Source organism: Papio anubis, chromosome 6 (genome assembly GCF_008728515.1).
Source record: "Papio anubis isolate 15944 chromosome 6, Panubis1.0, whole genome shotgun sequence".
Taxonomy (NCBI): Eukaryota; Metazoa; Chordata; class Mammalia; order Primates; family Cercopithecidae; genus Papio; species Papio anubis.
The window spans coordinates 146,189,800-146,333,978 of record NC_044981.1 but is presented as its reverse complement, the minus strand read 5'-3'; the positions used below and the strand labels follow the sequence as shown (position 1 = coordinate 146,333,978).

Sequence of the window (144,179 nt, the reverse complement as noted above, 5' to 3'; positions counted from 1 at the left end):
TTTTCAGTGCTATTTGCATCTGCAATAAGATTTTTAAAACAGAAACGTCTTCAAGATTAAAGGAATCCATTTATAACAATGGCATTTCAGTTGTCTGCAAGAGGGGGTCGAGGGAGGTAGAGCGTGGCAGGGGCTCACGGGGGATCTTTAGTCCACACTAGGCAGGCAGCTGACTATGCCGCTGCACATGGAGTCAGCCTGATGGAACAGGTCAGAGCGTGGCCTCTGGAAGGGAAGAAGCTGACACCAATGTTATGAGGGTAGATGCCAATATCTACAGCCTAGGGGGAAAATAAACAGAACTTAAGAATGACTTCTGACCCATCATTCCATATTGTCAAACTGCTTCAGTTTCCTTTTGTTTTTCAGGGCAGCATGAACAAAAATATATTTAGCCAAAACAAGCAGGTATTCAAAACACAATTTTCCAATTCCGTTTTATTTCATCAACATTAAATTTGAATGCATTTTTTTCTGCTTGTGGTGTGCCTGTCTTTCTCAATAATTCCTTATCAAGAAGTCACAACAGGAGAGATTTTGCCCCTAAAAACACAACCATAAGCACTAAGCCATGAATCCCACAATTAGGCACGTTCAACTGGCATCTCTTGTGCTACTAGCTTACAAGCTTATTTAATCCTCCCATTATTTTCTAATTTTTCACGTGCTTACTATTACCTCTTCAACTAGATTGAAGCTTTTTGAAGATTGAGATAAAAGTTTTATACTTCTTTGTGTATCTCATAGTTCAAATGGCAGGCTTTTTTATTAGGACAACTTTGGTTGTCTAGAGAGTTTAACAAACATATATGAGTTTAAAGACTCTTTAAATGTCTTGCAATTACATATTACTTATTATAATGTTATTATTTACTTGTGTATGTATGCATTTAATCACATTACAAATATATTGATCAGTTTGCTCATCTTAACAGATCATCAATGAGCTCATAGTAGATAGATGAGCCCCAGAAAATGAATCCAAGCTATAGCTCTCACTAGATATGATCAGCAACTTTTACAGTCTATTGCTATTATCATTTACCCAAGAAAATAAAAATATCAGTTCATATTGCTTAATAAGTATTGAATGCTAGAGGGATATCACTGCACCTTAAATGAAGAGTTCAATAAAACCTCTTCTAGAGGTAAAATTACAAGCAAAAGCCTAAATCCCCACTGGGCCCCACTGGATGTATAGCTAAGAAAGTTATTTCATTTAGCTGAATTTCAAATATGTAAAAAAGAGAAAGATTGGTCCTTAACAAGGTCATAAAATAACCAAGTCAGATTTTGGTTCTCTTGTATCTTCCCTCACCAGGTGCCCTGTTTCCCTGTACTTGCCCAGCTGGCTTATTATTCCATCACTGCACTATTTAATATTGAACTATCACTGATCACTGCAACACTCTACTTCATCCTGCTCCATTTTCTTCTCCTGCTGTACCTGGTCTGTAATTGAAATCCCCCCTAGCATTTCTTATTTAATATGTAGTTTTAACATTAGGTAATTAATTTTCTTTAATGGGCAACATACAGCATTTTATCTTACTTACGGTACCCTAGGAGGTCTATGGATGGACTTCATGAGAGTCTGTGAATCTTTTGAAATTGTATAAAAGTTTTGAGTGAATATGCATATGTAGATTTTTCTGGGGAGAACATTCAGTGCTGTCATCAGATTATCAAAGGGACATTTAGCCCCAGAAATGTGAAGAACCACTGTCTGTTTCATTAGAACACTGTCAAATCTATTAGAACAGATTTGAAGCCTGCTTTCCAGGAAACACAGGAATGTTTTCTGAGACAATGATCCTGCCTTTGTTGTTACCTGTTTGTAACTCGAATGATCCTCACTAATCTCCCACCAACAACTTCATGTGCCTGATACACATCACCATTTAATACCATCAGCGAAAAGATTGTTAACAATGTATTATTGTCCGCAAATTCCTTCTCATTCATCCAAGTGTAGAACTCAGCTAGATCACTACCCTAAGACCAGATCTGCTTACCTTACTGTGAAATAGGGAAGGTGGCAATTTTCTGGTGAAGTTAAGCAGTAGTAATAATCTATAAGGTTTTATTAGTACAGAAGAAGTCAAGTGTTCACTTTTCAAAACTATTTTCTATTTTTAAAAATTTTATTTTAAATTCCAGGATACATGTGCAGGACATGCAGGTTTGTTACATAGGTAAACATGTGCCATGGTGGTTTGCTGCACCTATCAACACATCACCTGGGTATTAAACCCAGCATACATTAACTATTTACCCTGATGCTCTCCCCTCCCCCGATCCACCCTATAGGCCCCAGTGTGTGTAGTTCCCCTCTCTGTGCCCATGTGTTCTCATTGTTTAGCTCCCACTTATAAGTGAGAACATGAAGTGTTTGGTTTCCTGTTCCTGTGTTAGTTTGCTGAGGATAACTGCTTCCAGCTCCATCCATGCCTCTACAAATAACATTATCTTGTTCCTTTTTATGGCTACATAGTATTCCATGGTGTATATGTATCACATTTTCTTTATGCAGTCTATCATTGATGGGCATTTGGGTTGATTCCATGTCTTTGCTATTGTAAATAGTGCTGCAACAAAAAATTATTTTCTAACAATCATACAAAAAATGAATTGTTATTAAAATACTTTGTTGTAAATTGAAGATATATATATACACATATATATAAATATAGACACACACAATTCACCCTTGGACAACATGGGTTTGAACTACATGGATACATGAATTTTCTTCTGCTTCTGCTATACCTGAGACAGTAAGACCAATCTCTCCTTTTGCTCCTTCTTCTCAGCCTACTCAAAGTGAAGGTGACAAGAATGAAGGCCTTTATGATGATTCATTTCCACTTAATGAATAGAAATATATTTTTTCTTCCTTATGATTTTCTTAATAACATTTTATTTATTTTATTGTAAGAATATAGCACATAATACATATAACATAAGAAATATGTGTTAATCGATTGCTTAGGTTATTGGTAAGGCTTCTGGTCAACAACAGGTTATTACTAGTTAAGTTCTGGGATGCTTTGTACAGGGAAGGTGCAGCACCTCTAACCCCTGCATTGTCCAAGGGTCAACTGTATGATTTTAATATACATGTATATACATGTATATGTTCCCACCACTTCAGGGAAGAGCTCTAATCTTTTAGGATACTATACAGCTCTGTCTTTCATTGTCTCCTATAGAATGGCAACATGGTATTCCATCATCCTCTTTCTTAGCCCCGATATTACACTACTAGTCATAAAAATTACTTCTTTCATCCAACTCAGCACTAATTGTAAAACAAGCAACCCTCCACCCCCCAAATCCCAAAGTATCTACCGGTTACTCAGCTTAGTGTTTAATCATTGCCTCATCTTCTTTTTGGGTACTGACTGAATCACTCATATTGCAACTGTATTTTCAGTAGAGTCATTAAAAAATACCAAAAGGTTTCAGTCTTTTTGTATAGCAAGTTGCATAAGCTTAAAAACCATTTTGATATCAAGCTAAAGTATAAATTCAATGAAAAATAAATCTGCCAAATTACTACTTTAGTGCCGTTGATATAAAAATTAGCTGATTGAATTTCTCTTTTCAATTTTCTGATGTATATACACATAGTCCAATTCAATAACTAACTTAGCTGTCTTTTCTATGTAGTAAATAAATAATATAGGATATATAAAATAAACTTTCTTCAGGAATCACAGACTATGCCCCTAGATCCCCACAATCTGTGATAGAACATTCCACACACAACAAATGCTTAAATTGGCAAGAAACCCAGATTACCATGTTGGACTCAAAGTTGAGGGCACATAAATCCTGCAAATGTTAATACCAGAGTATTTTCACCCTTCTTGGGTTTGATTTTGGCTTCAATGTGACTTTCCTCAGAAAACGTGCTCATTTTCTTCACAGCATTTATCAATATCTATCGTTGTTAGTTTTTTGTGTATTGTCTACCTCCTCCATTATTTTAAAGCTCTGTAAGGACAGAGATTATATGCACATATTTACTAAAATATATCCAGCTTCTTAAACAGGACTTATGAATGGTAGACATTCAATAACTAGTTGTCAGATGAATGAACGAGTACATTGAAATAGCACAGGCATGAGTGATTACAGCTTAGACTGCTTTTCTTAGCCGGGTGGATGTAGCTTTAGGAAAACAGCAATACCTGGAACAGCTCTGAAAGCTGAATGTTGGTGAGGAACACTCAGAAGCTAAAAGCAGAAACTCCAAGTTCACATTGGTTTTCTCCAGTCTGTGATGTCAGAATGAGGATTTGTTTGGGAGAATCGGTAACACCTGCTCTCCTATTTATCCATTCTTTGCGCTCCTCTCTTAATGACACAATATAGTCAGCACCTGCCTGGTTGTAAGCCCAAAAGACTTCCCACTACTTACTTGTTATTTGTTTTCAACAGACATATGCCATCATCCATCAGGTTCACAGTTCATGTTGTGAGTGTGGCGTGTTTATGTTTTAAGGATAAATAACCTTTTATATGTGCTACACATGCCACTTTAGGCTCTGTTCAGTAGCAAGAAACAGGCCAACTCAAATGAAAAGTAATTAGACAACAGATTCAGAAATTCTTTCATAAGGAATAGGCTATCAGTGAAAAGATTGTAAGAGATTGTTCAGGAATAGGAGTACATGCCATTATAGATTTCTACTTAATGTAAGGAAAAATATGAGGTTGGCAATTTTGAGTGGGCAATAGGACATTGTGTGAGAGACAATATCAGATCTTCTTCCTTGAGATTTTAGACAACCAACAGATTTAATCCCTTAAACAAATGCAGACAACTATGGTTAGACCAGCTTGGTGAATTACTGATGATCTAGCTGCTTCAGTTGACCAGCAATCATCGAGAGTTTCCTTTGAAAGCTTACTTGTAGGACGAGATACTAGAATTCTTAAAAAAAAAAAAAAAAAACAGGTAGAAAACCCTCTCTATTATGATTAGAAAAGACAGTGTAACAGATAACCAATTTAAAAAGATAACAAATTTACCTAGGACTGCTGTATAGAATTCTGGTTGATTAGATTCTTCAATCACTAGTAGTTTTGTTTAACTGAATCCATCTATTTGTCCTCAAATACTGTAGAAATAAATGTGTATAATCCTTTAAATTGGTAAAGTAGAAAATACAAGTTGGAAACAAGAAATGAGGTTGAATCATAGATATACTTGTGCTATTATCAAATTTCTTGTGGTACAGTCACAGGTAAACTGATTACGTAGCAATTCAATGCTTTAGGAATGTATAGAGAGAACTTGGATCATTTATATCAGCAATTGTTGTAAGAATTGCTTACTTTATCTAAATTAGCCTCAGATAATTACCTACCAGTTGATCAAAGTTACTTTTCATTTGCCTATAGATGCTTTCTTTTCTTGTTGAAGAGGCATATTAAACCATGCCTATGATATATTCATTTATTCATCATATACTTACTGAGTGTCTACTACGTTTTAGGTTTTGTTCTTAGTGCTGGAGAAACAGAAGTGAACGAAATAGGATGGAAAAAACTCATAAAGTTTACATCCTAATAGGGAAGGCAGGCAATGACAAAAATATATATTTTGTAACATCTTAGAAGGTATTAAGAAGATTTTGAAAAATAATAAAGCAGTGAAGGGCATAGGAAGTTCTAGAGTAGGGTTGACATTTTAGTCTGGCAAGTTGGTCAGTAAAGGCCTTTTTAAGAAGATGATATGTAAGCAACGACTTAGAGCAGGTCAGGGAGGGAAGCATGTGGATGTGGGAAGTAAAAGTAATCCAGGCAGAGGTGAGTGCAACAACCTGAAGAGGGAGCCCAGCAGAATAGCATAGGGATGGGTGATGTGGAGTAAAGGGAGCAAGGGGAACATAGAGTGAGAAATATTAGAGAGCTGACAGCCATATCGTAAGGGCTTTTTCAGAACTTTGTTTTTTACTCTGAAATTGGAAGTCACTGGAAGGTTTTGACTAGCAGAGTGATATATTCTGATTTAGATTTTTAAAGATCCTTTTGTCTCTGTTGAGAATAGATTGCAGGCTACTTGGTAACTCTTGCAATAATTCAGGCAAGATGATGTTGGCTCTGATAAGGCTGGTAGTAGTAAAGGAAGTGAAAAGTAGGCAAAATCTGGATATATCTTAAAAAATGGAGCCAACAGGATTTGCTGACATAATGCACATGGGATACAAGAAAAAAATGAGGAGTCAAGGATGACTACAAATTTTCATTCTGAGCAACTGGAAGCACCAAGTTGCAATTACTTCAGAAGAATAGAATGCAGGAGTAGCAGATTTAGAGTGAGAAATACCAGAATTTCAACATTGGATCTTTCAGTTTGAAATATTTATAATTCATATTTAAATAAAGGTGTCAAGGCAATAGAACATATGAGTGCAATATTCAGAAGTGATGTTTGGGTGAGAAATATAATATGAAAAATCATCATCATGTATATGGTGTTAAGGCCATGGAACTGGAAGAGATCTTCTCATCAAATATTAGTGACGATGTTAAAGAGATGAGGTCCAAAGTCTGACTCCTGAGACACTCCAGTGTCGAGGATAGAAAAGGCAGAAGAATGAGCAGAAGCGACCAGTGAGGTAGGAGAAGACTCAGGAGGTAAAGAACACTTTCGAGGATTGATCTATATTGTCAAATGCTGCTTAGGTGAAATAAGATGAGGACTAAAAATTGAGCACTGGGTTTAGCAATGTTAAGGACATTGATGACCTTGACGAGAGTAGTTTTGGTGAAGTAGTGGGGGATAAACTAAGTGTTTGTTAGTTAGTTAAATGGCCACCTTCAGACTGATGCTTGGGTCACTGTGGATTTATCAGGTTAATATGGTGATGTTTGAAATATTCCAAAGGCTAACCTTTTAGTTCAGTTATTCGGACATCTAAATCTAATTGTTTGCCAATAATGTAGAATGAACAATATTATGTTTCAATCACTATGCTAAAAATCCAAAAGGTAGGTTATATTAATAAATGCATTTTAAATAAGAGAAATCCTAGGCTGAAGGAATTTTGTTGCTTGCTGAGAATGGCATGCCCTAAATGCTGCAGTTGGGATTCAGATCCACATCGATCTGGATCCAGAGACTGTGTTTTTATCTTTTCTACCCCATAGCCCTCTCCTAATGTCCAAGAGACACTGAAGTCATAAATGTCACACTGACTTCTGTGCTAGATGACTCCATATGGCCTTCTAGAGAATAGAGTTAATGGAGCTCATGGGTGAATTTATCATACATCCTAGGAATGCATTAAGATAAAACACCAGACAACCTCTGGTGAGATTCTTTCTTGTCTATTTCATTTAGCCAATGTGACTCTCATGGTTATTTATACCCATTGAGAAAAATTAATGGCAATTAAGTAATATAATTTTGTTTTCAGAAGTGGGAGAATGGACTGATTTACAATTGTATTCTATCTCTTAAATAATACACAATACTAAAATGTTCACAGAACTTTTCATAATAACTATCATAGTTTAGGCAGCTTAACAGTCTTCAAAAGTTTTGAGATATTGAACTTTACAAGCATTTGGAAGTATTTAAAAATTTTTAGTCATCATTTTTATGATTAAATACCTCTATCTAGTACATTAGAATAGAGGGATACAGATTCTACAAAGAAAAAGAAAGAAGGCGGAAAGCAAGGAAATCAGGAAGGAAGAACAGCAGAAGAAAGGAAGGAAAAAAAGGAAAGAAAAGAAAATTATAGGTTTTGAATTTTCTTCCCTTTATAATTTTTCCAATATTCATAAAAGAATGTACTGTCGAATATTTAAATTACCTGAGGGCAGGAATTTTTGTCCATTTTTGTTTTTCCTCCTAACACTGTCACCTGAGTGGCTAAATCAGAGACTTTCATATAGAAGGCTCTCCATAAATATTTGTGGAATGAAGCAATGAACATAGGTATTTCTGAAATTTATTAAATTTAGATCCTAAAAACATAATGTATAGTAATAATGTTTATATTGTTACCACATATAAAGCTATTAGTATCATCTCATCAAAATAAACCTAAAATATAAATTTCAGCACGTATTTCTTCTGCATGATTCATTACCCATTGCTTGGACATCTTCAGCCACAAAACTCCTAACTTTCAGTTCCTCGGTGACTCATGCATGACTCCTCACAACCTAGACCCCAATCCTCCTCCAGCTTATCCCTAACGATCTCCCCTTGCCTCCCTATTCTGAAGCCAAATTGAATGTGTTTCATACTCGCTGTGCTGTTTTACACATTGTCCCCTGCTTTAGCTACTTATTTTGCATGTTCAAGAAATGAAATATAGTCATGCACAGAATAATGCTTCTGTCAACAATGGACTATATATATGACAGTGGCAGTCTCCTAATATAAAATAATAATATAATAAATTATTTTCACTGCACCTTTTCTATCTTTAGATATCTTTAGATACACAAATACTTCCAATTGTGTTACAATTGCCTGCAGCATTGTAGCTCAGGAGCAATAGGCTGTACCATATAGCCTAGGTATGTAGTAGGCTATACCATCTAGGTTTGTGTGAATACATTCTATGATATTCACACCACAACAAAATCACCTAATGATGCATTTCTCAGAATATATCCCTGTCATTAAATGATACATGACTGTACTTAGTGTAAATGTAACAAAACATGCACAGGGCTTGGGGCTTGTATAACGAAACATGCACAGGGCTTGTATACTTCACAGCAGCCTGTGTTATAATTTTTGCTTCATCTGTCAATTGTAATTTGGGGAACTCAAAACAAAAATGATGATGTGTTTTATTTACCCATATGTTTACTCTCCATTGTCCTTTCTTCTTTCCTAGTGTTTCAGGGTTTCTTCTTGTGTTAATTATATATTTTTTATCTTGATTTTTGTACATTGATATCTTGTGGCCTTGTTGACCCTGGAGAGACTGCCCCTCCCAGGGCTAGGTAATTCCTAAAGATAGCAAAAAATTCACCGTTTACATCCAAACCAACCAAACCAGAGCCCATATCTCCAACAACATACTTTGTCAGCCTCTCACACTCTGGGCCATTATGCGGTTTCCCTAATCATTCCAATGCCAGGTAACAGACAGTTAGCAATAGCTGCAATTCTCTAGAGCCCACTGAAATTCTGCAAACTAGACAATTCTACACCCATCATCTCCCGTTCCTTCTCTTGGAATCCAGAACAAAGACCCCTAGCTCATGTTCTGCTTACCCCTAGTCGACCTCCCCCTGCTTACTGATGGACCGCATTACTTCCTCTTGTGGCCCTGCATAGCATGCCAAGCCTCCTGTTTCTAGGAATCTGTTAGTATAAAAAACTTCTTCCTTCATGACAGTCATTTCTGTATCTGTGTGTCTTACCATATCTGATTAAAACAAATCCTGGGTTCCTTTAAAACACTTTAAAAACCACTCCTTTCTATTTGGAGAATTTCCTTCCAGTCATTTTGTTAGGATAGGCCTGCTGTGATAAATTCTGTTTTCCTTCAATTTTGAATGTCTTGATTTTCCTTTCATTCTTGAAAAATATTTTCACTGGTAGATGATTCTGGCTTGACAGTTCTTTTCTTTCAGCACTTGAAAAACATTATACCACTTTCTTCCCAGAAGTGGAAGTCAAGGCCCTTGTGTTAATAACTGTTGCGTATTGTTGTATCCATTTGCCATCCACCTGTGTTTTCCACTACATTTGAATACCTTGAAGTTTTTATTCAAGTACAACTCCAGTGCCAAACACCCTGTCTGGCCATTAGTAGATGTGCCACAAAGACTTGTAGAACAAATTGATCTTGAAAAAATAATATTCTAAGAATTAAAGCAATATTTAATACTTATTCTGTCCAAATCATTTCAAATTGTTAACTCCCTGGGAATAAGCACTTATGATTTGTAAATCACTTTTCTACTAGGATGAACCTTTCTATGAGATGAATAAAATTTACACTTTACCAAAGGTAAGGAGTAAAACTTTAGTTCTGCTTTTATTGAGATCAAGTGTCTATCCTGCCAAAATTACTACAAAAATTGTCAGCTCTAACATTTATAGATATTTTTTCCTTTCTTAATTTCCATCTACAGATACAATAAGGATTCTGGAGCAGATTCAGGAAGTCAAATTAGTTGGCTATATATACTGCAACTTTAAGTAGACATAATTTCAAGAAAACTGTGTACTATTTCTCAATATTTTATACTATTAATATATTTATCCTAGAATATTAAGCTAAAATAGGATAAAAGATAAAATGCAAATTGTTTTTCTTTTCTCCTACTAAGTATGTAAATATTGTTTTTAATGAGGTGTTGTTGAAACATTTGATTTGAACTTCATAGTTCGGCTTTTGTGTTTATCTAATAGTAACAGAAAATATGTAGTTTGGAAAACACAGATGATCAAAGGCTTCCCCCATTTGTCTTCAAAGACAGTAAAGGAAAAAACAGGAAAAGAGTAATAATTAACATTTTCCAACTTTTGAACTTTGTTACTATCTTTTAGTGTATTTTTACATTTAACTTTCATAGTTTAAAACCATTATACTTTGCTTTAGTAAACAACAGATGATGAAAGCATTTTCTCGTGATCATAAAGTAAGCAAAAAAACCCTAACTTTACTTTAAAAATCCTCCAGGAGATATAAGAAAAACAAAACATTAATGAGTTACATAGTCAAAGAATGATAGAATGCTAGCAAAAGTCTTCTAATGACTTCAGGTTTGGGTACCAGGAAAATCAGATAAAGCATTTTATGTGAGCTACAAGAGGAAGAGATAAATAATTAAAATCTCTAGGTTAGTTTTTCCAAACTGTTGCTTACTATGTTAATAGTTGTTGTTTGATAAAAGAATTTTTATGTATGAATAAAATGTGAAACACTGGGTTGAATTAAGAACAGTAATTGGATTATTTATTTATTTATTTATTTTCTCTTGCACTCTCACATCTCAACCTTTATTCAGCCTAGAGAGACATAGCCTGCAGCATTTCCCAAACCTGGAAAATGGATGTGCTGCCACTGATTTTCCACTAGTTACTTTTGGTCTTCCCACATGCTTCCTCTCACAGAGCCATAATCATGATGGGTAAACCTTTTATAGCCCTAATTTCCAAAGTAGCTTCAAGTCCAGTCATTTATTACACAGCACTAAGGGAGCATTTTTAAAAAAACTGGTGTGTTATTGTTGATTTGTATTTTAATAGCTAGAGAATATGATCTGATCTTGTTATATGCTGATAATGAGTATAAATCAGTACTGTATAATACTGGCTTTTTAAGCTATTATTAAGACTTTCTTTGTGACATGGTCAATTTTTATAAACAGCCTATGTATGCTTAAAAAGGATGCAAATTCTCTATTTGTCAGGCTTAAAAATACATATAATGACGCTCCTAAATATTATTTATTCTTACTGTTTTTGCTCTGTTGCTTGAGCTATCAATCTCCCATAGTTAGATATATCCTACAGAGTATTCATATCTAGAATAAAATTTAAAAAAACTCTTATAAATCCATAAGGAAAAAGCAGACAACCCAGGAGGAAAATGGACAAAAGACCTTAAAGAAACTTCACATAAGAGGATATTCAAGGAACCAATAGACGTATGAAAAGAGGTGCAACTTCATTTACTGAAATAAAAGTTAAAACAAATACCAGTGCTTGCTTCAGAATGGTTAAAAAGAAAACACACTGGGGCCGGGCATGGTGGCTCACGCCTGTAATCCTAGCACTTTGGGAGGTCGAGGCGGGTGGATCACCTGAGGTCAGGAGTTCAAGACAAGCCTGGCCGACATGGTGAAATCCCGTCTTTACTAAAAATACAAAAACTAGCCCGGTGTGGTGGCGGGCACCTGTAATCCCAGCTACTCGGGAGGCTGAGGTGGGAGAATCGCTTGAACCTGGGAGGCGGAGGTTTCAGTGAACCGAGATCTCGCCACTGCACTCCAACCTGGGTGATAGAGGGAGACTCTGTCTCAAAAAGAAAAAAAAAAAAAGAAAAAGAAAAAATAAAAAGAAAGAAGAAAAGGAAAAGAATAAAAAAGAAAGAAAAACTGTGGGTAAGGATTCAAAGCAACCAGACTTCTCATTCACTACTGGGGAAAATATAAATTACTACAACATTACAAAGTTGTTTGCCAGTATGTACTAATGTTAAACACAGGCATACACATATTACCCAGGAATTTCACTCCCAGGAAAGCCTCCCAACAGAAATATACATGTAACTTCACCAAAAGGCACTTATAATAATCTTTATAGTAGCTTGGTTTGTCAGATGCAAAACTAGAAACAACTGCAATGTCCATCAACAGTAGAATGTAAACACAAATTTTGGTATATTCACCCATACAAACTGTATCTACATGCAACAATTGGATACAGCTTCCAAACATAATGCTGAAGGAAAGAAGCTAAACAAAAGAATGCTTAGTAGATTATTCCACTTATGTAATGTTAAAAAGCAATCAAAGTCATCCTATAGTGTTAGAATTTGAATAATATTTACCCTTGAGTTCTAGTAATTGGAAGGGGAACAAAGGTATTCTGGAATGCTGATGATCTGTCTCTCAATCTGGATGCCAGGTACAGAATTTGATAAATGAAAATTAATTGAACTGTGCACTTATAATTTCTTTATGTCTATGCAGGTATATCATATGTATAAAAATGATGTTAAAAATAAAGCTATCCACCAATGGGGATTTGTTAATGTCATTGTGAAATTCAGCCAGTTTTGCTGTACATATTTCAAGCTACGTTACTAGGTGTACATACACATATTTATGATAGTTGTATTCTCTTTGTGGGTTTTTCATTTTATCCCTAGTGACATGTTTTGTCTTAAATCCTATTTTGTCTGATACTAAAATTATACTGCCAGCTTTCTTCTGGCTGGCACTTACCTGGTATATATTACTCCATAATTTTTGACTTTTGTGTTCTATTTTGTTTTAGGATTGTCTTATAAGCACATACAGTTAGAGTTTTTTAAAAAAATCTACCTGATTTCAAAATTCTCTGATTTTAACAGGTAAATTAACCCATTTACCTGTAGTGTGATTCCCACTACATTTGAAATTACTTCCATCTCTTCTTTTCCTTTGCTTGCCACCCTCCTTTACTGCCTCATATTGAAATGATAAAGTTTTCTTTATTTTTTCACTTTTACTCTGTTGGTTTGAAAGCTATCAATTGCATATTGAAGAGAAGTTGACCATTAGTCTTTCTGGTTTCTTTGTAGCTAAACTGTGCTTCTCTCAGGTTACACTTCATATTTTCCATTCATCTTATTTTCCATTTTTACTATGTTATGCTGAACTGGGGATGTATTTAACCATTTTTATTGTGGTGTGATGTATGTACAGGTAACAGCACAACCTCTTGATTAATTTTTACAAATTAAGCATATGTATACCTACACTCACATCAAGATACAGAATATTGCCATCACTCTAGAAGACTCCCTATGCCTACTGCCAGTCATTACCTTCCAGTAAGGATAGCTACTCTTCTGACTTTTATCACATAGAGTTTTATCTGGATTTAAATTACATATAAATAGACTCATACAGTGTTTGGTTTCTTTTGCTTAGCAATATGCTTTGAGGTTTATCCATTTTGTCATATAAACTGTAATTAATTTTTTTCAGTGCTATATGGAATTCCATTGTAAAATATATCACATTAATGTATCCATTATACTATTGGCTGATATTTGGATTGTTCCTAGGTTGGGATACTAAAAATAATCCTCCTATGAATATTCTTGTAATATATTTTGGTAAATATACTTGTATTTTTACAACATATTTTTGAGGAATAAAATTTAATGGATGGGTCGAAAGGTAAATGTATGTTTAGCTTTAGTAGAAAGTGCTAATTGGTTTTCAACATAGTTGTATAAATGTTCAGTCTCTCTAGTAATGTATGAGAGTCCCAACTGTTTCTTTTCCTTTTTAGTACTTGGTATCATCATCTTTTTCATTTTAGTCATTTTAGTGGGTGTCTCATAAGTTTAATGTGCATTTTACTGGTGAACAAAGTGTTGAACAACTTTCTAATGCTGATTAGCCATTTGGAAATATTTTTCATGAAGTGCCTTTTCTAAGTGTTTTTACCTTAAAAACAGAGTTTGTCTCTTTTTCTTACCAACTTAAAGGAGACTTTTGTAATTTTGGATGTAAGTTCTTCATTAGAGACATGTATTAAAAATATTTTCTAGCACTCTGTATCTTGTTTTCTCAGATTCCTCTCTATCGTTATTCTCTAAAACATCAGGGAAAAATAGCATATCTTTAGGTGAGAATGACTTGCCCAAGAATGAAACTTCACAGATAAGTTAGGAAAACATAGTTTTTTGTTGCTAAACTGGAAACTTCCATAAATGCTAGCAAAACTTCACAATGAGACTGAAGCTGCATTTGGAGAGGGGTGAGCAAATGCTATAGTTTCGGCACTGAGGGTGATATTTGCTAGTTTCACTTAATCCCTAGGCTCCTGAGTTAGAATTGACTCCTAGGACAAAACATACACTGGCTATCAGTTGGATACCTTAATTCAGGTATGTTTAGCTTTAGTATAAAGTGCTAAACCAGCAATACACATTTTTAAGTTAGTTCCTCCTTGAAAACTTAGAAAATGAATTTTGATATTAGGCAGATAAGCATCAAAACTTGAGTTAGCCAAGGCCGGGCTCAAATTCTGTCTTTATAACTTACTAGTCAAACGAACATAGTCAAGTAACATAACGTGTCAGTTCCCTTATCTGTAAAACATAGTTGATAATGCTGACCTCTTAGAGCTGCTATGAAGATTAAATGAGGCCTAGTATGGAAAGCACCTATTTTAGCACCAGACATCCATCAGCAGTTGTTAATAACTTTATTAATAGTAGGAGAATAAGTAGAATCAGCCTCTCTCTCATACTTGAAGTGTGTAGGTCAGGCACTTCCCCACCATTTATAATCTGTAGTTCACTCTGAAAGCATTGGGTCCAAAGTTTAGATGAGATTTAAAGCCCCCTAAGCAGCTCAGAAGCAAAATGTTGAAGTGTTGACCCCGTGTGGTGAGAGGACCTCTCTCCAAAAGTTCTAGATTTCACATTCTAGGCTGAATCCAATAATTTTTTTCAGTTATTTTGAAACATTAAAAAAGTTATTTATGATATTTGAAAAAATTTTCTATTAAAAAAGAGATTATATAATGGGACAGATGTTTGCTTACAGGCCCACATTTTTTTCTTGTTAGGAACAAGGCTTGTGAAAATCGAGAAAAATATTATTCAACATCCCCACCTACTGGTAACTTGAAATAATATATTCCATTTTCTAGCACTCTGTGCTTCTACATAGCTGCTTGGTGAACCCCTTCACCTTCAGTATTTGCTCAAATGTCACCTTCTCAACGAGGCCTACGCTGATGACCTTCATTAACACTGTTATCCTGGCCTCCCAGCATTCCCACCCCCAAGCACTCTTGATCCCACTTATCCTGTATAATTTTGACTTTATTCCATATTCGTGTCCTTTTAAACTGTTGTATAATTTATTCATTCATAATGTTATCTAATTGTCTTGGCTAAAATATCAGCTCTCCAAAGGCCAGAATTTTTTGTTTTGTTCAATGAATCCCAAGTGCCTGACAGATACTAAGTGCTCAGTAATATTTGTTGAATATTTGAATAACTGCATTTACCTTGAATTAATAAGGTTGCATTATCACTCCTGAGCAGATATGGGGTCTCGAGAAGTAAGTTTATTTCAGTTTTAGAGAAAAATATGCTCAACCTTAGCTCACCTGAATTCTATAAATGTGAAATTTCTTCTTTGCTGTATTCATTTGGACCAGACATTCTAATCAAGTCATTGAATCCTGAAAACAAACGAATTTTCTAAACAATGCAGTCACCATCATTGTTGTTGTTATTGTCCTTGTCATCAACATCATCTTTGTGACTGTTTGTAAACCCAAACTGAAAGGCAAGAATAAACTTCACCAATGCAATTTTTGGAGTGAGACAATAGACAAAGCATTATTTCAGCTTATTTTCATTCATTAATTTTGTAACAGTTTTCCTTTTTGAGGCTGATATAGTTTAAATATTTGTCCCCACCCAAATCTCATGCTTAATTGTAATCCTCAATGCTGGAGGCGGGGTCTGGTGGGAGATGTTTGGATCTTTGGGGTGGATCTCTCATGTCTTGGTGCTGTCTTTGTGATAGTGAGTTCTTGCAAGATCTGATAGTGAGTTCTTGCAAGATCAAGTGTGTGGCACCTCCCCCTGCTCCACTCTCTCTCCTTGCTTCTGCTTTTGCCGTGTGACATTCCTGCTCCCCCTTTGTCTTCCACCATGATTATAAGCTTCCTGAGGCGTCTTTAGAAGCTGAGCAGATGCCAGTACCATGCTTCCTGTAAAGCCTGCAGAACCTTGAGCCAATTAAACCTCATTTCTGTATAAATTACCCTGTGTCTGGTATTTCTTTATAGCAGTGCAAGAGCAGCCTGACACAAAGCCCAATTAAGTTTCCTTCTTTTTCTAATCTGCTGAGTGCTTTTACATGAGTGGGTGCTGAATTATGTCAAATGCCTTTTCTATGTTTATTGAGGTGCTGATTTTTCTTTATTGTATTAATGTGATACATGATATTGATTAATTTTAGAAAATTGTGGTATTCTTGCTTTTCTGGAATAACCCCCTTTGCATAATGTATTATCCTTTTAATATATTGTTGAATCCATTTTGTTGAGATTTTTTGCATCTATGCTTATAAGTGATATTCTGTAATTTGCTTTTCTTGTAATGTCTTTGTCAGTTTTTGACAGGTGGGTTATGCTGACTTCATAAAATGAGTTGGAAAGTGATATGGTTTGGCTCTGTGTCCACACCCAAGTCTCATGTCAAATTGTAATCCCCACATGTCATGGGAGAGACCTGATAGGAGGTGATTGGATCTTACAAGAACGAGAGTTCTTACAAGATCTGATGGTTTAAAAGTGTGCAGTAGTTCCCCCCTGCTCTCTCTCTCCTATGCCATTGTAAGATGTGCCTTGCTTCCCCTTTGCCTTTTGCCATGATTGTAAGTTTCCTGAGGCTTAGAAATTTCTCCCAGTCATGCTTCCTGTTAAACCTACAGAACTCTGAGTCAATTAAACCTCTTTTCTTCATAAATTACCTAGACTCAGGTAGTTCTTTATAGCAGTGTGATAATGGACTAATATATAAAATTGGTACTGGAAGTGGGTCACTGCTATAAAGGCAACTGAAAATGTGGAAGGAGCTCTGGAACTGGGTAATGGGTAGAGGCTGGAATAGTTTGGCGGGCTCAGAAGAATACAGGAAAATGTGGGAAAGTTCAGAAACTTTCTAGAGACTTGTTGAATGGCTTTGACCGAAATGCTGATAGTGATATGGACAAAGAAGTCCAGGATTAGGTGGCCTCAGATAGAGATGAGGAACTTATTGGGAACTGGAGTAAAGGTCACTCTTGCTATGCTTTAGCAAAGAGACTGGTGGCATTTGCCCCTATACTAGATCTGTGGAATTTTGAACTTGAGAGGGATGATTTAGGGTATCTGACTGTGATGGTTAATATTAAGTGTCAACTTGATTGGATTGAAGGATGCAAAGTATTATTTCTGAATGTGTCTGTGAGGGTGTTGTCAGAGGAGATTAACATTTGGGTTAGTGGACTGGGAGAGGAAGACTCACTCTCAGTGTGGGTGGGCACTATCCAATTGGCTGCCAGCTTGGCTAGAAAAAGCAGGTGGAAGAAGGTGGAATAAGCTGGCTTACTGAGTCTTCCAGTTTTCATCTTTCTCTTGTGCTGGATGTCTCCTGCCTTTGAACATCAGATTCCAGGTTCTTTGGCCTTTGGAGTCTTGGGCTGACACCAGTGGTTTGCCAGGGGCTCTCAGTCTGTGGCTGAAGGCTGCACTGTTGGCTTCCCTACTTTTGAGGCTTTGGGAGTCAGACTGAGCCACTACTGGCTTCCTTGCTCCTCACCTTGCAGACGGCCTATTGTGGGACTTCACTATGTGATCATGTGTGTCAATTCTCCTTAATAAACTCTAGTTCATATATACATACATCCTATTCATTCTCTCCCTCTGGAGAACCCTGACTAATATACTGGTGGAAGAAAATGCTATAAACGGCAAAGCATTCAAGGGTGACCTGGCTGTTTGCAACAGCATACGGTAATATGGGTTTACAAAATGATGGCCTGAAATTGGAACTTATGTTTTAAAGGGAAGCATAAAAGTCTGGAAAATTTGCAGCCTGACCATGTAGTAGAATAGAAAAACTCATTTTCTGGAAATAAATTAAAGCAGCTGGCTGCAGAAATTTGCATAAGTAAAGAAGAGCCAAAACTTAATCACCAGGACAGTGGGGAATATGTCTTCAGGACACTTCAGAGATCTTCATGGCACCTCCTCCCCTCACAGACCTGGAGGCCTTAGGAGGAAAAACTGGTTTTGTGGGCCAAGTCCATGACCCTACTGTTCTGTGCAGCCTTGGGACACGGTGCTCTGTGTCCCAGCTGCTCCAGCTCCAGCTGTGGCTACGAGGGGCCAAAGAACAGCTCAGGCTGTTGCTTCAGAAAGTGCAAGCTCCAAGCCTTGGTGACTTTCATATGGTGTTGGGCCTGCAAGTGCAGAAAAAGCAAGAGTTTGGGAGCCTCCACCTAGATTTTAGAAGATGTATGGAAATGCCTGGATGTCCAGGAAGAAGTCTGCTACAGAGGCAGAGCCCTTATGGAGAACCTTTACTAAGGCAATGAGGAGAAGAAATGTGGGGTTGGAGCCCCCACACAGAGTCCCCAGTGGGACACTGCCTCCTGTACCTGTGAGAAAAGGGCCACCATCTTCCAGATCCCAGAATGGTAGATCCACCAACAGCTTGCACCATGTGCCTAGAAAAGCTGCAGGCACTCAATGCCAGCCCATGAAAGCAGCTATGAGGGCTGTACCGTGCAGAGCTACAGGGGTGGAGCTGCCCAAGGCATTGGAAGCCCAACCCTTGCATCAACATGCCCTGGATGTGAGACATGCTGTCAAAGCATATTATTTCAGAACTTTGAGACTTAATGATTGCCCTGCTGGATTTTGGACTTGCATGGAGCCTGTAGCCCCTTTGTTTTGGCCAATTTCTCCCATTTGGAACAGGAACAGGAACATTTAGAGAATTTATCCAATGCCTGTACCCTCATTGTATCTTGGAAGTAACTAACTTGTTTTTGATTTTACAGGCTCATAGGTAGAAGGGACTTCCCTTGTCTCATATGAGACTTTGGACTTGGACATTTAAGTTAATGCTGGAATGAGTTAAGACTTTGGGAGATTGTTGCAAAGGCATAATTTACTTTGGAACGTGAGAAGGACATGAGATTTGAAAGGGGCCAGGGGCTGAGTGATATGGTTCATTCAGCTCTGTGTCCCAACCCAATTCTCATGTCAAATTGTAATCCCCATGTGTTAGGAGAGGGACTTAGTGGGAGGTGATTGGATCATGGGGCAGTTACTCCTATGCTGTTTTTGTGATAGTGGGTGAGATCTCATGAGATATGATGGTTTAAAAGTTTGTGGCAGCTCCCCCCTTGCTCTCTCTTTCCTGCTCCACTGTGGTAAGACATGATTGCTGAAATAAAAAGTTAGCATCATTATGACAGGAAGAATTCCACACATAACAATACTAACCTTAAATGTAAATGGGCAAAATGCCCCAGTTAAAAGGCACAGAATGGCAAACTGGATAAAGAACCAAGACTCACTAGTATATTGTCTTCAAGAGATCCATCTCATATGCAAAGACACACATAGGGTCGAAATAAATGGATGGAAGAAAACTTACCAAGCAAATGGAAAACGGCAAAAAACAGGGGTTTCAAGTCTAGTTTCGGACAAAACAGACTTTAAATAAACAAATATCAAAAAAGACAAAGAAGGGCATTACATAATGACAAAGGGTACAATTCAACAAGAAGAGCTAACTATCCTAAATATATATGCACCCAGTACTGGAGCACCCAGATTCATAAAGCAAGTTTGCAGAGACCTTTAAAAAGACTTAGACTCACATGCAAGAATAGCGGGAGACTTTAACACCCCATTGATAATATTAGACAGATCATCAAGACAGAAAACTAACAAAGATATTCAGGACCTGAATTGAGCCCTGGATAAAGTGGACCTGATAGATATTTACAGAATTCTCCATCTCAAAACAACAAAACATAGATTCTTCTCATTGCCATATGGCATTTACTCTAAAACTGACCACATAATCACAAGTGCAACACTCCTCAGCAAATGTGAAAGAACTGAAATCATAACAGTCTCTCAGACAACAGTGCAATCAAATTAGAACTCAAGATTAAGAAGGTTACTAAAAACCACACAACTACATGAAAATTGAACAACCTGCTCCTGAATGACTTGGGTAAATAATAAAATTAAGGCAGAAATCAAGAAATTATTTGAAACTAATGAGAACGAAGATACAACATACCAGAATCTCTGGGATGCACATGAACTAAAAGAAATCTAGAAAAAAAAGGCTAAATTCCTAGACACACACACCCTCCCAAGACTGAACCAGGAAGAAATTGAATCCCTGAATAGATGAATAATGAGTTCTGAAATTGAGGCAGTAATAAGTAGCCTACTAAGAAAAAAATGCATAGGACCAAATGGATTCATAGTTGAATTCTACCAGAGGTACAAAGAAAAGCTGGTATAATTTCTACTGAAACAATTATAAAAAACCGACGAGGAGGAATTTCTCCCTAACTCATTCTGAGGCCAGCATCATCCTGATACCAAAACCTAGCAGAGATAAAACAGTAAAATAAAACTTTGGGCCAGTATTGCTGATGGACATTGATGCAAAAATCCTCAATAAAGGATGGGTGTAGTGGCTCACATCTGTAATCCCAGCACTTTCGGAGACCAAAGCATGTGGATTTCTTGAGGTCAGGAGTTCGAGACCAGCTTGGCCAACATGGTGAAACCCCATTTCTACTAAAAATACAAAAATAATTAGCCAGGCATGGTGGGGAGTACCTATTATCCCAGCTACTCAGGAGGCCGAGGCAGAAGAATCACTTGAACCTGGGAGGCAGAGGTTGCAGTGAGCTGAGATCATGCCACTGCACTCCAACCTGGGTGACAGAGTGAGACTCCATGTCAAAAAAAATCCTCAATAAAATACTAGCAAACCAAATCCAGCAGCACATCAAAAATCTTATCCACCATGATCAAGTAAGCTTTATCCCCTTAGGATGCAAGGTTGGTTCAACATATCAAAATCAATAAATGTGATTCATCCCATAAACAGAACTAAAGACAAAAACCGCATGATTATCTCAATAGATGCAGAAAAGTTCTTCAATAAAAATCAACGTCCCTTATGTTAAAAACTCTCAGTAAGCTAGGTATTGAAGGAACATACCTCAAAATAATAAGAACCATATATGACAAACCCACAGCCAATAAAAGCTAAAAACTTTCCCCTTGAATACAGGCACAAGACAAGGATTCCCTCTCTCACCACTCCTATTCAACATAGTTTTGGAAGTTCTGGCCAGGGCAATCAGGCAAGAGAACAAAATAAAGGGTATTCAGATAGGAAGAGAGGAAGTCAAACTACCTTTGTTTGCAGATGACATGATCTTATATCTAGAAAACCCCATTGTCTTAGCCTAAAGGCCTCTAAAGCCGATAAACACTTCAGCAAAGTCTCAGGATACAAAATCAATGTGCAAAAATCACTAGCATTCCTATATACAAACAACAGGCGAGCCAAGAGCCAAATTATAAATGAGCTCCCATTCACAATTGCTAGAAAGAGAATAAAATACCTAGGAATGCAGCTAACAAGAGAAGTGAAGGACCTCTTCAAGGAAAACTACAAACCACTAATCAAGGAAATCAGAGTGGACACAAACAAATGGAAAAACATTCCATGCTCATGGATAGAAAGAATCAATATTGTGAAAATCACCATGCTGCCCAAAGTAATTTGTAGAGTCAATGCTATTCCCATTAAACTACCATTGACATTCTTCACAGAATTAGAAGAAACTATTTTGAATTTCATATGGAACCAAAAAAGAGCCTGAATAACCAAGATAAACCTAAGCCAAAAAAAACAAAAACAAAAACAAAAACAAAAAAAAACAAAAAACTGGAGGCATCACAGTACCCAACTTCAAACTATACTACAAGGCTACAGCAATTAAAACAGCATGGTACTGGTACAAAAACAGACACATAGACCAATAGAACAGAATAGAGAACTCGGAAGAAAGACTGCACACCTACAACCATCTTATTTTCAATACCTGACAAAAACAAACAATGGGGAAAGGACTCCTTATTTAATAAATGGTGCTGGGAGAACTGGCTAGCCACATACAGAAAATTGAAACTGGACCCTTTCCTTACACACTATGCAAAAATTAACTCGAGATGGATTAAAGACTTAAATGTAAATCCTTAAACTATAAAAACTCTAGAGGAAAATCTAGGTAATACTATTCAGGACACAGTCATGGGCAAAGATTTCATGATGAAAACATCAAAAGCAGTTACAACAAAAGCCAAAATTGACAAATAGGACCTAATTAAACTAAACAGCTTCTGCATAGCAAAAGAAACTACAATCAGAGTGAACAGACAACCTACAGAATGGGAGAAAGTTTTTACAATCTATCCATCTGACAAAGGTCTAACATCTAGCATCCACAGGTACTTAAACAAATTTACAAGAAAAACACAAACAACCACATTAAAAAGTGGGCAAAGGACATGAACAGACACTTCTCAAAAGAGGACATATGTGGCCATTGAACATATGGAAAAAAGCTCAACACTGCTCATTAGAGAAATGCAAATCAAAATTATAATAAGATATCATCCCACACCAGCTGAATGGCTGTTATTAAAAAGTCAAAAAAACAACAGATGCTAGTGAGGTTGTGGAGAAAAAGGAATACTTGGTGAGAATGTAAATTAGTTCACCTATTGTGGAAGAGAGTGTGGTGATTCCTCAAAGACCTAGAGGTAGAAATACCATTTGACCCAGCAATCCCATTACTGGGTATATCCCCAAAGGAATAGAAATTATTCTAACAAAAAGACACATGCATATGTATGTTCATTGCAGCACTATTCACAATAGGAAAGACACGGAATCAACCTAAATGCCCATCAATGATAGACTGGATAAAGGAAATGTAGTACATATATACCATGGAATACTATGCAGACATAAAAAGGAAATGAGATCATGTTCTTTGCAGGGATGCAGATGGAGCTGGAAGTCATTACCCTCAGCAAACTCACACAGGAATAGAAAACCAAATACCACATGTTCTCACTTATAAGTGGGAGCTGAATGATTAGAACGCATGGACACATGGCAGGAAACAACACACTAGGGCCTGTCAGAGGGTGTGGGGAAGGAGGAGAGCACCAGGAAGAACAACTAATGGATGCTGGGCTTAATCCATAGGTGATGGGATGATCTATGCAGCAAACAACCATGGCTCATGTTTACCTATGTAACAAACCTGCGCATTATACACATGTACCCCTGAACTTACCAAAAAAGTTGGAAAAAAAAAAAAGAGACGTACTTGCTTCCCCTTTACTTTCTGCCATGATTGTAAGTTTCCTGAGGTCTCCCAGTCATGTTTCCTGCTAAGCCTGTAGAACTGTGAGTCAGCTAAGCCTTTTCATAAATTACCCAGTCTCAGGTAGTTCTTTATATCAGTATGAGAAAAGACTAATATAGAACATATTCCCATGTTCTTTTTCTGAAAATTTGTGTAAGAATGGTATTATTTATTTCTGAAATATTTAATAGAAGTCACTAATGAAACCATTCAGACCTGATGTTTTCTTCGTAGAAAAGTTTTGATTGTGATTTTAATTTTTAAAAATAAAATAAGTCTATTTTTATTTTTACTTTTTCATCAAATCAGTGTTAATAAGTTATGTTTTGATGAAATTATTCATTTCATCCAGGTTTTTAAATTTATTGGCCAAAAGTTGTTCTAAATTGTCCTTATTCACCCTTTCTTATATCTAGAAACTATAATGACATCCTCCCTTTATAATTGATACTAATAATTTATGTTTTAGCTTACTCATTAAAATAATTCTTGCCTTGCTAGAAGCTTATAAATTTTACTCTTTTCAAAGAACCAACATTTTGACTATTCTTTAATTTTTTATTGAAATGATTTTTTCTCTTCTCTTTATTCTGTTTTTCCTTTCACTTGCTTGGCTTTAATCTGCTATTCTTTTGCTAACTTCTTTTTTTTTATTATTATACTTTAAGTTCTGGGGTACAAGTGCAGAACGTGCAGGTTTGTTACATAGGTATACACGTCCCATGGTGATTTGCTGCACCCAACAACCTGTCATCTACATTAGGTATTTCTCCTAATTCTATCCCTCCCTTAGCCCCCAATCCACTGACTGGCCTGGTGTGTAATGTTCCCCTTCCTGTGTCCATGTGTTCACATTGTTCAATTCCCATTTATGAGTGAGAACATGTGGTGGTTTTCTGTTCTAGTGTTTGTGAGAATGATGGTTTCCAGCTCCATCCATGTCCCTGCAAAGGACATGAGCACATCCTTTTCTATGGCTGCATAGTATTCCTGGTTTATATGTGTCACATTTTCTTTATCCAGTCTATCATTGATGGGCATTTTGATTGGTTCCAAGTCTTCGCTATTATGACCAGTGCTGCAATAAGCCACATGTGTACATGTGTCTTTATAGTAGAATAATTTATAATCCTTCAGGTGTATATCCAGTAATGGGATTGTTGGGTCAAATGGTATTTCTAGTTCTAGATCCTTGAGGAATCACCACACTGTCTTCTACAATGATTGAACTAATTTACCCTCCCACCAACAGTGTAAAAGCATTCCTATTTCTCCACATCCTCCCCAGCATCTGTTGTTTCCTGACTTTTTAATGATTGCCATTCTAACTGGTGTGAGATGGTATCTCATTGTGATTTTGACTTGCATTTCTTAATGATCAGTGATGCTGAGCTTTTTTTCATATGTTTGCTGGCTGTGTAAATGTCTTCTTTTGAGAAGTGTCTGTTCACATCCATCATCCACTTTTTGATGGGATTGTTTGATTTTTCTTATAAATTAGTTTAAATTCTTTGTAGATTCTGGATATTGGCCTTTTGTCAGACAGATAGATTGCAAAAATTTCCTCCCTTTCTATAGGTTGCCTGTTCACTCTGATGATAGTTTCTTTTGCTATGCAGAAGCTCTTTACTTTAATTAGATTCCACTTGTCAATTTTGGCTTTTGTTGCCATTGCTTTTGGTGTTTTAGTCATGAAGTCTTTGCCCATGCCTATGTCCTGAATGGTATTGCCTAGGTTTTCTTCTAGGGTTTTTATGGTTTTAGGTCTTACATTTAAGTCTTTAATGCATCTTGAGTTAATTTTTGCTAACTTCTTAAGATGGTAACTTAGATCACTGATTTTAAGCATTTTTTTTTCTTAACTAGTTTAATTACTTAAAGTTACACATCTGCTTTCAAGTACTGCTTTAACTGAATACCTCAAATTTGGATCCAAATCAAATTTTAATAGCATATGTTTTTATCATCATTCAGTTCAAAATATTTTTTCTTGCAATTATTTTCCTTTGACCCACATTAGAAGTATATTGTTTAATTATCAAATACATGATAATTTTCATGACAACTTGCTGTTTTCAAATTTAAATTCAATTTCATTGAGAGAACATAATCTGTAGGATTTCAGTCTTTTAAAATGTACTGAGATTTGTTTCTTAATAACTCAGCATATTTGATAAATGTTACATATGCACTTGAAAGGAGTGTGTTTGTAGTTGTTGGGTGTAGTGTTTGTAAATATCAATTAGGTCAAGTTGCCTAATAGTTTTGTTCAGACCACCTATATCTGTAATAACTTTTTGTCTACTTATTCTTCCAACCATAAAGACATGAATGTCAAAATCTCTAACTTTGATGATTGATTTTCTGCTTTTTCCTTTAATTTTCAAAGTTTTTGCTTCATAAATTTTAAAGTTTTCTATTAGATGCATACATATTAAATCTTAAATAATTGACCTTTTTATCAATATGAAATGTCTATCTTTATCTCTCATAATATTGCATCCTAAAGTCGCCTCTGTTTTAATCTAAAGGTCTTCACCGTCTTATGATTTGTGTTTACATGATAAATGTTTTAGTTTTCTTATTTATCCTGAGTTTTATAGCACTTCTTGAATTTGTGGTTTTATATCTTTTATCACTGTTAGAAAGTACTGAAACCATTATATTTTTAAGTATTACTTTTGATTTATTTTTTCTCTTTCTTCCTCTTGGACAATAATATTTCTAACTATGTTCCCTAGATCTCTGTGATGGTCAATTTTATATGTCAACTTCACTGGGAGATAGGTCCTTAGATATTTGGTCAAACATTATTTTGGGTGTGTATGAGAGGATGTTTATAGATGAGACTAACATTTGAATTGGTAGACAGAGTAAAGTAGATTGCCCTCCCTAATGTGAGTAGCCTTAATCTATTTAGTTGAGGACTTGAGTAAAATAAAAAGGCTTAGCTTTTGAGAATAAGAGGGAACTCTTCCTGTTTGACTTCCTTGAGCTGGAACATTTTTTTTTTTCCTATTTCAGATTTAAACTGAAACAGTGGCTCTTTCTGAGTCTCAAGAATGCTAGCATTTGGTCCGTAACTATACCCTTGGCTTTTCTGGTTCTCAGGCCTTTGGTCTTGGACTGGAATTACAATATAATCTTTCCTGGTTTACCAGCTTGTTGACTGCAGATCTTGAGACTTGTCAGCCTCCACAATTGTGTGAGACTTGTCAGTCTCCATAATTGTGTGGGCCCAGTCCATTTCTTTCTATATTTTTATATATCTCATTTGTCCTATCTCTCTGGAGAACACTAAATCAATCTCAGCTTAATTCTTGTATTTTTGCCTTTTTTTTTTTGGTCTCTCACTGATTCAGAGTGGATATTTTTCTGATTTACCTTCCAGTTTACTAATTCTATCTTCAGCTGTGTCTCTTGTGGTTTACCTTCTGGTTCACTAATTCTATCTTCAGCTGTATTAAATTCTTAATTTCACTGATTACATTAGTTATTTCTAGAATTTTTACTTATTTCTTTTTTATAGAATAAAAGTTACCAATCTCGTAGTTTACTTATTAAGTATATTAAACATGGTAATTTTAAGTGTCTGATAAGCCTCTTCCTGCATATTCTGTGAATTTGTTTCAGTTGCCTTTGTTCTTGTGGTTTTTAAAATTATACTTTCTTATTTCCTGTGGTATCCAGATTTATTTTGGTGGAATGCCAGTTATTGTATAAGAAAATTTTATTTTAGAAATAATTGAGGCTGAGGGTAATGTTTTCTTCCCCCAGAAGGGATTTAACTTTGTCTTTGGTAGTTGGATAGGAATAAATAGCAGCAATTCAAATAATTCAAATTTATGGCCTGAGAATATCTGAAATTGCCCTTCAGTTTCTTCTGGGGCCAGTCGATCTTCAGTTTACCATTTCTTTAGGGTAAACTAAAGAAATGTTGTGGTTCTACTGTACCACAACAAGCCTCTTGGTCAGGAACTTCTTTCTTCAGTAGGATATGAACTTTAGTTTTTGTTCACTGAGTTTTGTGATACTGTCAGTACATTATCCAGCTTCTTAGACTGTCAGGCATCTCTTCTTCAACCATTAGACATTCCTGGGGAAGAAGCAGCTCTAAAAGTTGAGCTTTCTTCTCTGGGTTGCTTCTTCCCTTGAATCTTATTCAAATTATCTTCACTATATTGTAAGGTCTCCAATGTATTTAAAGAGATTTTTCTAAAGCTTTAAAAATTTTGTTTTGTCTTGTTTTAGCTTTTCTACTTGTTCTCAGTCGAAAGGTTTATTTGAATTACCTAATTCATCATCCCTGGAATAAGTTCTTCCTATTTGATTTTTTAGTTTTTGGTGTAATTCTGTATTTCCTCACTTTAGTCTGTTGTTATTCCTTTCATGAAGAAAATAGTTGGAAAATTTGATACTCAAGGAAGAATTATAGGACCCTCCCTCCCATTGCCTTACTCCCTGAATTAAGACATTTTCTTGGTATGTACATTCTTATGCAAAAAAAGAAGAAAGAGAACTGTGGCTGTTCTTTGATTTTCCTTCCCCATTTTTCTTATGTTCCTTTCTTCCTTGACAATACATAGTAAACTGAATAATTAATCCCAAGTAAGATAAACAGCTGATTTACCTAGTAAAGTATTAACAAAATACCTAAACTGAAGTCATAAATTTGTTTAACCATAAGGATATGCAAAAGTGTTATCAGAACCTTAATATAGTTGATGGGTTATTCTTCTGAAAGTCTTTCAATCTAAAAGCCTGATATCCTGTAGGCCAGATTTATTTTTCTTGCCCTTTCTAAATAAGGAGAATATGCAACAGTTTGTAAAATTGAACCTCTATTAATTATCTCATTAAGGGCTTAGCAGCACCGTTTCTTAAAGCCTACTTTTCTAAAATTAAATTTCCTTACTTTACTGATTTTTTTTTTCCATGAGACCTTATAGCCAAGCACTATGGGGGATGCTACACATATTTTCTGTAATTTATTATTCAAATTAGATATTATTTTCATGATCCCCATTTTGTAGAAGAGAAAAATGAGGCTTCGAGGGGTTAAAACATGTGAACAAAGTCACATGCGTACTCAGTGGTAGATTGTGGATTATCATCCAGGTCTACCTGAAAACAAAAACCTTACCCTTAACTTTTATACCATATTGCTTTCACTTCATGGCTTAGAGGAGTGTATACTTCATTTGAGCAGGGCTAAGTAAATTAATTCTGTTGTAATAATAGCAAATACACCTTAGTAGGTACATAGCATTTGATAAAAACATACTTACTGATAGCTTTACTGACTAATATCATTTATTTTATGATTTGTATTAAGACACTGGACTAATTTTCTTGCTATCAAGAACCTGTCTATCAGAGACTAGTCAGAAAAGTGAACCAATGATAGGTAGGTTCAAAGAGGAAATTTAATATAGGGAATGAATTATAAAGATACTGGAAAAGTTAAAAAGCCAAATAGAATGGTAAATTAACTTAGAGATCAGCAACAGCAGGAAGCTGCTATTGTCTCCAGGGGTGGAAGAACCAAGGGGGGAGATAATGTTACAGAACCTAGAGCCATGCCATTCAGTGGAAACTGGGCCCATGAAGAGACGGCTGCCTGCCAGGAGCTGAATCCTGGCAGAAAATGTAGAAATGGCAGACACACTTCCTGAGGAAGAAAGGGTGTATGCTCTGGCTTCTCTTTTCCCCACTTGTGTTAGTTTCCCCTTGGTTAATTCTTGACAAGGTTTATCCTGTATTTACATGCCCTTTTTCCTGTTGGTTTTTACATTTTCCATATGAGTATTTTACTCCTGGCTAGTTTCATTATCTTAATCCAAATATCTCCAGTTCCTGAAATTGCCACAGAGTCTAGTTTAAATGTTTAAATTTTACATGCATTTAATGTGTGTAGTTGAATTAATATGTTATTTTTGCTTATATTAGTGAATCTTGTTCAAAGGTTTGAATGAATGGTTTTCATTGGGAGCAATTTGTACCACTATCAGTGATATTTTTGGTTTTCATTATGATTGGGAGGAGAGAGAGATGCTATCAGTATTTAGTGGGTGGGACCAAGATGCTTAACATCCTATAAAGATATTCCACAAATGTATTTTGCATGACTTTTAAATACCCCACTATACATCAGGTAAGTGAAACAGCTGTGTATAATTCTTTAAGCCTAGAAGCTATTTTACATATAAACACAAAGACATTTTTGGTATGGTTATAATATAGAATAACCTTTTTAGGAATGTGATACAGTTTGGATATTTGTCCCCGCCCAAACCTCATGTGGAATTGTAATTCCCAGTGCTGGAGGCGGGGGCCTGATGGGAGGTGTTTGGGTCATGAGGGTGGCTCTCTCATAGCTTGGTGCTGTCTTTGCGATAGTGAGTGAGTTCTCATGAGATCTGGCTGTTTAAAAGTGTGTGGCCATTCACTCCCTACTCTCTCTTCTTCCTGTTCTCACCATGTGATGAGCCTGCTCCCCCTTTGCCTTCCACCATAATTGGAAGCTTTCTGAGACCTCCCCAGAAGCAGATGCTGCCATGCTTCCTATACAACCTGCAGAACCATGAGTCAATTAAATCTATTTTCTTATGAATTACTCAGTCTTAGGTATTTCTTCATAGCAGTGCAATAACAGATTAATACAGAATGCAACTACTATTTAAATTAGGAAAGATTATATTTTATTTTGAATGTAACTTTACCAAGATTTGTTTACCATCTCAGAAAATTGTATTACCAATGGCAAGTCTCAAAAAACCCCAAAAAACTTCACCAATATTAATATGCTTGTATAATGTATACATGCCTAAGCATGTATCCATTGAAATACATGTTATTTATTATTAATTTTGTTGCTTATTACAGTTAGTACATCACATTGATTAAAAACATACATATGTCATGTATACATTTCATTTTGGTGTAGTAAAGAGAGTATATGAAATTTATTATAAAAAGGGGTGTGTGGATATGAGTTGATAGGGATGAGAACCACTGGTCCAAGCAAGTAGAAGACAGAGACTTGGCCCTTATATTGGGTGGGAAGTCTAACAAGGTTGGCATTATACTGGATAAGGACAGGAAACTTTAAATCAGGCAAGGTTGGGTTTGGTTTTGGCTCTATTTCATAACCATGGAAAACTGGGCAAGTTACTTAAATTTTTGGAGCATCAGTTTCTTCATCAGTAAAAAGGTCATATCCACATCTACCTCATAGAATCAGTGAGAAAAAAATACTGTAACATATAAAATACTTAACATAGTATCTAGCACATAATAAATGTTTCCTATATATTATTAAAACCTAATAGAGTCATTAATTCCTATATTGAATATTGAGCACCAGTTATGAGCAAAGTGTTACATACTATTAATGACATAGAAATTGATAAATGCAAAGCATTCATCCTTTCATTTCTGAAGAACTTATACCTCCATTCTAGCTGTCATAAGATTCAATGTGCTTTTATTCCACCATGTGTTTTTTCCAATTATGCTAAATTAGACTTTTTTCAGTTTGTCTTGGTTATATCCTCTGGGTCTTGAGTTTGCATTCAAATATATCAGATGCTTAGTTTTTGTTTATTCTATTTGCTTTTCTCTCATTCTCCATATTCTCTTCAGCATTTCTTGTTTTCCTGCTGGAACACAGGACTACATACAGGTAAATATGAGTTTCCAGGTCTCTTTGGATATCATGAAGCCACTGTACAGAAGAGATTGCTTGTTTGGGTGAGACGAGGCAGCCTGCTTCCTCAGCAAGTCTGCATGTGTCCTTTCACTGCAAATGTTAAAGTGTATCCCTGACAGGGAGAGAGAGTTTTACTTCTTCTGGGGTTTTCTACAAAGCTACCCACCCAGGGAGTATGTCATGCCTGCTGCTTACTGAATGAAGCAATGGAGATATCATATCCTTCCATTCCCTGATGGAGTAATCTTGATAAAATATGGGAAGGTCATGAGTTTGAAAAGGATATTTTACAATCATAACTCTAAAACTCAGAATTTTATTATATATGATATGGATTCATATTTCCACAAGCTTTCATGATCAGTAATTACTCTAGCTTAAACCATCTGGATTCATTCACATCAAGGTGGATGAGGAAATTATTGGAATTCTAACATAAGCCTTTTGTTGCAGTACTGACTTACTTTTTATCTTCATAGGCTTGTAATTATCATTACACTAGAACAGGGTCAAAACAGAAATTATCCTTACCATGATCATGACCCTACTAAAATCCTCATTTTTACCTTAATCACTTCCTGCATCAACCATTACAATTTCCTTATTTTGTTATGATTTTCCTGAGTCCTTTTATATCTACTAGTAAGTGAATGTTGAAGGCAGCTGGCAATCCATAGAGTATTTAATGGAAACTCCTCATAGGAGAATTTTCAATTAGTTTAATTTTCCCTATGTGATCATCCAGTAAGTTATATAACCTTGATAATTTACGTATTATTTCTAGAGGGACCAATTGACATATATCTCTCTCATGTGTTCCTTCAAAATTAACTCATGGTTATAAACAAATAATCAGCCACATATTTTATGTGATTTAAGTAATAAATCAGTAGTGATAATAGATAAGCTTTAAGGATGAAGTGTTTCACCTCATAAAATTGAAGCTTAGTTTACATTTACTGCAAGTTTGTGAATAGACTTATATGTACTTTGGTTTTACATCTGATTTTATGGTTTCCTATTTATCAGTGATTGAAGTTTCTGGAAATGTGAGTAAATAGAAATTACAAATAGATCAACCCAAAATGTGTAATCAAATGTAATTATTTGCTTCCCATGTTAGTGTAAATGTTATTACAGTTTACTTTTAGCTCTGCGTGCCATTTAATTTTTTTAAAGTTGACATACGGTTTTCAAAGTTATATATTTTCTGATTTGTTTTGTAATATTTTGATGCACCCAATTAATACTGAAAGATATATTGCTAAAATCATCATACTTTGACTTATATATGGAAACCCACATTTTTAGTTCTTCAGAATTTGGGAAAATAATCAAGAAGCCTTTTTATTTGAAATATTAACTACCTGGTGATATGGTTTGGCTGTGTCCTTACCCAAATCTCATCTGGAATTGTAGTTTCCTTAATCCCCACATGTCATGGGAGAGAACAGTGGGAGATAATTGAATCATGGGCAGTTACCCCCATGATGTTCTCATGATAGTGAGTTCTCATGAGATCTTACGGTTTTATAAGGGGCTTTTCCCCCTTTGCTTTACACTTCTCCTTCCTGCTGCCATGTGAAGAAAGATGTGTTTGTTTCGCCTTCCAGCATGATTGTAAGTTTCCTGAGGCTTCTCCAGCTATGCTGAACTGTGAATCAATTAAACCTCTTTTCTTTATAAATTATCCAGTTTTGGGTATGTCTTTATTAGCAGCGTGAAAACGGACTACTACACTTGGTATTTTTAGTGGTTTTGATTTTGTAAAATTTAGTGTCAAAGCCATCTTTTGACTTCTCTAATTGCCATCATCTTTATTTTATTTTATTTTTACCTGGAAGGCCTGTTTGCTTGTTTTTCTTTCTTTCTCTTTCTTTCTTTCCTTTCCCTTTCTCTCTCTCTCTCTCTCTCTCTCTTCCTTTCTTTCTTTGTCAGAGTCTTGCTCTGTCACCCAGGCTGGGGTGCAGTGGCATGATCTCAGCTCACTGCTGCAACCTCCGCCTCCGGGGCTCAAGCAGTTCTCCTGCCTCAGTTTCCGAGCAGCTGAGATTGCAGGCGCCCACCACAACATCCGGCTAATTTTTGTATTTTTAATAGAGATAGGTTTTCACCATGTTGCCCAGGCTGGTCTTGCACTCCTGAGCTCAAGTGATCTGCCTGCCTAGGCCTCCAAAAGTGCTGGGATTACAGGTGTGAGCCACCTCGCCCAGCCTGCTTGTTTTTTTAAAAAATGTAAACATGATTAGCAAACAATTGTCATCTAAGGATAAGTAAAAGTGGATTCTATCTATCACTGTTCTATTTATTTTGCACTTATATTTTTTCTTATTTTATGTGGAGTCATCAAAATTGAAATTTCACTTCACAACATCGTAGATTGTTAACTGAAAAGACAATACAGGTGAATTGCATGTGCTTTCTGATACAAGAATCAAGAAAAAATTCTACATGCAATATCATATTAATTAAATCGTGCTCACTATTTGTTTGTGAAAATGAAAAGAAACTATCTCCTGTTCTTTAAAAGAATCTGGAGAATGACTCAGCAATTTCCTGGTACTAGCCCCTCCACTCTACAAAGTAGAGAAAGTAAAACCCAGGCAATTCTGAAAGCATTTAGTGATAAACACATTCACAGAGTGATGGATGTTGCCTGGTGGAATTTCCCAACAGGTGTCCCCAAGGGGATGGCATTGATCCCCTTAGTCTCTTTCTGGCATAGAAAGTATCTGGTGTACTTACTTGTATTTGTGAACAGACATCTGCTTGTCCCAGTGTGCTGGATATAACATTGTCGTTTTCTACATGTTGTGATCTGAAACACCAGGGAAGTACTGCTGAGACAACAGAGGGATTGTGATTACTGTCTCCTTCTTCAACCTGCTCCTCCTTAGCCAACCCCCCAACTCTCTTCTTTACACTGCCCTTCTGAAGGAACCAATGCTGAATTATAATCTTGCTGAAGTCCAACTTTATCATGCCTCTTAAGATTTTAGACCATGGCTTAGGCTGGGATACATTCTCTTCCCTCACATATTCTAAAGGACAATTTTCCTTGTACAAATGTGAGAAATTTATAAAATATGATACTCTATTGCTAATATTCATTTCACATATTTGATGAACTGCTTCTGAGGTGGGAACATGCATATTTCACAATGATTTCAGGTAATTCTGATGCAAGTGGCTCAGCTTCAAAAAGCACTGCTCTAATCTTTGGGTTGGGTATAGCCAATCATCTCTTCTCTTGACCTAATGTTTACTTACTTATTGTGTTATTCTATTGTTATTTATCCTCTGCAGGCACCCAAAAGTAATGTTATGGAAAGAACAGCATTTACTCAGTTCTTCCATTTGATAAATAGTCCAGCAAAGATGATATATTGGGCTCAAAAGCTTTCAAACAGAGTGAGGAATGAGAAATAAATGCATTGTACACACCGTCTTGGAACCACAGCCTTGAGTTAATAGACATAGTTATCCATTCCACTCAGTGACACAGTACAAAACTAGTAATTTAAACAAAACTAATTTGTTTAGCTTGAGGAAATTACATGAGTTCTGAAAAGAGTTATTGATTTCAATATTGTATTTTTAAAGCAGTGTATTTCATTAAAATTGCTAATGATTAGTAGATACTATTGTGGTATACCAGGAAAGTGATTAAAATCAGCACATGAACATCTAATTTTATAACATGCAAAAAAATTGGAAGACTAAGAAAAAATAAAAGCTATAATCCTAAATATTAATGGAGGAGGGATTCTAAGTAAAGGAGCCATTTAGAGTGTATTTCACAACTGAGCAATGACGGAGAAGTACATTGAGAAGAAAAACAGGTTTGAAATCAGCTATTGATTACAAAAAATTCAGGGCAAATTTGTGAAAAATCATGTGTGCTGCCCTAAATTTTAGATAATTTGATTGCTTTTGTGTTGTTCACAACAGTAGATAAAACATGCCGAAAAATTCACTCTATAAGACATTTAATTTTAATTATTTGCCCTGTTATAGGAATATTAGGACTGAAAAGCAGTCTGATTTGGCCCATTCATCTCAAATGAGCACTGATAAGACAATGAGCAGTTAATTTCCTTCATCTTATAGGCTACACATTATGTTTTGAAATTAAATGCTTGATAAAATGTCATATCTTGTCACATAATTTATTTTCTGAAGTAATAGATACTTCAGCCCCAAAACTACTAGGAAAATGTGTGGCAAATAGAATATATTAACTGAAATTTTAAAAGTAGAGTTTGCTTAGCCCTCAAACACGCTTAATTTATTAAAAGGGTTTAGGGTTCACACTTGGAATATCTTATTCTGTTTACACATGTAGAGTGTGTCTTTTTGTAGACACTTCATTTCAAAGAAGCAGCTGCATAATTCTCTGGATTTGGGGGTAGAAGGAGAGATCTGCTTGCAAAATTACCTTCTACCTATGGCCAGAAACTTTAGGAAGCTGTTTTAGAGTATAATATGGCACCCAAGTTATTTCTCCCCAAAATAGGACATGTGTATATGTCTGTATGCATGCATCCACTTGTGTGAGTTCTGTAAAAAGTAAACTTGAAAATAAAGTACATATAATTTACATATACACAGACTTACAAAGTAAAAATTATTTTTCATTTGGTATATTTGTGTATATTAGTGCATTTGATCTTTATATGATCCTTTGAAGTAAGTTTTATTATTCAAAATCTCTCTCACCTTTGAGTTCCTCTGTTCCCCTTTAAAAAAAATAAAAAGCACACAAAACGCCCTCAAAAGCAAAAGATAAAAAATCGCTTCACACTTACTCTTCAAACAGCTTCTCTACTAGCTGCTACTTCATCATCTCTAAAGTTCAATTAACTTTTTGCGACATGCGAAGCAAAAGCCAATCTGTTACTGTATCAGTTAGTTTTTGCTTCAAATTTTAGTGGCTTTAAACAATATTTATTAGGACACTATTCTATGGGTCACCAATTTAAGCCAGGTTTGGCCAAGCTGAGCTTCACCAAGGTTCACTCCTGAGGCTGTAGTCAACTGGCAGGTCAGTTAGAAATTGGTTATTTAAAATGGCTTTGTTTACATCACGTACATGTCTGGCAGTGGGGTCTTTCTGGCTAGCAGTATTTAATAGCTAGCCAGACCAACTGGATATCAGCTGAAGTAATGGGCTTAACATGTCTACAGCAAGCTAGCCTGGTCTTAGCCTCCTGGTAATGGTCTCAGGGTATCCAGAATCAGCAACAGAGGTGAAACCTCAATGCATGAGTTCTTTCCAAGCCTCTGCTTGTATGGTTGCTAATAGCTAAGTTCAGAGGCAAGATAGGAGGGTATTACCCAAAAGCATGGATAGAAGATGCATGAATCATTAGGGGCCAATATTATAACAATCTACCACAATCACCCTGTGTATATCCTCAAAATGTTCTTGAATCACTCCTTTCTTTTCTATCTTCACTGTCATAGCCTAATCCAAGTCTTCATTTTATCATTTGGTCTTCCTAACTTTCCTCCCCCACAATCCATTTACTTTTTATGATATTTTTCTTCCTAAACTCCTCAATGATTTGTTATTGTCAGTTATGATAAAGTTGTACACATTTCTTAGCTTGATCAAGCCCTCTCAAGATCTGACCTTAACTCATGGTCTTTCATGTCTCATGATGATCCTCTTCTCCAGCTGGACCCAAATACTAACTCCTCCAACCAGCTGTACTTTTTCTTGCCACTGTGCCTCTGTACATTCTATTCCCTTTGTGCGGAATGTATTTTCCCCACAGTTCCACCTGTGAATGCAAACAAATCCTTCAAGGCTGATTAAATGTGACATTTTCTGTGAAGTCTTCTGCCTGCCCTTCATGTACTCTTGTTTCTGTGTTCCCAGAGGACTTTGTACACGCCATCATGTTGTACTTAACATTGTGTATTCTAAAATATCAACCTCCTCCATTAGACTGAGTATTGAAAATGAAATAAAATGTCTTATTTATATTTGAATCACCAGGTCATGATATATTATTTTTGGTTGATGAATGTAAGGATGAAGGGTGCCACCAGTTTCCATTCACTTTTGTAACAAATATTTAATAGGTATCCACTATGTGCCAGCTGCTATTTAACACATACATTTAATATTAAATTTGACTTGCAACTTATATTTTTGCCATTTACTATGTGTGCTTATTACAACAGTATGTAAGGAGCAGTTCTTGAATACACATACAGCAATAAATTATTTACTTTTGTACACTGACTAATATAATCTATTTTCTTTCTTCACTATTGCAAACAAACAAGTAGTCTTACATTAATCTAAAAAAGAGCATTAGACTATCTTTTATTGGAAATGGAAAGCAATGAAAGTTATATAATAACAAAGATTATTGAAGACACTGGAATTTAAGGCTTAACAAAATAACTTTCAATAAAAAAATAGTAATTTTACATTCATTTAAAGGAGTGAATATTGAAATATTTTAGATGTATTTTCTCTACATTTTAACAGTAACATTATAATAAACATATATTTTCCAAGCTTTAACATATTTTATGATTAGAATAACTTTTTCTTTCCATGAAAGACCTTCCCATTTGTCACCACGAAATACTGATTCTTCGTTTCTGTCACTCTTCCCATTTCCAACTACATGCTACCTTCCTGACCCTGATCCCTGACCAACAGGAATTCATTTCCTGGATTTCCCCCAAATTAATTTATTTTTTACATTCATATGCAGTTATGGAAAAATGAATGGTTCTGCCAACACAGAAACTCGACCCATCAACTTGGTATCCTAAATCATAACCAACTGAATATATTTTATTTATCTTTCTCTCTTTTTAAATTGACTCCCTCAATCCTCTCAGCCTTTTATTGATCCTTCCTTTTCTTCACCTCTCTTCTTCATTTTCCATTTCCCCCATTACTTCTCTATTATTCTACATGCAATAAGGAAAAACATATGGCACAACCAAGATTGCAGGAGGAAGAAATTAGACTTGAGGAAGGAATGTAGACCTAATCTGTTGATGTTTATAGGATAACAGCAAAACTGATAGTTCATATTTTAAGAACAAGCCAGGGAAATTTGTCCAAATTTTATAAATTTCTTCCACAGCAAAGTCTTGGACTAAGTAGTAATTCTTACCTGGTAAGAACATAGCAGATTCTTAATTTTTAAAAATAATCTGGCTGGGTGCAGTGATTCATGACTGTAATCCTAGTACTTTGGGAGGCCGAGGGGGGTGGATCACTTGAGGTCGGGAGGTCAAAACCAGCCTGGCCAAAAGGATGAAACCCCGTCTCAACTAAAAATACTAAATTAGCTGGGTGCAGTGGTGTGTGCCTGTAGTCCCAGCTACTTGGGAGGCTGAAGCAGGAGAATCGCTTGAACCCAGGAAGCAGAGGTTTCAGTGAGCCGAGATGTCACCACTACACTCCAGCTTGGGCAGCAGAGCAAGACTCTGTCGCAAAAAAAAAGTCTGACCTTTCTTATTTTAAAAAAATTACTTTATTGAGACAAAATTCACACAGAAGTCATCATTATAACCATCTTGAAGAGTACAATTCAGTGGCTTTTAGTATAGTCATAATATTGTTCAATCATCATCACTATCCAGAACATTTTTGTCATCCAAAAAAGAAACCTCATACACATTAGGGAGTCACACCTCATTTCCACTACTTCTAACCCCTGGCAAACCCATTAATCTATTCTGTCTCTATGGATTTGCTTATTCTGGACATTACATGTAAATGGATTATACAGTATGTAGCCTTTTATATCTAGCTTATTTCACTTGACATGATGTTTTTAAGGTTCATACATATTGAAGCATGTATCATTGCTTCACTGTTTTGTTTCGTTTTATTTTTTTTGAGACAAGGTCTTGCTCTGTTGCCCAGGCTAGAGTGCAATGGCTGTGATCTCAGCTCAGCCACCTGAGTAGCTGGGATTACAGGCATGCACCACCATGCCCGGCTAATTTTTGTATGTTTCAGTAGAGATGGGGTTTTGACATGTTGCCCAGGCTGGTCTCAAACTCCTGAGCTCAAGCAATCCACCAGCCTCTGATTCACTGTTTTTTAATGACTGCATAATATTCCCTTATATGGACATACCACATTGTGTTTATGTATATAACAGGTGATGAACATTTGGGTTGTGTTAACTTTTTTTTTTTTTTTTTTTTTTTGAGACGGAGTCTGGCTCTGTCACCCAGGCTGGAGTGCAGTGGCCGGATTTCAGCTCACTGCAAGCTCCGCCTCCCAGGTTCACGCCATTCTCCTGCCTCAGCCTCCCGAGTAGCTGGGACCACAGGCGCCCGCCACCTCGCCCGGCTAGTGTTTTGTATTTTTAGTAGAGACGGGGTTTCACCATGTTAGCCAGGATGGTCTCGATCTCCTGACCTCATGATCCGCCCGTCTCGGCCTCCCAAAGTGCTGGGATTACAGGCGTGAGCCACCGCGCTCAGCCTGTGTTAACTTTTTAACTTTTATGCATAATGTTGCTATAAACAGTTTTACACAAGCTTTGTGTATGAGCTTATGTTTCAATTCTCTTGAGTATCTACCTAGGAACAGAGTTACTGGATCACATGTTTAACTTTTTGAGGAACTGCGAAACTATTTTCCACAGTGGTGGCATCATTTTACATTCCTACCAGCAATGTATGAAGGTCCCAATTTCTCCACAACCTCACTATCATTTAAAAAAATTAGAGTGGGTGTGAAGTGATATCTTATTGTGGTTCTGATTTGCATTTTCCTAATGAAAATGATATTGAGCATTTTGTGTGCTTATTAGCCATTTATATATCTTATCTGGAGAAATGTCTATTTAAATCTTTTACATGTCTTTAAATTGGGCTATTGTCTTTTGATTGTTGAGTCGTAAGAGTTATTCATATATTCTGATAGATGATTTTCAAATAGTTTTCCACTGTGTGTTGTCTTTTCATTTTCTTGATAGTGTTTTTGATGTTCGCATTTTGGTGGAGTTCAGTTTATCTATGTTTTTTATTGCTTATACTTTTTGTACCACATTCAATAAACCTCTGCCTTATCCCAGGTGAGGAAGACTTACACCAAGGTTTTATTCCAAGAGTTGTACAGTTTTAGCTCTTGTACTTAGGTCTTTGAACCATTTTTATTTTTGCATATAGTGTGAAGTAGGGTTCCAAACTTATTATTTTAGATGTGGTTATCTAACTGAAAAGGCTATATATCCTTTTCCATTGAATGGTGTTAGTACTTCTGCCAAAAAACAGTATTTGTTGCTTCATGTATTTTGGGGCTCTGTTGTTAGGTTCATAACCTCATTTTACTTTTATTTGAAAGAAACAAAATGAAAGTCATTAACAGAAAGCAAAGTACTTGCTGTATTTATAAAATAATTTTGGTGAACAGAAAAACAAATTAGGAGAGACATGAACTTTCACAGAAGAAAATTTCATAGTATATGATTACTCCAGATAATACTATGCCCAGAAATAACCTAGGCAAGGAGAAGGATGTTCCTCAAAATTCTTCTGCAATGAAAGACCAAAAATTTTTTTCATTGCTTATGTGAGCTAAAAAAGATCTAAAGTTTCAGAATAAAAAGATTAGATACGTTTTATTGAAGGCTTACTCTGTTTCAGGCATTGTACTAGTTTCTTATTTATAATGTTTCATTTGATGCTTATATCAACTCTATAATGTGATGTCTTATGTCAGCAGGACCTGAGTCAAGCATTTTTCTACAAAAGCAATTTAAAGAAAGTGTTGCCAGGAGAAACAGGAAAGGGAGTAGGGGTAGCAGGACAGAGGAGGGGAAGAAGCCAAACATGGATGGGATTTTAGGAATGGTCTAGTGGGAGATGGTTTCAGCCCAATCCCATAGAGGAGCTCTGGGTTGTAAGTTGCACCTCAGATTTATCCAACATGAGGTCCAGGTTCCTAACCATCAGTCATTGGCTAAGTGCTCCCCAGGGGCACCTAGGCTGTCTCTGCCTATGGGCAATGGTGGTCTGGTAGCTAAGGGCAGTCCCTCCAAAGAAAAGTCCCAGGAGCTCTCAGGTGTTGGTCTTGGTGCTAGTATTGGAAACCAAAGGAGGCAAAAACAGGGTGAGGAGTGCCCAGAAAATGTGGAAGAAATCCAAGGGGATCTGAGCAGAACACCCACAGAATCTACTATAGATATGTACTATTTTTTCCAATTTTGAGAGAAGGAAATAGGCACAGAAAGGTCAAATGTCCAGAAGCACAAAGAGAATGAGTGCAAATGTACCTGCCTCCAAATTCCTTTTCCTTTTCCCTTTACTCTTGTGCCTCCAGTCATGAAGACACTGTAATTTGGGAACTTCAAAGAATCTTCTCTTTCAGACATCATGTGTGTTTTTTCCCCTTAAAACAGAATAAACTTTTTCAGGTATTTTTTACTTACATTCTGTCAAACTGTAAGCAGAATTTTGTTCATTATTGTATTCACGGGCAGTTTTTCCCCTGGGAGACAGTTGATAGCATACAAAAATTTTTTAAAGAGTATATAAAACATAAAAATCTTACAAATCACTATTTTAAAAGATCATTCTCCATTTTTATCTATTTTCTTGCCTAGGACTTTATGAGGTGTTTACCACTAATGCTTTTCTAAAACAGTAGTCTCATGAGCTCAGATTTGTTATAATAATTACAAACAGCAAATTAGGATATTGACAGCTTTTCCCCATCCTCTGCTTTCACCACATACCATACATTTGAGAAGGATGGCATTGATTCTTCTTTAAACATTTGGTATAGCCGGGCGCGGTGGCTCAAGCCTGTAATCCCAGCACTTTGGGAGGCCGAGACGGGTGGATCACGAGGTCAGGAGATCAAGACCATCCTGGCTAACGCGGTGAAATCCCGTCTCTACTAGTCCCAGCTACTCGGGAGGCTGAGGCAGGAGAATGGCGTAAACCCGGGAGGCGGAGCTTGCAGTGAGCTGAAATCCGGTCACTGCACTCCAGCCTGGGCGACAGAGCGAGACTCCATCTCAAAAAAACCAAAAAACAAAAAACAAAAAAAAACAAAAACAAAACAAAACATTTGGTATAAATCACTCATGAAGCTATCTCATCCTGGGCTTTTTTTATGTTGGAAGTTTTTTGATTACTGATTAAATTTATTTACTTGCTATAGGCCTATTTAGACTTCCTATTTTTGAATAGAAGCACAAATAACTTTCACATCATTTTGTTAGGCAAACAGATTTACTTAAAATTAAGGCAAAAAGTTTACTTACGGCCTTAAGTGATCGTGGTTTTTGTTTCCATTGATCTGTTCAATTGGATAATTGCCAGATTTTCACGTAGTGTCTGTGTGACTTGCACACACACACACACAAACACGTTATCATGTGGTCAGTATTTAAAAAAAAAATTCCAGTAATTTTCCTGAACATTTTTCTTCTTATCATTTCATATAAGTAGACACAGTTAATCACTAGGACTCCCTTTACAGAATGAATCTGAGGGTATCTCTGTAAAGAGGCAATATTCTAAACTTTAGTACTGTACAGTTAAGCCCTCTGGCCTGAGCAGGCTCTGAGGCTTTCAGAGGACTGGGTAGAGAAAACTGGCAAAGTTGCCCTGAGGCAGTGGAGGGGTATATCCTCTTTAGGAGTTTTAGGAGCGTGGAGGGGTGAGTAGCCCCATCCTGGATCTAGCTGCTGGAGGTACCAGGTAAGGTGAAAACCTTTGACAAAGAGTTGCTGCCTTTCCCAACAAGTGGTACTAAAAATGGGGGAGATTCAAATCCACTCATAAGCTTAGCTGCTTTTGCTGTATTACTTAGAGTGCATCGCTCCTTCCCATAACTCACCCTTCAGTCACCCACCACCTTGGATCCCATTTTGTTTGTTCTATGTTAAATTTCAATGTAATGTAGTTTAATATTGTCAAAGTCGAAGGTTGATTTCTGTCTCTAGTGCTGCAAGAGAGGACGACAGGCTGTAGGTTGTGATGAAGCAATGTGAGTCAAAGCAGAATCCTTGCTTTTCTCGGAGAGCACTGGGCATATAAAGACTCCAGGCGTATTTGTCAAAAGAACAGAGGGTGGAAGGAAAGGAAGATGATCTGGCAGTCAGGTAACACCAACCCCAAGTCTGCACTGACCGCTCCCACCTAAAGAGAGCACAGATTATAATTTGCCCCCATGAGATTGCCATTTTGGGTTGGAAGATTGTCGCAATTTCATTTTTCACTTAAACAAACTTCTGTTGCCCTACTGCTAGATATGAGATGAGTAATCGTCAGGGACGCGTTTAAATTACAAAATAAAGGTAAACGGGAGAGAAAGAATCTTTCCTCGGGGTTGAGGCCAGATCCTCCAGGGCTGGGAGACCCAGGAGTGCGGGCCACTGTGCGTCCTCAAGCAGAGGGTGCGTGATGAGATGGGATCTGTCCTCAAACGCTGAGAAGAGCCCTCACCAATCCCTCGGAAGGTTTCCGGAATAAAAAGCCCGGCTCCTGCTGTGCAAAGACTGAGCGGTACTCCGGAATACTTTTTCCCTGTTTCGGGGGTGCAGAGTCCAGGCCGCGCGGCCGGGTGCCCCAATAGTGTACCTTGAAAGTAGGGATGGGCCCAGTTACTGCTGGACTTTCCCTGCAGAAGAGAGTGAGCCTTCCCAGGATCTGTCTGCGAGCTCTGAGTGTGAAAACGGTCCTCCGACCAGCCCAGGTTGAGAGACCGGGAGGGAGGGGGAAGCTGTGGGCGTCCAGGGCGTGACCGGCGCAGGTGAAAAAGTGAGTTCGGAGGGAGCATCTGCCCGGACCGCAGACAGGTGGAGAAACGCAGTCCCACCGCGGCCCACCGCGGCCCCCGAGCGGTCTAGGCTGTACCTGTGCGCGGCGTCCCCTCTCCGCTGAGCCAGGGCACTCCGGAGCTTGCGGCCTCCTTCCCCGCCCCTGAGGCCCTCGGTCCCAGCCCCGCCCCGCCCCGCCCCGGGCTGGGGCACCGCTGGGGAACCCGCCGAGCGGCGCGCGCGGAGGTGTCGGGCGGCCAGGAGGATGGCCAAGGTCCCGGAGCTGGAAGACACCTTCCTGCAGGCGCAGCCTGCACCCCAACTGTCCCCGGGGATCCAGGAAGACTGCTGTGTGCAGCTCCTGGGCAAGGGCTTGCTAGTCTATCCGGAAGAAAGAGTGTACCTGGCGGTCGAAGCGCAACCCGGGGGCGAGCAGGGCGGCGGGGAGAAAGGCGAAGACCCGGAGCTGCCGGGGACAGTGAAATCAGGTGAGTGCTCTGCCGCATCCGGAGCTGGGAAGGGGACGAGAACGTATTCTAAGAAGGGCACCCAATAATAATAACGCATCCCCAACATAAGGCAGAGGTAGAATGTTCTGTCCAAATCTTTGTATTTCCTCAGTAAAATGTCAAGTAGAGACTGTCAACTGTAAGAGATTTTGCATAACTCCCCTTTCCTCCCCTCCGCCACCAACCCAGTAGGCTACTGCTTTGAAGTTAAGGTACACTTAGAGGCTACTTAGTTGATTTTATATTCTGTTTTTCTTTATCATCCCTTCAACTGGCAATCAGAAATGCACTTAAACAATGGTAACTTTTCCTCTGAAGAAGAGGATGCCGACAACCACGACAGCAAAACCAAAGCAGCCGATCAATACCTGTCTCAGAAGAAAACCATCACGCAGATTGTGAAGGATAAAAAGAAGCAGACACAGCTCACGCTGCAGTGGTGAGACTCGCCCGCAGGGTACACTGAAGCACCTGTTGACGTTTGAACAGCTAGCGTCTTCAGGATCTTTGTTTTTCACAATTTACTTCTTCCTCAAACTTTTTGGGAAAGTTTAAAAAACCAATTAGAATTTAACCCAGATTTTTTTTTTCACTGAATTTTTAGTATAGAGACTTATACGAGTACTGATGAAGGATTTGCATTACAAATAAAAACCACATTACGTTGTTCCTTATTGACTAAAACCATATTTTCTTCAAATGTAAGCATTAATGAACGTTTTTTATGATTTATTGGCTTAAATGCAATCAGTTCAGTCCTTACACGTGTGTTATTTGATAATTTTTGAGTTTATAAAATATGATTCTTAAAAACAACTTAAAACGAGGAAGGATCTTGACACTGCCTTTATTCATAAGAGGGCAAATTAAAAATAGTGTATACTCTATAAGATGAAATCTGTTTGAAGTAGAAGACATAGAAAAATCGCTTAAGATATCACTACTAATTTAAATAGATGTTCAACTATTTTTATAGCATCTGTCATATATAATTTATTATAATAAAATATTACAAATTGGTTTTGTGGAAAATATTTTAAAACCAAGAATTTATCAGTAGGATTTCCACATAGAGTGAACATTTTGTAATATCTATCTAAAAGAAAGAGGGCTCTAAAGTAAAAACATTATATTAAACTTCCCTACATAGTAGGAAGAAATAGGAGCATACATTTCCTCACAAATTCCATGTAAAAAACAAACTAATAAAAAGGATTACATATTTACTGATTAGTTACATAACCTAATTTTATATGGAGTATGACCTAAGGAGCCTTAGAAAAATAGAATATAAAGAACTAGTAAATTTTATTTTTATTATTTAAAGATTAAATTACAATTTACATATAGTAGTTTTTTTTGTGATTATATGCTTGAACCCTTTCAAATATTTGAAATATAAGCCAAGTATTCATCTAAAGTTGGAGTTTAACTATTGAAGTTGACGTCGTGTTTACTAGTTATGAATATACTAGAGCTGTTAAGTAATTGAGTTAAATATCAGGGATATTTAGGATACAGCTATTTGCAGCAGGATAACTGGGGCAAAAGCATTTTGGTTTCAGATATATTATTGAGCTGTTTTGAATGATAACTCTCATTTTTTCCATTTAAATTGAGTGTGTGGAAATATACATGTTTCTTTTATGAATAAATGTATACATAAATATGTATAAGTTAAGATCAAAGAAAAAGTTGTACCCCAGATGAACATCATACTTATGTCTAGGACGATTCAATATTTTGAAGACAAGGACAATGCCTACTACAACAATCTCAAAATAGCAAGATGAAATGTGAACATTGTGTACATGTAATTAAAATATAATTTTTAAATAGGTAAACATTTCTCATAAAAGTTTTCAAAGTTTTGAAATTATCACACATCATTTTTGTTTGAATTTTTCACATTCTGTTCTAAAAATGAATATTATACATTTTTAAAAAGTGAGTTACTCATATTTTGAGAATTTTTTTAAGGTTATAGATTATTTCAGGGCTGTTAAAAACTGGAACTGAAAATCAAAGTGAAAAAGCTGGCTGATTAATTCCAGTTTTCTCTATCAACTAGTATGTCATCTGATTTTATGTACATATATTGATTTCATATTTTGAAACACTAGATCTTAGGTTTTGGGTTTTTTTTTTTTGTTCTTCATTAAAAAAATGGGTGACTGATATTTTACCTGTTCAGGGAATCCTTTCTTTAGCCTTTATCTTGTATACATTAGGATATTTTAAATCAAGTCTTTGAAGGGGTTCATCCAATTTTAATCTGCAGACTCTATATTGCATCATTTCTGCATTATAATAAATATTATCTTACTATACATAAAATTGGTATAAGTAAATTTTAGTCAAAATCACCTACTGAACTGTTAGGAAAACTGGGAATGGAATCTAAAAGTTTAATTTGTACATTGCTGTTTAGAAAGTTGTAACACAAATATGTATTTATTACATTTATATAAGTTATGCTTAGTTGCAAATTAAATGGAATTACTCCAAATTTTCAAAGGTTATATAGTTATTTTTATAATATAAAGTTGAAGGTGTATATATTATGTTTGGAGATATCCATAGAGAATTACATTATCTTTTAAGTGTATAAGATGTTTTAGATAATTATAGTACTGATCACAGTAGTAAAAAGTATAGGAATAGAAATACATCAATGTCATTTGAGACTTAAGTAAAATGGTTGATTCTCCTGTGTTTTGCAAGTAAATGCATCATTGTCCTTCCCTAATTATTCAGGGCTCAGAACTAGGTTTTGAATGAAAGTGAGAGAATGTTAGCATTTGCCAGCCTGAAGCTTGGCAGCCCTTTAGTACTAAGAATGTTTTTAAAAGTACCCATCATCTTCACTTTCACCATTCATATTTATATGTCACAGAGCAAATCATGATGAACCATGAGGTTTATATAGAAGACCTAATATTTGTGATGTGGACCAGGCATGGTTTTATGTTGGCCATGATATTTTAACTGTACTAGCAGATTTTTCACTGGGATTTTTGTACTTCTAACATTAATCCTTATAATTTGATTTAAAAAAAATCCAGAATAAAAGGAAGTCTACTTATGTCTACTCATTACCTCATTTGTATAGAGTCCATATTCAGAATGGGTAATAAGTCAATGAGAAATTTGAAGGAAAAAGAAATAAAATATTTGACCTAATTTTTGTTCCTTTTTCTTAGGCTTGAAGAGAATTACATTGTATGTGAAGGAGTTTGCTTACCACGGTGCATTCTTTATGCACACTACTTAGATTTCTGTAGGAAAGAGAAATTAGAGCCAGCCTGTGCGGCCACCTTTGGAAAGGTAAACGACACATATTGGCTATAGTGACTTACAACTAAAGTCATGTCAGGCAGATAGCATGAAAACAAATTCATCTGTGCAAGTTCTCTTAGAGAATATTGAGACATTTGTTTTGCAGGCAGAAACTGTCTTAAGGACTCTGTTTGGGATTGCTATATGTTTATAACTTGATTTTGAATATTAGAACCCTAACTATTAGAAGATCTAATGTGAATTTAAGTCAAGCTTCGTTTAAGCAGCAGCATTTCCCTTCAAAGAGGGATGCATTAAAGTGTATAGTGGCCTGTGTTAAGAAGCAAAATTAAATGGAAGTGACAAGTCTCTTGCTAATGCAATTAGTGGTTAGTGGTTATCCTTATTTAGCTAGTCCAAATATATGAGTTTTTAAATAGGTTTTAAAATGTATTAAAAGTTCTCCTAATTCTCCATTTCTATATTTACATCCCGAGCCCCAAGATTTTATGATGGGATGGGTTAGAATTCTCTCATTTAAAAATATTTCTTTCTACCCAACCAGTATGGTTAGGATGGGAATCTGTATAACTGACATTACTATGCTTATATATATATATATGGAGAGAGAGAGAGAGAGAGAGAGAGAGAGAGAGAGAGAGAGACATCATTTTGAGAATTAATATCAATCTCTTAAGAAAGCCTTGTTCTTTAAGATTCGTGTCATACTGTGTTTGAGAACCTAGGATATCCCAGAAAAACTTTAGGAAGCTTGGGTCTCAAATATTGTCTTTTACAAATTGAAATCCAGATTCTAACCTGTAGAGGGACTCATTGTCCAGAAAATAATGAATACTATGGTTCAGCTTCTCATTTAAAAAAATAATAGTTTATTTTAACCTATCTATTACAGAGCGAGTGTGATATTATACATTGTAATGAGGTAATCTAGGTTCTAGCCTAGACTGGACTAATTTATTGTGAGACCTTCTGAAAAGCACTTAATCTCTTTAAAATTCTGTTTACTCATTCTATTAAACGAGGAGTTTGGATAAGACAACTTCTAATATCTGTATTAACATTACCATTTTGTGAGTCCACCTTATGGGAATAATTCTTAACTGTTTGGCAGTCATGAAGCACCTTGAAAACCTGGTAAAACTATAGACCCAGACTCCAATAAATTAACACATACATAGTTTGCCATGGAGCTCTCTAAAGTTCATGTATGGATCTTCAAATATTGAGGTTAAAATGGTTTTCTGTAGAAGACTTTTAAACAATTTTTAATCAGATCCTAATTTTAGCAAATTTAGAGAAAGGAACATACAAAACAAAAATTTTATAACATTACAAGGGAGATACAGTAAGGCAGAGAAAGTTTTATATGTCCTTTTGGGTTGGGGATAGATTTTAAATTCTGGGTACATCTCTGTATGGAATTATATGAAGAGACCCAAATCTTCTCACTCCATACATAAATAAAGTAATAATTGCTTTGGTAGTACCATCAAGCAAAAGCAGATATTAGTATCATCTGCCTTGGAAATCGAGACAAGGTCAGTAGAGCACTTCAATAAAAAAAGTACCTCCCTGCCTCTGCTGATGTATTGCTTATCAATGTGTGTAAGTTATTACTTTTTCCAGACTAAGTATTCACTCACAGTTCATTCAGAGGTCAACATTTACTTTCCCCAAGTAATTGGCTATGAGTGGCTTGCATTAGAACCGTATACTTTCTAAAACCTAAAGTAATCGTTTTTCTTTTTAGACAATTCGCCAGAAGTTTCCTCTCCTAACAACAAGGCGGCTTGGAACAAGAGGCCATTCAAAGTAAGATACTAATGAACATATGTCAGATTCGGCTCTTGTGCATGAAGATTGACATAAATGTAAAATAAGTATTGTCTTTGTCAGTACAAAGAGAACCAGGTATTCTCCTGATGAAACAGACTTTTATCAACTGAGAACTAAAAAAAAAAAAAAAGTAGATTTTAGAATAATGTTTAAAAGGCAAATTTTACATATGAAAATCATAATATATTATTATTTCAGCTGAAATAATTTAAATGAGTCATTTTCATAATTTTTTAAATTTCATTTCTAATTTTATTTTATTTTATTTTTTTCCAAATATGAAATAAAATTTTATTATTATTTTTATTTATTTATTTATTATTATTATTATACTTTAAGTTCTAGGGTACACGTGCATAACGTGCAGGTTTGTTACATATGTATACTTGTGCCATGTTGGTGTGCTGCACCCATCAACTCGTCAGCACCCATCAACTCCTCATTTACATCAGGTATAACTCCCAATGCAATCCCTCCCCACACCCCTCCCCATAATAGGCCCCAGTGTGTGATGTTCCCCTTCCCGAGTCCAAGTGATCTCATTGTTCAGTTCCCACCTATGAGTGAGAACATACGATGTTTGGTTTTCTGTTCTTGCGATAGTTTGCTGAGAATGATGGTTTCCAGCTGCATCCATGTCCCTACAAAGGAGAAGTACCATATGACCCAGCCATCCCATTACTGGGTATATACCCAAAGGATTATAAATCATGCTGCTATAAAGACACATTTTCATAATCTTGAAGTCATTACTGAAGGCACCAGTGTCACGAAGGAGGAATGTATGAGACTAACTATAGTGAACCAAGCAGATTCCACAAGGCTCCCAAACAGCAAGGCCCAAACCAGGGGTTAAAGAGCTTCGAGTTGGAAGGAAGTGCCTTAGCATGCTTTAGGTTCTTCCTCTAGTTTTCTTTCCCAGAAAATAATTTCTTGATATCTCCTTCTTTTCTCTTCAAGACAAATGACATGCACAAATGACCTGTTTGGTCATCTCTTAATGTAAATATAAACATAAAATAAGCTGTCACACATTATCTTTAAATTTTCCTCTGTGTTGTGGCAGTCTCTGGAGAACCCCCAGGTACAGTTTCTTATTCAACAGCTATTTTCTCTGTGTGCTGTGTTTTCAGTTTCTCCTTTCCTTCTGCCTATAAGCATGTCCAGATCTCCTTTATGCTGAGAAAAAAAAAAGTTCCAACCTTCATGATTGCTCTAGTATTTCCCCCTTTGAATTGTTGCTTCCCTTACCACTGATCACATCCCTCTGACCTAGTCCGTTTCTCTACCTGGGCAAAAATCCAATGGCTGGTTTTTACTGTCACCCATCTTCCTTGGCTCCTGCCTAGCATTTGAACCAACTGATAATGCCCTCTTAAAATAAATAAATACAGAAAACTACTTCTATAGCTTCTCTGTCATAATATTATCCAGGCCCTCTTCTGTCTTCTACTGCTCTTTTTCTAGCTTGTCCACTGCCTCCTTCTGCCCTGACATCACATCCAACACTGACAAATGAAAGTATAATGTGGCCACATATTCAATTCAAAAAATTCTGGAAACCACATTTAAAAAGTAAAAAGGAAAAAGCAAAGTTAATTTTAATGTTTTATGTAATCCAATTTATTCAAAACATTATTGTCTCACTATGGAATCAATATAAAAATCATTAATCGGATATTTTACATTCTTCCTTCTGTACTACGTTTTTGAAATCTAGTGTATATTTTACACTTACATCACATCTCACTTTAGACTAGCCACATTTCCTGTGCTTACACCCACATATGGCCAGTGGCTTTATTGCTTTATTGGATAGTCAGCTTTAGACACTTGCCAAAAAATAGGTCCTACTTTTTGAATTCTTTTGAATATGCCTCTCCTCATTGCTACTTTCATAGCCTGGCCTTGGCTCTGTCTTTCTTGTCCATTCATGCAATTTTTCCAAACTGACCTTTTAAAGTTTAGATCCAATCATATCTCTTCTATGTTCAAAACCTCTGCTGGCTCATAATTTGTATTATTCATGACAAACTTTCCTCAACTTGACATTCAAGGTCCATCAGGATTTAGTCCAAGTTCATTTTACTATATCACCTATTTCTCACTTTCTAGCATGTAGCCTATGTACTCACCAAACAATCATCCCAGTAACCTTTGATTCACTCCAGCTGTCAGTCTTTTGTTTAAGTTTATGCTGTCTTCCCCTGGAGAATGTCTTTTCCCCTATATGTGTGTTGAAATTTTACCCATTTGAAAGAATGTCTCTTGAACTTCTTCCTTTAGATCTTTTCTTAGTCCATTGATTTATTGTAGGCTCCTTCTCTGCACCCTATGGCAGTTTGTTGGTACCTATCTTAATGTGAAATTAACTTATCTCCTCCTCTAAACAGATAATACATATTTTGAGGACAGAAACTTTGTCTCATTCACTTTTATATTCTTTCTGTTGGCCAATACATGACAGATTACCAATTAATACTTATTTAATTGATTGCAATTAATGTTAACATTATTGTGGCCTGGAAAGAGGAAATAAAATGCCAGATTCAAAAAGGCAAAATTGGGTCCCTTCCTTCTAACCAAGTCAACTTTATTTCAAAGTTTGATCAGTTTAACTGACTAGTGTCTACTGAATTTGATTCCTACTGAATTGTGTAGGTTGGGGAAAGATCAGATAGTGTTTAAAGTAAATAGATAGGTGGAAAGAGGCAAAGCAATGAAGAGAAACCCTCTTGACAGGATCTACAAGAGGGTGGGCTGGCAGGCTGCAGGGAAAGTCAATTAATCCTAGAAGGAGCCTTTAGGATTAGGGATGAATCATTAACCCTGTCCTTTGTGTTACAGTGGGGCTCTAGTACTTAGGTTGATGTAACAACATGGGGTGACTTTGGGCAATTTATTCGAATCCAAGAGCCATAGGTGTGCCCAACAGCAAGGCATTAACAATTTGAATTTTTTTTCTGCTGGGCTGATATGCCATTTGATTTTTGTGACATGACTTTTTTGATATCTTTATATCATAGAGAAAAATTAATTTTCCATATTTAAACTACAAATGGTAAAAAATATAGCAAAATGTAGTTTGTGTATCTTGTAAATAGTAATTTTTTTGATATAATTATTCTTAGCTAGGTATGTTTCTGCCTTTATTTCCAAGAAATATGCTTAGCTTTTATCTTGGAAGATAGAATATCAAAAGGCAGTATAGCCTAACGGTTAGGGACATAGGCTTTACAGTTGGACAACTTTAAACATGAAGCTGATGTTTCCATGTATAGCTGTGTGACACCAGCTTTCCAGCTGGTGATCTATTGTAGGATTATTCAGCTTTTCACCAGTAAAGTGGATATGCAATATCTTATAGGATTGTTGTGAGAGTTAAATGAGATAAAGTATAGGAATGAACATAGGAGTGAATATACTTTGAACCCCACTATCCTTAATAATAAAAAATTAATGACTCAATATAAAACAATCTGCAATACAATTAAAAGTTATTATTTATTGAGTACTACACACACACACAGATACATGCACTCATCTCTAATCCTTGCAATAATGATAGAAGGTAGGAATTCCTGTATTGCAAATAAGGAAATTGCATTTCAAAAGTTACTGGCTTGCCCAAGGCCACACAGATAATACACAATAACAGTATTGGCATTTGAATAAAAGTTTACCTGATTCTAAAGTTTATGTTTTATCTACTAGTAAAAGTTGGGAAACCTACTACTTTTTTTCCAATATCAATCGTATCAACAAATAATTGTTTAATTGAATGATTTCTGACATATAAGTTTTTTTTTTTTTTTTTTTACAGATCTAACAGTTCTTAAACTTTATTAATATATTAGATTCTTCTTCAGAGAACAAACACTTAACCATGCCACAATCATAAGGCATTTAATTTAGAGGTGTTTGTGTTTTATCTAACAGCAAATTTGTAGCACAAACACAATTTTATTTTCTGCCTTTTAATGTTAGTTCTAAACATTTCTCTGTTACATATTATCTTTGGAAACATTTCTAATGGCTGTTTATTATTTCATAAAGTTACATTTTATAAAAAATATTTTTATGTCTATGGAAATACAAACAATTGAATGAAAGACAGAAATATAAAGTAAGTGTACCTTAGAAAATCAGGGAATCATAATTTCTCCAAATTTTACTAGTAATTTTGCAAAATGTATTTTATTGTTATTGTAGTGTTTAATACAATACTTTTAGCATAGTATTACTAAACATTTATTGAATTATTTAAAAAATATAAATAAATGTGATATTTATTTTAACTTCCTTGGATTGCATACTAACATATACAAACATTGTGAAACTGTTCTGATGATGATTACTTAAAAAATGAGTTTTCAATTTGTGCCAAATTATTATAGGATAGCTGGAGTATGTCCAGTCATCTCACTGGGGACTATCAGACAGAATTTATTTTAGATTATGATTGACTCGAAAGGTTCTCCTGTACTCTGGGCATGAGATAGCACCTCCTCTTCAAAAATTGTTCTTAGATGTCTTTGAGGTTCATGAAGCAATGTCACTCTCCAAATTTTACTGGTCCCTATGTAAAACCCAAAGTTTGGAAAACACTAATCTATGTGACAAAGAGACAATTAGTAGGGCCTAAAAATCATGAATGAAGGTGGTGTCTATTTTCAAGTTCTATTTTCCTAAGTTTTGAAATAACTGGCTATTAATTACAGTAATGTCTTCACAACTCTCACATTTGTGCGTGTGCTACTTCTTTCCCTCACTAAAAATGAAAGATGAAAAAGTTTGACTGTATAAAATGAGCCCAAAATTTATTCAATTGAATGGAAGAGATACAATATTTAAAACAGGTATACTAAAACAAAAAAATAGGCCAGATGTGGTGGCTCACTCCTGTAATCCCAGCACTTTGGGAGCCGAGGCAGGAGGATCATGAAGTCAAGAGATTGACCAGCCTGGCCAACATGGTGAAACCCTGTCTCTACTAAAAATATAAAAATTAGCTGGGTGTGGTGGTGCACACCTGTAGTCCCAGCTACTCAGGAAGCTGAGGCAGGAGAATCGCTTGAACCTGAGAGGCGGAGGTTGCAGTGAGCTGAGGTCGCACCACTGCACTCCAGCCTGGAGACAGAGAGAGACTCCATCTCAAAACAAAACAAAACAAAAATAAAAAAATAATAAAACAAAAAAATCTAAACACACAGGATCACTATGTAGGCCCAGATTTCATCCACTGTCAAAATTAGGAACAATTAAAAATGGAAGAATTTGTTTTCAGTGGCAAGTTCAATGTTCCACATGGGAGGCCGCTGCTCTGATGGTTATGGAAAAAAAATCTCTGAAGATGAACATGAGGGCTCAGGAAGCCTCACTCTAGGGCACCTAACAAGAGTGCTTTAGGGACAAAGCAATTTGCAGGCAGATTAGCAGCTCAGCTCTCTCTCCAGTTCCTTCACACTTACCATCCCCTGCCAGCCAAGAAAACCAGCAACCCCTACAGTGGACACTCTACATTCCCAATACCAAGATAAAAACTGACTTTACTTTCATGTTTCTTCTTTTCTTCCCTTTAATTTTGCTACCAATCCCAAAAATACATACCTGGTTTTATTATCTGTAATATTTTTTAATTCAGGTTTTAAATAAATAAAAACGAAACAAAGTTCTGTAAGTATAATAAGGAAGAATAATTCATGCATCTTTTATGGTTATGAATGCATTGAGAATAATCAGTCTATTCCTGCTGACATTAATGTACAAAGTGTGATACTAAAGAGTTTTTGAGATGCAAAGAATTGTAAAATAGGGTGCCTGCTGGCAAAGAACTTTCACTATTCATCTTAATTGTTTAATAAGCATTTTACTGAGGGTCCCGTTACTAACTAGGCCCTCGGATACAATGATAAGCAAAAACCTTGTATCCTACCCTTGCTCAGAATGGCTTGGCTAAGTAAGGGAGAACATAATGGAGCCCACAAATAGATTTTACGCACATGGTAGACTGTTTGATTTTAAGTTACATTTTAATTTTTTGTAGACTTTGATCAACCAAATCTTGGTTTTCAGACATGATAGACAAAAGCTATTATCTTATTTATTAGTAGTGATTTAGTGGGTTAATAAAACTGATATGGCAGCTGCTCTTATCGTAGCAAGTTATTGCAAGTCCCTGAACAGCTTAATCCCATCATTTCCTTATCAGTTATCATTTGTGTAGTGTAAACTAACATCAGGGCTACTAGCTCAGTGGGAACATATGTTTCAGGAATTCTATATAAAGACTGAAATGGAAAAGAAGAAATATAGATGCAGGTACAAATTGCTCAGCAAATGAAGAAAAGTATTAGGCACGAGGTAAATATTTTAGTAGTAAAAAAGAACAGCAATAATTTCATTTGTCATATTAAAAGTCTGTTATATTTTAATAACATGTTCATATTAAAATGTGGCTACAAGCATTAATTATCCTTCTTTATTCATAAATTTTAAATCAGATCTGTCATTTGACCTAAGATTGAGGAAAGTTGCTAATAAATGAACACACTTTTCTTAGATAATCATAGAAGCTGCTTTTGTGACACATTTTCTTGGAAAAATTAGCTAATCATCCCCAGGATTTTTTGAGCATTTATCATATATTTTCTTTAATAGAAATGGATAATAATCATATAGGGAGAAGGAACTGTGATATGTTTGGGAATCTTTATTCAGAGTAACCTACAGGATAAGCATTAGGTAGTGTTACATAAATTTAAACAACAATTTCTTCCACAGTGAGACAAACCTCAGTTTTTCTTTAACATACACCAGCATATCTTCTTGTTATATTACAGTATGCATGGTAAATACTCCCTAGCAAGATTTATTTTAGGGTCGTCTATTAACCACAAAATAATGCTATAAAATATTGCAAGTGAGATGAAAAATTTATGTACACTTTGCATGAACTGTCTCTCCCCAGTTTTATGAGGTTTATCTTTAGTGACTAGGAAGACAGAAAGCTGCTCATTTATTATCTCTTCTCTGTTCTCAGAGACACTAAATCACTCGGATGACAAAATGTTCCTAGTTAGACTAAAAGGAAGATTAAAGGGAAAAGGTTATTTTGTTGGCTTCAGAAGAAACAGGGTATGAAATGTGCTAAAGCATTACAGTGGTCATTGCAAAATACTGAGGTTTGTATTGCTAGCAACAGTCTTTCCACCAAAGTACACCAATTTCATGCCCTTTATATATATTGTTTAGGTATGCAACTTTTGTTCACTCTCAGTGTGTTACTGATGACCTGGAAATGCAGTGTCAGAAGGTGGTTATTGAAAACACTCAGCTTTAAGAAAATTTGTTTTATTGGTTTCTAAATTCCTAGAGGAACAGATTGATTTAACCAGTAAATGTGTGAGGATTTTTTTTCATAGTAATTTTTAATGAATAATACAGTGAAGGGAAAGATAAAATTCTCATCCTCTAAATCTTAGAGTTTAGTATGGGAGGTAAGCCATGTATCATTAGAGATATGCCAATGATACAAGGACAAAGTTGTATAGGGTAAATGACCAAGAGAGGAGTTGTGGGAGTTCAGGAGTTTTCCCTGAGATATCAAGCAAAGCTTCATGTGTTAAAAATATGCCTTAAAGTATGATTAAGAAACGAGGACCTGATGGAAGAAGGGCTGTCCCAATGGAGAGTTAAAAAAACCAAAGGCAACACCATGGCTATGGCAAGCTATTTATGAAAAGCCAGTCATCCTGATAGTAATGGTCAGGTTTATATAGTACTTGTGATAGGGTTAAAGGAGTTAGTAGACTTCCTTATATCATGTTGGATAAGAGATTCTTTAATTTCTACCAAATTTTAAATTGTGGTGATATGTTTAAGTATATGATATTATATGAATTCTCTTAATGTGCAAAATTTTATGGTTTTGTGACACATTGTTATTTTTAATTTTTCAAGTTATTCATTCATTTATCTAACAAATGTTTATTAATTTCCTATTACAGGGAGCTTACATTCTGGGAGTTTATATATGGAATATCAAATATGAAACATCCAGATCAGTGGTGTGGGTCTTAATAATTCATGTTAGTTATCTATGGTTACATTACTCCTGTGAAACAAGAATAAAGAGTGTGTGTGAGTGAAGGCAGACATATTTGAACTACATTTCACTAGAACTTTCTAACTGTAAATAAAATTGCAATACAAAAGAGAGATATCTTTTGCATCTTGAGTGTGGAGGCAATATGGTTTGTGGAATCATGGGTTTGAATTTTGCCTTCAAACCTGTAACATTTTTAAACAAATCACATAATTTTTGAACGTCTGTTTTGGACTGGGGATATTGCTCTACTTGCAGGCTGCTGTGAAAATTTGAGATATGTATACATACAATTCTTTGCATGTAGTAGATGTTCAAAAATGGTAACTATTTCTATCATGACTCATTATCACCTGCTTCAATGGTAGCAAATATTAATTTGGTATTACAATTCTCTCTTTGCATTATTTGTTCCCTCACAAGACTGTCAACTCCTCCAGAGACTCTCTGAGTCTCCACCGACTCTCCTCCACCTCTCTTTGAATCCTCAGCACATAGCACACAGTAAGCACTGAATACATGTAGGAAAAAAAAGAGTGTACTCTTTCACTGGTTCTCTATCTCCTGTCATGTATATAAGATTGTATTGATAGAATATGCTCAGCTACATCAACATATCTAAAATCTAAGGTATTGCTAATAGGAAAAGGACATGCCATTTCTCTCTTGTAGAGTCGAATGTAGCTGACTAAGTCATTTTCTTCAGGTGTCAGTTTGTGTGTGGGTTTATGGTGTTATTTACATTTGACTTATACATAAAATACATATATTAATTAAAAAGCACCTTTTTAAGGTATATATAAAATAGTTACTTTTGGAATATAAATATTTTGGATATAGGTAGAGGAAGTAAATATTTCTATTTGTAAAGATATTCTGTCCTAATGACTGGGGACAGAAATAAGGGGGCCAAATCATATAGTCATTTATAACAAAAAGAAACAGGTTGCATAATAAAACATTCTAAAAAGTCGTAAGAAAAAAATTACACATCTGTATTAGTTAGAATTTATTTGGTCTTAAAATGTAGCAATTTTTAAAAAATGTGAATATCAGGTGGTTTTAAAAACTGCAAGTAAAATGTGCCTCAGTGGTGGTCAGTGTAGTCACTTTTCCATGACAGCAGGCATCAGGAGGCCATAGACTTGGGAAGAATTTGGAAACATGAATATTCCTGATCAGATTTTCAATGTCTGTTTTGTTCATCATTGTCCTAACAACTAGCACAGTGGTCAGGGCACAATATCTACTCTGATATTTATTGAACTCATGGTCATCCCTTTGACTTGTCTTGCGATTTTTGTATACCACCTGTGAAGACAGTGTAGTTTGTTCTCAATCTGCATGGCAAACCATTTTACCACACTGAAAACAGGATCAGAGTTGAGAAGCAAGAAAATTGAAGTTATAATAAAAGAAGCTTATGCATTTTTAAGCCAATGTTTAACATGTATTGCTTTAGCAAGTGGCTAAAATGTAATTTAAGCTATAAAGCGTATGAACAAACAGTAAGCTTTGCAAAAAGAATACGAAATTACAACATCTTTCTATTCTAATGGATCTCTGTTTTCAAACATTACTTGATTTATTTCTTCTAATATATAAACATTTCTTTTGGTATCTTAGTTCTAAAATCTAAAAAATGGAATATTAGTAATTATTTCAGATTCTGGCTTATTAACTAATTCTAACTAATTCTACTAATATATGTGACTATCATCTAAATCTGCTGGTTTTTTTCACAGTTTTAAATATTTCCCTTATCGATATCTATTAATATGGCTCCTTCGGTAAAGTCTTTATGACTTAAGTAAGCTTCTTTCTTTTCATTTTTAATTAGAGACATAACTCAGTTCAATATTTTGAAGTTTCTATTAAGTTTTCTATTTCCTTCATTTCTCCCTTTGTTCCATTATACCTTAGAGGTTCTTTTTTTCCATCTACCATAGGATTTCTTTTTCTGTACCGTAAAAACGAGCAGTTACGAGGCTCCTTTTTTCAGGTTAGCAGACTATAATTATACGTCTACGAAAATTGAGGACTTGAAAACATCTTCCCAGTCTTCCAGAATCATAAAATATCCTCATTTGCCTTGACCACCATATATTATTATTTCCCAAATATAACAACTCTTTCTGAAAACATTTGTTATTTGTTGCTGCTGTTGTTGTTTTGATGTTTAAAAATCCTTTTTCCTTCATCTCCAATGACCTTGAATCAATGGAGGCAAGTTTGCTGCCGCAGTCCTGCCCTTAGAACCTGAGAAGAGAGAAGCCATCTCTGGGCCTCCTACTTTGGAGGGCTCATTCTGGCTGTCCTCCAGCTGCTGTCCTCACATGAAGCAGGAGTCCAAAGCCTGAGGGAATGTGTCCATCCAAAAACCACATCCCACTTTTGGGTCCCTGGGGCCCTGGAATTCCCTGTCCAAACTGCCCCAGGCCTACTTCTTGGGCCTGTATTGGGCATGTCCCAAGTCCATCCTCAGAAGGCCACACTGCTCCACTAGTGTTCATAACCCTAGACTGAGGTGTGGCCAAAGGTTAGCTGTTAGTGGGTGATGCAGATGCAGCTGTATCTTGGATGTGCAGTCCAGTTCCCTCACAGTGAACAAAGGAGCCAGAGCTGAAAAATGGGGTGAAGGTGTGGGTCTTCCCCCACCACCATGTTCCCATATGGAACTCCAGGAGTCTAAGAATGCTAAATTCATATTTACCTACCAGATCATTATGGAGGTAAATTGTCAATGTAAGAGGACAGGAATATTTTTGTTAGGAGTTCGTTAGCTCGATTTATAGTTTTCAAATAGCTATTCATATGATATGTAGGCTTCCATTTGTACTCCTGTCCTGGATCCTGAAAATGTTTAGGAGTGGAACTTCTTGGCCAGTAGTTCTTTACTGCTGAGGCCAGAGATGGGGACCTTGATGGATGAACTGAGGATTCATCCATTCAACCAGATGGATGAACTGTGGATTCAGATGGTGGATCCTCAGTTTAAAGGATCCACTTTAAACTCAGATGGTGATGCTCAGAAACAATGTTTTAAAATATAATTAGGCTGAAGTCCACTGGAAAGCCCCTCATTCTCTTTTTTTCATTCCTTTCCTGATCTTAGATGAATGCAAATTGAAGGAGTTGGTAAACAGTAGGTAGTTATGGGGGACGGATGGCAGAGAGTGGGGACTGACCACAGAAAGCAGATGCTACAGGATTCTGGCTATCCTCACTAAATGTCCACTATTCCACTAGCATGTGTATAATATTTGTAGTGTTTATATATGGATGCATAATATGTCAAGAGTTTGTGGCTTAGGAGAATGAGCTATAATTTGAGAATCAGTGAGCTGCTATACTTGTATTGTGACTCATGATCCATTGGCATACTTACAACAAATTATCTATGGTACCGTTACTTTCCACATGTCATTTTCATTGATTTACAACATAGCCTTCTCCCCATTGTTGCACGAAAGTTTGAAGTGAAAATAGTGAATTGGACTTTTGAGTCCTCATGAGGAAAATAATGTGTAAAGGGTCACATGCTTCATACATATTCCCATGCATGAGATTGGTCTTCCCCACACATAATGTCATACTCTTTTTTCCATTCAATAGATATGGTAAAGAAAACCATAGCATTTTCTTGTCCAGTTGACTAAATTCATGCTGAATCACTCAATTTGTAAATACATACAGTACATATACTTAGAGCCAATGCCTACATTTATACATTCTTGGGATCTGGAACCTAATGTTTTGGGGGATGTAAAAGGATTGTCAGTAGGTGATTCTCCTATCCTTTTCAAACCTAGAGTCAGAAATAACAACAATAAGTAGGAGTAGTGGCTATCAAAGAGGGATAGAGCACATTAAGATGCTACCTACCTGAAAAATGTCAGAAAAGAAAGGTCATCAGGGTTTGCAGTTCTTATTCATGGTTACTTCAGTTACACCTTAGTCTCTTTTTCCTCTTCAAAAATCTCCTTCATTAACACAGAGCTGGGTCCTGTCTTTGCTCTAGGTATCATTACTATGGGATTGGCATCAAAGAGAGCAGTGCATATTACCACTCCGTTTATTCTGGAAAAGGCTTGACAAGGTAGAGTTACACCATCTTCAAGACAAATTCTCTGTGTTTCTTTAAATATGCATGATACCTATTGAATAAAATGACTTCTTAATTTTCCTTATCAAAATGTTTCCATTTAAGCATCGGACCTTAATGTCCACTTTGTAAGGATGATTATATAATCTAGATTCCTGGGCAAATTATATAACTTGTCATAATTAGTGAGAAATTAATTGTGTACTAGGTGTTCCAGAGAGATGAAGAGGAGAAATCAAGTAAGCAGAATTGCTTTTAAATTAGTATTTACTAATAAAGCAAAGTCTATTTTCAGATTGGATTCAATAAAATAAAGGCAGTAAATGTAAATATAATTTTTTTTCTGAGACAATCTGTTTTAAAGATCTATGGGCTTCACTAGCACCTTACCAAGATAGAAAGTTTATTGTAAGAATCTCTAATCACATATACTTTGACCATGATCTTACCTTACGAAGGTGAAACTACTGACCTGTTTGGGTTTCTGTGAAAGGTAAAACATGAATGAAAATAAGCAGCACAGTGCTCTAAGCCACTGTTAGCTATCATGGGGATATTAGTAAGTGAGGTTACATCTAATGAAGCCAATGATATCACACATCATTCGTTTTTTAAACTGAAACTCAGAATAACTAGATCTGTATCCGAGATTGCCTTGTGGTATAATTTACCAGTAACTGCTCTTAGCTCTTAAAAGAAGAAATTATTTTTGAAAGTAAAGTATCTTTTGGATAAAAAACGTTTAGTCACTGAGTCATACTAAGATAAATTTAGATATTACAAGGAACATAAGGCTGCTTACTAGCCACCACCCCACTATAAAATGTAAATATAGCCTGGAACACACACACATGTTTAATAGCAAGTGTCCTTTACTTGTCTCAAATCTCACCTGACTTTTAAAAATATTATTCATTTTACTTTTTTTCTAAAGAACTTATTTTGTTGTAGTAAGTTGAGAAAGATGCTTGAGTTCTTTTAAAAAAGCAAATTTCTCCAGCTTATTTCCCTAATCATGGTATGAAATTACTGCTTCTTTAGGTTGTCTACATATCACTGAATGCTATAGCTGTAATTTTGTTTGAACTGAACTAATGGAAAATGTTCTAATTTTTTAAGGTTTTCTGGAAGCAAGCTAAAGAATGAGGTAAGAATTCTTTTCATCTCGATTTTACATCTGCTATAATATGTCTCACAAGCTGAACAATACATGTTAATTATTCCCTTTGGCAAATGTAGAAATAAATGTTATTTATTAGGAATCCCTTGACAAAGGACTTCAGATACAGCTCAGTTAGATTTGTGACAACAAATGAATCTTTGCCTGGATCTACCAAACAACTTTCAGTTAACCTAGGAGAGATACATTTTTAATTATCTTTACCTAATATCAGATACTTACAAGACTGTAAAAAAAAAGACTATCATTTATCCAGAAAGTTTTCACTTAAATATAAACAAAAAGCTTAAGCTGAGGATATGGAAAGAATTGGTCTTTGGACTGTACCCATTTAGACAAAACATCTATTAGTTATCAAAGAGCCCAAATGCTATGCTACACTATGGTTTGTTTTACTACCTTGTGTACACACACATACACACACACACGCACACACACGTACACATGTGTATACAATCTTTCTCCCTAGGCTTCCTCTCCACCCCCTCCTTCAAGAACAGACTTTATCTAAATGAGTTAGACTACCATCAGGGACTGCATGGCTAATTAGACACATGATAAGGCCTTCATTATCCTCAAGTTAACTAATCATTAAGAAGAGATGCTGCCAAGCTAAGGGCACATGACCATGTGTTGTGTAGTAAATCTGGACCTGAGGTAAAGTGTAACTCCATTAGTTTGGTGAAATGATGCAAGCATATTTTAAGAAATAATATGAGGCCCCCAACCCACTAAATGGCCAATTTCTTTCCACCAGTGCTTTTAATACAGTTAATGGCTAATTACATAATAAAAATCCTCCAGATTGCTCTTTTTATCAATGAAATAATAGCTCTTTATTAGATAAACAATTGTGAAACTGCAAAAATATTGACTTAGAGATACACTTTGGTTGAGTAAAGTTTATGTCAATAGGGAATTTAAATAATTTCTCTCAGGTGTTCTTTCTACTAGTTTGATGAGGTTGGTGGTATTAGCAAGCCCTCATCTGATAAATGGCAAGCCTTGTTTCATGGAACAAAAGAAAAATATTTCTCAGGTCTACTTTTTCCTTCTTAGAAGAGGATGCTACAAATGCTGTTGTAGATTTTATTACTAAAATTAAAATAAAATATTCTGATTAAACTCTATAGCCTAACCATTTTCTGTGGATACCTGAAGGCAATAATAGTGTACCATTACTTTGATGATTATAGAAATTAACACAACTAAGAGCTTTCTAAAGGCTCAGAACTACTCTAAATATGTTTAAAATGATAATAAAATATTTTCATAACACAATTGAAATTTTTTAAAAATTATTTTCTTTGGGAGGCCGAGGTGGGTGGATCACTTGAGCCCAGGAGTTCAAGACCAGCCGAGCCAACATAGTAAAATGCTGTCTCTACTAAAAATACAAAAAATTAGTTGGGCATGGTGGTACATGCCTGTAATCCCAGCTACTCAGGAGGCTAAGGCAGCAGAATCGCTTGAGCCCAAGAGGTGGGGAGGTTGCAGTGAGCCATGATTGTGCCACTGTACACTAGCCTAGGCAACAGTGTGAGACCCTGTCTCAAAAAAAAATTGTATTTAGGGTGACCAACCATCATTGGTGTGCTCAGACACAAGATTTTCAGTGCAAATCTTCATATACATCAGTTCATTTGAACATTCATAACTGTGAGGTATGGTGTCAGCATATTTACAGCTAAGAAAAATGAGGCTGAGAGATGTATTTGCTTTTCTAAGAGGTCAGAGAAAGATCCTATTTTTTTTTAAACTCATGGTGAAGATATTAATTAACAGACATATGATATTACAGGTACTAGGGGACAAAATGGTGAATGAAGAGATCTGGTCCTGCCCTTCCAGAGCTTTACAGTATAGCAGGAAAGTATATCTTGAACAAGTAATTATAAGAAATTCTAAAGGGTGTCATGGGAGTAACTAGGTTTAGGGAGTTAAGGACATTCTTCACAGGAAGTGATATTAAGGAAATAACTGAGAATATAGTGGTAGTTTGGAGGAGGAGTGGAGTAGGGCAAGAGGGAAGAAGAGTGGTTAAGACAGATGGAATAGCATAGGCCAGGGGTTCTCAGCCTCCATACTATGGAAATTGTGGTTCAGATAATAATGTTTATGGAATATATCAAGTATATTGTAGGATGCTTAGTAGTATCACAGCATCTCTGGCCTCTACCCATTACATTCCAGTAGCAGGCCCCCACCCCCTTGTCATGACAGCCAAAAATGTCTCTGACATTGCCAAATGTCAACCACTGGCATATGTGAAGGCAAGCAGAGGTGCATCACATTGTAGAAAAAATAAAAAAATTATGCATACCATAGTGTAGAATGAGGTAGAGAGTAAAATAATAGGTAGAGGCTGGATTGTGTGTAGTCTCATTAGGTTAAGAATTCTGTAATGGGAAGCCACTAAAGGAGAGTTATGCCATCAGACTTGTGTTTTACAAAACTCATTCTGACCATGACATGGAGAATACATTAGAAGAGTGTAAGGCAGGAATCCAGTAGATCCATTGGAGGCTATCTGGATAGTCTGTGTAAGAGAAGATCTGGACTAGAATAGTAACCCTAGGGATGGAGAGAAGTAACTGATTTTAGTTGGGAAATATTGAAGGAGAAGCAGGTAGAAAGAGTAAAAAGATAATGGGTTTAATTTGGGACTTGTCATATTTGATGTGTTTGTGAAACATTTAACACAAATTTTAAGTGGGCAGTTGGATATATGTGATTGGAAAAGAGGACTTCGAGATTTAGTTTGATGGTGATTGAAGCCATGGTAATGGATAAAAACACTTAGGGAAAAAAATGAATGAGAAGACAAGAGGTTACCAAAAAACAGTTGTGAAAAATGAGAGGAAGAGCGTCAGCGAGATAATAGAGGAGAGTCTAGAGTGGTAAGAAAAGAAGGAGGAGAATACAGTGTTGCAGGAGTCAGGAGAAAAAAATGCTCCCTACGGAAAGGAATGCTCAGATGGTGCTGAAAAGTCATCAAGATAAGGAGTGGAAAGGATCCATGGAATTAGTTAAGTGGAGATAACTAATGATTTCAGGGAGAGCCTTTTCAGTGGTGAGCTGGGGTTTGGTTTGTGAAATGAGTGGGAAGTAGCATTGAATGCAGAACATTTAGTCAAGTTCAGGGTGATAACTGGAAAAGGACTTGGGATTTGGGATTTTTCTGGTTTTGTTTTTGAGACAGAGTCTCTCACTCTGTCACCCAGGCTCGTGTGCAGTGGCACAATCTTGACTCACTGCAGCCTTAACCTCCTGGGCTCAAGTGATCCTCCCACCTCAGCTTCCCAAGTAGCTGGGACTACAGGCACACACCACCACACCCAGCTAATTTTTTGGAATTTAGTTTTGAAGGATGATTAGACTAATGTCTAATGCTAATAAAACAGATACAGGAAAGAGTGAAGACTGAAAATATTAAAGAAAGGAAAGTTGAGAGCACAAGGTCACTGAGGAGGTCAGATTAGAGGAATTGGCACTAGAGAGGAGGAGCAGTGCTTCCATGAAAACTAGAAAGAGAAAGGGTAAGTTCGGATGCAAGCAGATTTGTAGATTTTTTTGGCAGAAAGTTGTGGTAGCTTCTGTTTGGTAGTTTTGCATTTCTCTCAGGAATGGTAGTGTAGGTCATGTGCTGTGGCAAAAGTCAGGGAAAGAAAGTAGGAGTTTGAGGAACTTAAAAGAAAGTCCTAGCTATTCTCAAGCAGGTTTCCTAGAGAGAATGTAGCCCTAATGCCCTAAGACACCCACTGAATATAAGGAATAAACTCTTTTATGCATGAGTGTTTAGAATGGTATTGATTAAGCACTATCCTTGAGAGAATTGACAAAATGGTTGTTCAAATCATTTTCTGTAGGACTTAATTTTCTCACAGATTTATTGAGATAGGTAGCAACAGTCTTTGTGGAAGACAAGAAAGGTAGAAGATTGTAAAATTCTGGTATGAGCCAGAAGAAATGCAAAATATTCAGGAGCAGTTATAATAAGAGAGGCACACCGCCTTTTTGGAAAAAAAAGTACAGGTGTAAAAGAAAACTACAAATGAAATGACATACCATGTGCCTGGATAGGAATGCTAGATTATAAATACTCCAATTCTTCCTACATTAATTTAGACATTTTATATTCTAATGAAAATTTGAGTGGGTGATTAATTTTTGGAGATGAATATGGTTACGAGCTTAATCTAGAAGAATATACAGGAAGTAATAGTTAAGAGAAATGTAAACAAGAAGAGTGAAAAGGGAATTTGTCTGCCACGTATCAAAATATTATGACATTATGAGACTGAGTCAACTGTAGATGGAACAAATCTGCAGCAGAGATAGGGTACCTGACAAAAGACCCTAGTATTTATAAGGTTTTAGCATATGACCAAGGAGAAATTACAACAAATGAAGAAAGAAAATATTTCTCTGTGTCCTTTTTGGAGAAAGGTGGAGTACTACATAAATAAAATTATTCAGGGGATAATGTTAGAAAAATTGACTATTTTGCAAAAAAATTTCTATACCTCACAACTTAACAACTTATGTGAATTTCATATAAACAATTAAATATAAAAATAATACTTAGGAGGAAATATATATATCTATCCCACGTCTGAAAGGAGTTATTCACTTTCTAAGTATAAAAGCAGTTTAAGAAATTTCATAGGAAAAAGAAAAACACAGAGTTGGAAACTTCTTCGTATCAAAAGCATCATATACAAAATTTGAAGTCAAAGGAAAAACTGGGGGAAATACCTTCAGCAAATACGACAATAAAATTATATCTGTAGTACATAAAAATCCTATAAAAATATGAAGAGCACAATAAGTAGTAGAAGATGTGAATAGATGATTCACAGGAGAAAGAAAAAGCTGATAAATGCATGAAGAAAGGATTACCAAATAAACAAAAATTAAGATATCATTTTACAATATGAAACTATCAAATATTTAAAAATTATTGTGAAGTTGGCGAAGGCAGAATGAGGTAACTCTTTCATATCTTGCTGAAGGCAGAATGAATTTTTGGAAAATGTTTGGAAGATCTTCACCAAGAGTCTTTAAAGTGTTTATATCCTTTTCCTACTAATTCTACTTTTGTGTGGATTTTGTATGAATTTTTTTTTTTTTTTTTTTTTTTTTTTTTGAGATGGAGTCTCGCTCTGTCACCCAGGTTGGAGTACAGTGGCATGATCTCGGCTCATTACAACCTGTGTCTCCAGTGTTCAAGTGATTCTCCTACCTCAGCTTCCCGAGTAGCTGGGATTACAGGCGTGTGCTGCCACGCCTGGCTAATTTTTGTATTTTTAGTAGAGACGGGGTTTTGCCATGTTGGCCAGGTTGGACTCGAACTCCTGACCTCAGGTGATCTGCCCATCTCGGCCTTCCAAAGTGTTGGGATTACAGGCGTGAGCCACCACACCTCCCAAAAATAGGAAATGAAGACAGAAAATTATGCACAAAATTTTTATTGATTACAGTGAAAAACTATATGTAACCTAAATGACTAATATCAAAGAAATGGTTACATAATTTATTGTACTTTTGTGTGGCTAAATATTATTTATTAAAAGGCTCTTTTAATGATATAGAGAAATGTTAATTATGAAAAACGGACACAAAAGCAAATATATGTAAAATATATAAAACATAACTGGATATTTATAAATTATATACAGTTGGTCCTTGGCTTAAAATAGTTTGACTTACAATTTTTTGACTTTGTGATGGTGTGAAAGGGGTATGCATTCAGTAGAAAATGTACTTCAAGTACCCATACAACCATTCCGCTTCTCACTTTCAATATAGTATTTAATAAATTACATGAGTTATTTAACACTTCATTGTAAAATAAGCTTTGTGTTAGATGATTTTGCCCTACTGTAACCTAATGTAAATGTTCCAAGCACATTTAAGGTAGGCTAGGCTAAGTTATAATGTTCAGTAAGTTGGGTATATTAAATGCATTTTTGACTTACAATATTTTCCAATTGTAATGGTTTTATTGGGATGTAACCCCATTGTAAATTGAGAAGCACTGAATGACAGATAATTAATATCTATTACTATGTTGTAAAATATGGTAGCTGCTAGCCACATGTGACTATTAATTAAGTAAAGTAAAAAATTTAGTTTATCAGTCACATTAGCTACATTTCAAGTGCCTAAGAGTTATATGTGGCTAGTGGTTAGTGTATTGGACAGGAAAGATACAGAACATTTCTATCATAACAGAAAGCTGTACTGGACAGCACGGTTCTAGAATATGTATAGAATTCAAGTCAATATGAAAAGACAACCCAACAGAAATATAGCAAAGTATATGAAGAAGCAATTAATTCAGGGTAAACAAAGAATGACTAACAGTGCTAGTTGGCATTCTGGTTGACCAGTGTCCATAACATATGTTGAATACCACCCCTTGCCAATAAAAAAATGCTCAATCTAAATATTAATTAGGGAAATGAAAATTAAAACCCTAATGTGTGATTGTCTCACAAATATTACATTAACAACAATTAAAATGTCTAAAGACACACTGTTGACAGGAATATGGACCAAAGGAACTCTCATATAGAGTGGAAGGGACAATACCTAGTGAAGTTGAAGATTTACACACTTTATGACTGCATTCCTAAAGAAACCTTCACATTGTGCACAAGGAGGTGTGTATGAGGATGTTCACTGCGACATGGTTTATAATTGCAGAATACTCGAAAATAATCTAAATGTTCATTATGATATAATGGGAAATAAGTTTTTATACATTTATACAATAGAGTGCTATACTGCTTTGGGTATGAGCGAATGAATGATGGTTATAATAATCAAATTAGCGTCATCTCAAAAACCTAAAGTCGAGTGAAAAAAACATATTGAAAGTACGAGGATACATACTGTATGGTACCAATTTTAAAGAACAGTATAATATTAAGAACATTTACATACTAGGTAAATTTTTTAATGTTTGAGTAGAAATGATCTAAACCAAGCCCAGAACATTATTTCTTGTGGGGGAAGAAAGGAATGAGATTAGGCAAGGCTGCTTTAGTATTGGAAATGTCTCATGTCTTAATCCGGATGGTAAGTGGGTATTTATTATTTTTTTCCCTGTATCTTTTAAAAAGTTTTAAATAGTTCAAAATATAAAAGCAAACAAAAACAACAGCAGCAAAAAACAACAAAAACAAAATAAAAAACAGGAAAAAGATGTTAAGAGCAGTTACTACTCAGTATTAATAATTGTTATTGTTTTAAATTTTTTATTCATAAATGGAGTGGTTTAAATTTCAGAAATGTCTTAGAGATTGTCTCAGAATCTGTTAATTCACAGGAATGAAACAAATGAACAAAACTTAATTATAATATTTTCTTCCTATCAAAGAAAGCTTTTCTTTTCCTGTGAGTCTTCTAGTGTGGGCCAATTTTTGCTTCAAGCAGCTACTGAAGTTGACATTATTTCTTAGGGAATGGGTCCATTGATTTCATACACTTCTACCAGGAAGTTTCCTTGATAGCCTGAGTTTTCTTCTCTTTAACATCAACCATTCACAGCCAGTTGAACAACCTTGTACCAAGATAAATATCAAATCCTCTCTCCTTGGTATATGCTTTTCAAATATTTGTAGACTGTTATCATACTCTCCTTTGTCATCACTTAGCCAAGCTGTGCAGCTTAAGTCCTTTAATCTCTCCTCATAAATCAGACCCTCTTGCATTCTAGTCATATTTGTTTCTTTTCTGTAGGGTCCTTCTTGTTTTCTTTTAGAAATACAATTCTTAATAGTTCACCCAAGAGTACCAAAATTATCAGTTGAGAAAAAAAACAAAACAAAACAAACCCAGACCTCTGTAGCTGGCCTATGATCTGGCACCTCTTTTAGTACGATTGTAATAGCAAGCATATTAGTGAAATTAAAATGAGTGTATTTTACTATTTTAAAGATAATCACTCCTCCCTTTCTTTTTGTGTTACACTTACTGGATATTATTTGATTTATGCAATTTACATCATCTTTGTAACCAGTTGTTAACATATCCAAAACAAAATTAATTTTAAGGTTTTTTGGGGCCCTTTTGCCGCTTGTTGATGTTGCACATATTGCTAGCTTTGATTACACAAAACTATTATTTACCAATATGAGAGTTTTTAAAAGTATTAGAATTAAAGTTACATACTTTATTTCTTAATATGTGTTTCTTTAGCATGCTAACATTTTTTATTGGGAAATGTATTATTCACAACACCCATACTCACCCAAATACACAAACACATGCATAGAATTTTAAAAATAATCATAATTTGAAAACTCAAGCCCTTTCTCATAACTGAAAAGAGAGAAGTCCTCTGTGCACCCACTTCAGTCACTTTTTCATTCCTACTTATCAGAAGTTACCACTCTCCAGAATACGGTGTTACTGTTTGTTTTTCTATAAAGTTTGCCACTTACAAATAGATCTCTCAACAACATATTGTTTATTATTTGCCCAGTTATATCCTACATAAAAAGAGGTTCCTTGTTTTCCCTGGGACTTTCTGCTTTCATTCAATGCTAGGTTTTGTGATTCTTTAATGCCAATATATGAAGTTCTAATTTATTTGTACTCCTGTATAATATTCCATTGTAGGAAACTATCCCAATGCATTTATTCATTCCATTGTGGATGGGGCTTTTTTTTTTTTTTTTTGCCTGAAAAACAATGGTGACACAAGCAGTTCTCCAGGTACACATCTATAGGAGTGGAATTCCAGGTCCTAAGATATACTCATCTTTAACTTTACTAGTAAAGCTGAAATTATTTTCCAGAGTGGTTGTATCAACTCCTGTCTCTCCAGCTGTGTGTGATCATTACTTTTGTACCTATTCTTACGCTTAGTATTAAATGACATTTTAGTTTTTGCCAGTCTTGTAGGTGTAAAATCGTGTCTGTGTTTTTTATTTGGAAATTGTTTTTAACAACTGATGAGCTAGAATGTATTTTTGGATTTTTATTGGCCAATTCTCTTCTGTGAAATGTTTGCTCAAATCATATCATTTTTTATTTTCAATTTTTAATCCTTAAGAGTTCTTTATATGTTCTGGATACTAATATCCTGTAAGTTATGTGTTGTAAATAACTTCTTCCTGTTAGTGACATGACTCAATACTCTATTGTATCTTTTGATGAAGATTTTTTTTTATTTTATGGTTAGTGCTTTTTATATCTTGTTTTTTAAAAAGTTATGTGTATTCCAAGAATATAATTATATTCTCTATAAACTTGAAAGCATAAAGTTGCTCTGAATATTTAAGTTATTTCATTTGTAATTGGTTTTTGTTCATATTTTTTATTGTGGTAAACTACATGTAAAATATACTATCTCAGCCATTTTTGAGTTTACAGTTTTGTGGTATTAAGTACATTGGTATCATTGTGTAACCATCACCACCAACCACCTTCAGAACTCTTTCATCTTGCAAGACTGAAACACTCTACTCATTGAACGTAACTCCCATCTTCCCTCTACCATGTGCCTGGCCACTACCATTCTACTTTCTGTCTCTATGATTTCTACTACTCTAGAATCCTCTTTAAGTAGAATCATACAGTATTTGTCTTCTGGTGACTGACTTATTTCACTTACCATAATGTACTCAAGGTTTATCCATGTTGTAGCATATGTCAGAACATCATTCCCTTTTAAGGCTGAATGATATTCCATTGTATGTATATACAGTACCACATTTTGCTAATCCATTCATCTGTCGATGGACATGTGGCTTGCTTCCACGTTTAAGCTATACTGACTAATGCTGCTATGAACGTGGTTGTACAAATATCTCTTTGAGATCCTGCTATAATTTTTTTGGCTATATACCCAGAAGTAGAATTACTGGGTCATATAGTAATTCTATTTTTAATTTTGATTAAATTTTTTGATTAAATTTAATTATTAAAATTAAAATGTAATTTAATTAAAATTTTAAATTGAATTTTGCTATGTAAAACCAAACTGTTTTACATAGCAGCTGTACTAGGTTACATTCTCACCAACAATGCACAAGGATTCCAATTTTTTCACATCCTTGACAACATTTGTTATTTTTGCTGTGTGTATTTATGTGTGTTTTTGTGTTTGTAGTAGCCATCCCAGTGGGTGTGATGTGGTATCTCATTTAGGGTTTGATCTGCATTTCCCTAATAATGGTAACATTGAGCATATTTTAATGCATTTGCTAGTCATTCATATATCTTCTCTGGAGAAGTGTATATCAAGTCCTTTGCCCAGTATGAATCCTTTTGTTTACTTTTATGTTGTTAAGTTTTAGGAGTTCTCAATATATTCTGTATAGTAATCCCTTATGAAACATGATTTGCAAATATTTTCTCTCAATCCATACATTGCCCTTCTATTCTGATCATAGTGTCATGTACAGTTACATGCATAACTTTTATGAACAAAAGTGTTTCTTTTTTTTTTGGGGGGGGGGACAGAGTCTCACTCTGTCACCAGGCTGGAGTGCAGTGGTATAGTCTCGGCTCACTACAACCTCTGCCTCCCAGGTTCAAGCGATTCTCCTGCCTCAGCCTCTCAAGTAGCTGGGACTACAGGTGCGTGCCACCATGCCCAGCTAATTTTTGTATTTTTAGTAGAGATGGGGTTTCATCATGTTGGCCAGGATGGTCTCGATCTCTTGACCTCATGATCTGTCCACCTCAGCCTCCCAAAGTGCTGGCATTATAGGCACGAGCCTTTTTTATGAAGTACAATTTGTCTATTTTTTGTTGTTGCCTGTGTTTTAGTGTCATATACAAAATTTTTTTTCCAAATCACATGTCATGAATCTTTTACTCTATGTTTCCTTCTAAAATTTTTATAGTTTTAGCTCCTACATTTAGATGTTTGATTCATTTTTGGTTAATTTTTGTATATGGTGTTAGGTAAAGGTCTGACTTTATTCCTTTGAATGTGGACATCCAGTTTTCCCAGCACCCTTTGTTAATAGGACTGTTCTTTCCCCATTGAATGGTTTGGCACCCCTATCAAAAATTATTTTACCATATCTATGAGAGTTTGTTACTGGCCTCTCTATTCTATTCCATTGGTCTCTGTGTCTGTCTTCATGACAGTACCATATTGTTTTGATTACTGTAACTTTATAGTACGTTTTAAAATCAGGAAGTCTTCTCTGACTTTGCTCTTCGTTTTCAAGATTGTTTGGCTACCCAGGGTCCCTTGAGATTCCACAGATATTTTTAGGATGGATTTTTCTTTTTCTGAAAAAACTGTCACTAGAATTGCATTGAATCTATATCTCACTCTAGGCAGTATTGCTATCTTTTTTTTTTTTTTGAGATGGAGTCTCGCTCTGTTGCCCAGGCTGGAGTGCAGTGGCCAGATCTCAGCTCACTGCAAGCTCCGCTTCCCAGGTTTACACCATTCTCCTGCCTCAGCCTCCCGAGTAGCTGGGACTACAGGCGCCCACCACCTCGCCCAGCTAGTTTTTTGTATTTTTTTTAGTAGAGACGGGGTTTCACCATGTTGGCCAGGATGGTCTTGATCTCCTGACCTCGTGATCCGCCCGTCTTGGCCTCCCAAAGTGCTGGGATTACAGGCTTGAGCCACCGCACCCGGCCTGGTATTGCTATCTTAAATATTAATTCTTCTAATCCATGAGAATAGAATGTTGTTTATTTATTTATGTCTTCTTTAATTTCTTTCAGCTCTTTTATGTAGTTTTTATTGTACAAGTCTTTCACTTCCTTGGTTAAATTAGTTTTAAAGTATTTTATTCTTTATGATGCTATTGTAGATGAAATTGTTTTCTTAATTTTCTTTTCAGGCTGTTCACTATTAGTGAATAGAAATACAACTAGTTTTTGCATGCTGACTTTGAACCCTGCTACTTTGTTGAATCCATTTATTAGTTGTGTGTGTGTGTGTGTGTGTCATTTTTAGGGTTTTCTACATATAAAATTATATCATCTGTGAATAGAGATTTTTTACTTCTTCCTTTTCAATTTGGATGCCTTGTTTTTTTAATTTTAATTTTCTGTTTGCGTAACTACTCTAGCTAAGACTTCTAGTACCATGTTGAGTAGAAGTGATGAAAGCAGACTTGCTTTGTTCCTGATCTTAGAGGAAAAGCTTTTGGTTTTTCACCATTAAGTATGATGTTTTCTATAGACTTTTCATAAATAACTTTTATTATATTGAGGTGGTTTTTCTATATGGCTGGTTTGTTGAGTATTATTATCATGAAAGGATATGGAATTTTTTCAAATACTTTTTCTGTACCTAATGAGATTATCATTTTTTTATTCCATTAATGTGATGTAATACATTTATTGATTTTTATATATTGAACCATCCTTGCATTCCAGAAATAAATCTCACTTATTTATGGTGTATAATCCTATTAATATGCTGTGGAATTTGGATTACTAATATTTTGTGGAGAGTTTTTGCATCAAAGTTCATAAGGGATATTGGTCTGCAGTTTTCTTGCCTTGCAATATCTTTGTCAGACTTTGGTATCAGGGCAATATTGGCCTCACAGAGTAAGTTACAAAGTACTCCTTCCTCTTCAATTCCTGGGAAAACTTTGAGATGTATTGGTATTAGTTCCTCTTTAAATGTTTGGTGCAATTCACTGCTGAAGCCAACTCTGGAGCTTTTCTTTGAGTATGTTGGTTAATTACCACAAATTTGTAAAATTTCCAGTTTTTTTGCTATTATTTATTTCCAAGTTCATCCCATGTTGGTTGAAGAAGATACATTGTATGACATCTATCTTTTCAAATTCACTGAGACTTAGTTTGTGGCCTAACATATGGTGTATCCTGGAAGATGTCCATGTGTCCTTGAAAAGAATGTGTATTCTGTTGTTGTTGGGTAGATTATTCTGTATACGTTTGTTCAATCTAGTTGGTTTATTGTGCCGCCACATCCTCTATATTCTTACTTAACTTCTGTCTGGTTGTTCTGTCCATTATTGAGAATGAGGTGTTAAAGTCTCCAACTATTATTGTAAAACAGTTCATTTCTCCCTTTAATTTTGTCAATTTTTCTTCATATATTTTGATTATCTGTTATTGTCTGTTATCTGTACATACCTATTATTAGGTACATAAAGGGTTATGATTGTTAGACCTTTTTTGCTTTGTCAAAATTTTGTTAACATATAATACCCTTGTCTCTTGCACACCTTTTAAAATTTAGAGTCTATTTTGTCTAACTCCATTCTGCCAATATCTGTCCTCTAATTGGAGAGATTGATTCATTTACATTTAAAGTAATTACCATTAATCAACTCCTCATTATCCTCCATTACCCACTACACTTCCTAGCATCTTGTAACCACCATTCTATTTTCTAACTTCATGTGATCAAATTTTTTATCTCCCATATATGAGTGAGAACATGTGATATTTGTCTTTCTGTGCCTGGCTTATTTCACTTGCCACAGTATTTTCTAGTTTCATCCATGTTGTTGCAATTGACTTTTAAATTGATCTTGGATTCAGCAACTTTGCTAAAAAAATTTTTATTGTTAACCATAATTTTTGTGTAATTTGTTTTAGTTTTTCAGTGAAATCAGTTACATCAGCAGCAAATAATGCTAATATTGTCTCTTCCTTTTTGGTACTTAATCTGTCATTACTTTTTTGAGTTCATTATTATTCTAGCTATAAACTCTGGTATAGTGTTGAGTAAAAAAGGTGAGAGCAGGCAACTTTATCTTGTTTGTGATTTTCCAGAGAATTTTTATAGTATTTTGCCACTAAGTAAGACATTTGCTGTGGGCTTCTGATAGATATTCTTTGTATAATAATTAAGTTTTCCTCTGTTTCTAGCACACACGCACACACACGGGGGGGTGGGGAGAGAGAAAGAAAAAGAAAGAGAGAGAGAGGTTAATGAATGGTAGTGGATTTTAAACAAACTCTTTTTCCTGCATCAGTTGAGATGATTGTATAATATACAGCATTCTCCTGTTTGTTGTTAATATGATGAATTTAAACCTAACTTGAGTATGATCGTACTTATACACTACTTAATTTTGTTTGTTAATATTTTGTTTAATATTGTCTTAAGTGTAGTAATAAGTGAGATTGAAATATGATTTTTCTTTTTCTGTTCTTGTCTAGTTTTGACATATATGTTTTCAAGCGAATTGGGAAGTTATCCTTTTTTTCTGTTGTCAGAAAAAAATCTGTTAAGCTTGAAATTGTCTGTTTCCTGAATGCTTGATAAAAGGTCACCTGTTAAAATCTTTTGAGTCTATATTTTTCTTTGTAAAAATATTTTTGATTACTAATTATATTTCTTTAATGGAAATAAGAGTATTCTTTTATTCCTACTTTAATTTAATATCATACTGTGTATTGTCATTTTTGGGGTTTATATTTCTCTGTTTCTCTTTTCCTATATCACAAAATCACATATTGAGATGAAAAAACTCGACTTTCCACACAAGAGAAAAAATATATGAAAAGTGCAAACTTTTCTAAAATTAAGATTTAGGTAAATTTTTGTTATGCTTATCCAACAAATGTTAGTTTTCTATTTTGTCATATAACTTCCTTCCTTTAAGGATTAAATTATTTATTTTCTTGTTTTCTATATTATTTTTCCTATTTTTATTGACAGTAACATTCCTTGACAGTGCAATGATAATTGGTGCTCATAACTGGAAAACCAAAGCATTGAAAGTTTTTGAAGCATTTCTTAAATTAAGATAGATTAGTAAATAGAGTGGATTGGGATTAACTGTGCTATTATATCAGTTTATGATAATTATTAAATAAGTTATTAATTAAAAAATTAATAACTATACTTGAAAAGAGATAAAGCTAAAAATTTAAACCTCATTTTAAAAAATGAATTTCTACTTTATTTTCAATATAAAGCTTATTTAAATCTTATATCAAATAAGTCAACAAGAAATCAGGGCTTCTAAAATATCTGGGGTTAAAGGACTCAAAAATGTTCCCAGTTCCTTTGACTCTACCAATATAAGTTCTAGAAAGACAGGATGGGAACCCAATCTGTCTATGACAGTAATTAAGTTTTTGTCTACTAAACATCCTCAATATGACAGAGATAAAGGCATACAGTCTAGAAATAAATGTGAGAAAATTATGAGAAAGAACCAAATTTTGTCCTTGCCAGGGACACTTTATGTCCTTTATTATATTCATAATTTCATTATTTCCCCAAACTTTTGATTACAATCTGGTTTGTTAAAATTTTGTTTGGGGAGGAGGAACAATCAGTTATGGCCTGGGAGACTGATTTGCTGAGGCTCCGGTTCTGTCATGAATATACATTTGTTCTTTCTGTCTGGATTTCTTGTAAGTATACCAGCACAGTAGCATTGTAAGTTATTTGTCACTTTTCTAATTTTCTGAAAATGGCTTGAGTATGCTTTCCCCAAGAGACGTGAAAGAACAATACATGCCTGAATTTAGGGTAGAAGAAACTTTTTGTGGGACAGTCCAGTGCACTAGCTTGAGAATCGAAAGTTAGACTCCAATAAAAATTTTAGTAGTACTTACCTCTGAGACTGAATAAATTAATTTATGTTCAATTATCTCATTTACTTAATTTGTAAAAAGGGAGGTTGGATTTGACAATTCCTGATCCTCTTGTAGTTAAAATAATTTCAATAGTTCCAAAGGCAGATCTTCCTAAACTTATGCCATTAGCAAATGTGTACTTAAATTTCTAAAAGTTGTGAAAACTGACAAATATTCAAAGCTAAAATTTGAAGTGATAGGAAAAATATTCTAACTATGAAACTATTTATTGAAGGTTTGAAAACCATTTGGCTGACATGTCTCATTTATTCAGTTACACAATCGAAACAGTTTACTCAAATCTCGTAAGTTCTCATGGTTTGCAAGATAAAGAAGAATTTAATTTTATGGATTTGTATTTTACTAGAATAGTACTTTGGAAGCATATAGTTGATAATGATGTATTTGTTTTCATTTTTCTAAATTATAGGGTGGCTTCACTCGTAAATATTCGCTTAGCTCAAAAACTGGAACACTTCTTCCAGAATTCCCCAGCGCTCAACACCTTGTATACCAAGGATGCATTTCTAAGGACAAGGTATCAATTACAGATACTTCTCTATTGATTTCCTGATATGTTGGCTCCATATGTCAATTTGCTGGGAATTTCATGGCACTGCAGGAAGCAATCAGAAATCTTCATAATCAAACATAATTGACTGATTTATAGGAGAGGCAAACTTTTGTTAACATTGATTAACACTTCCAATTAATTATTTACCATCTCCATGATAGTGTGTAATCAGAAGGTGGTAAAATAAACCTTAAAAACTAAACATTATTTTTTATTTAAAACTCTATTGAGGAAGAAAATACTAGAATGTGTCTGTCACATACACTTTCTTCAATTAAAAGTTTTATGTTTTCAATTATCTCCATTTTATTTCAGTAAATGGTAATCAAGCATTTCTCTAGGACAGAATCTGTCCCTAGCACTGAGGGACATGCTAGATGAATGCAAGGACTATGCTAGATGAGCAGGAACTTTCCTTACTTCTAAAATTCTGTGTTCTCTTATATTTGCATTATTTTTAAAGTTAAGAAAGAATCATTTTCCTTGGGATTCAGTTTATAAATAATTCTTAATATGACTTTTCAATGTTTATGTAATAGAGTGTAAACTAAATCTTCTATTTCTGTACTTCTAAAGTCATTTGTCGGGGATCTGTTGGCTGTTTAGTAGCAGAGACCATGATTAAATTAGAGCATAATTATTTCTACATTTTTGTTTCAACCAAAGTACACATTTCATTAGCATTTGAAGAAGACATCTCTTATAGTATATTGAGTCAGTTCATATTTCTGAGATACAAAGATAGAGGAATGTGATTAATGTCCAGATGCTTTACTTTAGTGATGGGCTTTTTGTAGAAATGAAGTAAAGATAACACGTTGATTTAAAAAAATGTTTATTGGCATATAAGTAGAGATGCATAGTAACTTACAGGGTTCATTTTTATGACAGCCATACCCTGTTAGTTAAGGATAGGCAAAATATTCTTTAAAAAGAGTGAAAACATGTCTTTTGCAGCAACATGGATGCAGCTGGAGGCCATTAACATAAGCAAATTAATGCAGGAGAAGAAAACTAAATACTACATGTTCTCACTTATAAGTGAGAGCTAAGCACTGGGTATTCCTAGTCATAAAGTGGTGACAGTAGACACTGGGGACTACTGCTGGGGAAGGGGGAAGAGGGAAATGGGTTGAAAAACTAACTGTTGGATACTAGGCTCAATATCTGGGTAATTGGATCATTCGTATTCCAAACCTCAGCATCTCTTGGTATACTTATGTAACAAACATGCGTGTGTACCCTGTAAGTCTAAAATAAAAGTTGGAAAAAAAATAAAGTAAAATATACCCTTAAAAAAAGAATAGGCAAAGTATTGAAGATAATTCTCAAATGCCAAATCCAAGGAAGTCTCTCAAACTATGTTCACTTCTGACTGTTTTCTCCCATTACATTGCTCAAGTTTATCACATACTTTTTACCTTATAGATGTAATGTGTGATATGATGACTTCATATTTGAAAATCCCCCAGTGAATGTTAACATGTGGCAGTTTGTGAGGATTCCTGTGGAAATCAGGGGGATCTCAGTCTTCTGAGGGAGGGTTTTATTGAGTTACTTTTGTGGAGAGGATTGCTTCCAGGCAGACTTATCGTGAAGATGTTTATGGTGTAAATATACCTGGTGAGAGAGAGAGGGGGACCAAAAAGGCAAGCAACAAAGAAGAAAGAGAGGTGAGAAACAGGCTCCAATAGTTTACCAGGAATTTCATGTTTCTCTGCTGGCCTCCAAGGAAGTTCATACCTGCCAATTTGAAAGACTAGTCTGTAGATCATTTCTCAGGTATCAAGGTGCTTTTATAACCCTTGGTTTCTACGTTCATTCCCAGTGGACTCCATCATAAAAGCCAGGGACTGACACTCTTTTTTGAGGACAGTTTAGCTCTGTCACCTTCTTTGCCATTAGCCAGGCTCCTCAGGTAACTTATCAGTTCCTGGAAAGTGTGGTGGGGCTAAAATCAAGCACTTAAGGCACCTGCTTCTTTTTCTTTTTCCTTTTGAGACAATGTCTTGCTCTGTTGCCCAGGCTGGAGTGCAGTGGCGCGATCTCGGCTCACGGCAACCTTTGCTTCCCGGGTTCAGCGATTCTCCTGCCTCAGCTTCTGTAGGTGGGATTACAAGTGCCTGCCACCATGCCTGGCTAACTTTTATGTTTTTAGTAGAGACGGGATTTCCCTATGTTGGCCAGGCTCCTCTCGAACTCCTGACCTCAAGTAATCCACCTGCCTCAGCCTCCCAAAGTATTGAGATTACAGGCGTGAGCCACCGCGCCAAGCCAGCACCTGCTTCTTTAAGGCCGAAAGAATGGAGACTGCCCAGTGAAAAGCTGACCCCAGTGAGGGTACTGACTGAAGCCGGGGGCCTGCTGCTCATAGTGTCTCTGGAGGCAGTTGTCTCCCCCACCATGTGCTCACTGTCTTTAGTGGAGCTAAGCCTTGCCTCTGCTCCTGCTCACTCTAATACAATGTCTATTCTCAGAAAATTGACTAAGATTATGTTTACAAAGGATGCAAAGTACACTGGAATTAAAATTTATTGCCCTAAGACTATGTAAGTATTAAATAAACAAATTAAGTATTATACTAACAGTAAGTTTTAAACATTTTGATGATTTGTATATAAAGCAATAAATTTTATAACAAATAGAAATACTTGTGAAGATAAAGGCTTACTTGTACTTTAATAGGTTTCAGGGCTCAAATGATTAATTTTAAAAGAATTTATTGATACAGAATAGATGTACATATTTTGGGGGCACATGTGATAATTTAATATGCTCATATAATTTGTACGGATAAATCAGTGTAATTTGGGTTATTGATCACCTTAAATATTTATCTTCTCTTTGTGCTAGAAACATTTGTTCTCTTCTAGCTACTTTGAATATACAACAGATTATTATAAGCTATAATCACCCTACAGATCTGTCAAACACCAGATCTTATTTCTTCTATCAAACTGTGTATTTGTACCCATTAATCAACTTCTCATTATTTTCCTCTCCCCATCCTCTTTCCGACCTCTGGTAACCACCAGTCTACTCTCTACCTTCATGAGATCCACTTGTTTAGGTCCCACATATGAGTGAGAGCATGTGACATTTGTCTTTCTCTGCTTGGCTTATTTTACTTAACATAATGCCCTCCAGTTCTATCCATGTTGCTGCAAATGACAGGGTTTTATTTTTTATGGATGAATTATATTCCCTTGTGTATATACCACATTTTCTTTATCCATTCATCCATTGATGAGCAGTTAGGTTGATTCCATATGTTGGCTATTGTGAATAGTGCTGCCATAAACATGGGAGAGCGGATATCTCTCTTTGATATACTCATTTCCTTTTTTTGGATATATACAGAAAGGGTTAATTTTTGACAACAGTTATGATTTCCCTTCCATCTTTCATGTCTTACTTATCCTCATTTTAAACATATGACTTGGAATAATCTGAAAATATAATAGCATTGCCTGAAATATAGAGCAAGTCTCACTTGCATTGATGGTGACATATCCTGCTAGAGGTGTTCTATAATCAGCACAGCTCCTTCAAATGGATCAATAATGTTCATGTCATGGTTATACTGCTCTGAGCTAAACCACAGAGATATGTGTATTGGGTTGTGGGAATAAAGGGAAATGCAAAGGGTTAGGATAGGACACCTCCATCACCACCACTACTCTAGATGCTATTGGAATCAAAATAGCTGACATCCATCAGTTTCTTAATATGTACTATGGATTATTCCAAACACTTTATATTTGTTAATTCATTTAGTCTTCCTAGCAACCCTATTTTATAGCTACGGTTATTATCATGTCAATTTTAGATATGAGGAAATTAAAGCACATAAATATCAAGTAGTGTGCCTAATGTTACGTAACTAGTAATAACTAGTAAGTGGCAAATTAGAGCTGAGATTGAAATCCAGGTAATCTGAAGGCAAAGCTCACACATTCAACCTCTAAACATTGCTTTTTTTCACATAGAGTTCATAACTGGCAACAGGTAGGGAAATTTCTAACATGTAAAATAAAAGTTTTAGTTTGAATGTTATTAAGTTGCCAGAATATTATCTAGTTTTAGCCTATTGCAAATTTTAGAATATATTTAAAATTTTTTAAACTATGCCATGCAAATATCCATGGTAACTTGAAAATAGAGACTTTTCATAATAGACATTCAATGTTTGAAACTTTTTTTTTGAAAATGCGTCATTTGGTATTATTACTAATTCCAGATAACGTTTAGTAAGGTCTTACTGGGTGCCAGGCACTGTTCCATATGTATCACATCTTATTTTATTTGATTTTCTTAATACCATGTAAGTAATATGTTATTATTACCTACTTAAAAAGCTTGGGGGCTCAGAGACAAAACCACTTTTGCAGTCATACCTGGTAAGTAGTGCAGTGAAGGTGGGCACCCAAGTTGAGCTGACTCCAGAGCCAAAATTTGAAATCGTTATGCCATACTGCTGCAAGCATCCACTTCATAAAACTGTGTGAAGATTTGATGTATTTTACTACTTTATGTTTATTTACCCAAATCTTTGTTACTAGTTTTACTACTTTATGTTTATTTACTACTTTATGTTTATTTACCCAAAAATTAATTTTAAAAAATTTAAATTTAAATTAAAAATTAAATTTTAAAATTTAATATTTTAGTAGGCATAAAACTAGGATGTTACTTTGGTCCATAGTACTCTGAAAAATTACCTTTTTCATACTATACTGTAGTTGTCCATTTGTTTCCTTTTCTCCCTTCACAAGGCACTAAGATCCTTGAAATAAGAATTTTGCCTTAATTTTTGAGTCCTCAACATTGAGCATACTGCTTGGTACATAATAGAATCTTTTAAAAAATGTGTGTTGAACAAATTAACAAGTAAAGGCAGTGTTAAAAGGATGCTTTGGTTAAGCTTTTTCTTTCTTGAAATAGGTTGATACGCTCATAATGATGTACAAAACTCACTGCCAGTGTATCCTGGACAATGCAATTAATGGAAACTTTGAAGAGGTAAGAATGACAAAGAATGTTTTATTGACCCTGTTATATATACTTTCATGTTCTGTTCTTAATGAGTTCATGTTAAAGAAAAAATCTTAACATACTTTTTACTCTGCAACTAGATCCAGCATTTTTTATTACACTTTTGGCAAGGAATGCCTGACCATCTTCTTCCCTTACTTGAAAATCCTGTTATCATTGACATTTTCTGTGTTTGTGACTCAATTCTTTATAAGGTAAGCACTCTGATATGTCTTAAACATGAGCCATTTATTTCTTTACATAGCATTCTATCTAAATTCTTGCAATGTATTTTCAGTAAATGTATTATTTATGGCTGGAGATACACTATCATTTTTTTTCTGATGAGAAAGCAAGCAATTTAATAGTGCACGTTTAATAGTGTGTGTGTTTTAATTGAAGTTTACATTAAATAAAACAAACTCAATTTGTTTTTACAGCTAATAATGAATCTTTATGTGGCACACTTATGTGAAAAATTAGTTAAATTTTATTAACTCTCTAAGGTGTTTTCAGATTAAAATAACACAATGGATTTTTTTTCACAATGCCAGTGTTTTGGCAGAAAGCAGAATTAGGCACCCTCATGAGATTAATAACTTGAAAATCTCAAAAACCTCTAACTTTAATGCACTGATGTCTAATTCTCTTCTCAAACCAAATCAGAGTTCCTAAGTGTCTACAGAAGGATCTCGAAGACATCCTAAATAAGGACAAACTGATTGTCCTTCTAGCCAAACATTTAATGGGAGATGGAAAGAGGCTAATTCCTGACAGTCTCTTCCCTGGTGGCTACAGGCTCTAAGCTGACGGAGAAAACTATATTGCAATGTGGGTACTTTAAAGTGAGTTTGCCTACATTTGCCTGCTAACTTATCATAAGGAAAAACAAAAGCTTTCCTTTTAAAAAGTAATCTGAGTTGGCAAGAAAACCCAAGCTGGACGCTGTTAACGTTTAGGAAATAAAATCCTTCTAAGTTAGTTGCCACTATCAGATTCTCAGCTTTGCAGAAAAGTAAAACAAAAGCTATTTATAGATAAGCTATTTATAGATAAGTCCAGAAGCCCCTATGCAGACCAAGAACTAATGAGACAGCTTGCATAAGACAGCTCATATTTTTGTCCTCTATCCAGTACTTACTCATCATAGGAGAAAGGAGGAATAAAGTACAATATATTTTCTGCCTTTAGTTCAAGTTCAAGTTGAAAAAATTTCAAAGAAGAGTAAGAATTGTCTTTTTTTTTTTTCTGGATTGAATATGAATGCCATTCTTTAGAGAAAAACAGTTTAATTTGCATTAATTGTTTGTAATACTTAACACTTGAAAAGGCTCCCGAAAGGGGAGAGGAGGCAGCTCCATGAGTGAGTGTAAGAAAAGACCTGGGGCTCGTCCACACGCATTTCCATCAGAGCAAAGCTTTTTGGACTGTCATTCAGTTTGTCCAGGAAATACTTTTAAAACATATTTTTCCCTTTAAGTGATCTATTTTTTTTAGTCTGTTATAAAAATCCTGACTTTAAATATCTTTAAATGAACCCAGTTTCTCCCCCTCATGATGGACCCAGGCAGGCACAGTGAGCTCTGTAAGTAGAACGATGTAAGATGAGTTTCTAAAAAATCTTCCTCCCACCTCTAGAAAGTGGTCAGCTTTTCATCATAAAACAGTATATGATTACCACGGACCAATCCATTGGTAATTAACATACTGAGCATATACGTATACAGTGCTATCTCTTGTTTTTATTGTCATACATGCTCACACACAACTCATACATACATTCATGTTAGAGATAAAATTATAACTTTCAGAAAGGAGTTAACATGTTATTCTCTAGGAAGCTAGGAATAAAAAGTAGTTGGCCAATAATATGTCTTTCTATAGAAATACTACGTGAAGATTTGTATTAACGTCTTTTGCTATGATTAAGGTTCTTACAGATGTACTAATTCCTGCAACAATGCAAGAAATGCCTGAAAGGTATGTTCAGTTAATAAAACATGAGCATTCCTAGTATAGGATTTAACTTTATACATTATATTAGAAGAAAACATTAGGTAGTAATTTATTCATTTATCAAGAAGACTATTTTCTACTTGTGTCCCTTTGTATTTGCTGGAAGCGATGTGTCTTATAGTTGGGCCTCAATAAACAAAATGGGTGAAACAATCCTTCAATCCCTTTAATTTGAGAGTGGCTAAAGTGAAAAATAGATTTAAGCACTGTTGACCTTCGAGAAATTTTTTCAATGGAAACTAGCTGGAGTATGATAAAAAAGATAATGGAAAATAACCACAAGAATAAAAACTATAGGATAAATTATTATATTTTATTATTAACTTTTGTCTTAATTACAAAAGCAGAAAGTGGCATGATGAAATCACTGCCTTCTTTTAACAAAGGAATAAAATCTCAAATAGTTTATTGAAACAATACCAGAAGATTTTTCAAAAAACTTTTCAATATAAGAACAATAGAATTCTGAAAAAACCCCCAACTTTTTCTCTGAAAACAAAATCTAATGAAATGATAAAATTTATTTTAGTACTTTGGGGGTACAAATTCATATAGGACTGGACATAGTTGGTGCTCCAAAAATAGATGTTGCTTGATAAAACAAATTTTACTTTTTATTTACCTTTTCCTCTAGATTATTTCATCTATATGATAGTTGGTATTAGCCTGACCAATAATGTCTTTTAATTATCAATTGTAGTCTTTAAATATCTATTCTGTATTCTGAATTGGGTACTTGAAGTGGAGTTTGAAGAGCTTGAGTGTTTTGACCAAGATGATAACAAAACATCTCATGTACCCCATAAATATATACACCTACTATGCATCCATAAACATTTAAAAAATATATCATAGAAAAGATGATAAATGGCAGACCTAGGCTGTCTGACTTCAAAAGTACTGCTCATGAAATCATAGAATAATAATATACTTCAATTAAAATATAACTGTTTAATGCATTTTTTAACAATGAAGCATTTAACACATAGCCTTCTTTGTAGCTTATTAGCAGACATAAGAAATTTTGCTAAAAATTGGGAACAGTGGGTTGTTTCATCCTTGGAAAACTTGCCAGAAGCCCTAACTGATAAGAAAATACCTATTGTGCGAAGATTTGTATCTTCTCTGAAACGACAAACATCTTTCTTACATCTTGCTCAGGTATGTTGATTGCTAATCTGAGAGCATTTGAATTACCATATAAAAAATGAATCTTCTGGCTGGGCGCGGTGGCTCAAGCCTGTAATCCCAGCACTTTGGGAGGCCGAGACGGGCGGATCAAGAGGTCAGGAGATCGAGACCATCGTGGCTAACACGGTGAAACCCCGTCTCTACTAAAAAACACAGAAAAAACTAGCCGGGCGAGGTGGCGGGCGCCTGTAGTCCCAGCTACTCGGGAGGCTGAGGCAGGAGAATGGCGTAAACCCGGGAGGCGGAGCTTGCAGTGAGCTGAGATCCAGCCACTGCACTCCAGCCTGGGCCACAGAGCGAGACTGCGTCTCAAAAAAAAAAAAAAAAAAGAATCTTCTGATAAGAACAGATTGAGGAACTTTCACAGATTGAAGGGAGCTAAGTAGACAACAACTAAATGCAACATGAGACCCAAAAATGAATGCTATGATAAAAAAAGCACATTAGTGGGAAAGCTGGTGAAATTCGAATTCTGTCTGTAGTTAATAGTATTGTACCATTGTTAATTTCCTGATTTGGGTAATATACAATAGTTACAGAAGATGATAAGAAGCTGGATGGAGAGTATATGGAAATACTCTGCACTACCTTTGCAACCTCTCTGTGATTTGAAATTTAAAAAACTTGAATGCAATTTAACATTTATTTGCCATGTGAATCTAATTGCTACAAATAAGGTTGTGAGAAATTAGCCTATGTGATACTTAATATTGTGAAACCACAAACTTAACACATTTTAAACTGCCGACTAATCATAGCTCTTTTAAGTAGGGAGAACAAAAGTCATTCATAAATTAAGAATTACACATTGTATATTGTTAAAATCGACTTCTCTTTCCCCAAAATGATTATTTGCTTTATGAAGATTTCTTGCCTTCTAAATTTTAAAAGACAAGCTTGAGATAATTTCAGATAGGAAATGCAACATTTAAAAATTCTTATTTTATGATCATGGACAAAGAAAATCCATTTATATTTTCTAAGTTAAAAATAATTTTCAAACTTTTAACAGAGATGATCATGAGTCTCAGCTGCTGTTTTTATCTTTAAAACAAGAAAAAAGTTATTTATGATACTTTTATCTCAAGGAACTATTTTTCTGATAGCTAAAAATTTCTTCTAGATACATTAGAAATGATAATAGTGTAATGTCTTCTTTACTTTCTCTATGCAGATTGCCAGACCAGCTCTCTTTGACCAGCATGTCGTTAATTCTATGGTATCTGATATTGAAAGGGTTGATTTGAACAGCATTGGCTCTCAAGCCCTTCTTACCGTTTCAGGCAGCACAGACACTGAATCTGGTATCTACACTGAACGTAAGTCCATTCTCTTTGTTTAGAACAAGGTTTCCCAAGCTCAGGAAATTGACATCTTGAGCTGGGTAACTCTGTTGGAGGAGCCTGTCCAGTGTGTTGTAGGATGTTTAGCAGTATCCCTGACCTCTACCCATTAGATGACAGTAGCAGCCTCCTCCAAGCTGAGACAACCAAACATGTTTCCCCACATCGTCAAAGGTGTTCTGGGCTGAAAAATCACATCTGATTAAAAAAAGAAAAATCTGGTTTATAAAAATATTTTTAATTAAAAAAATTATCTTCTAATAAAAAATAGTTATAGTTACTCACTGTGAAAATACAGAAAATATTGAGTAAAAAGTCATCTATAATCTTATTAGCTAGAAATAAATGAAATGGAAATAATCTGAAAATAATCAAAATGGTTTTGAGTTTTGTAAGTTTTCTTTCAGTTTTACATTACATGTGTACAAATTTGCATGTGTTTTATAGTCTTGTCATCCTGTGTTGTATGATACATATCAAAATGGTATCTCAGCACAATACTGCTTTTCAAAGCAGACTCCCTACTCAGATTTAGACCATCTGACAGAGACTACCAAGCCAATATGTGTGGCTAGACAACTAGTCTTGAATTCCAAGGGATAACAGCCACTATTTTTTCTCCCACTGTCTTTGAAAAGACAAAGCCTGCAGCCTCCCATACACTGGTGCACAAACTATGGACTGCTCTCTGGGGCCTAATGTCAACTCCAATTTTTATTTCCTAACGTAAAATAGTATTGCCTTTTGAGATTCAGTAAACCTTAAACCCTTTAATAGAAGGATAGTCTTAAACTGTCCTTTTAAATATTACATGATAAAACGTTATTCGGGTAAATGGCTCAATTCTGCAGTGAAGAACTTAACTTTTACTAAAGATAAAGGATATTTTGGAAAGCAGGAAATCACCAAGCTTAGGTTCATTCATTAGCTTTTAACTAATCTGTTCCATTTAATGAAAACATTAGACTCAAAATGAATATTTAACTACATAACCAACTTAATCTTCCCTAGTATATGCATACACATATATATAATATTGAAATCTATATTTCAATATATACCAAGATATATGCACTTATTAAAATTTTGGGCACACTTCTAGAGGCTGAGGTGGGAAGATTGTTTGATCCCAAGAGTTCAAGACCAGCCTGGGCAACATAGCAAGACCTTTCTCTACATTTTTTTTTTTTTTAATTTAGCCAGGCTTGTTGGTGCATGCTTGGAGTCCAAGCTGCTTGGGAGGCTGAGGCAGGAGGATCACTTGAGCCCAGGAGGATCACTTGAGCCCAGGAGTCTGAGGCTTCAGTAAGCCATGATCATGTCATTGCACTCCAGCCTGGGCAACAAAGCAAGATCCTCTCTCTCTGTCTCTCTCTCTCTCTCTCTCTCTCTCACACACACACACACACACACACACACACACACACCATTGAAGAGTACAGTACTAAGGATTTTTTTGTTACTGTTTTCAATATATGACATTAATTCTTTTCACCATTTATCTGTCTTTCCCTTTCATGTTATCAAAGTATTGATGATTCCTAGTTTTAGGTTTTCTCTTGGATTCCAAGTAGAGTGCAATATTCTGTTTTCTTTTCTGTCTTTTTTCTTTTTCCTGGGTAGATGACTCTATCACTGTGTTCCAAGAACTGAAGGATCTCCTTAAGAAGAATGCCACCGTGGAGGCTTTTATTGAATGGTTGGATACTGTGGTAGAGCAGAGAGTTATTAAGGTACTTTTTAATGACAGATTCAGAAAATAAGTTTCTTGTTAAGAGTAAATGCTAAACTGGCTATAATTTTTTGACTGGGGGGAGAGGGGTGGAAGGCGGTGTGTGTGAAGGCTTTGAAAAGCTTTTGATGCTCTACGAATAAGGCAGGCCAAATATTGAGATTAGGAGTATGTCAAGATTTGAGAGCACTGGGCATGGATTCCATTATATTTCTCCTTTCTCGCCCAAAGACTACAAGATGCTCTGCCTTCCCTATCAGTCAATAACATTACAGCTGATAACATCAGTAGAGAAAGATAAACCTAGAAACTGGAATGATCTGGCCCGTTTCTAAAAAGCAAGATTTCATAAATGCTGATGGAAAACATGGTTCTAAGCATTTGCATTTCTGAATTCCAAAAGCTCAGTATTTTGTGTTTTCTCTGTGGTTTCTTAATTTTCTTCAGTTAACCTAGTCATCCATCATGAAACAAGCAATAAGAACAAATATATCCATCACTAGTTGGTGTTAGCTATTCCATATCAAGGAAAGTAGTTATAGTTTGGAGACTTTTTTCCTTCTGGAAGGAAAATAGCTTACCATTCAGTACCAAAGAAGCCGATCATTCACAAAAATATATAGCCCTTCCTTCACACCTCACTTTCTGTTCTTTTTAAAGCTCTGTCAAAGAAAAATTAAAAATAAAAATATTTTGAAAATTCTTTCATTTTGCTATCTAATTCTGTTAGGAAACAGAGCCATATTGAATACAGACTTATTACCCTTAGAACATCAGCAAAGACCGGCTAACATGAAATTCCCAGGACAGATAGTTTTATTTGATGAAATAAATGCCATGCCATCTGTCCATTTGTTAGACAGTATATTTACCTCTTGATCTAACATAGGATTAATGTAGTACTGAGAGGACAGATTTTATAGTTTCATTTTGTTCCTTTACTTTTAGACCAGCAAACAAAATGGAAGGTCATTAAAGAAGAGAGCTCAAGACTTTCTGTTAAAGTGGAGTTTTTTTGGTGCTCGAGTAATGCATAATCTCACCTTGAACAATGCATCCAGTTTTGGTAACATATGTGCATTATAAAACTGTTCTTACATGAATTATATCATTTGTTCCCCAGTCACATCTCCTGTCAATTTTTAAACATGTTACATTGTCACTTCTTAAACTGTATCTAAATATGGAGCTATGAGAAAATGGTAGTTATGAACCTGGGTTTAGGAGTCAGACCATAAGCAGGATTAAATCCTAACAATGATCCTCTCTGGCTGTGGGCCAATCTGCTCACTGAAGAAGGGGAAGAATATTCTCTTCAAAGGGTTATGTAGGTACTTTGGTGAGATGATGTTTATAAAAACAAATTGCCTAGCACTCAGGAAATGCTAAATGCATAGCAGCTATTATCATTACATTCCATCAGTGCTTGGATAAATTTTATTTGTTAAACAAATGATAATTAAGACATTATTTTACAAAATTATTATTCATTGCAATATGGCAAATTTCTGCATCTTTTCTGAGCACCCATATAGCTGCACTCCAGGAATCAATAAACAGCTTAGAAGACACACTCTCATGTCTCTGACCCATCTTTCCTGTTCTATACGCTTTGGGAGACACAGAGGGTTAAGTTAGCTTTTTATAAAATTGAATACCTTCTTTTTCCTTAAAATTCCTGAGACTCCTGTTTTATAGTTATAATGTTAAACTCATGGGTAGAACTCTGCATTTGGTAGCTGCATTTCAGGAAATCTTCACATTATGAAAGAGATTACAATTAACTAAATTGTTTGTATTTAATGTTCTGTAGAATTAAATAAAATCAGTGAATTTGTATTGAAGAATAAACAAAATGCATTGTCTATTATTTGAAATAGACTTCCCATATTTAAAGTTTTATAAAATATACAGCATTGAAGTCTGGTCTTACTACGAAAAATACTTTTGTTGGAAAATCTATTGAATAGTTAAAAGAAGTTTTAGTTTTCCAGAACATATTTCACTTGAAATTTACTCTTTTAGTTTTTGCCAAATCTAAGAATATTTTGTTTCAGGCTAGAAAGATAACTCTTTACTTGCCTTTTTTCAGACCGTGTTCGCCATTGTCTAATTATTTAGTACAAAGTAAACAGAAATAGAGCAGAGTAGAGTCATTCTCCCCAAGTTAAAGCTTATCACACTCCAATGTGTGCCCTCTTAAAGCATAAAGCATGTCTCACTTTCATCCGTATTTTCCTTTGATGTAATTAGTGGCCAAAGAGCTGGCAGGACAGTACACACAGAGAGCAGGGCAGGCAATACACAGAAAGATCAGAGATCCAAGTTAAGCATGTTGGTCTTAGCAGGTCATTTAAAGTCCAACAAGTATTTGTTTATTTCAGTTGCTCCTTGTAAAGTGTTGCGAGATGGTCACAAAGATAACTGACTTCTCTTTCCCTTTCCTTCTCTTTCTCTCCCCTTTTCACATTTCACACTGTCCTCTCTTCATTCTCCATCCATAAACAAGGTTCTTTTCATTTGATTCGAATGCTTCTTGATGAATACATTCTCCTGGCCATGGAGACCCAGTTTAATAATGACAAAGAGCAGGAGTTACAGAATTTATTGGACAAGTATATGAAGAATTCAGGTAACTTAAAATAACTGTTTTGTTTTGCATATTTCTTTGTTTAAATCTGAAGTTCAAGAATTTATAAGTGCAAATATTAAGTGGGTTTATCATAATCTCAGAGTTTTTCTCCAAACTAATTCTCACCATATAGTCACACTATTGGGGCACTATTTTTCTTTCATTCATTGATATGTACAATAGTCAAAAGTACTTTACTGGAAACTCTGAAGTATGCAAAATTGGTGATCTTAATTTCTGGGAATTAAGGTGAAGTTGGAGAAGTGACTATAATACAAAATATAACTGTAATTCAAGACACATATGGTATACTACATAGGTAAGTGATGTAAAAATAGGTTCTATAGGAGTTTAGAGAAGGAAGGAAACACATCTATTTGGGATGGGGCAACTTGCATTTTGAAGACTTCACTCCAAAGTGGATTATTTAGTGCTCCTCATCTACATCCACATCCACAAATATGCAGCTAAAAAATCCCTAGCATCACTGCCAAGAGCAAAGGTCTGCCAGCCTCACTTCCCGTGGGAAACATTGCTTAGTAGTTTCCAGATTCAATACTCAACAATGAAACATTTTCATTTTCTTTTACTTGGGTGTATCTACTAGGAATATGAGAAAAAAATCTCAAATTTCCCATTTTAAAAACTCTTTACAGATGCGAGTAAAGCTGCTTTCACTGCTTCTCCGAGTTCATGCTTTCTGGCCAACCGTAATAAAGGGAGCATGGTTTCCAGCGACTCTGTGAAGAATGAAAGCCATGTGGAGACAACCTATCTCCCTCTGCCATCCAGTCAATCTGGAGGCCTAGGCCCTGCTCTGCACCCGTTCCCTGCTGGGAATACAGACAACATGCCGCTCACAGGTACGCTAAAGAGAACTGCTTAGGTTCCAGCGCATCTCAGAGAAGCCTGTTCCTTCGTTTTTCTTAAAACTCGTAACCTCTACTCCAGGAATTCCAACAATAAAAAAGGATGATCTTAACTGAGTTTTAATAAAGATTTATAATATTTTTGTGATTTTCAGCAATGGTAATAATACTGTTATTAACACAGGTTTCATGTTTTGACACACTCCATAAATTATATTAGAAGTATGAATAATTAATTAATTTAGTGGAAGAAATAATTAGATGAGGTATACATAAAATTCTTAAGAAGCTTTGAAGATAAAAAAAATGGGTTGCTTATTTTTGGATTTTGAGGAGACTTTATTTCTCCTTCCCTAAAAAGTAGATTCGGCCTCGGTGCAGTGGCTCATGCCTGTAATCCCAGCATTTTGGGAGAACGAGGAGAACGGATCACCTGAGGTCAGGAGTTCGAGACCAGCCTGCCCAACATGGCGAAACCCCATCTCTACTAAACATACAAAAAATTAGCCGGGCGTGGTGGCGGGCGCATGTCATCTCTCTTGGACCCGGGAGGCGGAGCTTGCAGTGAGCTGAGATCAGGCCACTGCACTCCAGCCTGGGCGACAAGAGTGAAACTCCGTATCAAAGAAAAAAAAAACCGGATTCTGCCATTTTAGGTTAATTGTTACAATAATTCTCCCTTTTGATCTAAGGTTCTTTTTCTGTCAAAATGAATATTTGGTGGCTTGACCTAGCTACTCGGCAGTATTTTAAATCTGCTTATTGCCTTGTGTCTTTTTTGAAATCTTTTTTATACATTACTTCTTTTCATATACAGAATTTGAAACCTAGAAAAGCCTTATAATTCAGGGGTCCAGTTCTACCAGTGGAACATCGGAGGCCCAGAGAGTTGGTCGCATTCATAAATCACATTACTTATCAGAAGTGTTTGCATGACATTTTGAATTGACTGCTTTGAAGCCATGGCCATTTTGACATTAGAGACTTTTTCTTTTTACCCTAAAAGTCAAACAGTTTTACAATCAGCTAATTTTTTAATTATGGGGAAATATGAGCAGCAGACACCCATGCCCTCCCCATGCTACCTGTGGAGAGACCACGAAGCCCATCCCAGACTTTCCTCTATAGTCACCAAATCCGTCTCCGCTGTTGTGACACATACATGTGTTGTGATTATATTTTTTAAATTCTGGATTTTTGGTGCTTTTCAGTTTCGTTATTTTTGGAGGGCAGGAATGAAGCAAGTTGGAAAACAATACATTAATAAATCTTTTGAATATTTTTTAAAGATGTGAGCTCATCTACTTTAATATGACACTAAAGGAATGTTCTGGTAATTTTTTGCAGGTCAAATGGAGCTTTCACAGAATGCTGGTCATATGATGACACCACCCATTTCTCCAGCCATGGCAAGCCGAGGAAGTGTCATTAACCAAGGACCAATGGCAGGGAGACCCCCAAGTGTGGGCCCAATACTGTCAGCTCCATCACACTGCTCCACATACCCAGAGCCCATTTATCCTACTCTCCCTCAAGCCAACCATGACTTTTACAGCACCAGCTCTAACTACCAGACTGTGTTTAGGGCACAGCCCCACCCCACATCAGGACTCTATCCTCATCACACCGAGCATGGTCGATGCATGGCTTGGACTGAACAGCAGCTTTCAAGAGACTTCTTCAGTGGTAGCTGTGCGGGGTCTCCATATAACTCCCGGCCACCATCCAGCTATGGCCCATCCCTGCAAGCCCAGGATTCACACAATATGCAGTTTTTAAACACAGGAAGCTTCAATTTCTTGAGCAACACAGGAGCTGCCAGCTGCCAAGGAGCAACACTGCCTCCTAATTCACCAAATGGTATTGATATGTAAAAGAATTTTTCTTGGTTTTTGAGATGGCAATGAGGCAGAATCAGACATTGCGTTCCACCTCTGCTGACCAGCATGTCCTTTCACTTAAGGCTTCCAAAGATCATGGAACTTAGACATTTGGAGCTGATTTCTGTCACATACACATATATTTCCTAATTTTTGTGGCTTTCCTAAAGTTGCCCTTCTTCCTTCTTTTTTTTTTTTTTTGAGACAGGGTCTTGCGCTGTAGCCCAGGCTGGAGTGCATTGGCAGGATCATGATTCACTGCAGCCTCAAACCCCTGAGCTCAAGCAATCCTCCTATCTCAGCTTCCCAAGTAGCTGGGATTACAGGCATGCATCACCATCCCTGTCTAAATTTTAAATTTTTTCTGAAGATGAAGTCTTGCTATGTTTGCCCAGGCTGGTCTCAAACTACCAACTTTAAGCAGTCCTCTCTCCTTGGCTTCCCAAAATGCTGAGGTGCCTCCCAAAGGTGTGAGCCACCACCCCTGGCCTGAAGTTGTCCTCCTAAATACCACACATGTTACAAAAAAAAAAAAAAGATAGGTAATATCATATGTTTGAGATCTACCTTAACAGCCCCAAAGAAGAATGTTCTGTCTTTTGAAAACATTTTTAGTGGATAATATTTCTTCCAGATAACTAAAAGCAGATTTTAAAGACTGGGACCAAAACGGGTCAATAAAAATTGGAAGTTAAGGGAACTGGAGAGACCTGTGACCTTGAGTCACCAAAATAGGCTTTGTGTGTAGACATCTTTGGTGTCTTTCTCCTAAGTGTAGGCCAGTCTTTGTCTCCCCTAAATATGCATCTATACATGAAAGTAGTATTTTTGTGACAGGTGATAGTGCTTTTTTCTTTCTTAGTAGGTAGCTCTTGTTAATTTAGATAAGGGAAATCTGACAGAGGTGTAATCTGGTCTTAAAGTTAATACAATTATTATGTATTATGTATTATGCTATAATTATTATATTAAATTATGTATGATGCTACAATTCTTACGTATTAAAAACAAAAAAACAGCACAGTAAACCTTATCTATATACAAGCGCAAATCCAGTTCTGTAGCATATATAGATAGATACACATGTAATACTTGCAGTTTGATATCTTTAGCACATCACCTAATTACTTTGTCACCTTTTTGCTTTCTGAAAGTTCTTTGTAGTAAGTTAACAGTAAATTCTCAACATTTTCTGTTACAGGATACTATGGAAGCAACATAAACTACCCAGAGTCTCATAGGCTCGGATCAATGGTGAATCAGCACGTTTCTGTCATCAGCAGTGTTCGCTCACTGCCCCCCTACAGTGACATCCACGATCCACTTAACATTTTAGATGACAGTGGTAGAAAACAGACCAGCTCGTTTTACGCAGACACATCATCTCCAGCTGCATGTCGAACTCCAGTCCTAGGTAAATTATTTTAGTAGTTCTTGGAAACATTTTAAGAAGTCGTTGACCTCAGGTATGCAGCATTACTTGAGGGAGATATGCTGAGGTGAATTGAGCAAGCATGTTCCCACGGTTGATTTATTATTATTACTTTGGATCTAAAGTTATATTTTTTGTATCTGACTACACAGTAATAGGTTTTCATTTCTTATTGTGTATATCTCTATTATGCAACCTACTGCTAGATCTGTTATGTTTTACAAAAAAATAGCTGGTATCTATTAAGGAGGCAAAAAATTAATATGACCTGTCAAATGCACTCTAAAACTGTAAGTTTTAAAAGGGCAGTAATAATATCTTTTTCTCACTCTTGATTAGTGTTGGACCCAGTTGTAGTGGCAAGAGGTATCTTTAGGTCTCATGATCTCCATAAGTATCCAAAAATCACTCCAAGATTTAAAAGAACTGCTGTCCTGTGATGGGTGCTACTAGCATTCTCTTATTCTTATTTAAAATGTGATTCAACACCTCGAGAAAATGTTGCTATTTTTATTACTCTCTGACATATCATGTAAGTAAAAATAAGAAAAACAGTGTGCTTGCCATGAAGCCTCCTGGAATCTTCTTCCAACCAGGTTACCTTTCTTAATCCTCGTCTATGAAGAAATTCTGCAATTGGTCCTAGTTGCATCACCAGCACCTAACAAAATGTCTGCCACATAGTAGAAACTCAATAAGTGAGTGAGTGAAAAAAGGAATAAAAACTATATATATATATATGTATAGTCTATAAATAATTAGTATAATTAGTATGTTATTAGTAATAACATAGATTTAGTCACTATAGATTTAGCTTCTAAAATTACTAATAAGATTTCACAGGGCAAATATATATTCACTAAGTATCAAGGCAGAGTGTTAATATTTATATGAGATGGTTAAAATCCTCCAATGAAATTGATTTCAGACTAGCATAAGTAAAGGGCATTGACACACAACTAGAGCATAAGGGAAAATGGAATCAATTTCATCTCTCCTCACTCAGTGTACCTTTCCAATAATTCAATAGGAAGTACTCCTTCTCTTCCTGTCACTGTCACACATGCTCCCTGAGCAGAATCTAGCAGCTCATCTCCTGCTATCTGCAAATGGTCATTGCTTCTAGGTTACTCTAATGAAGCAGAAAATTCCACTTCAGGAAGTTTTCTCACCATGAGACTAAAATGTACTGTGTTGCTATTGTTACTATTAGTTCTGTTTACTTGAAGAGATAGTGGAAGCTTTGACGAAACATAGGTTTAAGAGTAGGGTGGAGTCTAAGCTTTAGTTGATCAGAGCTGGCTTACAAGTAGATTGCAAAGTGTGATGCAAGGTAAAATGAGGGGATAGAATAAGTGGATAGGTAGTGCAAGCAGAATTGAGTTCAACTGTTTCTTAATTATAAAGCCTGGTTCTTAGACAGAGAGCATGCCATGTCAGCAATAAGAAAGCAGCAACCATATATGAGGGAAATACAGAGTTAGTGAGCCAGTTAGTGAATTTTATTGAGAACCTACTAGGAGCCAGACTCCATTCTAGATGTGAGGATATGGTGGTGATCAGGCCATAGTTCTTGCCTGTAAGAAGTTTACATTATAGTAGAGGGACAGTAAGGCAATAAATATATGAGCAAATGCATTAAAAAGATAATGCCAAGTACTCTGAACTTGATTAAATAGGGTAAAATGACAGATAGTAAAGGAGGAGCTGCTTTCTGTAGGACAGCTGAGAAAGGAATCCTGAGGCAGAAACATTTGAATTGAAAGCTGAGTGATGAGAAGGAGGCAAAGATGTGAAGATCTGAGGGAGGAGTTCCAGGCAGAAGAAGCAGTGAATACAGAACCGCTGAAATCACAATAAATTTGAAAACAATCAACGGGCAGAGAGCAGGCCAGTGTGTCTTAAGCATGTTGAATGAAGGAGAGAGTAGAGCAAAATAAAACAAAAAGCAGGGGCGCATCTACATAGGGTAAGATGCTTGGATCATGTTCCACGGGTATGGGAAGCCACTATGGCATTTGAAATGAGTGAAAGTTTGATCTGCTCTTCAGCAATATCATTCTGGCTGCTCTCAGGAGGGTGAGTGGGTGAGACAAAGGTGGAGATCATGGGACCAGTCAGGAGGCTGCTGTGTTGGTACAGGAGAGAAAAGATGGTGGTTTGAACTACAACCACAAAAGTGCAGATGGAAAGAGAAGGTAGATTGGGGGATGTAGTTTGGTGATAGCACTTAAGTTGAAATTGAGTTTTCTTTGTGAAATATGTAGAGGAAATAATTTCTGGGAGACTAGCAAGTGGGAAAAAAATGGAAGAAAAGATAATAGATCTGGTAAACCATACAGACTCAAATTTAGAATAGGTATGTGTGCTAAGTGCAAAAATAAATACAGGGAATTAAAATGAGTGGCATTTGCAGAGAAAAGAAAATGTCGATCAATTTTCAATTGCTGATTATATTTTCCCTTACAGCTTCCAGTTTGCAAACCCCAATTCCTTCTTCCTCATCCCAATGTATGTATGGAACTTCCAACCAGTATCCAGCTCAAGAAACCCTGGACTCCCATGGAACAAGCAGTAGAGAAATGGTGTCTTGTTTACCACCTATCAACACTGTGTTCATGGGAACAGCAGCTGGAGGCACTTAAACCACCAATGTGGGAGGGGGTGCTAAAACTTAAAAAACAATCTCTACTGTGCAAATATCATTATTCACTCAGACTTCCATAAGAGTAAAGAAAAATGAATATGCAGTGGCTGACATTGTTTTTAAGTCACTGGTACTATGGACAACTCCATAGTGAATGGAGTTACTTGTAGAGTTTGCCCTGCACACTAAGAGTTTAAAATGTGAGCTCATTATTAATCATAGTTTCAAAAATTATCAAATAAAACCAGTGAAGATTTGAAGATGCAAACATTTCAGCTATGAAGATTTACATTTCACTTTCTAATTTATTAAACATCTGTGTGCCCTTTTATCTTTGGTTTCTTTTAAAAGTATATTTAATGCCTTTACAATACCTTTAATTTATTGGGATCTCAGAATCATTGTTTACTATCCCTTATTTGACAAAAAGTCAAATGTGTATGTTCTACCTCCAATGGAAATGTTTACAAGGTCAAGACTTAATTCAATTCAGCCAATACCAAAGTTGCTTGACTTTCAATTCCTGTGCATTAGTGCGATGATTTCTGTCACATAGCAGCATTCCGATTCTATGTAACTGAATGGAGATGATAAGTGCTTTCCCCTCTTTATTTAAAAAAGATTAAAAGGAATAAAAGAAATAATGTATGGAAATATTTTTAAAGGTGTGGTGCTCTTGGGGCTGGTACTGTTTCTGAAGAGTACTGGGGATTTACTCTTTAATCTCAGCTCCTTTGGATATGAGATTAAGGAGTAAAGTTGTTTGGTTAAACACTATAATTTTAAAACATTTGCATATCATATCCTTGCCTATAAATATGAAGAAATTGTGAATTATAGACTATTTGAAACTTTGCAGATTTAGAAGCAGTCTTTTACCAAGTACTTTCTTATACATTGAAAGTAAATGAGTGTTCAGGGATTAGCTTGATGCAAAGCCTAATTCAGAAGTGAAGGAATCATTACATATAAATTAATACAATTTGATAACACTATCTTTCTAGCTCTGTTTCTTTTTCTTTTCCATATGTCTTCACTGAAAGGTCTATTGTAACGTTCATGGCATGTGGTAGGAGACTTCCATTAACTTTACAGGCTTCTCCTATAGTCTTATAACAAGCCTCATATTATTTGTTTTAAGGATTAGGTTATACTATAAACCCCAGGTACATCATAAAAGGATCTATAAGCACCAGATACTCATTATACATCATGATGGAATTTGGTAAAACAAACTGTAGATTTTTTTTCAGCAAGCAACAAACAATTATCTGTGGACCTGTCAGAGTATGGCTACCATTTGCTTAGTTGTATGTTCAACGGTATGCAGTTTATAATTTAATTAATTGAACAGAAAAAGATTGCAACAGTAACAAATCGTGAAGAATAGCAAATTAAATGTTCTATTCTTTGTTCTAGAAATATTGTAGAAATACAGAGGAGAAAAGTAATAAAGACTTGGAATTAAGTAGTAAACAAAACAGCTTTAAAAAGCTTTTGGCCATAAGTCTTGAAAATTAACCAAAATTTTAACGTATACTAATTAAATATATGTTCAGCATCTATGTGTCAGACACTTCATTATATAACAACATGGAAGATACAAAGATGGGAAAGACACTGTCATACCTTATACATTTTTGTGTAACAATGAAGGGGTAATGCGATAGAAAATAGAAGCTCCCAGAGGATTTTTGAGTAGAAAGGCAACGTGGGGAAAGTGATGTTTAGGGAATATCTAACACTAGTTGGAGAGAGGGACTGAATCGGATAGGGGAGAAATTAGCCTGAAAAGGGGGCTATTTGGAGTTTGTTTCTCTGATCTAGATGTCCAGTGGATAAACACAGAGAATACTTGGAAGCAGAGGGAATGAGATCAGGGAGACAGAAAGAAGCATTTCAAAAGAATGTATTTAAGGATTTTTTCTAACCCTGTTTGCAAAGGATTTCCCTACCCTATTTGTAAAGCATTGCAGTGTAAATAATTTGCCATATATTGATACCCTCTTTGTAAATGAGAGAAAATGACCCGGAGCAGGGAGACGCTTACCAGACAAGTGAACAGCATCTCTGGGTCTCATTTGCACCTGGCTGATAACAAGGTGCTCAATCTTGACGCCAAGAGACAGATGACTAACTTGCTGTTTTTGTCAGGCAGTGGGACTTGAGTTTATCTCTGTTAAATGCATAACAGTGTTTCTCCATGCAGGCACTATTGGCTTTCAGGCAGGACAGTTCTTTTATCTCACTCTTCTGCATATTGGACAAGATTTATATCCCGGGCTCTCAAACACTAAATCTCAATAGAACTCCCTTTCCCAGTCATTGTGACAACCAAAAACACCTCACAGTTTTTCAAATGCCTCTGGAGAGGCAGTGCTAGTTCTGCGTGAATTAAAGGTGATAGCATCTTTAATTTTACCTAGAAGGAGCATGAGACAACATAGTACCTCTCTGCCCTTCAGTTACACTCATCATTTAAAAATGATTTCCTTCATGGATCTAAGCCTGGGTGCTCAAGGCGTTTTCTGATATTCTTGTTAATTTTAATAGGTTAAAGGATCTTGCCTAGCATTTTAGTGTTTCTGTTTCCAAAAGTAAGTATATTATTCCTCAAGTAGTTTTTAGAAGTTGTGAAGTATCAATTATAAAGTGGCCTGTTTCTGCTAATGCTTGTGTGAAATGTGAAATTCAGGTTAGAAATCAGAATTCAAAAAATGCTTGGTTTATAATCCCATTCTTTTATTTTCTTTTTCAATTTTTTAACTTTTTGTAGAGATGGGGGTCTCTCTATGTTACCCAGATGGGTCCTGATCTCCTGGGCTCAAGTGATCCTCCTGCCTCACAAAGTGCTGAAGCCACCGTACCAGACCTCTAACTCAATCCTTGAGTAGCATTTTTCAAACCTTATGTTATGGTGTGGTGGCTGCTGTAGATAAAAGACCTAACGACAAATGAATGCTCCAATTAACTCAGTAGATTTTTCTTTTCTTTTTTTCTTTTTTTAGACGGGGTCTCACTGTCGCCCAGCTCTAGTGCGGTGTGCAATCACAGCTCACTGCAACCTAGACTTCCCAGGCTCGGGTGACCCTCCCAAAACTCCTGAGCTCAAGTGACCCCCCTTCCTCAGCCTCCTGAAGTTCTGGGATTACAGGAATGAGCCACTTCAATCCTGGCTTCAGTAAATTCTTAATAGAATTTAGAGACCAAGAACCTGTTTTACAACAACTTAAAACCCAACTATATCATTCACATAGAATCACATATCACAATGCACCTGGTTTATTTTCCTCTCTGCAGGTAGTGTTGCACTAATAAAAATTAGAGCTCTCATCAGTTATATGCTCCCAAGTATGCTTTCAGGTCAGAATGTTTAAACAAAAATTTATGCTAAATTTCCATTATAGTTGTGGATGTAAAAGCCTTTCTCTTTGTTCCCCTTTCAAAGAAAAATCCAGGAGACCCTCAACGTCTAACATGCCCAGAGCCTATTTTGGAAATGGAGAGGGGATTATTATCACAATACCTACACAGGGAAGGCACACTGGCATTTAGTGCCAAGACCATCCATGTCAATGTCCTACAATGTGTGGGTCAGATTTGCACAATGAGGAATTGTCCTTCCAATAACACTTCTATAAGGAAATGAAGGCCAACCAGTATGCTATGAGGTGGTTTCCACAAAACTTTGCCCAATAATGACACTTCATATTATCTAACTAATCCAATCAGATAATCTCAGATGCTGGTGAGGTTACAGAGAAATAGCAACACTTTTATACTGTTGGGAAATTAGTTCGTCCATTGTGGAAGACAGTGTGGTGATTCCTCAGAGACTTAGAACCAGAAACACCATTTGACCCAGCAATCCTCTTACTGGGTATATACCCAAAGGAATATAAATCATTTTATTATAAAGATACATGCATATGTTCCTTGCAGCACTATTCACAATAGCAAAGACATGGAATCAACCCAAATGCCCATCAGTGATAGATTGGATAAAGAAAATGTGCATATACACCATGGAATACTATGCAGCCATAAAAAGGAATGAGATCATGTCCTTTGCAGGGACATGGATGAACCTGGAAACCATTATACTTGGCAAACTAAAGCAGGAAGAGAAAACCAAACACTGCATGTTATTATGTATAAGTGGGTGTTGAACAATGAGAACACATGGACATAAGGAGGCGAACATCACTTTCTGGGGCCTGTTGGGTGAGGGGCAAGGAGGGGAGCATTAGGGAGAGCATTAGGGAAAATAGCTAATGCATGCGGGGCTTAATACCTAGGTGATGGGTTCATAGGTGCAGCAAACCACCATGGCACACGTTTACCTATGTAACAAAACTGCACGTCCTGCAAATGTACCCAGGAACTTAAAAAAATAATAATTATTATTAAAAAAATCTCCTCAGGAACGACGACTGCAAAACTCACACACACACAGTCTAGAGAAAAAAACAGGCAGAAGAGTTAGGCTGGGAGCGGGAGACAGAGAGAAGCAGAGGGAGAGAGAAGCTGAGTTGTGAGTAGGGCCCTGGGCAGCAATGGTTGGCTGCCTCTAATGGGACACTGAAATGACAGCTTCCCAGACCTGCAGTAGAAACCAGAGCTGCAGCTATGCCATCTTGACCAGTGATAAACAATGCCCAGTTCTCTTCTGCCCACTTACTTGCGTTTGCCCTTGGAAACTTAAATGGACTTGGTCTTCGTATAGTCACTCCAAGTACAGCTGCTTTAACTATACTACTAGGTAATACTACAGTATGTTTCCTCTTCTGCAGAAAATCTTGATAAATAATACATTAGTGGTTCACTGATTTTATTTTTCAACAAATAAATCTCTTCTCGTACAAATGCAGTCCATTAAAATATGACAAAAATACTGCCAATTCTTGAAAGTCAGCCTAGGTAATGCATTTTCCTTCCTTACCTCTCCAAAAAGGATACAAGAGGAGGAGGAGGAGGAGGAGGAGGAGGAGGGGAGAGAGAGAGAGAGGAGGCAAGAGAAGGAGGGGAGGGGAATGAAAAGGAGGGGAGTGGAGAGAAGCGGGAGGGGAGGAAAACCTTTGAGATACATCTTGTGAAACCCAAACTCAAAGTTCCAACTATTTTATAAAGCAGGAGGCAAATGAGAGTGATATGTCTGAACTCTCCGGAAAGGGATATTACAGGGACTTCAGTTTCTTTACAACGGGCAGTGGAATTAATTGCCGTAGAAATGTTACAATAGCAGCTATGAGCTCTTGTAAGGCCTGGAGTAGTAAACTGTTTACGCTGTATTTTGAGGACGGATTTACAATCCAGGGTGAGACATAGAAATTTATACAAAACCTTCCAGAAAAGTAAACAGCAGTGATTATGGCATACAGGACATTTTGTTCTTTGGGAAAGATAAGAAATGATGAATTTATATAAAAGGTTATTATACCATCTCATTCAATTATTGAATTTTAAATTAAATCCTTGAGTTGAGTTTGTAAATGGCAGAGAACACAACCTGTCTGTTCCAAAAGCACACTGATTAAATGAAAAGAAAATAAATTGTAGTTATTCCTTGATTATAGGCATTAGCAATGACTGGAAAAGACTGGTAGTTGTAAGCAGACTCTGAGGAACGATCTATTCACTAATTTTGAGACATTTAACCACAAAATAAGGTCTCTCTGTTCTTACTGATAAAAGGTTTTAATTAGTTCTCTAATATCCAAACCCTATAAATAGAGTTTGCTTTTTACTGATCTTGGCTACATAATACCATCATATAAATGTTTTCTATTATAAAAACAATTTATTTTCCAGAACAAGCAAAATCGGTTTTTATTTAGGTTTTTAAAGAATCTAATCCAGTTGGAGAGATCTCTGATTTTTCCCAAATATCTTTAAAAAAATCTATATTTTCAAAAATATTCATATGAAGTTTATGAGGATAAAATTGACCCCTTGTTAGTTTGACCCTTTTACTTGTCATAAGATGAGGTTGTGGTAGAAGACTCTCTGTCCATCCAATGGCATGGGAAGCTTTGGACATATACATGTAAAATAATTCTAGATTCTTGTTCCTATTAAAAAATTATCTGAATCTTTACAAATATTTCATTTGATATCAATATTTAAAGTCTATCAGTTGCTTGAGTATTATTTTCTTTCTTTTTAAACAACTGAATTAGGCTGGACACAGCAGCTCACGCCTGTAATCCTATCATATTGTGAGGCTGAGGCAGGAGGATTGCTTGAGGCCAGGAGTTTGAGACCAGCCTGGGCAATATAGTGAGACCTTTTCTCTACAAAAAAAATATAAAAAAAAGTCAGCCACATGCGTACCTGTAGTTGAGCTACTCAGGAGGATGAGTCAGGATGATCACATGAGCCCAGGAGGTCAAGGCTGCAGTGAGCCAACATTATGCCACTGCACTCCAGCCTGGGTGACAGAGCAAGACCCCTTCTCAAAATTAAATAAATGGCCAGGTGCAGTGGTTCACACCTGTAATCCCAGCACTTTGGGAGGCTGAAGCAGGTGAACCACTTGAGGTTAGGAGTTCAAGACCAGCCTGGCAAACATGGTGAAACATGGTCCCTACTAAAAATATAAAAATTACCCGGCCCCAGCGGCACCTGTAATCCTAGCTACTCGGGAGGCTGAGGTGGGAGGATCACTTGAGCCCAGGAGGCAGAGGTTGCAGTGAGCTGGGATTGTGCCACTTCACTCCAGCCTGGGCTTCAGAGTGAGGCTGTCTCAAGAAATAATAAATAAATAACAGAATTAGAAAAGGCAATGCATGAATATTGTAATGAGATAACATTGCAGTGATCTCAGGCTTGGTTAAGTTTTGTTAAGAAATTCATGTGTTGAACGTTCCAAGAAATAGTCTCTTTCATCCCACATTTTAATGAATATGTCTGCTCATACTGGTGATAACAAGAATAGACAAGATTTCTTCCCTCATGAAGCTAATAGTTATGAGGAAGGGCAGACAATAAACTCAACATTTACACAATTGATTACAATTAAGAAATAATTAATTGAAAGTGTGAAAAGTGAAGGCTGCTCAGAGAAATGATAACAAGAGTTAGGCTCATGGAGGTGTGTGCAGGGCAAGGTATAGGGCGGGGATAGCTGGTCAGGGAAGCTCCTTGGAAGAAGCAATGTCCAATCTGAGACCTGAAGCATGAGTAGGAAGTGGGTGGTGATGGGGAGAAACTTTTTGGTGGAGAGAGAGTGGTGGTGAGCAGCAGAACCACTTGTTCAGGACAAGAATCCAACATATGAGGAACTAAAGAGTGGTCATCAAAGTTGAAAAGATGTGGCAGATCACAGAGAGCTAGGAAGAGCGGCCAGAACAAGTCGGGAGAGCAACTACAGAGGCTTTCAAACTTCAACGGTGATCTTAGCGATTTATTGTTAAATGTGAGAAACTTGTGTGATTGTGAAGATCTATAAAGAATTAGAAGAGGCTGGTAAGAATGCCTAACTGAGATTTTTATAAACTCTGAAATGCTGAAACATTTTCATGATGAGAACAGCCTTGCTCTCCTAGATTTCACAGTTAACAATTATTTAATAGGCTGCAAGTTCCTTATATGTGTCCAAAGACAACACATAATCAAGAAAATTAATCTCATGAGTTTTTTTGTGGAGGTTTCAAATTGGATCTCTTTTTAAAATGATTTCAGCCAATATAAAGTTTTAGTAGAATTTTCTATTCTTTCCCCCGACAAACCTAATCCCAGACATCCTTTCTTGAAAAACACACTTAGATAACAAGAAAAGGAAAAAGCATGTGAATTCTTTTAAATGGTGTTTTCCTGTATTTCTGGCATGATTGATTTTAACCCTAAAATTGAGGAGAACTAAAGGTGAAGAGGTCAAAACCAAGATTTTTCAGTGTGATGTGGTGACTTGACCTCCTGTCTCAAAATAGATGTCATAGAGCTTCCAAGTAAGATTCGGGTGAGAAACACATTTGCAAAAGTGAAAAATTAACTACCCAATATGATACCTGCTCTAAAGTAAAGAGAAACCATTGTTTTTATTAGTTAAAAACAAGGGTGGAGTTCTTACCAATCAATAGTCAGAATGAGGGTCAGAGATTTACAGCCTGCAAGCATCTTTAAACACACCGAAGCAAATATGAGCTTTGTGGGCAGTTTGTTAATCAAGCTTTGTCATTTGGCTTTGTGTACTTTAGCTTATTAATGCTTTACACATGGCCTCTATGAAAAAATAAAACTTTTCATGTTTTTTGCTATAATATTTTTACGTTAAAAACGGCAACATTTCTTGCCTGTGAATTTCAGGGGTAATATATTTGTACTATCTGTCACCCCTCCCTGCCACACACACACTGTTTTCCACTTATTTCTTATTGTTTGGACCCCTGTACAATGTACTGTGCCCATTTTGACTTTCTACTCCCCAAAGGAAGATTCACCTAGAATATGTGCCTGAAAGTGATACCTGATTTTTACAGGAAGTGGGGTTTTCAGTTGGCTGGGGAATTACAGACACTTGGACATCAAGCCAGCAGAACGAAGCCCACCGGGGGAACATTGAACCTCGGAGGAAAGATAACCCCTTAGCATATCAGTGGTTCTCTTACATTCTGATGTTCCCCAGGGAGTAAAAGGGAACAGTGGCCAAGAACTAACTAATTAATCCTAGAAACTAGAAAGAATTGCTTGTCTTTGGCACATGCTCCAGTGCTAGATGGCTTGACCTAGTGAAAGTCTAGTATAGCTTTTCTTGGGTTCCTTGATTTGAGAGTCAGATGGGGGTGCAGCAGGCACTAAGATGTGTCAGGATGATGTAGGCAAGTCTCAAGCTTTCCCAGGAAAGACATCTCTCCAAAATTCCCATACTCATCTCTGTGTCATAGCTTTGAAGTGGATATTGAAGTTTCTATTAAAATATAAAGACAGAATTAGCTAAAATATGATTTTAAAGTAGAGACCAAATATGTATCATTTTAAAACTCTTACCACAGAGTCAGACGGATCTGTCTAACACATTATTTGTGGGACGATTTAGAAAACTTCTCAGAGAACCATTTTTCTCATCTGTAAAATGGGTTTAATAATAGTATTTATCAAAGAAGGTTTTTGTGAGAATTAATGAAGCCATATAGCGTGATGGTTTTTGACACATTGTACAGGCTCAATAAATAGCAATGGTTGCTAATTATCATCATTACTATCCAAATCCCATGAAATCAGTAGCAGTGGTAAAAGCAATGCAGACTGTTCTTTTATGTCTTTATGTGTAACATGAACTACTCTATTGCTAGAGTTGTCTAGTAAGATAACGTAGGCCGGTGCCAATTAAATAAGAATTCATTATACAAAAGTAAAGGGAAAAAAGCAAAATGTAGTAAATCATTAACTACTCCAATGTGGTTTCATAGAGGTGATACTCATGGGGTAACAATATGGTCTGAATTGTTAGATATGAAAACAAGATTACGTGCAATATTTTAAAACAATTTATTTTTATACATATATTTTTACTGGTTTCATACAATCATCCAAATTCTCTCTCTATTAATCAGTAATTCTAGAAGGAGAATTGTCAATGTTTATTTCAGTCTAGTTGTGTTTGTTTTCACAGACCTGCAATAAAGTCATAAAAATATGAAATTTGTCTGTGAAAATTTCTATTATAAAAAAATATTTTTCATGGATTAATTTTTCTTCCTTAAAAGTCATTTAAATTCATAGTTCTATAAGCATATGTGATTAAATTTATAATAAAAAATTTTAATGAATTGGACATTTCTAATACCTTCATAACTGCTTAGGGACAAGATGCTATCTTATCTCTTCCTTATTATTATAAGGAAAATGTTTACCCTAGTCAAAAGGCCAGTCTCCCAAGCCACTAAGCTGTACATCCAACTGTCAATTGAAAATCTCCCCCAAAATGTCCCCCCGGCCCATGAAGCTCAGTGTGTACAGACTTGGAGTCATTTGCTTCATTCTTGTTGCATTCTGACCATGTATTTCTCTCCTTGTTAAGTGCTAAAAAAGCCATAAACCTGGAAATTATCTTAAACGCTTCCTCACTGCCCCTTCTTCTGGTCAGTCTTTTCCTTCTAATTATCTTCCTGAGCCCTCTCACTCTCTTTATCTTCATGTACAACCCAGTGCAAACTCTTCTTGTTAGGACTGTGATATTAGCCCAATTCAATCAGTTTCTCCATCATATCTGGAGAGATCTTTCTTAAATACAAACTACACCTCTGCTCAAGATTGCTCACCTGCTCCTCTTTGACCTCGAAACAAGGCCCACTCTCGTCTGTATGAGTCTAAGGGTTTTCACTTTTCCTGCCTGGAGCTAGTATTAATCATTATAATGTATATGCTTTTGAGGACTTCATCTGCAACTGGAAGGCTTACAGAACTTTTAGATGGCAAAAATAATCACTGTAGGTACTGGGATTTCCTTTATGTTTTGTGGTCAGAGTGGAAAGTGTAGGAATATAATGATAAAGGATCAATAGAGATGAAATTGCTTATAAAAATCAATAGCTTTAATGGCTTTAAATATTTCAGGACATTAGCATTTGACACGAACAACGTTGAAAGAAACCTTATTTAATGGGCATTTTTGGCTCAATTCTCAGTCTCTTAAATGTGTGACAAAGTGATATTGAAAAGCTGAGGAAATACCCTGATAGACCCCCATGACATAAAGGCATATCGAGATCTAATTGAGGCAAAGGCTGAGATAGGAAAATTAATACACGGGAATTTAATAAACTCTCTCTTCTGCCCCTCTTGTGCTTGGCTGATTTTTTAATCTTCTGGTATCGGTGTCTTGTTCTCAAACAAGTCTCTCCTGAAACTCTAAAGTCCAGGTTAGTGTTCCTCCCATAAGCTCCCATTAGGTCCTTCCCCAACATGGCACTTATGATATTTTTCTGTATCCTGAACTAGACCATACGCTCTGGGATGGCTGAGGCAATTTTCATGTTTATTGATATAATCCCACAATAAATACACGATTAATTAAAATTGCAAATAAACACCTTTAAACTCAGAATAAGAGTAGTCGCCTTTGGGTTCATCACTCAAGATGCTGTGCACCAAATAACATCTTGAGGCCAGAGACAATCTGGACAACAATCATTGTCATCTAACAGGACCAGAATTGCGCGAAGTATAGAAACTTACGGAGGCTGGACTTGCCATGGCATAATTACCACTCTAACACTTTTCTTGGGGAAGAAAGTTGTGTTATATATGCACATAAATTTTTGTTTACCTACGTTTTGTCTTTAGATTTGATTTTATTTTGAATCAAGGGCAAGGTTGAAACACAAGGGGGTTCTAAGAACTAATGTCTAGTTATTTATTTTCATAGACTAGGCTCTCAGAAAATACTGATTAATGCACTAATTGTTTGATTGATTGGGGAGGTCTGGAAGATGCCTTTGTAAGTCACCAAACCCAGGTGTACTTCCTAAATAAGTGATTGTACTTTTGCTCAAGGAGACAGATGATAGGATGGTCATTGTAGCATTATTTCTCATAGCAAAAAATTAGAACATCTTAAATAACCATCAATGGATGGATTTTCAAAATGGGTAAGTATTCATACAATGGAATACTATACTTGAGGCAAAATTAATGAAATCTCTACATATTAGGAATAAATTTTGAAAAGTTCATGTTGAGTGGAAGTCAAGTTCAAAAGATTAAAGTCCAGTATTTATATAAATTTAAAAATAAAACCATAAAATAAAACTATTGTTTATAAATATACGTATGTGGTGAAACCAAGTCAGTATATGATTACCTTTGGGAAAGGAGGCAGGGGGATGAGATTTGTATGTGAAAGACTTGGTTTCATTTTTAAAAAGATACAAAGATACAAACATATAATAAAATGTTACATATTTGTTCAAGTACAGTGATGGATACATCGATGTCTATTATATTTTTCTGTGTACTTTTGGTAACAAAATATTTCATAATTATTTATTAAGATAAAATAAAAATAAGCTGTAAGAAAAGAGATCCTATTCAGTTTCAAAAATTCAAACTTAATTTACCCATTGATATTAGTTGAACAGGACAGCAGTAAGTGGAGTAAAATATATGCTATTGAGAGTTAAGGGGTTATTTAAGTCTCATTAGCAAATGTTTATATCTCCAGGGAGGCTGATTAAGCAGTAATAAATGTTTCATTAGAGAAGATGGAGAAAACTGTTTTTCCTTTGACAAAATAAATATTTTTTCTAACTATATTACAAAAGCAAAAGATGCTCAGAAATGCATAAACTGACCTCTCATAAGTAAAGACTATAAAACATAATTTTACATACATACACATATAAGCTTATGTGCACATATGATTTAACAACATAATTCTATGCATATTGGTTTACATTTATGTATTATATGTGAACCTTTTTTTCTATATTAACTAGCTTCCTTTGACAGAAAATTTTGGTAGCTGTGTAGAGTTTCTAAATATGGATATTTGTAACGTACTTAACCAATTCCCTACTGTTGGATATTTAAGTGATTTCTAGACTTAAAAATATATAAATGTAGTGATTTCCTGGTTAATTGGAGATAATACGGTCTAGAAGATCCTTCAATCCCTGCATTTTATTTATTGAGCCCCAACATATAAATACACAGAGTTGATTTTTTTTAACATAATATCCAGGTGATGAGCTAAATTTTTCATGTATTTTCAGCATGTCTTATGTCCAGGAGACAAAACCACTATAACACCCCGGCCACCTATTGGCATGTCTGGAAGTTGGCATCCCTAGGGTAAGACTACATTCCCACAGTGATTTTTATCTGCCTACTTTGGAGGTAGGGAAAAGGGTTGCCACACTAAAACTGTTCCAAGTGAAATTCTTAGGGGATGATTAAATTGTTTAAATATTCTTAAATGGGAATTCTTTCCAAAATAATAATATTGATCAATGGATGTATTCTTTTAGTCTTCACAACAACTCTATTAATATATTTCTATTCACGATGAATGTCAGGAGAACCTGCTTTGTGATAGTTTTAGGGTAGATATAGCAAAATAACCTTGTTGGCCTAAATTCCAAAAAAAAAAAAGACCTTTTGAAAGATGACATTCATTTGCACTCAAATGAACTATGGGCATATCTTTGGAGACAGGGGGATGCATGAGAATATGGCAACAGTCTAGGTAAGAGAAGATGAACACAATGCACAATGGAGAACATGAGCAAGTAAAATTTAAGTGAGGGGAAATACCATTAAGCAATCATGCTTAGTGAAATTCAGACACTAGGAGGTCATGATTTGATCCACTATCAAGGGCAATGTCATACAATTCATTCTTTCAAGTTCAGTTAATATTGATGAGGTATAAACACATGGCTTCCTCCCTTGAAATTATTTCTCCATGTAAACACACCTCTCAATAGCCTAGCAACTCATCTGCCTTCTGCTTTCAAAGCTAGATTTATCATGCATTCCCTTAGATAAAAGGAATGGTTCAGACACATCTTCAACATCCCTTCCCAAGGTATAAAATCCAAATTTCTGCTCACGGTCAGCGCAAATAAGCTCCAACAAGCAAATACTTTTTAAAGTTATATTAAGGAGAAAACCTACAGAAAAACCTACTTGAACTGGTTTTTCTGAGGCAGGTTCTTGTGTTTGTGTTTCTGCTGAAGTACAAATAACTCATGGGAGGAAACCCTATGTGACACCTAAAATCTGTGTGTATTGCCTGGAATCCCTTGGGCTATACAAATTTTTATAATCAGTAAAGATGATACTGCAATACTGCAGGTAAAAGATGGTTAAGGCTTCAACTCTTGTGATGAATTTGATAGGTTTAAAACACTTACTAATTGAATGCTGGGGAGAGAAATGGTAGTAAGAGAGATGGGAGCGAAAAGGACTGATCTGGAGAAAAGGTATGTGGTGAGGCCGATAATTGAGTAAGAAGTATAGGAAGTGTAGCCCTTATGTCGGAGACATTCTGGTGAAGAGTGACAAGAGACGTAATGATTTCACACAGTTTTGTGGTTTCTTTGAGGTCATGCCTGGACTGGCTTATTTCCGGTCTGAAACTCAGGGGAACTCTAAAGGTTGAAAGTATGCACTTGATGGTCATTAAGATAAGGTGTTAGTTAAAACTATAAGTGGTAAAGTTCTTTGCCTAGGGAGAGTACATAGACTGACCAGAGCAGTGAACAAAAAGAAGATCCCTGAGAAACTGTCCTCTTTGAAGAGGAGAAACAGAGAAGGCATCCTTATAGAGACTGAGGGTTGGAACTGGGAGAGGAAAAAGAGGACAGTTGTAACTTAAAGTCAAGGACGTGGAGAGTTTCAAAAATATGTGCTGGTCAATAGTGGTAAACAAAGCATAGATACTCCATTAAAGGTTTGAAAAATATCTATTGGGCTTGGCAATATAATGATTGATGGGCTTTGCGAGGGCAGTTTGAGCAAAAGCCAGTTTGTATGAGTTTGGATTACTTAACCCAAATGTATGCAAATTTAAATGTAAATAGGAAGTGAGAAAAGGTAGACAAATGAGTATAGAACACTCGTTAAAAACTTTTTCTGAACTTCTTGCACTTGAGAACATGGGGCTACGGGGTTAAGAGAGGGATGGTTTATTTTGTTTTTTGACTGGAAGAAATTTAAGCTTATGAACTACAGAGAAACAACCGGCGAGGAAGGCATTGAAGGTATAAGAGAGACAGGTAGTGGATGGAGTGACAGACGGGAAGCAGTATCCTTGGTTGCATCAGCAGGACTTGCTAATATTTTTCTTCTCACTGCCTTCCCATGGCACTCTCTATCCACATGCTATTCAACATCTATTCCATCAGATTCCTTGGCAGCATCTGCCACATTACTTATCCATTTATGAGCCTTATTCTTCCAAGCCTTCCCTGAAAATCCTCGAAGAAGAAAAATGGGATAGCCTTGGTGATTGGTGAGTGAAAGCAGAATCTACACCAGAAGTATTTCTCTATTTGGTTGTGTGCTTCTTAATTGCTATATCAGCAATCAAATGACCTAAACAGTTATGTATCCCTCTTATGATTTAGTATTCCTTGTCCAAAAGCAAACCCTATCAAAGTGACACAATCACAAAAATCTTTATAAGGTGGGGATTTCTACAAAATTCAAGTTATGCACACATCTCATAAAATTTTCTGACTGCCTGCATTGAATTAGGGTAGGTTTAATACCACTGTACTATACACACATACACAGAGAACACACAAAGATATATTACTCTTCTGGTGAAGCAGGAAGTTCTGATATAGCAATAAGGCGCATACACATTTAGGCTAGTCTAAAAGTAGATCTTACATTTTTAACTTTTTAATTACCTAGTGAAATGTACAGTAGATACACTTCCTCCATTGCTAACCCACAGCCCACCTCTCAGATTCACTCCTATACCCCCAGGAGTGACCTGGAGGATGGAGTGAGGTTTAGAAATGCATGAAGGTGTCCTGATATTACATGATTGTTTTTATAAGCTGAAAGTTTAATGCTTTGTTATTTTAATTTCATTAGTGTACGTGAAACTTAAAATGGTCACAATGTGAAAATTGCATGAAAGCAGCCTTGTCAGAAGGACACGAGACTTCCTCAGATTACTCTGTTCTAGCTTTTCCTCATTCTTCAAATAATCACACTTTCTATCAATGACCATCTCCTTTTTTTGCTTTTCCCATCTTTCCCTCTTGAAGTTTATGGCTGATATGACAATTCTTTATCCTCTGCCCCCACCCCATGGCCAACTATCACTGCCTTTCAACAGTGGTTCTAGAAGCCTTTTCTGAAATGATCCATCAAAATGCTAACCAACAAGTATTGTTAAGCACTAGGGACTATTATTCTGAGGGGTGGGAACACATTTTCTAGAGCCAACAGTAACTGGCAGCTTTGCTTCATTTAATTTTCTGGGACTTTTCTGTACAGAGAACACTACTAACATTTAAAATCTGAGTCCTGAGCCTCAGAAACAGTGTAAAGAATGAGACGTGGGCAAGAAAGGTGCTTGTAGCATCAAAATGACCTGGAAGTTCATTGTTGTTTATAGTTTTTCACATCAGAAACTTGGATCTGATGTATTAACATCATTTGAATGACTTGTATTTGAAAAATAGGATTCATAAAGACTCTAAGACACTGTAAAAATTTTCTTCAAGTGCAAAAAGAAAGATAGTAGTAGAGCAAACACCTACGGAACCCTGAAATGAATTTCCTCTCTTGTCATTTTTCTTCACAAACAAAGAACCTTTGTCCTGGAAACTATGATTAGCATATATCTACATGCAAAATATATATGCATGTTTTGGAGTTTCTTGGCATAAAATTGAGATTTGTGTCCTCTCTTAAAATTTAAAGAAGAAAAAAAGAGAAATAAAACAACAAAAATACAGTAGTAGGACAAGAAAAAAAAAAGCAAACAAACAGCAAAAAGACAAGCTATGGCTCTTTAGATGAAAAGAAATCAGCTAAGCACACATTTCCATTCACAGAATGGCAGTTCCTACGCATGCATATTCAAAGCAACTTTAAATGTTCAGTTCCTATTGTAGCTAGTCCCTTTATTTCTGTAGATTTTTTTTCTTGATGGTGGCACAGATGGACTCACAATTGGAGAGAATGTAAAAAGATTCTATTTAGCAGGTGAACTAGGAAAGCTGACCTACCTTCCTCTAGCTTGGTTGATCATTACCTTTGATCAAATAAAAGACCACATGTTCCAGATGCCCTTATGCCCTGCTTACTGCAGTGAGAGAAAGAAGGGAGAGAAAGACAGAAAAATAGAAAGAAGACTTATACAAGATAGATATTATATAAATTTGCATATCATCTGAATGCGTGCATGTTTCATGTGTCCACATTCTTCATTAAAGAAACACTTAGATGAGTTGAAAACAGCTCACAATAAATTTGTTTATTCTTACTGTAGAGTAAATGATAGTCTCTTGCAACAAATTCAAACTTCTAACATTAAAAATGTCATGCAGTATGTTCATAGAAAAAAAAATTTGGACGCAAAGATAGGCATGAGAAAGAAAAGAGTGAGGGGTGAAAAGAATGGATGTAGAAAGAGAGCCAGAGAACAGTTATTCTTCATGACTTCATATTGAAACTTTGAGGATTCAGATATGCAGAGATCCATATAACCACCTCTGCCATCTGGTCATGTGTAGTAATGATAGAATTTGTGGATTTCTTGACGTACTTTGAGACTTTGGAAAGTGCTATGCTTTAAGGAGCATTAGATACTCAACAATATCTTCTTGTTTTCCGTTTGAGCTTACTACAATTGGTAGATACTTGGATTTCCACAAGATATTACTAAAAGCAAACATTCAAAAAATGAGTTTTTTGTTTTCCCAAAATGAATTTTAGAACTTAGTTCTCTTCTGAAACACATAGAAAGATATCTAAGTGTGATAGAATATGAGACAGATAACAAATTAGAATACATATCACATTTTTCTTAAAAATACTGTATGTAGTTTTTTTCTGGTTATAAGTATAAGTAAGAATACGTTGAGAGGGTGATTTGGTATCAAACTATTGATAATGATTTTCCAGGATGGGAAAATTACAGGGAACTTTCTGTGTAATGATTTCCTGTAATCATTAAATTTTGTTGACGACCATTGTAATTAGAAAAAAAATCTAAAACATTTTGTCTTACAAGTTGTATTAGGAGTTGGTAATTAAAGCATAATAATAGTGGCTATCCTAATAAATGTTGGATAATTTGCTAGTGACTAGAGGCTAATCAGCATTTTCTGGAGAATTCTGCTACTGAGTAGGCCCTCAGTAGCAGACCTACTGAACTTGATGGCCCATTTGAACTTGATGAATCACATTTGAGAACAGATTTAACCCGAATACTTGCCTTGTTTTTAAGGAACTTCTTTGAATTACCCCAATTTATTGATTTTAAATCAAGCAGGAAATGATAGGCCTATATTGAATGGTGACAGATATGCACTCAGTAAATTCAAGAGTTATGGTTGTAATTGGCCAAAGCAAGATGAAAGTCAAAATATAGCAGACTATTCGTACTTTTCCAAACCAGAATTAAAACCATAGCTGTTTAATTTGGACAAGAAAAGGGTTTCGGAGACTGTATCTAATGGAGGTAAATAAATAAACTTGGAATGTGGGAAGCTCTTAAGTCTGAATGACAAGAAGAGTGTTTGGAATGATGAAAGGTCATGAGAAGCCTGAAGACAGCCCTAGAATGATTTCACTTTGAGTATGAGATTGTCTGGGTCTCAAAGATAAGTATATCTTCTTTCAGTTTTTTAAAGGAAAGTAAAGCTGAGTAAGAGATTTCATTTTATTCATTAACTTTAAGAGACAAAGACCAAGATTTTCAAGTCTAAGCCTGAAAAAAAATGTGACTGGACAGCAATGTCATTTTATTTGATGTTTCCAGGGCTGCCGAGACAGAAGGACTTGACCAGTGTGCAGTGTCCCGACAGAAACATGAGGATAAAACTCAAAGTCTATTCTTCTGACATCAATAAAGTCATTTGCTGAATTCTGATAGTATCATTTCAAATTGTAAAGAGAAGAACTTTGTACCTTATGGTAACCTGAAACCATATGTATCTAGTAGTAAAGATTACTTTAAGCTAAATTTGTTAAAATGGCATTTAATGGCCATAGGTATTCACCAAAGTGAAATCAGAATCTCTTTCTTAAGTCACAGGGATAACAAAGATCAAGATGTGTTTTTAAGATTTGCATCGCATCCTTGAAGGTTAACAATGTGATTATATTATTGCTGCTCACCTTCAAAAGCTGAAAATGTTCTGGGTCAAAGTGGAGCATATTTGGCTGCTGCAATGCATCATTAATCTCTGCAGCTACACCTAAAAAATGAATCAATAAGACTTTCACATCATATACAATTGTTACTTAGCTGTTGCTAATAAATTTTGTCTTTCTCAGGGAGATTTTGTAACTTGGATAAATAGATGCCTTTCATTCATTCATTCCACAGTTGCCTCATTTCTGTGACTTCCTGAAAGAAGCATATCCCATGTATACACTGAGATAGCTTTCAGTGTGTACATGGCTAGACGATAGCATTTCTTTAGCATGTATTGTCTGTAATCTCCTGTCTCCAGGAAGAGCATCTGCAACTGGCTTTGTCAAACAGTCAGATTGACATCAAAGCTGGGGCCTTTGTGAGTCGGCAGACTGGCAAGATGAGCACAGCCAGAGGAGAACAATCGGTGGCTGAGGCACAGATGATGGGTTCCCGTGCTTTCTCTCACATCTGATTTACTTCATCTTATCAGTGCTGATAAGAGCAAGACAACTATCTGAACTGGACAAAGGCTAATAATAGAATATTATTAATGCATTCATATAACATCTAAAGAATACTTAGAACTTTCTGAGTGGTATGAGGTTGATCTTCTAACTATGAATTGTGTTGGCCACGGTTTTTCCTCCTGAAGGATTTTAAGACTTTTCCACCTCCCATGTCACTGATTATGGAATGTGAAGTGGGAGTTTTAAAATTATTACTTTAGTGGAGTCGGGGTCTTACTACGTTGCTCAAGCTGGTCTTGAACTCCTGGACTCAAACAACCTTCTTGCCTTAGCCTTCCCAGTAGCTAGGATTACAGGTGAGAGCCACAGCACCCAGCAAAATTCTTTGTTGTGTAGAATGCGTAAGCAGTGAATAGGAATACCTGCATTGCCAAAATAATTTTCATTTCTTTGGAATTCTTTTTCTCATGTTAGCTTTAGTTCCTTTTCAAATCTACATATTTTACATTTTTCATTGATTTTCTATAAATTTTCTACCAATTAGGATAGTTATATATCCTAATTTGCCCCTAATTTGTGAGTTTATATGATGCTTTTTAAAAATAATTTTTATAAACACTTATAAACTCGTTGTATTAAAAATAAAATTATACATATATATATAGTTTTCCTAAATATAAACAGGACAAAATTTTATGAAGTTTTTATTTGTCTTTTCATATTAATTTAATCAGAACCACCGCATATGTATTCTGTCACATCCATGGTTTCAAGGTAACATACATCACTGAGGCAACTCAATTGCATGCATACTTTTTTAGTAATTTGTATGCGCCCAGCAGTGTGCTTTTTTTTTTTTTTTTTTTTTTGAGATGGAGTCTCCCTCTGTCGCCCTGACTGGAGTACTGTGGTAGGATTTCGGCTCACTGCAACCTCTGCTTCCCAGGACTACAAGTGCATGCCACCATGCCTGGCTAATTTTTGTATTTTTAGTAGGGACGAGGTTTCACCATGTTGCCCAGGCTGGTCTCGAACTCCTGACCTCAGGTGATCTGCCCACCTTGGCCTCCCAAAGTGCTGGAATTACTGGCATGAGCCACCACGCCTGGCCCCTGTTAACTATTTCTGTGCCTTCATAGCATCAATTAGCAACTCTCCTCTCTTGAATTCCAATATACAATAAACAGTCATCACACATTAATTATAGCACTCTTTTAATAAATAATACATCTACATGTGTCTGCTATGTGCCAGGCACTGTGCTAAGTGTGATATACTCATGACTTGCGTAAACCTTCCCATCGGCCTTATGAGGTAAGGTGCCATTGCTATCTCCATTTTACAGATGATGAAATTGTGTATGGAAGACAGGCAGGTTTCCCCATGCTCCCTAGCGAGTAGGTGGTGGAAGCTAAAAGTTAAAGCTAGGCACCTTGAATAAAGGTTACATTCTGAGCTATGACAATTCTGCCTTAGATGGACACTGTGGTCTCTCTACTCCTCACTCCTATCGCATCCCTATTCAAGTTTTATGGTCAGTTATTGTTGGCTTGGCATGAGCTATTTCAGATGAATCTCTGAATTTCACCTTTTGCTCAAAGTCTTCAAATTATTTTTTAAAAAGGGAAGGAAAGAAGGAAGAAGGAAAAGAGAGAGAAAGAAAGAAAGAGAAAGGAAGAGAGGAAAAGTCTTAACTAATAATAAATTTTGTGATAGTTAGCAATTATTTCCCAGTTTTTTGTCCTCTCCCTGAATAGACGTAATATATAATATGACAGATGTCAGCCAAAGAGAACTAGGAAGTTGATTTAAGTCCACTATTAAACCACATATTCAGTTATTTTTTATTGATGAACTATATTGGATTTAAAGGTAAAATGCCTCGAGAATTTGTTTTCAGATAGAGCAACTGATTGTGATAGAAGTAAAAATTTTATTATACTTCTTAACTGTACCAGGTACTTTAATACATTATCTCATAAAGACCACACACAACCCTGTTATGGAAGTAATTTTATTTTCACTACCTTATAGATGACGGGACCTCAGCTTATGAAGATTAAGTGACTCCCCCAAGTCCATGAACTAAAAAGTGTCAGGGCCATGACTTGCGCCCTGGTATGATTCCAAAGTTTATATTATCGAACTCTTTTTGCTGCATCTCCCAAATTGCAAAAGGTGCAATTTATGGTAGTTCATGTCCACAGCGTGGGGATGGGTGATGGGACTGATTCTATGCCCTTTAAGAAGGTTTAACAGGTGCAAATTTGGCCACTCTTCTGCCTCTTCTTTCTGGGAATGAAAGGCAGGGCCTACAGTCTTTACATCAATGCAAGTCAATATATTTCATAAGCCACTTATTTTAAAAATATTTTACCTTGCCCCAAACATTCTACTTGTGCTCCATGAGCCCTCTCGATGATACGCACTATAGTACTCTTAGATTCCTGACAGTATCATGACAAGTTAGCAAGAAAAGTCTCCAATACTCTGGTTCATATTAAAACTTGTCTTCTTAAAAAATAAATTCTAAAAATTGTGGGTACATACTAGGTATATATATTTACAGAGAACGTAAGATATTTTGATACAGACATGCAATGCATAATAACCACATTATGGAACGGAGTATCCGCCCCCTCAAGCATTTATCCTTCATGTTATAAACCATCCAATTATACTCTCTTAGTTATTTTAAAATGTACAGTTAAGCTATCTTGACTATAATCTCTCTGTTGTACTATCAAATACTGGGTCTTATTAATTCTTTCAAACTATTGTTTTTGTACCCATTAACCATCTCCACCTCCCCTTCACCCCTCCCCACTACCCTTCCCAGCCTCTGGTAACCCTCTTTCTACTCTCTATCTCCATGAGTTCAGTTGTGTAGTAAAAACCCATCTTTACCCAGTGCTGACTAAAGAGACCTCTGCTAGGCAGTGTCTAGGAAATAATGTTGTTTTTACAAAGAGACGGGTGAAGAGAGGACCTATCCTCCCCTTCCTTCCTGCTTGGTATGTTTGATGTCAGGACACACCACCTGGGACTGCTGCAGCTATTTTGGGACCATGAAGAAGAGGCCAAGAGAATTCTAGAGAAGGCAATCCAGTTATTTAGCTGCATTGAGCTTCTGAACCGGCCTGGGGATGCACATTTCCAACCTTCCTGTTATCTAAGCAATAACATATCCGTTTTGACCAAAACACACACACAAAAACCAAAACTTGCCTTTAACATCACATTCATTCTCTAATCAATTAATAATAACTCTGCACGTACGAGAGGAAACAAAACACCTTTGAAAAACAGCAGCAGGTAAGAAGGTACTTTCACTTCCATTTATTTTGAATTCTATGACAGTCTTTCTTTTCCATCTCTCAGATAAATTTTTTCCTTTTTTTTTTTTTACTGATATGTTAAGCAAATCAAAGCCCTAAAATCAGAACTCTGATGTTTAAGAAAAAAAAAGCCACTGTAGTTTTTTTTCTGTACTTTGAAGGGAAAAATAGTTTACCTTCTCACTACAACAGATGGTTTTAAATGCAGTGATTACAAAATTCTGAAGGTAAAATGGTTTAATTACAAAGTCAATACTGCCTCTAACCTGGGCTGAGTCTTTAGCGTAAAAACAACAGACGGAGCAGTGCAAACGCTGGGACAATGTTTAACCAGAACTTTGCATAGCTACTGCAGTAGGGCTTTCCATGGGGCTTTAGTAAACCACAGAACTCACGATTCTGGGTTTCTATTCATTGAATTATCTCAAGGTGAAGAATCATATACACGTGTATATATTTCACTGTGCAATATACACATGCACACACACAAGTCTGATGGGGTCTATTCCTGGAACCTGAACCCCAATAGTATGAGACAGGGTTCAATTTCAGCAAAAATGAGTGATAAGAAAAAATTAAGGATACACAAAAAAGGAGTTTGTCACAGGGATAAATTTTCAGTTCATTTAAAAAGGACATTATTCTGAAATCATATGTTACTAAACCTGATTTCTAAATGTTAAATTGTCAGTTTTTGCTTAAAACCCAAAGGAAAATTAATGACATAGTAGAAAATGATTCAATTGCTAGATGTTTGTAAAGATGTTTTAAAAACACACAAGAAGAAAACAAAAGCTAAGTTTGCTTTTTTAATAAAAAATTATCTTTCTCCAAATAGAAAGATGGGTGGTTACAAAAATTATTCAAGGATTAAACCCTAATTCTTATTAAACTTGTAATACTGAAAAATCACTTTGAGTGCCTCTTGAAAACTTCCCTACATGCTTAACTGCAGTATACTTTCATATCAAATGACCCGGTTAGTGATTTTTTTTTTTCATTTTATACATTTAATAGAATGAGAACCATTCATGAAAACTGATGTAAGAGAAAAGTGCAAACATTCTCCCTAAGGTGGCATATTCTTGCCTCACATCCACTAAACATTTAATACAGGCAATTACAAGATAGTTTGGGTCATTGGACTAAGCAGATGTGGGAGGTCCTAAATAGTTAAGTAAAATAAACATTTCTGATGGTCTTATCTCTGAGTCTTCTGATCTTAATAAATGTCACCAGAATAATCTAAAACAACTCTTTAGCAACTCTGCAGGGAATTAAAATCAGAAACATTTTGCAATTTCTAATCTGTTTAGGTTGCTCTGAAAGGGAAAATGCCTCATTCCAGCAGGAAGTGTATGGAATTATATTCAACAAAACTTGGAAAGGTTGGTGTTGAGGTTAAAATGTGGAGAAAAGTAAAAAGAAATAAATAGTATGTTCTGAAAATAAAATAAAAGTGGCATAAAAGTACAATTTTTAAAACATTACATTAAGACAAAGTAAGTAAACTGAATCATAATGACCACACCTTAATATCTCTTTTGGAGAAGTGCTAAAATTTAATTGCCCAAATTCTTAGTGACAGGACATAGCTAACTGCTTGCCTAATTTCATTCTCTGCTACATGTTTTCTAAAAAGTCCTGAAGCAAAGGATGAACTATCCTAGTTTTTAAAACTCACTTAGAATTAAGAAATTCTTTGTAATTCCTCAGTGAGAAATTCTTGAAAACCATTCATTTGAAATTCATTTACTCAGTCTTTCATTTCCCACTCTTATGCCCCACTTAATAGGCAACCATTCTAATGTATTTAATGTACAGCTTTTTAAATTTTGCACCGAATTAGAAATAAAGACATACCTAGAATTAAGGCATAGAATTCACTGAGTGTATACCTAGGATAAGTAGGTATTCGTGAAAATTCACTGAGTGTATACCTAGGATAAGTAGGCATACTGTGCAACTAGTTCCAAAATCAAGAGACAGACATTGCCAACACCCCACAAGCTTTTTGTGGGTCCCTTTCAAGTCACTGTCAGCTCAGAGAAACCACTATCCTGACTTTTGGCAGAGGAGATTGACTTTACTTATTTGGTACATTATATCAACAGGACCATACCATTTGCACGCTTGTATGTCTGACTTCCTTAGCTCAACATTGTCTTTTTAAGATACATCCATGTTTTTGTGTTCAGCTGAAGATTGTTCATTCTTACTGCTATAATATCTCATTTTGTGAATATACCACTATTTATTTCCCTTATTTTTGATAAACACATGACCATATTTCTGTCAGGAGTGTGCCTGGGAATGGCGAACTTAAGTTATAATGTATATAATATGTTCACCCTTAGTTAATACGGCCAAAACTGGAAGACAAACTGAATGTTTTGCTGAGCCCTTTGTTTCTATGTTCTTATACAACATGAATTCTCATTTGGTATCCACACAACTTTACATTTATTAATGGTTTTATGTTATTCATCTCATTCTGCTTTTCATGTTTTTTTCATTCAGGATTATAGATTTAAGATCCATGCGTGTGGCTATGTGAACATCAAGTCTGTGACTTCTAACTGCACATCATTATATAATGAATAGTGACATTTTTTAAATAATGTATAACGACAGAGGAATGGTTTCATTCAACAACAAATTACTACAGGCCCATTTAACACAAGTTTTAAAAGGCTTTATGAAAATAATATTTTGGAAAAAGAAGAACATAAAACGGTTTACAAAGTATAATCTAAATTTTATTTTAAATGTATATATCTGGAAGGGAATATACCAAATATAAGTAATATGTATTATAGTATAAGATTTGTGGTGCTTTTTTCTTCTTTATGTTTTTGATATTTTCCAAGGATATTATGATCATGAAAAGCTCAACAGCAAAAAAAGTAACCTATGAAATACAAAACAGAGTACTGTCTTTACATGAGCTAATATGTGTTATAAAACATTCTTTTAAATATTGTTTTTATGTGTTTTCCTACTGTTTCACATCACTTTTTTCATAGTCATTATTTGCACTTCGTGTTAAGTCATTAGTTTTGTCTCTCAAATACAACATTGTTTTAATGTGTTCACCTTTCTTCTCACTTTAGTTTCTTCGATTTTGCCTCCTTATTCATTAGAGAGGCCTGCTAGAAGTCAGCACATCCCTCTCTTCTCAATGGAGCAGTTCTCTCCCCTCAAAGCTAACAGTTGATATTTTTCATATTGTTGAGTGTTACGGAAAACCCACATCCTGTAATCGTGTGTTAAGATGCCTTTCCTCGTCTCGAGTTCATTTCTTAATTACCTGAATTATTATATCTAACCCACATTGATCATACTGTAAGTGGTAATTGTTAACATTACTAAATCTAAATAGGGTCTCACATTAAATAGAGCTTTTCTATGATTTTAATCTTTGGGTTTTTTTTGTTTTTTTGTTTTTTGTTTGTTTTTTTTTGAGACGGAGTCTTGCTCTATCGCCCAGGCTGGAGTGCAGTGGCCGGATCTCAGCTCACTGCAAGCTCCGCCTCCCAGGTTTACGCCATTCTTCTGCCTCAGCCTCCCGAGTAGCTGGGACTACAGGCGCCCGCCACCTCGCCCGGCTAGATTTTTGTATTTTTTAGTAGAGACGGGGTTTCACTGTGTTAGCCAGGATGGTCTCCATCTCCTGACCTCGTGATCCGCCCATCTCGGCCTCCCAAAGTGTTGGGATTACAGGCGTGAGCCACCGTGCCCGGCCGATTTTAATCTTTGTTAGGGCAAAAATGTTTGTTCCTCAATGTTGCTTCTACTTTAACCTGTTCTTTGTCCTTGGCTACAAACAGAAACGGAAGTGGGCATTTCCCTCAAGCAAGAACCAAACCCAACCCTTCGAACGAGAGCACGATTTTTTACAGTTTAGAAAGGAAAGTAGAAAGGAGAGATCATCTCATTCTAATGATGAAGGCTGAGTGACCTTTCCAACCTTGCATAACTGGATAAAGCCTCGTCAGAAATAAACTGGAGGTGGTAGCTTGACTTATTTTCCAATGCTTTTCAACCACCATATACTCTTCCATCTCAATCTAACCTTAGGGATGAAACTATTCTTTCTTTGGTTGTTGTTGACATCTAACTTAAAATGTGTTATTATAGAAGATCTACATGCTATTCTTATGTTTATTTCTCAATTAACCGAATTATAATATGTAACCCACAATGAGAATACCTTCAGTCATAGAACAGATTAAGATTTGTCAAATGGGAATGCATAAGCGGGGCTGCATCATGACTTTCACGGGCCCCAGGCACTTTTCTCTGTATGGGTTCCTTCCTCCATATAAAAATATTAAAGTTTTACAATTTAATAAGTGGAGAAAAGCAATAAAGAAAATGAAATGGGGAGGGTGATAAGAACTATGACAAGAATAATCTGGTCATGTAGCTGGCTGGGTAGGAAGCTCCTCTCCTGGCTGGTCCACATTTATTCACTACCTCCCTTGTTTCATCCCCTTGGAGTTGTTCTAGAGAGCCCTTAGAAGACCACTACCACCACGCTCCCAAACTATCCTGCCCGCTTACCCTTCTCTCTCACAGAACATTTTCTGTCATGCAGCTTGTCCCCTCAGTCCCCTATTTTCTGTTATGTAGCAACCCAGAGGGTGGATCATCATATAAATAAATGTCCCAATGTGTTAACTGGAGAACGTGCTGCTCCAAGTGGGAGTCACCTCTTCCTTCTTTTCCCATTATAGGGAAAAACATGCCCTGATGTTTCCTGGTGGCCTGATGTTTACAAGGTGGTCATCTAACTTGATGAACTGACCTGCAGAATTAGAAACTCTGGACAGAAAGCAGGGTCTCTTACTGGCAGGCCAGCACCCTTTTCACAGCCAGCCTCCTCTGCATCCAAGCCTAAAACATCACTGCATAGCATCTCTGTATTCTTGTTCTATGGCAAAATAATTTCAAAGCAGTATGCAATCCAAGGGTAAATAAAGGAGAAAATCCATACATTTTTAAGCCTTTTCTTGGTTAACGACTTTTACTAATGATGGCAACAAAATTATTGAAGCCTGCAATAAGCCATCCAGTGGTCAAATAGGTCACCTATGACCAGTATTAAGATTTAAATATCCTTTAAAATTAAACACTTTGGGGTTATTAATGTTTCCTTTCCTCTCAAAATTTTTGTGTTGAGAGGAGGTATGGGAGGAAATGTATTAGCAACAGTAGGATGTGGAGAATAACTCTAAGTACATTAAACATCTGTTGATGGAGCCATTAGCACAGGTTGTAGATACTGCCACCTGGCCCTTATTCCATTTTGCTCGAACTTTAGTACCTGAAAATATACTGTAGTAATTTCGTTCCACTTCTTTTAAATCTTTTACTACTGCATTAAGTGGAACATAAGCATTAATTAGTTCTCACTGAGACAAAAAGACCTGCTTATGGCAAAAATCAAATGCCAATGAGAAAGTGGCAAGGATTAAAACATCACTTAGCATCTCAAGCTGGTAGTGTTCCTGCCTGTATGAGAGGAAGTCCTTAAAACAGCAAATGGAGGTGAAGGCAGCTAGAGTTTATAATAATCATGTTATTCAGTGAGAGAATTTCAGCTCCTTCCTCTATCATTTCTATGGGTTATTTTCAAGTGTAAGATTAGATTTTTCATGGTCAGGGCATTAAATAAAATAGGATCTTTAAAAATAAGTCTCCATATTCCCCAAATGCTAAGCCTAAACTGTTTTTTTTTTTCTTAGAAAAGTCATGTGAACAAGTGCTTGTCCTGAATTTTCATCAGATTTACAAAGTTCAAGTAAAGGCATTAAGCTTTCTCCTGAAAGGATGATTGACTTTCTTGATTTATAGCCCATTCGTTCATAGTCTTCTATAAAACATGGTCCCCAAGCTACAGAAGCACTGTGTCTGACTCAATCACAAAATCAGGCTACCCTGTGTGCTGGCATATGGGCTCCTTCTATGCTAACATTTTCTTCACATACAAAGAAACCCTACTGAAGAGATTCATCACGTTTTGCAGAGATGCTCTAAGAGAACTAAGCAATCAGAGTTTCATCTTTCAGCTCCTCTGTGAAGTGTCCCCATTTCCAGCTTGGCCATTTGAGATTTGAGGCTTCAATCTATTAATGTAAATGTCATGAATGGATGGGTTCCATAGTTCCACACACCACAGATCCGCAGTGTTCCTTGAAATTGTTCTTAGGTCTAACTAATGTCATCTCTCTGTCTTTATGTAGATACACTATATTATCCATTAGATGTCATGGACCTCTGTGGCTGGACATCAGTACCAATATCATGGCTAAAAAGATATATCTTGGACCTAAGTTTGATGTAGTTGCACTGGGTTACCAATTATAATTATATCAAAGGCATCTGTTTTCCACTCTTACCACAAATTGATGGAGTGAGTTCTGGTAACATTTAAGTTTCACGTATTCTTTGACAATTCAATCTAGTTACTGTATTTACTTCCATACAATTTGTATTGAATAACTTGTATTGAATAACTTGTGCTTTAGTTTCCTTCTCTTCAAAATGATGAAAATGATTCCTGGGCTATGCATTTAATGGATTACAGGTATAAAACGAAAACACACATGTATTTTGAAGCACGGATGTAAAGAATAGCTATTGATAGCATACCATTGTTTCCAACTTTTTCTCCTCCTTCCCATCCCCAGTGTCACTCTTCTAGTTTGGAAACTTTGTATGCCTTACCTATTACTTCAGTGTAGTCATTCTGGAAAAAAAACAACTTTTTTTCTTCTGGCTGAAATACTACTGATTCCTCAAGACTCAACTGACCTACTTTTTTCTCCCTAGAGATTTCCCAGTTCTCTCAGGCCTTTTCTCACAGAATTAATTGCTTACTTACCATGTCTTATGTAACATTGTTGTTGTTGTTGTTGTTGTTGTTTTTGAGAGAGGGTCCACTCTGTCACCCAGGCTGGAATGTGCAGTGGAAATCATAGCTCACTGTGGCCTCGAATTCCTGGGCTCACACAAACCTCCCACCTCAACCTCCCAAGTAGCTGGGACTGTAGATGCACGACCACGCCTGGGTAATTTTTTAAAATAACATTTGGTAGAGATGGAGTATCACTATGTCGCCTGGGCTGGTCTTGAACTTTTAGCCTCAAGCAGTCCTCTTACCTCGGCCTCCCAAATTGCTGGGATTACAGGTGTGAGTCACCGCATATGGCCCATTGTTAGTTTTTGTTCAGTCTATTTCTTCAGTTAAGTTGTAAGTTCTTTGAGGGAAGAAATCCTGGTTCGGTCACATTTTCATCCCCTAAAGTACCCAGCACAGTGTCTTAAGACTTCTTGAACTGAATGGAATTGAATTGAATAAGGCTAACGAAGAAACCTGGCAATGAACTTTCTATTAATACCAAATTCAAATTATCGATCTATCGCCAAATTCAGTGACCAGTTTTTTTAATCTTCATATTTAGAACATCTGGCAGCATTTGACACAGCAGATCACTTTCCTTTTTGAAGCACTTTTCCTGTAGGTTTTTGAGACCTGACACTCTCCTTTTTTCCCTCCCATTTTACTGACTACTCTTTAATCTTAGATTCTGACTCCACTTCCTCTGCTTACCTGCAAGTGCTAAAATATCCCAGGCCTCTGTCTTTAACCCCCAACCCATTGATATAGTTTGGATGTTTGTCGCCTCCAAATCTGATGTTACAATGTAATCCAACACTTCAATATCAGTGTTGAAGGTGGGGCCCAGTGGGAGGTGATTGGGTCATGGGGGCAGATCCTTCATAAGTGGTTTGGTACCCTTCCCTTTGTGATGAGTGGGTTCTTGCTTGGTTAGTTCATAGGAGCGCTGGTTGTTTAAAAGAAGCTGGCATCTCTCTTTCTCCCTCTCTCACCATGTGACTCCCTACTCCCCCTTCACCATTTTCCACGAGTAAAACCTTCCTGAGGCCTCACAAGAAGTCAAGCAGATGTTGGTGCCATGCTTGTGCAGCCTGCAGAACCATAAGCCAAACAAACCTCTCTTCTTAATTCATTCCCCAGCCTCAAGTTTTCCTTTATAGTAAGACAAAATAAATTAACACACCCAACGAATAACTCTTCCTACATAATATCATCTTGTCTGCAGGCATTAAATACCACTGATATGCCACCAATCCCATGTTTATATCTCCAGCTCAAAGTGCTCCACTGAATTCTGGGCTCATATATCCATTTGCCTTATAGATTTCCACCAATATATCCATTTACCTTTCAGGGTGACCAATTTTCATCTCGAATTTATCATGTCTAATGTAAAATTCTAGATTTCCTTCTATTCCTTCCCAAATCTGGATACTCTCCCAATTTTCTCAGCAAATTGGTAAAGTCAAATACCTAGAAGTCATTTTCCATTTCTCCCAATCCCTTGTATTCTAAACTCTGCCTGAAAAATGCATCTCACATCTGACCTCTTCTCTTCATCTCCACTACTATAATGCTAGTCAAAGCTGCCATCGCTTATGGCTTAGACTGGAATCTTCGAGATTCCAGCCTTTCTCCCACAGCCTTTTCTCCACACTGCTATCAAACTAAACTATTGAAGAGTATAAGTCCAATCATGTCAATTAAACTCTTCCAAAGGCTTCCCATTGGATTAGAATATAATCTAAATTTTCTTCCCATATCCTGCAAGGCTTTGGGTTCTGCCTGAGTCTCCCAGTTTGTTTCCTGCATATTCTTTCTCATACATTCCATCCCTGCAGGGCACTCTCAAGGGCTTCTCCCTTTGCTGCCTAAATACTCTTCCCTCCTCATCATTTAGGTCTCAGCTCAATGTCCCTCGTCAAAAGGGCCTTCCCTTACTGCTCCAGCTATGGTAGCCTTGCCTCTTACCCTATGACCCTCTATCCCATTATTTTATTTTATTATTTGAAATTATAGCTATCAGAAAGCATTCATTTATTTTTACATTTAGTGTCTGCCTCCTCCAACCCCTCTTTAAATCAGATACTTTTCACATTCATTGTCTGTGACTGTCATTTAGGACAATCCCTGGACAATAGTAGGCACTCACAAATATCTATTGAATGAATTGATTTTCTACTTTATTCATTTAACAATCATTGAGAATGATTTACATATAGGCTCTGTATATGTGCTTATTATATAACCTGATAAAATATGGTTTCTACTTTCAGGGCATTCACGACGTAGTAGAGGAGACAGCAAAATAAACAGAAGTAGACACAGTGGGCTGTCCTTGTTGAGGAGCATGCAGGAGCTATGGCAGCATGTAGCTGGGACATGAAACATAGACCTGGGTTGGTTATAGGAAATTTGGGAAAAGGGTTTCTGAAAGATAGTGTCTATTAATGCCAAAACAAATTGCTACAAATTAAGCACCTTAAAACAACATCCATTTGTTATCTCATAGGTCTGCTGGTCAGAACTCTTTCCGGGCTCAGCTGATTCTCAGCTTAGAGTCTCATGGGTCAAAATCAAGATATCAGCAGCACAGTGTTCCTTTCTGGGCTCTGGGTTTGAATTGCATTTAAGCTCATTCAGAGTGTTGGTGGAATTCAGTTTCTTGCCGTTGTAGGACTGAGGTCCTCATTCCTTGCTGGCTGTCATCCAGAGGCTGGTCTTTATTGCTAGAGATTACTCACATTTTTTTTTTTTCCCCAGCTTTCCATGTAGCTTTCCAGGAATGTGGGATAAAGTCTCTCTCATGCTTCAAGTTTCTGCAACTTCCCCTTCTGCCTCATCTCTCTTCTGCCTCTGGTCAGAGAAACTTCTCTGCTTTTAAGAGTCCATGCAGTTTACATTGGGGCCACCTGGAAAATCTGGGATTATTTTCCCATCGTATGGTCTACAATGTAAATTGTGTCTGTAAAGTCCCTTTTATCAAGTAACATATAAGATACTCACAGGTTCCAGGGATTAGAATATGGACATCTTGAGAGAATGTTAGTTTATCTACCATAGAAAAGATGCTTAACCTAAGTCTTTCAGATTAATTAGGAGTTATCTAGGCAAGAAATGTGAAAAAGAATACTCCAGGAAATGGGAAAAAACAGAGAATCATAAAATCCTTGCCAGTCATTTCACATGGATGTCTGTGTATGTGGAAAGGGTGTGGGGCCAGGTCTAAGGGTCATAAGATGAACAGAAGCCAGATGTTGAAGGACCTTGTGCACCACAGGGAGGAGTTTGGAATTCATTATGAAGCCAACTGAGAGTCATCCCATAGGCTGGGAGCTCATGATAGGATTGTGGAGAATAGCAACCCAGGTAGGGCAGGGTTTGCTGCAAGAGCAGAGGAACTTGTACCTAGGACTGTCGGAATACTTCTGTGATCCAACAAGTGAAAACTCGAAGCAGCAGATTGTGCAAAAACCTGCGTAAGATGCTCCAGATAGGCTGGGAAGACTCAGGTGCCATGATTTCCTACTTCCTACTAGGACCACGAAAGGATCCCCAACCCCGAATTATCTCACTTGCTGATGTCTGAAGATCTTAATTTAGTTTTAATATTCAAAATTGTCCCAGATAGAGATGAGTGTTCACTAAACGCATCCTTCTTTTCTAAAAAATATGCTCTCCCTCCCATCATGGTTCAGCTTATTAAATTGGTAATTCATTCAACAAAAAATACATTGAAGGCTGGGCGCGGTGGCTCACGCCTGTAATCCCAGCACTTTGGGAGGCCGAGGCGGGCGGATCACAAGGTCAGGAGATCGAGACCATCCTGGCTAACACGGTGAAACCCCGTCCCTACTAAAAATACAAAAAATTAGCCGGGTGTGGTGGTGGGCGCCTGTAGTCTCAGCTACTCGGGGCGCTGAGGCAGGAGAATGGCATGGGCCCGGGAGGCGGAGCTTGCAGTGAGCAGAGATGGCACCACTGCACTCCAGCCTGGGCGACAGAGCGAGACTCCATCTCAAATAAAATAATAAAAAAAAAAAAATTGAAGGACTAGTTTAAGTAGTCTGGAGCGTCCATTCACACATATGAATTAGTATTACCACATTTATATCTTCAAGGTCTTCATTTTTCTACCCTCTCTAAGGACAAATAAAGCTTTGTCGGTTTTGATCTTGTTCTTAAGACTGGCTTTTATAAATCACCCACTGACTAATATCTTTCAGTGTTTTATATTGCTGGTTTTTTCAAACTTGTAATTTCAGTTTCAGCAAGTTTTTTATTTAATATATATATAAATACATTTGTACATAAAATATTTATATATGCAGATACATAAAATAGGTAATTATACATATATGTAAGTATACATATACGTATGTACTATAATGACACATATTTTTTATAAATATCTTTGAAAGATAATAGAAAATTATTCTAAAACCTGTCCACTTTCTAATCAAGATTGTCTGATTCAGCTTTCTTCCTTTCTTTCTTTCTTTCTTTCTTTTTTTTTTTTTGAGACAGAGTCTCGCTCTGTCTCCCACGTTGGAGTTCAGTAGCGCGATCTCGGTCCACTGCAAGCTCGGCCTCCCGGGTTCACGCCAGTCTCCTGCCTCACGCTCCCGAGTAGCTGTGACTACAGGCGCCCGCCACCATGGCGGGCTAATTTTTTGTATTTTTTAGTAGAGATGGGGTTTCACCGTGTTAGCCAGGATGGTCTTGATCTCCTGACCTCGTGATCCATCTGCCTTGGCCTCCCAAAGTGCTGGGATTACAGGCGTGAGTCACAGCACCTGGTCGTCTGATTCAATTTTCTTAAATGTTGATTACATTCAGTGTGAGGACATGTCCCACTCAAGAACCCACACCCCAGCAGTCACCATCACTGCATGTTTCTAACAGACACTTGGTTTTAGCAAAACAAAACCATCTGTCACGTTAAATTAAATGTTAATATGAATGGTATTGGTTTTTTAGTTTTGTTTAGACATAATTTGAAATTTCATTTTTGTTTAATAAGGTTTGTATCTAGTTTTGTGGCCCTATGTATATAAGTAACATATTTTAAGATCAAGTTCATACTGGGGGGAAGTTCTTGACAATATTTTTTATTCCTAATTTAAGTTTCAGAAACACAACTTTATTGTTTTAATTATTTGCTTGCTACCCTTCACAAGACAGGTGATTATATTCCAGTGATATGATTGAGGGGAATATGGGGGAAAAGTGGGGTTACTTAGAGAACTATAGTATCAAAACATCTCCGAATTTGAAGGAAAGAGAGATTACGTAGTTTCACAGGGACTCTATTCTGCAAAATTCTATACCACAAGCATGCGTATTTCTTTTTATTGCATTATACATTAATTGCATTCTATATAGAAATTAAGGTGCATTCTAATAATTTTTCTTTACAATGAAAAATCAATACCTAATTTTCTGTTGAAGTTCTTGTGTAAAGTAGAACTTTAAGAGTAAAAAAAGAAACCTGTTAAATCCAACTCCATCACACATTTATATTTATAATATACATCTATATTTACGGATTTAAAACGACAACAACAAAGCCTAGAGAACTTGAACGGCTTGTCCTACAACTTGTTGGTAGCTTAATCAGAACTGATTTTTTCTATATCTTAGACCCAGACTGAGACAGGCCTGCTTATGACCTGTGCCTACGGCACTTTACACATCTCCTTCATCAACTCAGAGTCACTAAAATGACCAGTACTTGCCTTTCCCTACTGGATTCAGAGCTCTGTCAAGACAGGAACCCCTTATGCCTGATTCATGATGTAGCCCAGTGTTGAGCACATATTTGGTGAGACAGGGAGTGGGTACAGGGAAGGGCAAAGAAATGAAATGAATACAAGGAAGGAAGGAAGGGAGGGAGGAGGGAAAAGAGAAGGAGGGAAGGAAGGGAAGAAACAAGGGAGAGATAGGTCAGGTCTCTAAACCTTCAATTTACTCTTTCTACTATAGCATGCTCCATGCAAAACCTTAAATCTACTGTGTTTTTCTGGATTTTTACTTGAGATTATAATGCTGTCACACCAAAAGGGCCATAAGAATTGAAGCTAGTTTACTATGATACCATAACTGAAGAAAACTTTATGAAGGTAAGACTATGCATATTTCACTAAAATTATATTTCTAAGCCAAGCACAATGCCTAGCATGTAGTATGTGCTCAAAATATACTTATTGGATAAGTGTATACAGGCGTTTTGAGAAGATGAGGGAAAAGTGTCACAGCCCACTCATACAAATCTGTGACGTCTTCAGCCAAGCAATTCATTTGTTTAGAAAATGAATCACAAGAAAATCAAACACATCCTCAGCAAATGGATTACAGGAAAACGGTCTTTAATCCAATATTGCAAGATTAAAAGTTACATTTATAAAGGATAGGACAAATACAGGGAAATAGAACGTGAATAAAATAAAATTAAATGCCTTAGTAAAACGCTACAGAAAGAAATCCTGTTTCCTCTAAAATAAAGATTGGACAGTTGGTAAACTCAAAAGGTACAATGATCTCTCCCAACTGAGACCTTAGGGCAGAGAAAGTGCCCTAAGAATGAATGACCACTCTTAACCACCTGTATTGCAGAAGATCATATGCAGGTGTTGCAAACTAAGGAAGGACAATGAAAAAAAATCAGTGGGAAGAGCAAACAATGGGTGAGTCTGGGGAAGCAGTCAGGGAATGTTGTGGTGGGTTAGTGGTAGGATGAAAGATCTCAGTATGGTAGCATGGAGTGGCAAAGAGAGAGTCCAGGCTTTGCAGTTGAATAGATTTGGACGGAACACTTCCCAGCTATGTGACTTTGGATAACTTATCTTCTTTGAGCTTTAGATTTTTTTATACATAAAATGAGGACTATGACATTTGCATTAGAGTTATTATGTAAATAGTTGCTGACATGCAATAAGCACTCAACTGATTTTTTATTATTATTTTACTATTACTATTTCACTATTATTTTTATAATTATTTTACTGTTATGATTATGATTATAATTGCCCCAGCATCAGGGATCTTTGAACATAAAGGGGAAAAATGGTAGCACTATTTCACTTTGATCTTTCTAGCAAGCTCCTAGGTGATGCTGATGGGGCTAATCCATGGACTACACGTTGAAAAGCCAGGTTGAACCCTTTTGGAATCTCTGGCCCTCGTCCATAACCACAGTTCAACAAGATCTCCAAGTGAGTTCTATGTAAACCAAAGTGTAAGAAGCACTAATGTAGAGTACAGATCTTCTGATGCAAGGATTCTTTCTACAAGAGAGACTGTGAGGACAAATTTACTTTGTGCTAAACAATAACAATTATGTTAATGGGGCTACATCATCTTGAGTTTTCTTCTCCTTGTGTCCTGCAGGAAGAAGGATCAGTTGAGGAGGCAGCTGATGCTACAGAGGAGCTGACCCTCACTCACTCTCACTGAGGCAGCTAAGCTGGAGCTTGACTCCCTTGCTTTTTATAGAATGAGGACTTGCAAACAGCTGGGCTGTTGTGTTCTTAGAGTGTTACTAGCTAGGCCAAAATGGATCAGCTATTACTAGGGTCCATTTAAGCCTTTCTTGTTGTGGCTTGGTTCATTTTCAAAGGCAGAAAGTAGAAAAGGTGCCTAGTGCCTCTCCCTGTCCAATGCAGCTAATTGCCCCTCAGTTCTGAGCAAAAGGCATCCTTTGTGCTTTGGTGCCTGAATGTATGATAAGGTGCAACTGGTTTACTTGTCTGGGGCTTCTCTGGGAGAGATTTGTGGCCCCAAATTTATCACTGGGGCATGTAAAGGGACACGGGTTGGAAACAGCAGAGACTATTTTCCTGTCTGAATCTCTGTCCTTAATCGAAAGTAGAATGGCTTCTACTTCACTATTGGTCAGGCTTCGAGGAAACAGAAATGGAGAAGGGGGAAAAGGTATGGGATAATTGAATAAGGGGAGAAAATTAAAAGGAATTTTCTAACTCTGAAGAGAAATTCAGACCACAAAAAGGAGAATCTTGGATTCATGTCCCCTGGCTCCATATTACCAGAATAAACTTTGTATTACAGTGGAGTAAGAATGAAACAGGTCTGCTATGGATACTCACTCAATGAGGAGCCAGAGTCTGTACAATAGAGGTGAAGTAAGAAACAGGTTCATAAGAGAACATTGTATCTGCAATCTATCTGCTTCAAATAGCCTCATCCTCTTTTGAGAAGCCACATCTACGCTCACTACTCCCCCTGCTGGATCTACAAGAGTAGATTCCCAGATTCATAAACTCCAAATCATTCATTTAATCTGCTCTCTATGAATTAAGCACTTGCACTGACGTACACAATGACATTTTGATGGAATGGGGAGAACAAGGCCAACTCTTATATTTCTGACAGTTTATATTGCTGGATAAAAAAGGAAAATCCAGCATAACTTATTTTCCATAGGAAAAAATAAAATAAAAGCAAAAGACCCCAGATGTAGACACATTCTTGATAGCATTGATATGTAAGTATTCCTAGAAATAATGACTAAGTATTCTCCATGTACTACAGCATCAAGACTTGCACAACTTCTCCTCTCCTATCTCTTTCTGTAAATCTCACAGCAAGGACAGTAAGTGCTTCATTCTTTCTCATTGTAAATGGAAATGCTCTTGGCATGCTGGCTTCAATGGCAAGTATTGCGTTATTTTAAAAACTTCCAGAGAAAAATAGTAAGAATGATTGAACAGCTCACCATGGGCAAGTAAAATCTATTAAAAGCATTTTCCTCTTCTTATTCTTTATTTCTAAAATAGTTTGTCATAAACATCCTTCTTTAATTCCTCTTTCCATCTTACTGAGGAAGCTTTTATCATGGGATCGTTTAAAAAATTTTATTGTGGATAATTTCAAACCTATACAAAAGTGAAAAAGATAGTACCACCCTCCACACACTCATCCACCCAGATTCAACAATTATTGACACAGGTCCAATCCTCAGTGAGTAACTTCCCCCTGTAGCATTATTTTCAAGTATATATCACACATATTATTTCATTTATAAATGTTCTAGTGTGTATTCTAAAACATAATAGAATATTATTCATTATTATACATAGATTAATATATATTTATATATACTGTTATTATATATTAATATATATCAATCTTATTATATATTAATATATATCAATGTATATTATATAAAAATTATATATCATTCATTATATAGAATGAACATAACTATATTATTACTATACCTAAAAGTAACATTTCTTAATATAGAATATCCAGTAAGTGTTCAAATTCTAAATGCCCTATAAATCATTAACTTTTCATAATTTGTTTGAATCAATTTCAAAGTAAGGTTCACAAATTGTGCCTCATCGATATGTATTTTAAGACATTTTAATCTACACATTTCTTCTCCAACTCTCTTTTCTGTTGCAATTCATTTTTGATGAAGCCAGATTGTTTGTCCCATAGAATTTCCTTCTGGATTTTACTGATTGCACCTCTGTGTATTTTAGTGAGGTTTTTTTTTGTCCTCTGTATATTGGTATTTGAGCTTAGAGGCTTGTCAGATAGGTTCAGTTTTTTAAGCAAAATTACTTTATAGGTAGTGATGTCTTCGTCTACCAAGAAGTATCAAGAGTCTGATGATTCCTCCTCTGTCCTGTTAGCAGCTGTTGATGCTCAATGCTAAACAATTCATTCACTCATTGTGGCTTGGAAGGTAATGACAGTAATGATATTCTAATTCAATAATTTCTTATTTACTTAATAACTGGACTATTTCTATAGAAAAATACTGATATTTGGTTACCCAGTGATAGAGTTTGTGTAGGAAAGACAGGTTGAGTTACTAATTTTTACCTTTTATTTACTAGTTATCAAAATAATGAGGTTGTTCCCTAAAACCCTCCAAAAGTGACCAATTTATTTTGTTTCTAATCACCTGTCTTTAAATGACCTTTAAGGTCAGTCTTGGAGTAGTTGGGTTTTGACACAATTCACAGGTTTCTACCGATTAATTATAAATTTGCTTTTCCATTATTCTTTTTCTATTTTTTCCCCTTTTTTACAGTGATACGTATTTTCAACCTTTCATTTGGATAGATAGGTCTCTTTTTTCCTTCAGTGTGAAGTTACTTGTTCCTTCTCCTAAAGCCTTGAATATTTATTTCTATTTTCTCTCTCTCTGTCACCCAGTCTCAAACATAAACCTACTCATTCACGCATTCATTCATTTATTTGTTCATCCATTAAACAATGCCTATTGAGTGCTAACTATGTGCCAGGCATTGTCCTAAAACAGACAAAAATTCCTTTATTCTTAAAATTATATTGCAATGGGGAGGACAGGAAACATACACAAGATCAAAAAGACCTCCTACTCCTGTTTTTAACGCCATCCTCCTGTTTTTGTTCCCCTTTCTTCCCAACAGTGTTTTCAGTTTTAAAGCCTTCTGAATTATAATAATGAATAAAGCTATTTTTTTTTGTATGGAAGTTGGCAAGAAGTTGAGATGCAGGGGAACTGGAAGGAAGGGTTTTCTTTTTTTTTTTTTTCCTGCAGTTATGAATGTATATGTATTTCTGTATGTCAGTATATTTATATCTAGTTGTGCCTATGTAATAACTTGGCCAGTGGCTAATCAGGGAGTTTGAGGGTCTGAAGTCAGGTCCCTGAAAATGGTATTGCAGAAGAGAAAGAGACCAGTGATCACTGGTGTGCTAAATACTTTGGGGACTGGGATACAATTTTTTTGATATTGTTAATACTTTGTTTCTCTGCCTAAACTAGCCTTTCTTAAAATGATACATGTTTGAATTTCCAGGAAAGCATATGAGAACTACTAATGCCCAGGACATAGATGAATATGTCAGAATTTCTGGGGAATGAGAATGGAGACGATTCTAAAACGTCTCCAGGTGATTCTAATGTGCAACCAGGAATGAGAATGTGAGGTTAAACTTTTTGCTAAGTAATGACCAAAAAAAAAGCAAGTTCTTCAATACTATCATTAGAGGGCAGCACTGCCCCAAAAATTCAAAAATTCGACCCGTCCTCAATGTCGCATTGCACTAGTTTGATAGACATTTTTCTGCATTTTAAATTAAATATCCTACTTTCATAAAACTGCGCTTGGGTTCCGGAATTATCTAAGCTTTAACTGTATTTTATAATTCTATAAATTTTAAACTAATAAAAAATTTAAAATTTTAAAGTAGATTCTGATTATAACAGCAATTTCAACAAATTGAGGTCATTTCAAACTACATTAAAATTTATTTCAGTATTTATTTATTTTAATTGATACATATTTTTGCACAGCATGATGTTTTGATACATGTATATATTGTGTAATGGTCAAATCAGGGTTTTCAGTATACTCATATATTTATCATTTTTATGTGGTTAGAATATTTGAATTCATCTCTTATAGCTATTTTGAAAAACAAAATATTTAACTACATTATTTTAAGCCAACATTATTTGAAACTACGGATGAATAACTCAAAAAAAGTTGCCATAAAAAATAACATTTCATTTTTGATGAAAATTGGGAGAAATATTTCAAGATTTGCAAATTGTATTAATTTTTTTAAAAATAACATGAGTTGTCAGCATGATTGATTTCCAATCCTAGAGGCTCAAAGTGTACAAAGTTGGACAAGATCAGGAAATAATAGAAAGGAATGTATTTCATAAACTTGTGTCAGTGTCCGCGAATAATTTGAAAATGCTTGCTGTACTGATTAGATTAGGCAGATGGGAGAATTCTTGAGTCAGTAACCAGCCTGATTTTATACAAACATTCTCACTTCCTGAAAACTATAATGAAAGGACATTATATATTTTTAAAGGCTTTACCTCCAGTCTGCATTATATATGAGTGGGGTCCTATCATAAGATGGCAGAGAATGTAGTTGATCTAATAAAGATTAGGTTGAAAAAATGATTATTCCCTAAATCTTTTCGGGGTGGAGGGAGTATGGGTGTCAACCTGGTGGAGTGCTGTTTGAAAAGTAGCATTAGGTTTACTTAAACATGGATTTTATGGCACCATACGGATCAGATCTTTCTTCCCTCTACTTTCACTTGTTGTCAGTACATACGTTTAAAAAGTAAGATCTCGTCTAAGAACTGAAAAGTCCCACAACAGAAGTCTGTTTATCAAGGGCCTCATTTTACAATGAAACTTACCTGTCTCATTGTTCTGAGTACTGTATAAATCTAGTTATTTAAAGAATTAATGCAGCAAACCCAGAAATACTAACACTTTTTTATATTCATATATGTATAGTCATTTGGATGTAGAAACCAATTTTATACACACACTTAAGCATACACACATATCCTCACCCACGGACTCTGGGCTTTAATGACATTATGTTTCTATTAAAATTTAAGTTCCATCTACACACTATGCCAAAAAGTCTCATTAATGCAAAAATCATCATTCCACAACATAGCCTCAAAATTCACAAACATTGCAGCTTTTTACTCCAGAGGTCCTTGTATACACAGGCAAGACTTCTCTTCATTGCAGATATTCCACTGCATCCTTGTAAGACTTGAACTAGACAGATATAAGATTATAAACTAGTTATACCCACATTTGTGTAGAAGAAATTTGTTTAAAGCACAGTGAGAAAGGCAGCAAAGATCAAAGACACCTCCCCTCTTATAAATCATATTGCTCTTCTTAGGCAAAACAGATGTGTACCCGATCTTTCTAGCGAAAATACTTTTCATCTCTGAAGATGCCAAACTGCCTCTCTGTGTTGTGCTCATTCCTCAGCTTGTATGAATGAAAACAAGATAAAACATGGTGTTAACAGACAGCAAAGAGCCTTGCACGTAATGGTGCAAGGACAATGAACATTTCTAATCCCATGCTTGGAACACTCTGCTGCCCCCACATCTGCTGGTCTCCTTTCCTATAGTCACGGGAGCTATTTGGCCATTTTGCTTGAGCGCACAGAAGTCAACTGATTCCCCAGTCCCTTTGCCACAGGCCTGCAAGCGTAGGATGGAAAACAATTTCAACATTCGCTGCTTGGACTGCCGCCCTTAGAAGCACATTTGTTGTTCATACATGGTCTTTTGGCTGCCTTCTTTCCCAGCCATCTGTTAAAGGAGACACCGTGCCTGCTCCGATGGGATGGTGCCACTATTTCTACAAGACTCACAAAGTGTATGTATCTTAACTACCTGGGCTTCACAAATTTCAAAGCACATTTACTGATTGGCATTGAATTTTAAAAGCAATGCATAATGTTTATTAGTTTAAAAAATCATTATTAAAGACTATTTCTTAAAGCAGTTTTAGGTTTGCAGTAAATTGTGAGGATGTTTCCCAGATATGCCAAATATCCCTTTCCCTACACGTGCATTTTAAAACTCTGTAGAGCTGAGAAATAAGTAAGGGCTACATTCTGTGTCCAGATAACTTGTGAAATTCCCAAAAGAACTATCCGGATCTCCTTTTAGTGGGGGCAGACAATGATATTGAATGCTGCTTTTTCCATGATTGAATGCAGGATATAAATACAGCTGCATGCATCACTGCTTTCTCCTTTCATGTGACCAGCTCTGAGAAAACAGTGACTATACACCTGTTATCCTCTTATCCTCAGGGTTACACATGTCTCATCAATTCACAGAGATCGTTTATACACTCGGAATATTTGATTTGTGTATAATTGATTATGGTTCAGTCCCTGAGAGCCAAATTTTCATTGGCAAGGCCATATTAGCACTGAGGTTTCATGTATGTGGTAATAGAGTTGCTCTATGATATTCCTAAGGACTGGGATTGCCTTTCCAAAGATGGTTGGGTTGAGTTTTTTGTAGCTTTCAGCTTGTACATTTTTGAAGTTTGCCATTTCCCTTTTCAAGTTTCCGATGAGCTTTTCCCCAGATTCCTAAGCATTCCCGGGCAGAGTCTGAGCCTGTCTGTCCCCAGGTCTCTGTCAGGTTTCATCTTTCCACTGGATAGGTCATCATGTTTTGCAGCCAGCTCGTGTATCCTTCTGCACTTGGCTGATGACCAGTTCACATATCGACATCTGGATCGGAAAGCAAAGCTAATTTGGGAAGCAAGACTAACAAAGCCAGCCAGATACCACCTGAATGAACTCTAGCACTGACTCAAACAATAAAATTGTTATTGTGTGTGATTACCACCAAATTTTATCATTTCTCAGTCTTGTTCCTCCAACATTCCAGTTAAAGTAATGATTTCTTAACTGAGACTAACACATTAAGAGAATAATCTAAAACCATGTATTTTTTGTAAAGGATTATCAAATTTATAGTATTGTGTTCATGCTCAGGACTAGATGATTATTATTTATCTTACATAGAAAGTAAAATTTATCTTCTTTTTTACAAAGAGATGTGGTAAGTGATGAAGATACACTAGCTCACTTCATTCAGGGGGGTTTTGTTCAGGTGATGGGTAGCTGTAAGTGAAGTGGTTGCATATTGTGT

The 144,179-nt window shown here is 36.1% G+C and overlaps 1 protein-coding gene across 1 annotated transcript; it reads left to right on the top strand.

Moving 5' to 3' along the window:
• Positions 1 to 44,461: 44,461 nt before the first annotated feature.
• RFX6 (regulatory factor X6) lies at positions 44,462 to 100,809 on the top strand. The gene is made up of 19 exons (XM_017958386.3): positions 44,462 to 44,687; positions 44,991 to 45,147; positions 47,912 to 48,035; positions 49,759 to 49,820; positions 61,973 to 62,050; positions 63,176 to 63,203; positions 79,234 to 79,341; positions 84,322 to 84,399; positions 84,513 to 84,626; positions 86,342 to 86,391; positions 87,429 to 87,588; positions 88,793 to 88,937; positions 90,585 to 90,694; positions 91,642 to 91,759; positions 93,203 to 93,325; positions 93,982 to 94,188; positions 95,542 to 96,054; positions 97,276 to 97,488; positions 99,976 to 100,809. Exons 1-19 carry the CDS (start codon positions 44,465 to 44,467, stop codon positions 100,149 to 100,151), a joined length of 2,787 nt encoding a protein of 928 aa, XP_017813875.3. The 5' UTR covers positions 44,462 to 44,464; the 3' UTR covers positions 100,152 to 100,809.
• The last annotated feature ends 43,370 nt before the right edge of the window (positions 100,810 to 144,179 follow it).

Coding starts and splice junctions, on each gene's coding strand:
- RFX6 (XM_017958386.3), top strand. CDS start 44,465: ATGGCCAAGGTCCCGGAGCTGGAAGACACCTTCCTGCAGGCGCAGCCT. Junction 45,148..47,911: donor ACACAGCTCACGCTGCAGTG/GTGAGACTCGCC, acceptor CCTTTTTCTTAG/GCTTGAAGAGAATTACATTG. Junction 87,589..88,792: donor CTTTCTTACATCTTGCTCAG/GTATGTTGATTG, acceptor TTCTCTATGCAG/ATTGCCAGACCAGCTCTCTT.